Source organism: Oncorhynchus mykiss, chromosome 4 (assembly GCF_057628025.1).
Source record: "Oncorhynchus mykiss isolate SJ-2025 chromosome 4, ASM5762802v1, whole genome shotgun sequence".
Lineage (NCBI taxonomy): Eukaryota > Metazoa > Chordata > Actinopteri > Salmoniformes > Salmonidae > Oncorhynchus > Oncorhynchus mykiss.
The window spans coordinates 83818661-83962839 of NC_143025.1; the positions used below are offsets into that span (position 1 = coordinate 83818661).

The 144179-nt window shown below is 41.4% G+C and overlaps 5 protein-coding genes and 2 long non-coding RNA genes across 7 annotated transcripts; 2 read left to right on the forward strand and 5 right to left on the reverse strand.

Annotated features, from left to right (window-relative positions):
• Window positions 1-20487: 20487 nt before the first annotated feature.
• Window positions 20488-37091, reverse strand: LOC110522547 (cytosolic 5'-nucleotidase 1A). The gene is made up of 6 exons (XM_036976154.2): window positions 36795-37091; window positions 36494-36667; window positions 29144-29273; window positions 27880-28002; window positions 22550-22737; window positions 20488-21970 (listed from the first exon to the last, which is right to left on the reverse strand). The coding sequence occupies exons 1-6, from the start codon at window positions 36900-36902 to the stop codon at window positions 21593-21595; spliced, it is 1101 nt and encodes a 366-aa protein (XP_036832049.2). The 5' UTR covers window positions 36903-37091; the 3' UTR covers window positions 20488-21592.
• Window positions 37092-51141: 14050 nt separating this feature from the next.
• LOC149984162 (cytosolic 5'-nucleotidase 1A-like) lies at window positions 51142-53848 on the reverse strand. Its single transcript, XM_090233178.1, has 2 exons — window positions 52991-53848; window positions 51142-52732 (listed from the first exon to the last, which is right to left on the reverse strand). The coding sequence occupies exons 1-2, from the start codon at window positions 53159-53161 to the stop codon at window positions 52355-52357; spliced, it is 549 nt and encodes a 182-aa protein (XP_090089304.1). The 5' UTR covers window positions 53162-53848; the 3' UTR covers window positions 51142-52354.
• A 658-nt stretch (window positions 53849-54506) lies between these two features.
• LOC149984163 (uncharacterized) lies at window positions 54507-57083 on the forward strand. The gene is made up of 2 exons (XR_016495473.1): window positions 54507-56812; window positions 56915-57083. It is a non-coding gene; the product is annotated as an uncharacterized LOC149984163 (long non-coding RNA).
• A 16064-nt stretch (window positions 57084-73147) lies between these two features.
• On the reverse strand, window positions 73148-89886 carry LOC149984164 (cytosolic 5'-nucleotidase 1A-like). The gene is made up of 6 exons (XM_090233179.1): window positions 89599-89886; window positions 89298-89471; window positions 81918-82047; window positions 80654-80776; window positions 75315-75502; window positions 73148-74735 (listed from the first exon to the last, which is right to left on the reverse strand). Exons 1-6 carry the CDS (start codon window positions 89704-89706, stop codon window positions 74358-74360), a joined length of 1101 nt encoding a protein of 366 aa, XP_090089305.1. The 5' UTR covers window positions 89707-89886; the 3' UTR covers window positions 73148-74357.
• Window positions 89887-103945: 14059 nt separating this feature from the next.
• Window positions 103946-106923, reverse strand: LOC118964468 (cytosolic 5'-nucleotidase 1A). The gene is made up of 2 exons (XM_090233180.1): window positions 105795-106923; window positions 103946-105536 (listed from the first exon to the last, which is right to left on the reverse strand). Exons 1-2 carry the CDS (start codon window positions 105963-105965, stop codon window positions 105159-105161), a joined length of 549 nt encoding a protein of 182 aa, XP_090089306.1. The 5' UTR covers window positions 105966-106923; the 3' UTR covers window positions 103946-105158.
• A 387-nt stretch (window positions 106924-107310) lies between these two features.
• On the forward strand, window positions 107311-109887 carry LOC149984165 (uncharacterized). Its single transcript, XR_016495474.1, has 2 exons — window positions 107311-109616; window positions 109719-109887. It is a non-coding gene; the product is annotated as an uncharacterized LOC149984165 (long non-coding RNA).
• Window positions 109888-125951: 16064 nt separating this feature from the next.
• Window positions 125952-142692, reverse strand: LOC149984166 (cytosolic 5'-nucleotidase 1A-like). The gene is made up of 6 exons (XM_090233181.1): window positions 142405-142692; window positions 142104-142277; window positions 134724-134853; window positions 133460-133582; window positions 128121-128308; window positions 125952-127541 (listed from the first exon to the last, which is right to left on the reverse strand). Exons 1-6 carry the CDS (start codon window positions 142510-142512, stop codon window positions 127164-127166), a joined length of 1101 nt encoding a protein of 366 aa, XP_090089307.1. The 5' UTR covers window positions 142513-142692; the 3' UTR covers window positions 125952-127163.
• Window positions 142693-144179: the final 1487 nt, after the last annotated feature.

Here is a 144179-nt window from a genome sequence, read left to right on the forward strand (position 1 = left end):
TGATTTTTCAGTATAACATTTCTACTGTTGATTCAGGAGTTAAATGAACACTCAGTGGTGTAAAATAACTCTAGTGTTTGGGTTAATAACCAGAGTTGAGTATGAGAGTGTGATTCTACCATTCTTACTCTTTGGAGAGTAAACCATTCCCATCAAAACAACGACCATCATTATCATGTCTCAGCATGCACTACTGCAGTTATTTTTTAAATATCTTTTTTTAATCTGTATTTTGTCATGTACAATGCATTCGGAAAGTATTCAGACCCCTTGAGTGGCTCTGACTGGGCCACTCAAGAACATTCAGAGACTTGTCCCGAAGCAACTCCTGTGTTGTCTAGGCTGTGTACTTAGGGTTGTTGTCCTGTTGGAAGGTGAATCTTCACCCCAGTCTGAGGTCCTGAGCGCTCTGGAGCAGGTTCCTATCAAGGATCTTTCTGTACTTTGCTCCGTTCATCTTTCCCTCAATCCTGACTAGTCCCCAGTCCCTGCCGCTAAAAAACATCCCCACCACATGATGCTGCCACCACCGTGCTTCACAGTAGGAATGGTGCCAGGTTTCCTCCAGACGTGATGCTTGGCATTTAGAGAAAAGTGTTGATTCTCATGGTCTGAGAGTCCTTTCTGTGCCTTTTGGCAAACTCCAAGCGGGCTGTCATGTCCCTTTTACTGAGGAGTGGCTTCCGTCTGGTCACTCTGCCATGAAGTCCTCAATGGTGAGTGGTTCCCTCATCTCCACAGAGGAACTCCGGAGCTCAGTCAGAGTGACCATCGGGTTCTTGGTCACCTCCCTGAAAAAAGGCCCTTCTCCCCCAATTGCTCAGTTTTGCTGCCCAGCCAGCTCTAGGAAGTGTCTTGGTGGTTCCAAATTGCTTCCATTTAAGAGTGACGGAGGCCGCTGTGTTCTTGGGGACCTTCAATGGAGCAGAAATGTGTTGGTACCCTTCCCAGATCTGTCTCAGAGCTCTATGGACAATTCCTTCAACCTCATGACTTGTTTTTTGCTCTGACATACACTGTCAACCATGGAACCTTATGTAGAGTGGTGTGTGCCTTTCCAAATAATGTCCAATCAATTGCATTTACCACAGGTGGACTCCAATCAAAGTTGTAGAAACATCTCAAGGATGATCCATGGAAACCGGATGCATCTGAGCTCAATTTCGAGTATCGTAGCAAAGGGTCTAAATACTTATGTAAATAAGGTATTTCTGTGTTTTATTTTTAATACATTTGCAAACATTTCTAAAAACCTGTTTACGATTTGACATTATGAATTAATTAATGTGTGTAGATTGATGAGGGAAACGTTTATTTAATACATTTTAGAATAAGGCTGTAATGTAACAACATGTGGAAAAATTCAAGGAGTGTAACGGCTCTCGTGGAAATGAGTGGACCAAAGCGCAGCGTGGAAATGAGTGGACCAAAGCGCAGCGTGGAAATGAGTGGACCAAAGCGCAGCGTGGAAATGAGTGGACCAAAGCGCAGCGTGGAAATGAGTGGACCAAAGCGCAGCGTGGAAATGAGTGGACCAAAGCGCAGCGTGGAAATGAGTGGACCAAAGCGCAGCGTGGAAATGAGTGGACCAAAGCCCAGCGTGGAAATGAGTGGACCAAAGCGCAGCGTGGAAATGAGTGGACCAAAGCGCAGCGTGGAAATGAGTGGACCAAAGCGCAGCGTGGAAATGAGTGGACCAAAGCGCAGCGTGGAAATGAGTGGACCAAAGCGCAGCGTGGAAATGAGTGGACCAAAGCGCAGCGTGGAAATGAGTGGACCAAAGCGCAGCGTGGAAATGAGTGGACCAAAGCGCAGCGTGGAAATGAGTGGACCAAAGCGCAGCGTGGAAATGAGTGGACCAAAGCGCAGCGTGGAAATGAGTGGACCAAAGCGCAGCGTGGAAAGTGTTCATGAATTTTATTATCAAAAACACGCCAACAAAATAACAAAGCGAAAACAAAAGCGAACAGTTCTGTCAGGTAACGAAACTAAACAGAAAACAAGACCCTACAAAACCCAAAAGGAAAATGACAACTTACAGTATATATGATCGGCAATCAGAGACAACGATAAACAGTTGCCTCTGATTGGGAACCGCACTCTGCAAAAAACAAAGAAATAGAAAACATAGACTTTCATAGACATTTATCTAAACTAATTCAATCAGTTAATTAGATTTATTGCACCCGTTACTGAAATGGTTGTTCCAGTTTAAATGGTTTAGGTACTCTCCTTTATCAATGTTCCTAATCCTGACAGTCATTCTGAATGCAGATTGATGGTGAATACAATTCTAACTGCTAGATATCATAACACTGGCTCGATTCCAATAGAAATTGCACATCTCTTTGCAAGCCAGAATAATGTGACTTGCAGGCCTGATGTGGCCTGTAAACCAGGGGTTTCCTAGCACCACTGTGTTACATGCTGACCAGACCGGACACGTCGCGTGCGCAAGCGTTGTAAAATACATTTAGAAATCCATGTTATTCAATTATTGTGGTTTACCCATACATCTACATTTTGAAAAGATAATTCTTCATGTTGTTATTTGTTTAGTGTTTTACCAGAAGTGGTCAGAGTCTATGGATTCTTCAATTACATTGAGCTGATTTCTGACGTGCTTTTCCTTCTTTTTCCGTAGTTTATTTCTGTATTGTTTTAGTGATTCACCATAGTGAAGGCGTAGACTCAGGTTTTCTGGGTCTCTTTGTTGCTGGTTGTGTCTCTCTGACTCTTTCTGTGTCTCTCGCTCTCTGCCTCTCTCTCTCTGTGTCTTTCTGCCTCACTCTCTGCCTCTATTGGTCTCTCTCTGTCTCCCTGTGCCTCTCTCTCTGTCTCTATTGAACTCACAGAAGTTCCAAAATAATAAAGACATTACAATGTCATATTATGTATATATACAGTCTCTCTCTGACTTTCCCTTCTTATCTATTTCCTAGCACCACTGTGTTACATGCTGACCAGACCGGACACGTCGCGTGCGCAAGCATCGTAAAATACATTTAGAAATCCATGTTATTCAATTATTGCCCCCACACTGCTCCCGTGCGCCAACGAGTGTCTGCGACGCCAAGGGCTAAAATAGAAGTCATTCCTATTTCTAATGCAGATCACGCAAGTTTCCCATCTCCTCATTGGTTTATAGAAACAGTGCCATCTCTCTTATAGAAACGTGCCATCTCCCTATTGGTTATACCCACGTGGGTGATTGAAAGACAAACTTTGTTGCCGTGGTAATACAATGAAGGTTTAGATATAATCACCATATAAGTTCAAAGATGAAAATGCCTGGAAGGAGGAGAGATGACTAGAAACGATTCGGTTGGCCGTTTTATGTGTGGATTAATTGTCGGAGTAGAGGTCCTTGTGCATTTCAGGTAAAATAACAACTCAATGTTTATATCCCAGGACAAATTAGCTAGCAACAGCAAGCTAGCTAAATAGGTCAAATTAACGTTAGCTAGCAAGTGCAAGCTAACTAGCTAAATTGCCATACATGTTTTGACCTGTCCCCAAATTAATGTCATTGGTTCAGAGTTTGTTTTGATATTTTAACCTGCATGCGTGATCGCGTTTGGTGTGGGGGGGCAAAATACATTTATGCACAATATTGCATGATGGCGTGCGCAGCCGGTTTGGGTTCCATGTTAGGGTTAAACCAGGCAATCAAAGTAAGGCCTTATGATACAGTATACGTTATGTATTGTCATAAAGTTTCCTTTTAATTATAACATTTGCAGAGGAACTCACTTGGTGAAGGCCACATGACTTAAAAATGAACAAATTCGGCAACCATGTCTCTGCCACTTAGAAATACAGTCATGGGTGGTTACTCTAAAATCAAGTCGAAAAGACTAGGCTTTACATCATACTGTGTTAAAACAACACCCAATGATTAGTTACTCTAACACTACATGTGTTAATTTCTTACACTGAGAAAGTTGAACAGCATCAGCACTAAGCAAAGTGTTAATTTAACACTGAAAAGTGTGGACACGTTTAAACACTGGGACAATGTTACATGTAACACTCTCAGTGTTGATTTAACATTGGAGAATTTGCAGTTTGTGCAAGAAAAACGTCATGCTTTGCAAAAATGTGCCAGGGCGACGTTTTCAGGCTGATAATGGGCTGGTGTGTGATGTTCATCAATATTCAGCACGTTACATAATTTGGTTGATAACGCCTCTGTTCCTCTGTGTATGTGAGGGCAGCTGGGTGTGTGTGAAAGATCATGATTGAGTGGCAGACAGTCAGATATCAATAAACTCTACTTATTGAAATGGATCAGCAGGCCAATTGAGTCACATTAAGGGCTCAACCCTGTACTGTAGTTCTTCACTCTGCTTGCTTCCTAACTAGGGAGACATTTAATAACATACCACACCCAGAATGCTGGCGCTGCCCATGCTCTCACAGAAGCTATAATGGCACTGATACAGAGATTAGTCCTCTATCTATCTCTATGGCGTAATCACAGAGGATGCAGCTGAGATCTGAGATCAGCACAACAGCCTAGCGCCGCAGATTATCCCTGTGAAGTCAACTGAGATACCACCATATATTTTAATACAGGATAACAGTGTTCCGGTTCATTCTGTGGATACCGTATATTGTAATGTCTTCAGTCTGTATTCTGAGTCTCTTGCTGGGTAAAACCCAGAATCTCCTAGTCTCCAGGCTGATCATTAGTGCTCCATTTGTTATGTAGGGCTTTAGCCATGGCTGTGCTGTGGGGGCCCTCTGGTGTTGCCCGCTGCTCCAGCCCAGCCAGTCCAACAGACCCCCAGGGGCCACCAGCCTGTCTGCTGCTGGGGAGGACAGTCAAGCATGGCCTACAGTACATTGCATGGGGCTCTGTCTCTCTATTGCTTTCTCTATGTCTCTCTATGACTCTCTCTCTCTGTGTCTTTCTGCCTCTATTGCTCTCGCTCTCTGCCTTTCTGCCTTTGGTGACAAAACGGATGGCACTGTGATAGACTGCATCCAATTTGCTGAGTAGAGTGTTGGAGGCTATTTTGTAAATGACATCGTCGAAGTCGAGGATCAGTAGGAAGGTCAGTTTTACGAGGGTATGTTTGGCAGCATGAGTGAAGGATGCTTTGTTGCGGAATAGGAAGCCGATTCAAGATTTCATTTTGGATTGGAGATGCTTAATTTAAGTCTGGAAGGAGAGTTTACAGTCTAACCAGCCACCTAGGTATTTGTAGTTGTCCACATATTCAAAGTCAGAACCATCCAGAGTAGTGACACTGGACGGGCGGGCAGGTGCGGGCAGCAAAGAGCATGCATTTAGTTTTACTTGCATTTAAGAGCAGTTGGAGGCCACAGAAGGAGAGTTGTATGACATTGAAGCTCGTCTGGAGGTTGGTTAACACAGTGTCCAAAGAAGGGCCAGAAGTATACAGAATGGTGTCGTCTGCGTAGAGGTGGATCAGAGAATCACCAGCAGCAAGCGCGACATCATTGATGTATACAGAGAAGAGAGTCGGCCCAAGAATTGAACCCTGTGGCACCCCCATAGAGACTGCCAGAGGTCCGGACAACAGGCCCTCTGATTTAACACACTGAACTATTTCTGAGAAGTAGTTGGTGAACTAGGTGAGGCGGTGATTTGAGAAACCAAGGCTGTCGAGTCTGCCGATAAGAATGAGGTGATTGATAGAGTAGAAAGCCTTGGCCAGGTTGATGAATACGGCTGCATAGTATTGTCTTTTATCGATGGCGGTTATGATGTCGTTTAGGACCTTGAGTGTGGCTGAGGTGCACCCATGACCAGCTCGGAAACCAGATTGCATAGCGGAGAAGGTACGGTGGGATTGGCTTTCGAAGACCGTAGAAAGGCAGGGTAGGATAGATATAGGTCTGTAACAGTTTGGGTCTAAGGTGTCTCCATCTTTGAAGAGGGGGATGACCGCGGCAGCTTTCCAATCTTTGGGGATCTCAGACGATATGAAAGAGAGGTTGAACAGGCTAGTAATAATTTTAGAAAGAGAGGGTCCAGATTGTCTAGCTCAGCTGATTTCAGAACATCAGCTATCTAGATTTGGGTGAAGGAGAAATGGGGGAGGCTTGGGCAAGTTGCTGTGGGGGGTGCAGAGCTGATGACTGGGGTAGGGGTAGCCAGGTGGAAAGCATGAGAATACTTTGCCTTTGTTTTGTTTTGTTTGTTTGTCAATTAGGGTGTGGTAAAAAGCAAATTTGACATTTGCTCGGTACATTGTTTTCACTGAGGAAATGTACGCATCTGCTGTTAATCATAATTCAGATGATTTTCCTAAGGTTGCTGTTGACGCATATCCCACGGTAGTTATTGGGGTCAATTTTGTCCCCACTTTTGTGGATTGGGGTGATCAGTCCTTGGTTCCAAATTTTGGGGAAGATGCCAGAGCTAAGGATGATGTTAAAGAGTTTTAGTATCACCAATTGCAATTTGTTGTCTGTATATTTGATCATTTCATTAAGGATACCATCAACACCACAAGCCTTTTTGGGTTGGAGTGTTTTTATTTTGTCCTGTAGTTTATTCAAGGTAATTGGCTAATCCAGTGGGTTCGGGTAGTCTTTAATAGATTATTCTAAGATTTGTATTTAATCATGTATATGTTTTTGCTGTTTGTTCTTTGCTATAGAGCCAAACAGATTGGAGAAGTGGTTTACCCATACATCTACATTTTGAAAAGATAATTCTTCATGTTGTTGTTTGTTTAGTGTTTTCCCAGAAGTGGTCAGAGTCTATGGATTCTTCAATTACATTGAGCTGATTTCTGACGTGCACTTCCTTCTTTTTTCGTAGTGTATTTCTGTATTGTTTTAGTGATTCACCATAGTGAAGGCGTAGACTCAGGTTTTCTGGGTCTCTTTGTTGTTGGTTGTGTCTCTCTGACTCTTTCTGTGTCTCTCGCTCTCTGCCTCTCTCTCTGTGTCTCTCTGCCTCACTCTCTGTCTCTATTGGTCTCTCTCTGTCTCCCTGTGCCTCTCTCTCTGTCTCTATTGCTCTCTTTCTCTGTCAATTGAATTAAATTAAATTCTCTCTGTCTCTCTCTGCCTCTCTCAGCCTCTATTGCTCTCTCTCTCTTTCCATATTGCTCTCTCACCCTCTCTCTGCCTCCATCTCTGTGTCTCTCTGTCTCTCTCTGACTCTCTCTGTGTCTCTCTGCATCTATTGCTCTCTCTGTGTATCTCTCTGTCTCTCTTTATGTCTGTCTCTGCCGCTCTCTCTCTGTCTGTCTCTCTCTCCCTGTGTCTTTCTGTCTCTCTCTATCTCCCAGTCTATCTCAGTGTCTGTCTGTCTGTCTGTCTGTCTGTATGTCTGTCTGTAGATAATATACAAAAGTTAAATAAACAATAAAAATGAACAGTAAACATAAAACTCACAGAAGTTCCAAAAGAATAAAGACATCACAATGTCATATTATGTATATATACAGTCTCTCTCTGTCTTTCCCTTCTTATTTCCAGACATTTTTCTCAACAGGCTTAGCATCTCCTGTTATAAATGTCTTCAATAATCTCTCTTCAATCTCAGGAGGAGGAGAGGGGAGGTAGCCAATTTAAAAGTATTGCCCTGACAAAGAGAGAGCGAGAGGCTGCCGTGTGGTAATAGTCCTGAAATTAATAAATTCCTGCTACACAGGCATCAGAGGTGGAGATAATTGGGGGGATTTTTGTTCAATGGTTGCACTGTATTTTGATCCTCATGGTCGACTGGTTCTGGGGCACAGGCCATGCCTCAACTTGACTGTCTGGTCAGGGGGTCTCTGGAGGGAGCAGGCTGGAGAAGCAGGTCTACTCAGACTAAGCCATAGCTTATGCCATGGTCAATGGCTGGCCAGTAACGGCATGGAAATGGCTATGTGTCTCCAAGTAGTTACCATGGTATTAGCTTGTGTCTGGGAGACATGTCAGGAGACCCATTAGGTCCCTTGCCTGTTCTGTCATTCATCTCTCTGTCTGCCTGCCTGTCTGTCTGCCTGCCTGCCTGCCTGTCTGCCTGTCTGCCTGCCTGCCTGCCTGTCTGCCTGTCTGCCTGTCTGCCTGTCTGCCTGTCTGTCTGCCTGTCTGCCTGTCTGTCTGCCTGCCTGTCTGCCTGCCTGTCTGTCTGCCTGCCTGTTGTTTTTTATTTCGAGCAACAAACATTGTGTGATAGATAACAAAGAGCTGGGCAATTTCCCATCACACTTAGAAAAATAAATCTCCAACCCTGAGACACAAAAGCAATCATCTTCACCACTGTATCCCCCCACTCAGAATCAGTTAACGCTATTCCTCCTGAGATAGATAGCATTTTGTCAGTGAACTAATTAATAAGAGGTATGTGAACACCACTAGAATCATTTCCCACTCATCTCGAAGGCTATGCCTCTTTTTAATGACACTCCTGACATCTCTGCTCTTTAAAAAACACAGGCAGAGTAACCATTGATTTCAGCTTGTTTGAAACAGTTTCAGAGAATCGTTCAACCGTTCATTTTCCTGAGGCTTCAAATTCGATTGGACGTGATCTTACGAACGTGTGTCAATAACTGCTAAATAGGTGAACTTGTGAAAGTCATAACGGTAAAGACCTGGCAGTCGGTATGACATCAGTAACCTATCTCATGCTGCAGAGTCACCTCTAGATGCCAGCAAACGGATATTGAACAAGGGAAGAACCATTCTGGAGGAAGTAAGATGGGTTTTCTGGGATCTCAGTGGAAAACCGTCATTACGTCTCAAAAAACATCAGATACCAACCAACTCAATTAGGTCTGGAATAACATCAGTTACCAATCAACTCTGTTAGGTCTGGAATAACCTTAGTTACCAATCAACGCAATTAAGTCTGGAATAACATCAGTTACCAATCAACTCCGTTAGGTCTGGAATAACATTAGTTACCAATCAACGCCATTAAGTCTGGAATAACATCAGTTACCAATCAACACCGTTAGGTCTGGAATAACATCAGTTACCAATCAACACCGTTAGGTCTGAAATAACATCAGTTACCAATCAACACCGTTAAGTCTGGAATAACATCAGTTACCAATCAACACCGTTAAGTCTGGAATAACATTAGTTACCAATCAACACTGTTAAGTCTGGAATAACATCAGTTACCAATCAACGCCATTAAGTCTGGAATATCATTAGTTACCAATCAACACCGTTAGGTCTGGAATAACATCAGTTACCAATCAACACCGTTAAGTCTGGAATAACATCAGTTACCAATCAACGCCATTAAGTCTGGAATATCATCAGTTACCAATCAACGCCATTAAGTCTGCAATAACATCAGTTACCAATCAACACCGTTAGGTCTGAAATAACATCAGTTACCAATCAACACCGTTAAGTCTGGAATAACATCAGTTACCAATCAACACCGTTAAGTCTGGAATAACATCAGTTACCAATCAACACCGTTAAGTCTGGAATAACATCAGTTACCAATCAACACCGTTAAGTCTGGAATAACATCAGTTACCAATCAACACCGTTAGGTCTGAAATAACATCAGTTACCAATCAACACTGTTAAGTCTGGAATAACATCAGTTACCAATCAACACCGTTAGGTCTGGAATAACATCAGTTACCAATCAACACCGTTAAGTCTGGAATAACATCAGTTACCAATCAACACCGTTAAGTCTGGAATAACATTAGTTACCAATCAACACCGTTAGGTCTGGAATAACATCAGTTACCAATCAACACCGTTAAGTCTGGAATAACATCAGTTACCAATCAACACCGTTAGGTCTGGAATAACATCAGTTACCAATCAACACCGTTAAGTCTGGAATAACATCAGTTACCAATCAACACCGTTAAGTCTGGAATAACATTAGTTACCAATCAACACCGTTAGGTCTGGAATAACATCAGTTACCAATCAACACCGTTAGGTCTGGAATAACATCAGTTACCAATCAACACCGTTAAGTCTGGAATAACATCAGTTACCAATCAACACCGTTAGGTCTGAAATAACATCAGTTACCAATCAACACCGTTAAGTCTGGAAAAACATCAGTTACCAATCAATGCCGTTAAGTCTGGAATAACATCAGTTACCAATCAACACCGTTAAGTCTGGAAAAACATCAGTTACCAATCAATGCCGTTAAGTCTGGAAAAACATCAGTTACTGACCAACGCCATTAAGTCTGGAATGACATTAGTTACCGACCAACGCCATTAAGTCTGGAATGACATTAGTTGATGACCAACAACGTTAAGTCTGCAATAACGTCAGGTACTGATCAACACCGTTAGGTCTGGAATAACATCAGTTACAGAAAAGTTACAGTCCCTCAGAATGGAGAACATGGAACATTGGCATCTGTTTCTTCAATGAGCATGTGTAACCCACCAGGATTTGAACCTAGGTCTCATACATGGCTCAGAACTGGGGTACTATGTTGAGCTAAAGCCTGGACATTATATCAGGGAGAGAACAGAAGTTGTCACGACTTCTTCCGAAGTCGGTTCCTCTCCTTGTTCGGGCTGTGTTCGGCGGTCGACGTCACTGGTCTTCTAGCCATCGCCAATTTGTTTTTCATTTTCCATTTGTTTTGTCTTGTTTTCCCACACACCTGGTTTTCATTCCCTCATTACGTGTTGTGTATTTAACCCTCTGTTCGTCCCATGTCTTTGTGTGGTATTGTGTGTTGTAAGTGCTTGTGCACATTTGTTGTCTAGTGCGCAATGGGTTTTTTAACCCATTCTTTATTATTCTGGATGCCGTTGGTTATATATAATTATATTAAACTGCTCCGGTTATTACCCAGTTCTAGTCTCATGCGTCTAACTTCGCTGCCACCAGTTACGCACCCCTTACAGAAGTCTTCCGGTCTCAAGCAAGTATACTCATCACACCCATACAGAAAAGTAAATATTAAAATATATGGTGGTCAATTTAAAATATTTTTGTAATATGTTTATGAATTAGATGTAATAATTTTGATTTGTGAACTGTATGAAATACACTCATCTGTACAATATGTAACAGAGCAATGAACAAGCAATGGCCTTTCAAGGATACAATAAAACATATCAAAGTGAGGAGAACTGTCACGTAGACTCCCTCTCCGGCCTCTACGTCATCAGGCTGCTGATTATCCCACACACCAGTCACCATCGTCAAGCGCACCAGCGCCTCATGACACTTACCTGGACTCCATCACCTCCTTGATTATCTTCACTATATCTGTCACTCCCCTTGGTTCTTTCCTCAGGTGTTATTGACTGTTTCATGTCGGTGCATTGTTTGTGGTTCGTGGTTATTGTTTTGTATGTTGATTAAAACACTCACTCCCTGTACTTGCTTCCTGACTATAAGCACACATCGTTACAATAACATGATGAAATGAAGGATAGAGGAAGAATTAAAATATTATTTTTCTACGCTGAAATCTTCTTTTTTGTGTGTCTTTTAAAACGATCTTTGAGACAAAAAATAAGTCTGAGTGTGAGACAAAAAATAAATCCTGTAGCTTAAACGTCACTGCTACTTCAACCAGGTGTTGCTGTAAACCTAATGAAATGAATACATTGTGGAAGGTTTGTCCAGAGTCATACGTCAATGGGGTAGAGTGCCTGGGGTAAATTGCTACCTGTCAACATCGAATGACGCAGCCATCGGTGCCTTGTGGGTGAAGTGTGAGGGAGGGAGCCCTCCTGGCCTCTAGTATGGAGGCGTTGTGTTGATCTCAGCAGGTTAAAATAGCTTGGGATACCGCCGCCTAGACCTGCTAGACTTTCTGTTAGTGGGAAAGGTCTTAGCAGGAGAACACCAGAGAAAGCTATGATTGGCTGGCACATTATTTGCGTTAAATCTCCTGTAATCTAAAGCAATATTCACCTGTTTTCATGGTGTGAGGATTCACTCCTTTGGGAAGACTACAGTTCCCCAAATACATATCCATTGGGGGAGGAGGTGAAACAGGTTTGTTCTGTAAAACGCATCAACAAATTCACAAAATTATTAGTAACGTTCTCACAGTTGAAAAACAACAGTCGTAAATACTCATTTAAATTGACGTGTGTTCAAGTGAATAGCTCAGCATTGGGAATGGGATTTGTGTCAACCCATCTGTGTAGGTTTGGAACCCAGACGATCTGAAGAAGATATTAAACACAATGTGAATCAAGACACAGAAAAACATTCAACCACTAATGTATCTCTATAGAATATAGATAACAGCTTTCTTCCAGAATCCTGCTTTTCATTTGGTTGATTAAGCTTATTCTGATGAACCTCTGAAGAAGCAGCTGAGCCAGCCTCCACTGTTTGGTGTGTTCTATACTGGGTGTGCTGGGCGGCTGATAGGGTGCCAGGGTTGTCATGGAGGGTTGGCACGGAGGGTTGGCCTCCGGGTGTTCCGGCTTGGTGACAGTCATCATAGAAGGGTCCACCACATATCTACTCCGCATATCTGTGACCAGTGAAAGGAGGCAGGCCACCAAACAAAGTGCACTCAGAAAGTGTTCAGACCCCTTGACCTTTTCCACATTTTGTTACCTTACAACCTTATTGTAACGAATCTCCTCCTCGTCTGATGAGGAGTAGGAAGGATCGGACCAATATGCAGCGTGGTACGTATCCATAATACTGTTAATCCAGAATGAATACACGAACAAAAACAACAAAACGATAAACCAACAGTTCTGACAGGTGCAACAAACACTAACCAGAAAATAATCACCCACAACTCAAAATGGGAAAACAGGCTACCTAAGTATGGCTCTCAATCAGAGACAACGATAGACAGCTGCCTCTGATTGAGAACCATACCAGGCCAAACACATAGAAAAAGAAAACCTAGACCTACAACATAGAATACCCACCCACATCACACCCTGAACAAACTAAAAATGGAAACCTACAAAGCAATCTACGGTCAGGGCGTGACACTTATTCTAAATTGGATTAAAAAAATCTAACTCCTCATCAATCTACACACAATACCCCATAATAATGATGCAAAAACTGTTTTTTAGAATTATCTCATTTACATATGTATTTAGATCCTTTGCTACGAGGCTCAAAATTGAACTCAGGTTCATCCTGTTTCCAGTCATCATCCTTGAGATGTTTCTACAACTTGATTGGAGTACACCTGGGGTAAATTCAATTGATTGGACATGATTTGTAAAGGCACACACCACTCTAAGGTCCCACAGTTGACAATGCATGTCACAGAAAAAAACAAGCCATGAGGTCAAAGGAATTGTCCATGGAGGTCCGAGACAGGATTGTGTCGAGGCACAGATCTGGGGAAGGGCACCAAAAATGTCTGGCGCATTGAAGGTCCCCAAGAAAACAGTGTCCTCCATCATTCTTAAATGGAAGAAGATTGGAACCACCTCTTCCCAGAGCTGAGCAATCGGGTGAGAAGGGCATTGGTCAGGCAGGTAACCAGGAACCCAATGGTCACTCTGACTGAGCTCCGGAGTTCCTCTGTGGAGATGAGGGAACCACTCACCATTGAGGACTTCATGGCAGAGTGACCAGACGGAAGCCACTCCTCAGTAAAAGGCACATGACAGCCCGCAAGGAGTTTGCCAAAAGGCACCTAAAGGACTCTCAGAACATTAGAAACAAGATTCTCTGGTCTGATGAAACCAAGATTGAACTCTTTGGCCTGAATGCCAAGCATCAAGTCTGGAGGAAACCTGGCATCATCCCTACGGTGAAGCATGCTGGTGACAGCATTGTGCTGTGTGGATGTTTTTCAGCAGCAGGGACTTGGAGACTAGTCAGGATCGAGGGAATGATGAACGGAGCAAAGTACAGAGAGATCCTTGATGAAAACCTGCTCCAAAGCACTCAGGACCTCAGACGGGGGGAAAGGTTTACCTTCAAACAGGATGATGACCCTAAGCACACAGCCAAGACAACGCAGGAGTGGTTTCGGGACAAGTCTCTGAATGTCCTTGAGGGGCCCTGCCAGAGCCAGGACTTGAACGCGATCTAATATCTCTGGAGAGACCTGAAAATAGTTGTGCAGGGACGCTCCACGTCCAACCTGACAGAGCTTGAGAGGATCTGGAAAGAATGGGAGAAACTCCCCAATTGCAGGTGTGCCAAGCTTGTAGCGTCATACCCAAGAAGACTCAAGGCTGTAATCGCTGCCAAAGGTTCTCAACAAAGTACTGATTAACCTGTCTAGAAACGGGGTTCCGCTAGCGCACAGCCAATGAAATCCCCTCGCCAACAGCCAGGGTGCCAAATTCAATCAACAGAAATCTCATAATTTCTCAAACATACAAGTATTAGACACAATTTTAAAGATAAAATTCTCCTTAATCCAACCACAGTGTCCGGTTTCAAAAAGGCTTTTCGGTGAAAGCAGAACATGTCAGAACATGTTAGGTCAGCAACTAGTCACAGAAAGCATACAGCGATTTCCAACCAAAGAGAGGAGTCACAAAAAGCAGAAATAGAGATAAAATTAATCACTAACCTTTGATATTCTTCATCAGATGACACTCCCGGGACAACATGTTACACAATACATGTATTTTTTGTTCGATCAAGTTCATATTTATATCCAAAAACCTCCGTTTACATTTGGCTTTGCCTCCAAAACATCCCGTGAATTTGCACAGAGCCACATCAATTTACAGAAATACTCACAATAAACATTGATAAAAGATACAAGTGTTATTCACAGAATTAAAGATATACTTCTCCTTAAAACCTGTTAAGGATATGGCAGACATACGCCCCCTTTGGAGAGATTGGGTACCCCTAGTAAACTGGAAAAAAAATCTGTCAAAAATTGCTAATATATGCAAATATATTAATATATTATATGCAAAAATTATTATTGGATAGAAAACACTCTAAAGATTCTAAAACCGTTGGAATTATGTCTGTAAGTATAGCAGAACTCACAGGGCAGGCATTCTTCCAAACTAGTTTTTGTGGCCATGAAAGTTGGAGCAACTTTGACGTCATGGCCCCCACCCTTCCCAACGAGCTATGATTCTGGGGACACTTTCTATCTCTTCCGCTAGATGTCCTCTTTCATTAGAGGTTCAAATCGTTCAAATCCCGCGAGAATTGACCCTATGGGAGTGAAATTAGTGCGTGCCACGAGAGAATAGGCTGTGCGTATGGGCGCGAATTGGTCCCAGCCATTCCTTTGTTTCCAGCACTCAAGAGAAGGGCAGACGATGGCCGATTGAATTGAAGTTTGTTTTGCATGTCTAAAACATCATAAAGCTTGCTTCTGCACTTAGTTTGACCTGTTTAGTCGACATATAATGTGTAATTTTGAAGTTTTGATGCGCAACTTATCCGGACCAGAGGACGTTTTGGGTGCATTTCAGCTGATGTTATTAGCAGTAGCTAATACAAAGACGCAAGACTTGAAACCAAACGATGTATTGGGTAAGTATGAAGCCTTCCAGAACATTCTGAATGAAGACCATCGAAGGTAAGGGAATATTTATGCTTAAATCTGTGTTTCTGTTGACTCCAACATTACGTGGAAATGTAGCTTGGAACTGAGCGCTGTCTCAGCATATGGAATAGTGTGCGATTTCTGTAACGTTAAAAATAAATCTAACACAGCGGTTGCATAAAGAAGCAGTGTATCTTTCTAACTATATGTAGAACATGTATATTTAGTCAAAGTTTATGATGTCTATTTACGTTATCTTGCCGCGCTACATAGATTTCCTGCGGGCATTTTTGAGTAATTTCTGAAGGTGAACTCACTGTAAATGGACATTTATGGATATAAATGGCATATTATTGAAAAAAAAAATATGTACTGTGTAATATGTCATATTACTGTCATCTGATGAAGATTTTCAAAAGGTTAGTGAGCGATTTATTTTTTAATCCTGCGTTTGTTGATTGCATGTTTTGGCTATTGAAATGAGCTGTGTCTGGTGGTGGTTTTACATATATATGTGCTATGTTTTCGCCGTAAAACATTTTAGAAATCTGACTTGCTGGCTAGATGAACAAGGTGTTTATCTTTCATTTGAGCTATTGGACTTGTTAATGTGTGGAGGTTAAATATTTTTAAGAATATTTTTGCGTTCCATGCGCCACCGTTTCAGCTGAACGTGGGAGGGTTGATCCCCAATTGGGAACCAGTATCGTAGACAGGTTAACGCTGTGTCAGATTTTTTTTTACTTTACGGAAAAAGCAAACCATGCAATAATCTGAGTACGGCGCTCAGAGACCAACACAACCCAAGAAGATATCCGCCATGTTGGAGTCAACAGAAGTCAGAAATAGCATTATAAATATTCACTTACCTTTGATGATCTTCATCAGAATGCACTCCCAGGAATCCCAGGTCCACAATAAATGCTTGATTTGTTCTATAAAGTTCATAATTTATGTCCAAATATCTCCTTTTTGTTAGCGCGTTTAGCCCAGTATTCCAAATTCATGACGCACGAAAAGTCCAAAAGTTCCATTACAGTCCGTAGAAACATGTCAAACGAAGTATAGAATCAATCTTTAAGATGTTCTTAACATAAATCTTCAATAATGTTCCAACCGGAGAATTCCTTTGTCTTCAGAAATGCAATGGACCAGAGCTCACTGTTGGTCAGCTCGTGGCTCTCTGGGAGAGACTTTACTCAATCCCCTCTCATTGGCCCCCACTTCACAGTAGAAGCATCAAACAAGGTTCTAAATACTGTTGACATCTAGTGGAAGCCTTAAGAAGTGCAATATGACCCCATAGACACTGTGTATTCGATAGGCCAAGAGTTGAAAAACTACAAACCTCAGATTTCCCACTTCCTGGTTGGATTTTTCTCAGGTTTTCGCCTGACATATGAATTCTGTTATACTCACAGACATCATTCAAACAGTTGTAGAAACTTCAGAGTGTTTTCTATCCAAATCTACTAATAATATGCATATATTCGCAACTGGGACTGAGTAGCAGGCAGTTTACTCTGGGCACGCTTTTCATCCAAACGTGAAAGACTAATACCTGAGAGACTACTACTACCTGAGAGACTACTACTATCTGAGAGACTACTACTACCTGAGAGACTACTACCTGAGAGACTACTACTACCTGAGAGACTACTACTACCTGAGACTACTACCTGAGAGACTACTACTACCTGACAGACTACTACTACCTGAGAGACTACTACTATCTGAGAGACTACTACTACCTGAGAGACTACTACCTGAGAGACTACTACTACCTGAGAGACTAATACTACCTGAGAGACTACTACTACCTGAGAGACTACTACCTGAGAGACTACTACTACCTGACAGACTACTACTACCTGAGAGACTACTACTATCTGAGAGACTACTACTACCTGAGAGACTACTACTATCTGAGAGACTACTACTATCTGAGAGACTACTACCTGAGAGACTACTACTACCTGAGAGACCACTACCTGAGATACTACTACTACCTGAGAGACTATTACTTCCTGACAGACTACTACTACCTGAGAGACTACTACTACCTGAGAGACTACTACTATATGAGAGACTACTACTACCTGAGAGACTACTACTATCTGATAGACTACTACTACCTGAGAGACGCCACTCTGCATCTCAATAAACTGGCCCTGCATGGTATTCAGCTTCCCCTGCATTAGGTTCATTGCCTACTGCTAGTTGTTTACCTGTCTGTGGGCCCTCTGCATCATCTCATCACCTTGCAGACATCAGGAGGGTTTATCAGACTGAGATTAAGAGACTTGGACCATCTTTAGGATTCTTTCTCACCCAATTCTCATTTAATTGGAAATGCACCTCAGTGCAGATGTTACATGTGTTATGTAGAAAAACCTTACCCTAATATGGGTCCACCATGGAATGATACTATACAATCATTGGGATGTCTATCTGCTCATGGCTTACTGATGGAGGAACATGGAGCAAGATTTCAGGACAAAGCCTTGGTTTACCAATGATATGTTCACCACACCACAACTATTGAACCGTACAAATGAAGTCAATTCTTACTCCATTGGTGGTTGTTCATAGAGGACTTTTGGGAAAGTTGGCAGAATTTTGCAACCTTACATCAGACCAATCAGAAGCGCAGTGTGTAAATAGTTACCTCGAGGAGCGTTATCCATGGTTATCCATTTCTCAGATAAAGCCAATTTAGTGACACACAAGCCTTCAGGCAACTTTCTATCTTGTGCCTGGATAATGGAACCACAGAACTAGAATAAGATTATATTTCTATGGATGGAACATCAGAGGTATCCCTTCGTATTATGGCATCATAATCATAACTGCATCACCAATAGTTAAATCTAATCATAACTGCATCACCAATAGTTAAATCTAGGTCATCAATGTCATAGCAACCAGAGACTCTTCTATTGATTGTGACATAATCAATTAATAGTTCCATACAATTCCATATCATGTTGAATTCAGATTGAATAAGTAACATGTAGGATACTTAAACTATTGCCTACAATCCTATGAGGATTAAATGTCCAATGCCAGAATCATGAGACAGGACAGCACAAGGTCTAATGGAACACTGAGTATCAGGCATTTACACAGCAGAACTTTAAGATACATTCTAAAATCCACAAACTCAATACATAGAGCCATAAAATGTGCACGTTCTAAAATCCCCTGAAACTAAATACATAGAGCCTTAAAATGTGCACGTTCTAAAATCCCCTGAAACTAAATACATAGAGCCTTAAAATGTGCACGTTCTAAAATCCCCTGAAACTAAATACATAGAGCCTTAAAATGTGCACGTGTACAGAACCATCTTTGTTACACTAGCAATCTATAGTATAGTCCTTACTGCACATCTGCCTCCAACTCTGTTTTAGGCCCATCAATGTCTTACAGAAATGTCATCACTAAACAACTGAATAAGTTCCTCTATAAATAGACCTGCAGCACATTACAGTTAGTGGATAGACATTGGGTTGAATTACAGTATTTTATGGCATCACAGATTCCAGTTGGTGACCTGGATAATGTGGCTGCTGTTGGAATCCTCCTGCTCCTCCTCCTATGGAACAGGACCCAGCTGACCTCAATACGTGTCATTATCATATCACAGTGTCCTCTTGGCATGATGCAGACATATCACTGTGTATATGTTGTGTCACTGCTATGGAACACAGTCTAAAGGGGTGCTACATGCTAGCCCCCTGGGAGCAGCATACAGTCAAGTGTTGTTGCTGTATGTTGACACCAAAACATCCCCAATGGGCCCCCATGAATCCCCCATCACGACACACACTTATCACCGACAGATACAATTTGCACACTCACACATACACACACATATACACACACATGCACACACACACACACACACATTGTAGTGGCTGTGTGATGAGGATGCCGTGTCTCTCATAGAAAGCAGCAGGGTACGATGTGCCTCTAATCCTTTGTTATTAATTGTGTCTTAAACAAGCGGCGCCTACTCAGTCCTCCTGGTGTCAGCAGCACCCAGAGTATCCATGGAAACTGCAGGCTGGGCCCAGCTCATGGAGAGATGCAGTCTGTTGCCCGACAGGCAGAAAATGCCTCATGTAAATAGTGTGAATGAGAGTGCCCTCTAGTGTTATGTTCTTGCAAGTGCATGGAAGAGAATATAAAACAAGGGTCTCGATCAACTCAAACAGGGGAAATATGACGTATGGAGCATTGTGCTCTAGAATCAGAATTAGTTTGTTAGATATTTGATTGGTTTAGTCTAGTTTTAAAACACAAGTGAATGTGCATGTGAGAGCAAAAACAATGCTAGAGCAAAGGCCAATGTAAACAACACAAACCAGTGGAAAAAAATAATCTCCCATTTTGTATCCAGCAACACCATCTACCGGTGAGATTTGTTAATACATAAAAACGTGAATCAGTCATTCACATCTATTACAGTTCATATCAGGAAATGAGTCAATTAAAATAGATTCATTAGGCCCTAATCTATGGATTTCACATGACTGGGCAAGGGCGTGGGCCCACCCACTTGGGAGCAAGGCCCAGTCAATCAGATTGAGTTTTTCCCCACAAAAGGGCTTTACTGGGGACAGAAATACTCCTCAGTTTCATCAGCTGTCCGGTTGACTGGTCTCAGACGATTCCACAGGTGAAGAAACCGGATGTCGAGGTCCTTGGCTGACGTGGTCTGCGGTTGTGAGGCCGGTTGTACGTACTGCCAAATTCTCTAGAACAACGTTGGAGGCGGCTTATGGTATAGCAGTGAACATTCAATTCTCTGGCAACAGCTCTGGTAGACATTCCTGCATTCAGCATGCCAATTGAATGCTCCTTCAAAACTTCATACATCTGTGGCATTGTGTGTGTGACAAAACGGCACATTTTATTTTCCCCAGCACAAGGTGCACACAAGGTGTGTAATGATCATGCTGTATCATCAGCTTCTTGATATGCCACACCTGTCAGATTTATAGATTATCTTGGCAAAGGATAAATGCTCACTAACAGGGATGTAAATTTGTGCACAACATTTGAGAGAAATAAGCTTTTTGTGTGTATGGAACATTTCTGGGATCTTTTATTTCAGCTCATGAAACATGGGAAAAACACTTTATATATTGCATTTATATATAGAACCCTTTAGGTTCAGTTAAAACTGAAAAAAATAAACAAAACATTGTGTATATTCAGCTGTAAACTATTTGAAACAGAACGCCTGACACGTAACATTTTACTCGTGAAACAGATATGTTGAACTAGCTTGCTTGAGGTTTTGATATAACATATAGCCTAATACAGCTTTACTAAGAGCAAGGTGAGGTTTCTTGCATCTAAAAACAAGTATTATTAAATGGAATAAGAAAATGAAATAGATTAGAACAATGCATGGATAGTAAAGGGGGATTGAACATTGAAGTTTTGCTTCTAAAGTTCAGTACATTTCAGACAATATTTTTTAAAGTCGTCCTCACGAGCCAAAATGGGTCCCCGAAAAATATGCACAATTGTGTACTACATCATCCATTTTGTATGATATGTCATGTCCTGCAAAAAAAAAATGCAATTCGTATAATATGGTACGAGTTTGTAAGTGCTTAAGATCCCGACTGCATCTAAGTGTAAATAATAAATAAATAATGTGTTAATGTCTGTTTTGTATGGTGTGCAGTAAAACCAAAACGCATATATTTTTTCAGCGCTTCATATCAATAACCATTCTACCTTGTTAGTGCACTAAAGTGCACATATCTAAAGATATAAAATACACTTTTCTAAATATACTTTCATGTGTAAAATTTGAACACCCTATGACATTTTCATTAAAAAAACTACATATTTGACCAAATACTATTAAAGACTACAATGTGATGGTGATGAGGATTGTAGGAAAGTGATCCTTTCTCTCCTCATGACAGAGAACATTAGGTGACATTGGTCCCTGATGTGAGTATTACATCTACAGTCCTAAACAATGTGTTTTTTTCTCCTGTTGATACAACATTCTCTGATAAAGATGTTTGTAATAATGTGTAAAAAAGAGAAATAATATAAAATTCTGATAAACAATAAAGGTCCTACAGCTGATGACAGGGTTGTGTGCAACTAAGCATTTGCATAACATATGATATCTACCCACCACTAGGAGGCTCTTTACTTCTTGTCTTTGACATCTTTGTCAGGCTGCTCAATAAGTTCCCCCTTGTGATACTTCTGTCCGATCCCATAAGGCACGTGTGCAGCGATGGTCCCCAGCTCCTTGGCTCCCTCGATGTGGAACATCTGGTCGTCAAAGAATATGTGGGGACGGATCATTTGCAGGAGAGGCCCTTTGGGGGCCCCGGCTAGGAACAGGGCTTCGTCGATCTCCAGGCCCCAGCTCCTGAGCGTCTTGAGGACACGGGCCCCTGAGCTGGCTGCACTGCGGGCTGTTACCAAGTAGGTACGAATGGGGCAGGTCATACGCTCGTTCTTGGCGTAGAACTTTCTCTGGAGCTTCCCCAGCACCTCCAGGAAACACTTCAAGGGACCCTGAGAGAAACAAATGAGACATAGGGTTAGCATAGCATTGTTTTTACTTTTGTCCAAAATCTAAGTAAATAATACATATCAATGGGTTATTGGGACAGTCCTCTTTTATAGATGGTCTTAAGATGTTCAAACTATCACCAAGATATTAACTGCCAATGTTGATTTGCAACAACTTGGTACAATTAAGGGATTAGGGATAGTGTGACAGTTAGTTAAAAAGTTGGTTGCTAGTTAGTTGAAAATCTATAACCCCTATATACACTCTTATAAAAAAGGGTTACAAAAGGGTTATTCGGCTGTCCCCACAGGATAACCCTGTTTGGTTCCCGGTAGAACCCTTTTTGGTCCCGGGTAGAACCCTTTTGAGTTTCATGTAAAACCCTCTGTGGAAAGGGTTCTACCTGGAACCAAAAACGGTTTCCTATGGGGACAGCCAAATAACCCCTTTACATTGTAGATAGCCCATTTTTTTCTAACAGTGTAGGAGACTCCAAATAAGGAAATCTGAAGAAAAAAAACAATGTCAAACATTTACATAAAATGTAGACATGCAGTACTTCAGAGTCCTCTCGTGATCACCTTTTTAAGAGGTATGTTCTCAAACTCCTGCTCGTGCTCAAAGAACTTATCCAGGCCACGTTGTTTCGCGATGATCTCCGACTCATCAGAGAAGAGGACTGCGTCTCCGTCAAAAGCTACTTTCAGCTGTGTGTCGGACAGCTGGTTCTCCACATCTCCAGATGCAAACATGGTCGCTGCAGCAATGCCTGTTTATAAAATATTATTAGGGTTTTATACATTCTCATAACAAATAATCTCATAATCTTTAAATATTAATAATAGTTAATAATCTTTAAATATTTCTGTTCCAAAGAAACGTGTCCATAAACCAGAATACACATTTTTTTGTTGCTGGAATTTATTTGTTGCTCGAAGCAGCCAACCCCTGGTCCTTGTCCTAGGAATTGATTTGAATCTGGATTGGCCATTTCAGGCCTCAGATCAATTTAAGAGTATAATTATTGATTTTAAGATGACTCAACTGATCTCAAAATGTGAAGAACCTTGTTATATTCTTATTGATTGATTTAATTCTTACTAATAACCCCCATAAATAGTGTCTAGTGCAGGTTTTCCCAAACTGGGGTACACGTAATGCCGTCGGGGGTACGACAAATAAATATCTGATTCACAATTTTTAAAATGAAAATAAAAAAACAATTAGTAGCCTTGTTTCACTGGCAAAAATAAAATTAAACCATTTAGTGATCAGCGAAGTAACACAATGTCAAATACAGGTAGCCTAGTCAAATTAACATCCAATCACATTAACCCTTACTCTCTAACGGGAATTCCACTAATTCCACTCATTCCGTTGACTTGAAAATGTATAAATGGTTAAAAAAAAAGTAAGGCCCGCGTCCATAGAGACACATACCAGCTCTACTGGTAGTACTGCTACTACCAGCAGTACTACATCTGTACCTGTCGACGACACAAGTTGTTCTGCTTCCACAACCACATCCAATGCTAGCATCAGTAATTTTAAATTTGTTGTTAGCTCAGCTATTATGAACACTGACAGTTGTGAATCCGATGCAGCCGAAGAGCTACTGCCCCCTTGTCTGGGAAAGCACTGAACAACAGGACGTTGGACCATTGAGGAGGCGCTAATATGATGAGAACTACATTGATTTGTGGTTCACTTATATTGGGAGTAGTGCCTTTCCTCATCCACATTGTGTTATATGTGCAAAAGTACTATGTCACAACTCGATGAATCCTTCACTCTTACGCAGACATTTAGAAACAAACATGCCAATTTGAAAAATAAGCAGCGGGAGTTTTTGGAGCAAGAATTAAGCAGCTCAGCGTTCAACACCAAAGCGCCCTCAAAGCTCAACACTAAGCTAAGGATCCTGGGTCTAAACACCTCCCTCTGCAACTGGATCCTGGACTTCTTGACGGGCCGCCCCCAGGTGGTGAGGGTAGGTAGCAACACATCTACCATGCTGATCCTAAACACTGGAGCTCCCCAGGGGTGCGTGCTCAGTCCCCTCCTGTACTCCCTGTTCATCCACAACTGCATGGCCAGACACGACTCCAACACCATCATTAAGTTTGCAGACGACGCAACAGTGGTAGGCCTGATCACCAACAATGACAAGACAGCCTATAGGGAGGAGGTCAGAGACCTGTCCGGGTGTTGCCAGAATAACACCCTATCCCTCAACGTAATCAAGACTAAGGAGATGATTGTGGACTACAGGAAAAGGAGGACGGAGCATGCCCCCATTCTCTTCAACGGGGCTGTAGTGGAGCAGGTTGAGAGCTTCAAGTTCCTTGGTGTCCAAATCAATAACAAACTAGAATGGTCCAAACACACCAAGACAGTCGTGATGAGGGCACGACAAAGCCTATTCCCCTCTAAGGAAACTAAAAAGATTTGGCATGGGTCCTGAGATCCTCAAAAGGTTCTACAGCTGCAATATCGAGAGTGGTTGCATTACTGCCTGGTACGGCAATTGCTTGGCCTCTGACCGCAAGGCACTACAGAGGGTAGTGCGTATGGCCCAGTACATCACTGGGGCTAAGCTGCCTGCCAACCAGGACCTCTACACCAGGCAGTGTCAGAGGAAGGCCCTAAAACATGTCAAAGACCCCATCCACCCCAGTCATAGACTGTTCTCTCTACTACCGCATGTCAGCGGTACCGGAGTGCCAAGTCTAGGACAAAAATGCCATAAGACTCCTGAACAGGTAATCAAATGGCTACTCTGACTATTTGCATTGTGTGTCCCCACAACCCCTCTTTTTACGTTGCTGCTACTCTCTGTTTATCATATACGCATAGTCACTTTAACTATACATTCATGTACATACTACCTCAATTGAGCTGACCAACCAGTACTCCAACACATTGGCTAACCGGGCTATCTGCATTCTTTCACGCTACTGCTACTCTCTGTTCATCATATATGCATAGTCACTTTATCCAAATCTACATGTACATACTACCTCAATCAGCCTGACTAACCGGTGTCTGTATGTAGCCTCGCTACTTTTATAGCCTCGCTACTGTATACAGCCTCGCTACTGTAATTTTCCACTGTTGTTTTATTTCTTTAGTTACCTTTGTTCACCTAATACCTTTTTGCACTATTGGTTAGAGCCTGTTAGTAAGCATTTCACTGTAAGGTCTACACCTGTTGTATTCAGCGCACGTGACAGCTTTGATTTGATTCTTCAAACCACTGGAAACCAGGACAACAGGAGAGGATATTTTTCAAGTAATGGACAGCTTTGTGACATCAAATGGACTTTGGTGGTCAAGATGTGTTGGTATCTGTACTGATGGCGCAAAAGTCATGACAGGGAGACATAGTGGATTGCTCTCAATACCACTTGGGTACACTGCAGCATCCACCAAGAGGCTGTTGCTAGAAAAGGAATACCTGACAGCTTGAAAGATGTTTTGGACACTACAGTGAAAATGGTTAACTTTGTTAAAGCAAGGCCTCTGAACTCTTGTGTATTTTCTGCATTATGCATTGATATGGACAGCGACCATGTAAAGCTTTTGAAACATACAGAAGTGTGCTGGTTATCAAGGGGAAAAGTATTGACACATTTTTTTTTAATTGAGAGACGAGCGTAAAGTTTTCATTACTGACCATAATTTTCATTTCTCTGACCGATTGCATGATGACGAGTTTCTCACAGGACTGGCCTATCTGGGTGATGTTTTTTCTCGCCTGAATGATCTGAATCTAGGATTACAGGGACTCTCCGCAACTATATTCAATGTGCGGGACAAAATTGAGGCTATAATTAAGAAGTTGGAGCTCTTCTCTGTCAGCATTAACACGGATTAAACATGGGTCTTTCCATCATTGGATGATGTTTTTGTGTGACTATGAACTCAAGCTTACAGACAATGTCAAATGTGATTTAGCGAAGCACCTGAGTGAGTTTGGTGCACAATTACGCAGGTACTTTCCCGAAACGGATGACCCAAACAACTGGATTCGTTATCCCTTTCATGCCCTGCCTCCAGTCCACTTACCGATATCTGAACAAGAGAGCCTCATTGAAATTGCAGGCCTTCTGTGAAAATTTAATCAAAAGCCACTGGCAGATTTCTGGATTGGGCTGGATTGGGTTGGGCTGGATTGGGCTGGATTGGGCTGGATTGGGCTGGATTGGGTTGGGCTGGATTGGGCTGGATTGGGCTGGATTGGGTTGGGCTGGATTGGGCTGGATTGGGTTGGGCTGGATTGGGCTGGATTGGGTTGGGCTGGATTGGGCTGGATTGGGTTGGGCTGGATTGGGCTGGATTGGGCTGGATTGGGTTGGGCTGGATTGGGCTGGATTGGGTTGGGCTGGATTGGGCTGGATTGGGCTGGATTGGGTTGGGCTGGATTGGGCTGGATTGGGTTGGGCTGGATTGGGTTGGGCTGGATTGGGTTGGGCTGGATTGGGCTGGATTGGGTTGGGCTGGATTGGGTTGGGCTGGATTGGGCTGGATTGGGTTGGGCTGGATTGGGTTGGGCTGGATTGGGCTGCGCTCAGAGTATCCTTGGCAAATAGCGCAGTTAAGCCCTTTGCAACCACGTACTGTACCTATGTGAGAGTGGATTCTCAGCCATCACTAAACTAAATACAGGCACAGACTGTGAGTGGGAAAAGACAGAGACTCTTTCCAATACAACCCAACATTGCATCCTTTCAAGCACACCCTTCTCATTAACCTGTGGTGAATTATTCACAATTTTCAATGAACAAGTTTTTAAAAAATTTTTATCTAGGCAAGTCAGTTAAGAACAAATTCTTATTTTCAATGACGGCCTAGGAACAGTGGGTTAACTGCCTGCTCAGGGGCAGAACGACAGATTTGTACCTTGTCAGCTCGGGGGTTTGAACTTGCAACCTTCCAGTTACTAGTACAACGCTCTAACCACTAGGCTACCCTGCCGCCCCAGGTTTTATATGTTAGATGACAAAGTAAAGAGCAAAATGATTGATTATTATTATATTATTATTTGCGCCCTGGTCCTATAAGAGCTTTTTGTCACTTCCCACGAACTGTGTGTGTGTGTGTGTGTGTGTGTGTGTGTGTGTGTGTGTGTGTGTGTGTGTGTGTGTGTGTGTGTGTGTGTGTGTGTGTGTATGTATGTATGTGTGTATGTATGTATGTATATATATATATATATATATATATATACACACACACACACACACACACACACACACACACACACACACGTATGTAATTAATCACTTGCAGGCCGTGTCATGGTGACATTGGCTAACTCATCTCATGCGTAAATACATGTCATCAGGTCTAAGTTGTCTCACGCCGAACTACACATCTGCAGGATGTCAAATCAAAGCCACTCCTTCAGTTTAAAGTAGGTTTTGACGAAAATGTAAATGTGTCATTTTCACAAAGTTAGGATAATAACACGTTCAACTACTTAAGACATTGGCTCCAATCTAGGATGTGCCTTAATGAACAACTAAGGAATAATTCTTCACTTCTCTCATTGACTTCTCAAACCCCGGCCTGAACTGTTTGGTCTGTTTCACAAGCTTTCCTGGAAGTGTCGTGATGTTGTACAAGGAGCTACAGGAGGACAGGCTCATTGTAATGACTGGAATGGAATAAACGGAAGGGTATCGTACACATCACACATGGAAACCACATGTTTGACTATGTTCCATTGATTCCATTCCAGCCATTACAATGAGTCACAACCTATTACAACAGCATCATCCATGCATTATATCTATAGGCTATACTATAACGTGTTACCACAATGTACATCTACAGTTGTTGACTTAGCACCATTGCTAAGCTAAACAAGTTAAATCTCTAGAGGCTAAAAAACAGTGTCATCACCACCTACCCTCCTCAATGGCCTCAGTGACTTTCTCTCCATCCTTGGAGAGGTACAGGTTGGTCATGTAGGCCTTCAGATAGCCAATGGGGCTTTTCCCTCCAGTCATACAGAATCTCTCAATGGTTAAATCTGTCAGACGAAACAACAAAAACATTATCACCATATAGAAATGTGATGTAAAGTCATCAGGGTGGTGGCCAAAGATGGCCACTACATATCAAGAACAAGAGGCCTAAACAATAAAAACAACATATTTGGTCAAAGGAGCAGCATTAAAGCTGCAATATGTAACTTTTTGGTGACCCAACCAAATGCACATAGAAATTTGAGTTATAGATCTTTCATTCTCATTGAAAGCAAGTCTAACAAGCGGTAGATATCTTCTATTTGTATGCTTCCCGTTAAGTACATTTTTTTCATCTTTTACTTTCGGTTTTGTATACCAGGTGAAAATACAATATTTTTGTTTATGGAAAATGTATTTCACAGCAGTTTAGATACAATGACTGTCTGTTTGTTTCGAATTTTAGCAACAAGGAAATGACGGAGCGATTTCTGCATATTGTACCTTTTAAATTGGATGTCCAATCATTCAATGGACCCCGAGAAAGAGCACCACCAACTGGTGCTGGTTTAAATATATAGGTACAACTGTCCCAGAGTCCCGGTAAGACGACTGATAACAAGCAGGAGATAGGGATGCACACAATCCACACTTTATTGCCTATTCACCAAACAGACACACACACAACTTTACAAAGGAGGGAACTAGTAGTGTTGATAGTGTATAGTGTCAAAGATGCTTGATCAGGAAATGTCCAGAGGCAGGATTGTCCATGTAGAAGGTCCAGATATTAGTTGAAGTGGTACATGGTTCTTATGACATGTTGTCTCTGCAACCCTAAGTTCAACAAAAGCACAGACTGTGTTGGGGTTTGAAATCCCCACCAGGTACAGCTTATGATTGACTGACCAGGTCACATGAATCTAATCGGGGAAGAGAGTTCTGGAAGGGCCTTTTGCAACCCCCTAGCAACAGAGTAGTCAGGGCAAGAGGTGTGAAGCCAGGGGATGGTAACCGCTGCTGGGCTGGAGTTTCTCTCTAAAGTTTGTGCCTCTGTGTACCAGGGCCAGAGAGAGGGATTGAGATAGGGTTTTTAACAGGCCCCATACTTTGCATTACAAAACAGGTGTGTCTTATAACATCGTAGATGTGGCTGTAACATTGCAGTAAGCGTGTCAAAGCGCGTTGTATGCGTGTTTTACGGACCGTAGTGGTTGATGCTGTTGATGAGGCGCACCCCGACCTGGGCGTGGTTATTAGTCATCAGGACGATGTCAAACAGCTCCTCACTGTCGGGGTAGAGCTGCCTCAGTCTGGAGTTTACCGTCATCAGAGCCTGCAGAGTGTGTGTGTGTGAGTGTGTTTTCAGGGATTAAGAAACGATGACACAACCTGTCTGGTTTGTATTAGACTAGACCAACTACAACCTGGCTGGTTTGTATTAGACCAACTACAACCTGGCTGGTTTGTATTAGACCAACTACAACCTGGCTGGTTTGTATTAGAACAACTACAACCTGGCTGGTTTGTATTAGACTAGACCAACTACAACCTGGCTGGTTTATATTAGACCAACTACAACCTGGCTGGTTTGTATTAGACCAACTACAACCTGGCTGGTTTGTATTAGACCAACTACAACCTGGCTGGTTTGTATTAGACCAACTACAACCTGGCTGGTTTGTATTAGACCAACTACAACCTGGCTGGTTTGTATTAGACTAGACAAATTACAACCTGGCTGGTTTGTATTAGACCAACTACAACCTGGCTGGTTTATACTAGACTAGACCAACTACAACCTGACTGGTTTGTATTAGACTAGACCAACTACAACCTGGCTGGTTTATACTAGACTAGACCAACTACAACCTGACTGGTTTGTATTAGACCAACTACAACCTGACTGGTTTGTATTAGACTAGAACAACTACAACCTGGCTGGTTTGTATTAGACCAACTACAACCTGTCTGGTTTGTATTAGACTAGACCAACTACAACCTGGCTGGTTTGTACTAGACTAGACCAACTACAACCTGGCTGGTTTGTATTAGACCAACTACAACCTGGCTGGTTTGTATTAGACCAACTACAACCTGGCTGGTTTGTACTAGACTAGACCAACTACAACCTGGCTGGTTTGTATTAGACTAGACCAACTACAACCTGGCTGGTTTGTATTAGACCAACTACAACCTGGCTGGTTTGTATTAGACCAACTACAACCTGGCTGGTTTGTATTAGAACAACTACAACCTGGCTGGTTTGTATTAGACTAGACCAACTACAACCTGGCTGGTTTATATTAGACCAACTACAACCTGGCTGGTTTGTATTAGACCAACTACAACCTGGCTGGTTTGTATTAGACCAACTACAACCTGGCTGGTTTGTATTAGACCAACTACAACCTGGCTGGTTTGTATTAGACCAACTACAACCTGGCTGGTTTGTATTAGACTAGACAAATTACAACCTGGCTGGTTTGTATTAGACCAACTACAACCTGGCTGGTTTATACTAGACTAGACCAACTACAACCTGACTGGTTTGTATTAGACTAGACCAACTACAACCTGGCTGGTTTATACTAGACTAGACCAACTACAACCTGACTGGTTTGTATTAGACCAACTACAACCTGACTGGTTTGTATTAGACTAGAACAACTACAACCTGGCTGGTTTGTATTAGACCAACTACAACCTGTCTGGTTTGTATTAGACTAGACCAACTACAACCTGGCTGGTTTGTACTAGACTAGACCAACTACAACCTGGCTGGTTTGTATTAGACCAACTACAACCTGGCTGGTTTGTATTAGACCAACTACAACCTGGCTGGTTTGTACTAGACTAGACCAACTACAACCTGGCTGGTTTGTATTAGACTAGACCAACTACAACCTGGCTGGTTTGTATTAGACCAACTACAACCTGGCTGGTTTGTATTAGACCAACTACAACCTGGCTGGTTTGTACTAGACTAGACCAACTACAACCTGGCTGGTTTGTATTAGACCAACTACAACCTGGCTGGTTTGTATTAGACCAACTACAACCTGGCTGGTTTGTATTAGACTAGACAAATTACAACCTGGCTGGTTTGTATTAGACCAACTACAACCTGGCTGGTTTATACTAGACTAGACCAACTACAACCTGACTGGTTTGTATTAGACTAGACCAACTACAACCTGGCTGGTTTATACTAGACTAGACCAACTACAACCTGACTGGTTTGTATTAGACCAACTACAACCTGACTGGTTTGTATTAGACCAACTACAACCTGGCTGGTTTGTATTAGACCAACTACAACCTGGCTGGTTTGTACTAGACTAGACCAACTACAACCTGGCTGGTTTGTATTAGACCAACTACAACCTGGCTGGTTTGTATTAGACCAACTACAACCTGGCTGGTTTGTATTAGACTAGACAAATTACAACCTGGCTGGTTTGTATTAGACTAGACCGACTATAACCTGGCTGGTTTGTACTAGACTAGACCAACTACAACCTGGCTGGTTTATACTAGACTAGACCGACTATAACCTGGCTGGTTTGTACTAGACTAGACCAACTACAACCTGACTTGTTTGTATTAGACCAACTACAACCTGGCTGGTTTGTATTAGACCAACTACAACCTGGCTGGTTTGTATTAGACCAACTACAACCTGGCTGGTTTGTATTAGACCAAATACATCCTGGCTGGTTTGTATTAGACTAGACCAACTACCACATGGCTGGTGTGTACTAGACTAGACCAACTACAACCTGACTGGTTTGTATTAGACCAACTACAACCTGGCTGGTTTGTATTAGACTAGACCAATTACAACCTGGCTGGTTTGTATTAGACCAACTACAACCTGGCTGGTTTGTATTAGACCAACTACAACCTGGCTGGTTTGTATTAGACCAACTACAACCTGGCTGGTTTGTATTAGACCAACTACAACCTGGCTGGTTTGTATTAGACTAGACCAACTACAACCTGGCTGGTTTGTATTAGACCAACTACAACCTGGCTGGTTTGTATTAGACCAACTACAACCTGGCTGGTTTCTATTAGACCAAATACATCCTGGCTGGTTTGTATTAGACTAGACCAACTACAACCTGGCTGATTTGTATTAGACCAACTACAACCTGGCTGGTTTGTATTAGACTAGACAAATTACAACCTGGCTGGTTTGTATTAGACCAACTACAACCTGGCTGGTTTGTATTAGACCAACTATAACCTGGCTGGTTTGTACTAGACCAACTACAACCTGGCTGGTTTGTATTAGACCAACTATAACCTGGCTGGTTTGTACTAGACCAACTACAACCTGGCTGGTTTGTATTAGACTAGACCAATTACAACCTGGCTGGTTTGTATTAGACCAACTACAACCTGGCTGGTTTGTATTAGACCAACTACAACCTGGCTGGTTTGTATTAGACCAACTACAACCTGGCTGGTTTGTATTAGACTAGACCAACTACAACCTGGCTGGTTTGTATTAGACCAACTACAACCTGGCTGGTTTGTATTAGACCAACTACAACCTGGCTGGTTTGTACAAGACTAGACCGACTACAACCTGGCTGGTTTATACTAGACTAGACCGACTATAACCTGGCTGGTTTGTACTAGACTAGACCAACTACAACCTGGCTGGTTTGTATTAGACTAGACCGACTATAACCTGGCTGGTTTGTACTAGACTAGACCAACTACAACCTGGCTGGTTTATACTAGACTAGACCGACTATAACCTGGCTGGTTTGTACTAGACTAGACCAACTACAACCTGACTGGTTTGTATTAGACCAACTACAACCTGGCTGGTTTGTATTAGACCAACTACAACCTGGCTGGTTTGTATTAGACCAACTACAACCTGGCTGGTTTGTATTAGACCAAATACATCCTGGCTGGTTTGTATTAGACTAGAACAACTACCACATGGCTGGTGTGTACTAGACTAGACCAACTACAACCTGACTGGTTTGTATTAGACCAACTACAACCTGGCTGGTTTGTATTAGACCAAATACATCCTGGCTGGTTTGTAGTAGACTAGACCAACTACAACCTGGCTGATTTGTATTAGACTAGACCGACTACAACCTGGCTGGTTTGTATTAGACCAACTACAACCTGGCTGGTTTGTATTAGACCAAATACAACCTGGCTGGTTTGTATTAGACCAACTACAACCTGGCTGGTTTGTATTAGACCAACTACAACCTGGCTGGTTTGTATTAGACCAACTACAACCTGGCTGGTTTGTACAAGACTAGACCGACTACAACCTGGCTGGTTTATACTAGACTAGACCGACTATAACCTGGCTGGTTTGTACTAGACTAGACCAACTACAACCTGGCTGGTTTGTATTAGACTAGACCGACTACAACCTGGCTGGTTTGTATTAGACCAACTACAACCTGTCTGGTTTGTATTAGACTAGACCGACTACAACCTGGCTGGTTTGTATTAGACCAAATACAACCTGGCTGGTTTGTATTAGACTAGACCAACTACAACCTGGCTGATTTGTATTAGACCTACTACAACCTGGCTGGTTTGTATTAGACCAAATACAACCTGACTGGTTTGTATTAGACTAGACCAACTACAACCTGACTGGTTTGTATTAGACCAACAACAACCTGGCTGGTATGTATTAGACCAACTACAACCTGGCTGGTTTGTATTAGACCAAATACAACCTGGCTGGTTTGTATTAGACTAGACCAACTACAACCTGGCTGATTTGTATTAGACCAAATACAACCTGGCTGGTTTGTATTAGAACAACTACAACCTGGCTGGTTTGTATTAGACCAACTACAACCTGGCTGGTTTGTATTAGACCAAATACATCCTGGCTGGTTTGTATTAGACTAGACCAACTACAACCTGGCTGATTTGTATTAGACTAGACCAACTACAACCTGACTGGTTTGTATTAGACTAGACTGACTACAACCTGGCTGGTTTGTATTAGACCAACTACAACCTGGCTGGTTTGTATTAGACCAAATACATCCTGGCTGGTTTGTATTAGACTAGACCAACTACAACCTGGCTGATTTGTATTAGACTAGACCAACTACAACCTGACTGGTTTGTATTAGACTAGACCAACTACAACCTGGCTGGTTTGTACTAGACTAGACCAACTACAACCTGACTGGTTTGTATTAGACTAGACCAACTACAACCTGGCTGGTTTGTACTAGACTAGACCAACTACAACCTGGATGGTTTCTATTAGACTAGACCAACTACAACCTGGCTGGTTTGTACTAGACTAGACCAACTACAACCTGGCTGGTTTGTATTAGACCAACTACAACCTGGCTGGTTTGTATTAGACTAGACCGACTACAACCTGGCTGGTTTGTATTAGACCTACTACAACCTGGCTGGTTTGTACTAGACTAGACCAACTACAACCTGACTGGTTTGTATTAGACCAACTACAACCTGGCTGGTTTGTATTAGACCAACTACAACCTGGCTGGTTTGTATTAGACCAACTACAACCTGGCTGGTTTGTATTAGACCAACTACAACCTGGCTGGTTTGTATTAGACCAACTACAACCTGGCTGGTTTGTATTAGACCAACTACAACCTGACTGGTTTGTATTAGACCAACTACAACCTGTCTGGTTTGTATTAGACCAACTACAACCTGGCTGGTTTGTATTAGACCAACTACAACCTGGCTGGTTTGTATTAGACCAACTACAACCTGGCTGGTTTGTATTAGACCAACTACAACCTGGATGGTTTGTATTAGACCAACTACAACCTGGCTGGTTTGTACTAGACTAGACCAACTACAACCTGGATGGTTTCTATTAGACTAGACCAACTACAACCTGGCTGGTTTGTACTAGACTAGACCAACTACAACCTGGCTGGTTTGTATTAGACCAACTACAAACTGGCTGGTTTGTATTAGACTAGACCGACTACAACCTGGCTGGTTTGTATTAGACCTACTACAACCTGGCTGGTTTGTACTAGACTAGACCAACTACAACCTGACTGGTTTGTATTAGACCAACTACAACCTGGCTGGTTTGTATTAGACCAACTACAACCTGGCTGGTTTGTATTAGACCAACTACAACCTGGCTGGTTTGTATTAGACCAACTACAACCTGGCTGGTTTGTATTAGACCAACTACAACCTGGCTGGTTTGTATTAGACCAACTACAACCTGACTGGTTTGTATTAGACCAACTACAACCTGTCTGGTTTGTATTAGACCAACTACAACCTGGCTGGTTTGTATTAGACCAACTACAACCTGGCTGGTTTGTATTAGACCAACTACAACCTGGCTGGTTTGTATTAGACCAACTACAACCTGGATGGTTTGTATTAGACCAACTACAACCTGGCTGGTTTGTATTAGACCAACTACAACCTGGCTAGTTTGTACTAGACTAGACCGACTATAACCTGGCTGGTTTATACTAGACTAGACCGACTATAACCTGGCTGGTTTGTACTAGACTAGACCAACTACAACCTGGCTGGTTTGTACTAGACCAATTACAACCTGACTGGTTTGTACTAGACTAGACCGACTATAACCTGGCTGGTTTATACTAGACTAGACCGACTATAACCTGGCTGGTTTGTATTAGACTAGACCAACTACAACCTGGCTGGTTTGTACTAGACCAATTACAACCTGACTGGTTTGTACTAGACTAGACCAATTACAACCTGACTGGTTTGTACTAGACTAGACCAACTACAACCTGACTGGTTTGTACTAGACTAGACCAACTATAACCTGGCTGGTTTGTACTAGACCAATTACAACCTGACTGGTTTGTACTAGACTAGACCAACTACAACCTGACTGGTTTGTACTAGACCAATTACAACCTGACTGGTTTGTACTAGACTAGACCATCTACAACCTGGCTGGTTTGTATTAGACCAAATACAACCTGGCTGGTCTGTATTAGACTGAAAGCCACGGCTCCAATAAGCCACGCATCCAATCTGATAGACAGGCACCTCTACAATATATTATCAAAAAGGCTCAACATTGAATACCTCCCATCACAAAAATATTCCTTTTCAAACCTTTACACAAGGGTTCCTCGAATGAACTTTTCAGAGGGGTTCCTCAAGGAAACCTTTTTCAACTGGAAAGGTTCTGTAGGTGTGGCAACCCTAAAGGTTCTTCCAGGCACCTTTACTTCTAAGAGTGTAGAACAGTTTAAATAGGGAAAAACAAGAATATTCTGCCAAAGTGTCATTCATGCATTCATGTATAGATGGTGTGCATAATTGTGGGAAACACTATTGCCTATTGTAATTCTGAGCAAAACACTATTCTTGATGCATTACACAAATTCCATCTAGGCCTAAAGACATTGGCAACAGTGAATGAAGTTTCATTTTCACCCACAATACAGAATCTATATGAAGTCGTAGTGCAACCCCACCCTCTTATACTCCCATATGCAGACATGCAAGTAGGCCAAATCTTTAGTTAATTCAATCCCTCTAATATACCTTCACAAGGGGAAACGCAACACCTGGCATGAGTGGCTCATTCTCGTGCTCCTGTTGATTCATGTAGGCCATATACTTCTCGACTCCCTCTTCCTGATAGATCTTCCGTTCCTCATCCATGTTGAAAAGGGTTCGAGAGGAGACGGCGATTGTCACGGCATTCTGGGGTTTGGGCTATTTGGAAAACAAGATTATAAAGCAAAAGTTTTTGTCAAATAAATTAGCAATATTGTATACGTGAAGATAGTTATTTTATAGGCAAAATTGCAAACAGCTGCAAATGTAAAAATGTATAACTTACGGTTCTAGGTTTCCTTGTTTTTAAACTGTCAGAACAGGCTGATGCTGTCCAGTCCTTTTCCTCTCCAGCGTTAGTGGCTGCTGGATCGGTAGGTTTGATTTCACTCATATTTGGCCTGGGATGGAAAAGTTCTAGGTCTGGTAGATCCGTAACACTGATTCCAAATGTAGATGGACAGACCAAGCGATGACACCGTTATGGAAATGTTTGGATCGGCGTGTCTAACTCTGTTGTTCAGCATTCTCTTACAACAGATCTGATATGTCATATAACTCGCAAACACTCATGGGATAGGCTAAAGGTCGCTTTGACTATCACTGTTCAAAAATGCAACTCGTTTGCCAGTTGACTTCACCTATATTGTGGTCTGCCTAACACGTTCTGACAGAGCTCATATATACAAGCATTTTGCTACACTTGCATTAACATCTGCTAACCGTGTATGTGACAAATAAAATTTGATTTGACCTGCTTACATATTGGAAGCAAAATATTTTTATTTAGTTAAAAGATGAGGTATAATAATTTTAATCAGAATACACAATTAACGTTTAAATATTATTAGTAACATAATAAATAGCAGTAGAATAACTGCATATTAAATAATGCTGTAATTTAAATCTGTATACCCCATGTAGGCTACTGCCCCTTTAAGAGCTATAAATAATTGTGTACCCTATTTTGTGATTCTCACCAAATATATTGTTGTTTTCTCACACTATTCAAACCCAAAAAGTGAATATCGCGATTATAAAACTCTCTTTATAGATCACATATTTCAAACAAATAATCTGAACTAAAAACTCCACACATATTTTGGAATTTATTTGCATCCTTGAAAATCGCTAATCAATATCCAAAAACAGCACACAAAAACCTATACATCGCCATCTTCTCTTTTTTGTGGCACCAATGTGAGGGTTTATGGCAGGGGAAACGGTGCTGCAGTATTCTAGTGTGTGGTGCGGGTGTGATGAGAGATCCGGTGGAATACGACGTTACGAGCGCTGATGCCTTGATCCACAGGCGAAATCCCAGGGGGGAAGGGGGGACACAACCCCCCCCCATCCTGGGAAAAATATGATTTGTACCCCCCAATATATCACTGGAAACATAACTATGTAATTTCAATAATATTAATAATACTCAATGAAAGCACTTGCGCTAATTGTAGACACTTATTAGCTCGTTTTTAAGTTTCAAAAGATTGCGACCCCCACCCTTTGCCTCACAATGGTTTATCCACTGCCTCCCAACCCTCAGCAGTGGCACAAGATGCAGGTACTGTGCATGTGTGGGAATCTGACGGAGTCTACCACTCAATACAAGAAAACACATTTAATAACCGTCACCAGTCTTCATTTTCGTGGCATTCTATTACAGGTCACATTATGTTAGTTGATGTTTGCTAGCTAGCTACAGTAACATCAACCAGTGTTTGCAGCTATTTGAATCAATGAGAGAAACTAGCGATGCAATGTTGTGTGTTCCTTAACTGGCAAGGTAACAGGGTTCGTGTCTACCGTCTGAAAGGCACTTAATACACGTAACTAACGTGAGGTTATTCCAGTCAATCGCACCATAATTATGTTTTATGTTGTCAGGGTTCACACACACACAATGGCTGAATTTGCACAGCCAGCGAGCAAACTAAAGCAAACATTAGCTAGCAAGCTAGCTAGTACCTATTCAATTTATGTGGAGTCGTCAAAGATGGAATATTTGTTATCGTCTGTTTATGCCAAGATCAGCATGTAGCTGTAGTGCTTCGACGTTCCTGTGATACGGTTAGCTATAAACTGAACTCCAAACGGAACAGAACTACTCTACCATTGTCTTAAATATATTTAATGGTCTCGTTGCAAAAGCTAAATTGTCGCTTGGGGACTTTGAAGCACCTGTGTGCCGATCTTGAGTAAACTGACGATAGCAAAGATTATAGCAAACGCCACCGAAACGTAATTGGTGCCCGCTAGCTCTGCAAATTCAGCTATTGTTGGAAGCCAGCCACTAAAAAACAAACTACATTACAATTACAAAAGGTTGCAGCATGCGTTGTGTAAATGGTTAACTCATACAGCTGTCAACCCTTGTCACTGCAATCCGTTTCATATTTGCTAGCTGACCAGCTAGCTAGCTACCTTTTAGATTGAAGCCCATCTAGAATGATAGAAGCCCATCTCCTACTGGTAATAACCTGCACACTGTGTGTAGCCAGCCAGGTAAAAAAAATGGCAGAAAAAGGACAGAGTATTTTTCAGTACACCAAAACGCTAAGTAAGAACCCTAGTAGCCTAATATCTCAAAAACAAGTTGATAAAATGCTAATAAGAAAGTGAAATGCTAATAGAAATGTTTCACAATGATGTCATTAGGCATATCAGGCAACAGATGGCACACAGACAGCAGAGCTGGGGACAGATGGGCAGGGACAGCAGAGATGGGGACAGATGGGCAGGGACAGCAGAGCTGGGGACAGATGGCACACAGACAGCAGAGCTGGGGACAGATGGCACACAGACAGCGGAGCTGGGGACAGATGGCACACAGACAGCGGAGCTGGGGACAGATGGCACACAGACAGCAGAGCTGGGGACAGATGGCACACAGACAGCAGAGCTGGGGACAGATGGGCAGAGGGACAGGGAGTCTCAGGTAAGTTTGTTGAGTCTTTGTTTGGCAACATTATGAAAGGTTTTTTAGACTTGTAAAATAGGACATAATTGGAAACACCCCCACTCTCAACTTAAACTGGTGACTGAACTAAGATTTGTTTAAGGCAATGGTATTGCTGTTGTGATTAATTGTGTCGTTTTGGGTACCGGTAGTTAGGAGTACAGCAAACACCTTATTTATTTTCTAGGATTCAGACTGTGAGGCAGTGAGTGTGGTGAAAGGGGAAGAGCCAGGGAGAGAGACTTCAGGACGGTTTCACATCTACGGCAGGACCAGGTGTCAACCTTGTTGCCAGCAGCACCAGTATAGGGAACAGTGGCACAGCATTGTCCAGTTACCTCAGTTATGGCACAAAACCATATCAGCCACACCCACAATTTATAGAACCGCAAACTCTTGCCAACAGACTGTTGACGTTTCAAGAAAGATGGCTTTGCAATTTCCCCTGGCTACCTTATAATCCATCAGTAAAAGGAGTGTTGTGTTTTCACTGTAGCCAAGGGTTTTCAAGCCAGCCATCTATTGGCCAAAGAGCAGATGCTGCCTTCATTAGTGCAGGATTTAGGAACTGGAGAAAAGCCATTGTAAAATTCACAGCACGTCAAAACTGCCAAACCCACCGCCACTTTGTAACTGTAAAAGCACACCAGTGAAATCCAATCAGTGTTCAATTATCTTCTGCATGGGGTTAACAGAATAAGTTATGAAAGCTACCTAGCACTGTATGAGAAAGCAACAACATTGATTGACTCCATTGAGACACACTCAAGACGATTTGCTGGCAAAACAGTGGATCACTGTAGGGCAGAATTTTTTTAAGTGTTGGATGGTGTGGAGGTTCAGTTTGGCGACTGTTTTGACCAGGACAATCTAAATGTCCTGCAAACGTTGGAAAGAGCGCTTCTCACGGGGCAATTGGATGAGTCTCTAGATCAGTACCCAGAGCTGAACATAGATTCTCTTTCAGTGCAGTTGCCTCTCTTTTGAAACAAATACCCCTGTAGCAGCAGTAGAGAGGCAGCAGAGGTCCTCAGGAAGCTTCCAGTGGAGGTGTGGGGGTTGGTTGACCAACTTGAGGTGCTGATCAGAATTTTTTGTTTGTGGTGCCAGTGTCTTCATGTGAGGCTGAGAGGAGTTTCAGTGCACTCCGCAGGTGAAAGACTTGGCTACAGGCTAGCATGGGCCAAGAGAGACTGAATGGCGTAGTTGTCTATAATGTACATAAAGACAGGCTGGACAAATGTTCGGTTCTTTTGTTCAGTAGTGTGTGTAGCAGTGGTTCTCAACCTTTTTTGGGTACTGGAACCCCTGCATATTTTGAGGCAAGGCAGGCAAGGTTTTGAGTGGTCCTCAGGGACCTCCACCCCCTCTATATTATAGGTAAAGTTACTGGAATCCGTGTGGTGATGAATACGTTCATTACACTTTTTTATTTCACGGAACCCTTGTAATTACACCACTGACCAATAGGGGTCCACGGACCCCTGTTTGAGAACCACAGGTGTATAGTATATTTGTTCTTTTGTTTAGTAGTTTTCAGTTTTTAGTACATGACAGTACACATACTATTTATTTTGTTATTCTTATTTAAAATTGCATACTTTGTGTGACATACTTGTCCATAGTTGCTGTTTGAAGAGTTGAGACACTGACTGAACAATAAATCAGTATTTTTGAAGGATATTTTGTTAGATTTTTTGGGGTTATTCATTGAGGTAGTTCTTTCACTTTTAGAATTGTACTTATTTTGAGCTTTTTGTTCTTGTAAAGCTGTTGTAGTAGACTCAGGCCAGTGGCACATATTTAATGACTATATAAATGTATCAGAAAAAGTCAAATTAAAATTCAATTCAATACGGAGACCAACTTTGTGATGGTTCTCAATGGAGATTATTTTAGATGACATCACACCACGTTCATTGTATTTATGAAAACTGCACCCACACACAGTGTACAGTACCATTACCACCTACTGCCCTTTCTTGGTATTGCTGGTTGTAAATACAAATACCTGAATACATACTGGACTGATAAGGAACACTGCTATAACTATTATTAGTAGTAGTTGTCACGGCCGTCCTCCTCTTCATCTGAAGAGGAGAGGCGAGATGGATCGGAGGACCAAAATGCGGCGTGGTATGTGTTCATCATTAATTTTAATAAAGAAAACACTGAACACTGAAACCCTATACAAAAACAATAAACGAAATAACAACCGTGTAGCTAATGCGAACTGCGCTGAAACAAGCAATCAACATAGACAATCACCCACAAACAAACAGTGCAACCCAGGCTACCTAAGTATGATTCTCAATCAGAGACAACTAATGACACCTGCCTCTGATTGAGAACCATACTAGGCCGAAACATAGAAATCCCCAAATCATAGAAAATCAAACATAGACTGCCCACCCAACTCACGCCCTGACCATACTAAATAAATACAAAACAAAGGAAAATTTTTTTTTATTTATTTTTTTATTTATTTTTTTATTTCACCTTTATTTAACCAGGTAGGCTAGTTGAGAACAAGTTCTCATTTGCAACTGCGACTTGGCCAAGATAAGGCATAGCAGTGTGAACAGACAACACAGAGTTACACATGGAGTAAACAATTAACAAGTCAATAACACAGTAGAAAAAAGGGGAGTCTATATATACATTGTGTGCAAAAGGCATGAGAAGGTAGGCAAATAATTACAATTATGCAGATTAACACTGGAGTGATAAATGATCAGATGGTTATGTACAGGTAGAGATATTGGTGTGCAAAAGAGCAGAAAAATAAAAATAAATAAATAAAAACAGTATGGGGATGAGGTAGGTGAAAATGGGTGGGCTATTTACCAATAGACTATGTACAGCTGCAGCGATCGGTTAGCTGCTCAGATAGCAGATGTTTGAAGTTGGTGAGGGAGATAAAAGTCTCCAACTTCAGCGATTTTTGCAATTCGTTCCAGTCACAGGCAGCAGAGAACTGGAACGAAAGGCGGCCAAATGAGGTGTTGGCTTTAGGGATGATCAGTGAGATACACCTGCTGGAGCGCGTGCTACGGATGGGTGTTGCCATCGTAACCAGTGAACTGAGATAAGGCGGAGCTTTACCTAGCATGGACTTGTAGATGACCTGGAGCCAGTGGGTCTGGCGACGAATATGTAGCGAGGGCCAGACGACTAGAGCATACAAGTCGCAGTGGTGGGTGGTATAAGGTGCTTTAGTGACAAAACGGATGGCACTGTGATAAACTGCATCCAGTTTGCTGAGTAGAGTGTTGGAAGCAATTTTGTAGATGACATCGCCGAAGTCGAGGATCGGTAGGATAGTCAGTTTTACTAGGGTAAGTTTGGCGGCGTGAGTGAACGAGGCTTTGTTGCGGAATAGAAAGCCGACTCTTGATTTGATTTTCGATTGGAGATGTTTGATATGGGTCTGGAAGGAGAGTTTAGAGTCTAGCCAGACACCTAGGTACTTATAGATGTCCACATATTCAAGGTCGGAACCATCCAGGGTGGTGATGCTGGTCAGGCGTGCGGGTGCAGGCAGCGAACGGTTGAAAAGCATGCATTTGGTTTTACTAGCGTTTAAGAGCAGTTGGAGGCCACGGAAGGAGTGCTGTATGGCATTGAAGCTCATTTGGAGGTTAGATAGCACATTGTCCAAGGACGGGCCGGAAGTATATAGAATGGTGTCGTCTGCGTAGAGGTGGATCAGGGAATCGCCCGCAGCATGAGAAACATCATTGATATATACAGAGAAAAGAGTCGGCCCGAGAATTGAACCCTGTGGCACCCCCATAGAGACTGCCAGAGGACCGGACAGCATGCCCTCCGATTTGACACACTGAACTCTGTCTGCAAAGTAATTGGTCAGAACGTGACAGTAGTATTATAGTGATTTAAACATTTGAACAAGTTGGGACAACCCTTCAGTTAACTACTGTACCTATCAATTATCCAGTTATAAAGTAATTTAAAAAAAAGTAATAATATGGTTCCTCAATATACATTTAACATATTACAACGTAGGCTGTGTTACAGCACTACTTTTGGTGTCCCCCTCAGGAATTGCTCTTGAGAAAATGTAATGTAATTGTCCCCTCCAAAGTTGATATCAGATTTTTGCCCCTGCACAAATGGACCTTTTGTTTTATAAATTCCATCGTTATATCCCCAAAATGTCCATTTATTTGGCGCGTTTGATTCAGAAAATACACCGGTTCCAACTTGCGCAACATGACTACAAAGTATCTAATAAGTTACCTTAAACTTGGTCCAAACATTTCAAACAACTTTTCTAATCCAACTTTAGGTATTTTTAAACGCAAATAATCGATAACATTTAAGACGGAATAAACTATGTTCAATATCGGACGAAAACAAAGTGGAGCGAGCTTTCAGATCGTGCGCCCCAACCACAACAGTACACTTGGCTATCCACCCAGAAAGGAAATGGCTACTTCTCATTTCTCAATGGAAAAACATCAACCAATTTCTAGACTGTTGACATCTAGTGGAAGCAATAGGAACTGCAAGCAAGTGCCTTAGAAATCTAGATTCACATAGAAAAACCCATTGAAAAGAGAGTGACCTCAAAAAAACATTCCTGGATGGTTTGTCCTCTGGGTTTCGTCTGCCAAATAAGTTCTGTTATACTGACAGACATACGTTTAACAGTTTTAGAAACTTTAGAGTGTTTTCTATCCAAATCAACCAATTATATGCATATCCTAGCTTCTGGGCCTGAGTAGCAGGCAGTTTACTTTGGGCACACTTTTCATCCGGATGTGAAAATAGTGCCCCCTGGCCTTAAGAAGTGTGAAGACACGAGGTTCATGAAATCAATGTTGCTAGTAACAGATGACATTCATATTCTGACAATCTCTGAAACTCACTTCGATAATACCTTTGATGATAGCAATACATGGTTATAGCATCCACAGAAAATACAGAAATGCCAAAGGTGGAGGTGTTGCCAATTAGAACCACATTTCTGGAAAGCTTAGAGAGGATCTCGTGTTGAATACTGCTGAAGAACTATGGCTACAGGTTCATCTGCCTCACCTATAGCCCATTCTTGTGGGAAGTTGCCATAGACCACCAAGTGCTAAAAGTCAGTATCTGGATAACATCTGTGAAATGCTTGATAATGTATGTGATATCAATAGAGAGGTATATTTTCTGGTTGATTTAAATATTGACTGGCTTTCATCAAACTGCCCACTCAAGAAAAAGCTTCAAACTGTAACCAGTGCCTGAAACCTGCTTCCGGTTATCAGTCAACCTACCAGGGTAGTTAAAAACAGCACAGGAATGACATCTTCAACATGTATTGATCACATCTTTAATGATGCTGCAGAAATATATATATTTAACTCAGCAAGTCAGTAAATAACAAATTCTTATTTTCAATGACAGCATAGGAACAGTGGGTTAACTGCCTTGTTCAAGAGCAGAATGGCAGACCTTTGACCTTGTCAGCTCGGGGATTTGATCTTCCAACCTTTCGTTTACGATTCCAACGCTCTAACCACAAGGCTACCTGCTGCTTTAAAGCAGTATCCAAATCCATCAGATGTAGTGATCTCAATATAGTAGCCATTTCTAGGAAAACCAAAGTTCCAAAGGCTGAGCCTAATATAGTGTATAAGAGGTCATACAAGAGGTTTTGTAGTGATTCCTACTGTATGTTGTTGATGTAAAGAATATTTGTTGGTCTGTGGTGTGTAATGAGGCGCAAACAGATGCTGCTCTTGACACATGAAATTCCTTTTTCCAGTTACTAATAAGCATGCACCCATTAAGAAAATTACTGTAAAAACTGTTAAATCCCAGTGGATTGATGAGAAATTAAAAAATGTCTTCATATCTTCAATTTAAGCCTACGAGAAAGCGGGCGCTCAGGTCTGGAGGGAAGCAAAACTCATTCTGTTACCTAAGAATAGTAAAGCCTCCTTCACTGGCTCAAATAGCCGACCAATCAGCCTGTCACCAACCCTTAGTAAACTTTTGGAATTTTTTTTTTGACCAGATACAATGCTATTTTACAATGAAAAAATTGACAAGACTTTCAGCACATTTATAGGGAAGGACATTCAACAAGCACAGCAGATACACAAATGACTGATGATTGGCTGAGAGAAATTGACTATAAAAAGATGGTGGGTGCTGTCTTGTTACACAGTGAGTCTTTTGACATTTTCGATCATAGTCTGCTGCTGGAAAAAGGTATGTGTTATGGCTTTACTCCCCCTGCTATATTGTGGATAAAGAGTTACCTGTCTAACAGAACACAGAGGGTGTTCTTTAATGGAAGACTCTCCAACATAATCCAGGTAGAATTCCCCAGGGCAGCTGTCTAGTCCCCTTACTTTTTCCATCTTTACTAACAACATGCCACTGGCCTTGAGTAAAGCCAGAGTGTCTATGTATGCAGATGACTCAACACTATACACGTCAGCTACTACAGCGACTGAAATTACAAACATAATCCAGGTAGAATTCCCCAGGGCAGCTGTCTAGTCCCCTTACTTTTTCCATCTTTACTAACAACATGCCACTGGCCTTGAGTAAAGCCAGAGTGTCTATGTATGCAGATGACTCAACACTATACACGTCAGCTACTACAGCGACTGAAATTACAAACATAATCCAGGTAGAATTCCCCAGGGCAGCTGTCTAGTCCCCTTACTTTTTCCATCTTTACTAACAACATGCCACTGGCCTTGAGTAAAGCCAGAGTGTCTATGTATGCAGATGACTCAACACTATACACGTCAGCTACTACAGCGACTGAAATTACAAACATAATCCAGGTAGAATTCCCCAGGGCAGCTGTCTAGTCCCCTTACTTTTTCCATCTTTACTAACAACATGCCACTGGCCTTGAGTAAAGCCAGAGTGTCTATGTATGCAGATGACTCAACACTATACACGTCAGCTACTACAGCGACTGAAATTACAAACATAATCCAGGTAGAATTCCCCAGGGCAGCTGTCTAGTCCCCTTACTTTTTCCATCTTTACTAACAACATGCCACTGGCCTTGAGTAAAGCCAGAGTGTCTATGTATGCAGATGACTCAACACTATACACGTCAGCTACTACAGCGACTGAAATTACAAACATAATCCAGGTAGAATTCCCCAGGGCAGCTGTCTAGTCCCCTTACTTTTTCCATCTTTACTAACAACATGCCACTGGCCTTGAGTAAAGCCAGAGTGTCTATGTATGCAGATGACTCAACACTATACACGTCAGCTACTACAGCGACTGAAATTACAAACATAATCCAGGTAGAATTCCCCAGGGCAGCTGTCTAGTCCCCTTACTTTTTCCATCTTTACTAACAACATGCCACTGGCCTTGAGTAAAGCCAGAGTGTCTATGTATGCAGATGACTCAACACTATACACGTCAGCTACTACAGCGACTGAAATTACAAAGAGCTGCAGTTAGTTTCAGAATGGGTAGCAAGGAATAAGTTAAGTCATAAATATTTTTTTCAAAACTAACGCCTTTTATTTAGGTCAAATCATTTTCTAAACCCTAAACCTCAACTAAATATTGTAGTGAATAATGTGGAAATTGAGCAGGTTGAGGTGACTAAACTGCTTGGAGTAACCCTAGATTAAAAACTGTCATGATCAAAACATATTGATACAACAGTATCTAAGATGGGGAGAAGTCTGTCCATAATAAGGCACTGCTCTGCCCTTCTTAACAGCACTATCAAAAAGGCAGGTCCTACAGGCCCTAGTTTTGTTGCACATGGACTACGGTTCAGTTGTGTGGACTACAGTTGACATGTTGACTGCACCGAGCTGTCTGTTTGAACTACTTGCACACAGCTCGGACACCCATGCATACCCCACAAGACATGCCACCAGAGGTGTCTTCACAGTCCCCAGGTCCAGAGCAGACAGTACTACATAGAGCCATGAGTTCATGGAACTCTATTCCACATCAAGTAACTGATGCAAGCAGTAGAATTAGATAAAAAAAAAACAGATACAAATACACCTTATGGAACAGCGGGGACTGTGAAGGGACACAAACACAGGCACAGACATGCATACACACACACGCGATAACAAATGCTCTATACACATATGTACAAATGGATTTTGTGTTGTAGATATGTGGTAGTAGAGGCCTGAGGGCACAGACTTAACGTGTTGTGAAATATGTTGTGATTGTATTGTTTTTAAAAATGGTGTAACTGCCTTAATTTTGCTGGACCCCAGGAAGAGTAGATGCTGCCTTTGTAGGATCTACTGGGGATCCATAATAAACCCCAGGAAGAGTAGATGCTGCCTTTGTTGGATCTACTGGGGATCCATAATAAACCCCAGGAAGAGTAGATGCTGCCTTTGTAGGATCTAATGGGGATCCATAATAAACCCCAGGAAGAGTAGATGCTGCCTTTGTAGGATCTACTGGGGATCCATAATAAACCCCAGGAAGAGTAGATGCTGCCTTTGTAGGATCTAATGGGGATCCATAATAAACCCCAGGAAGAGTAGATGCTGCCTTTGTTGGATCTACTGGGGATCCATAATAAACCCCAGGAAGAGTAGATGCTGCCTTTGTAGGATCTAATGGGGATCCATAATAAATACAAATACAAAGATATTTACCTTATTAAGTCACAGGCAAAATTCAAATATATGAGCATTTTTGCTCAATTGTGAATTGAGTTTGAAAAACAATAGTGTGTGAACGTAAATATTGAAGTTTGTCTTTGCAACAGAAATAGCTGTGTTGATCAAACAAGAGAGTTTAGTTTGCTGAGACCCACAATTTAGAATACTGTGTTGGTTTTAAAATACATCTGGCTTTCGGCATGTATTTTACTTTGAGTTAATTTACTTCTCAGGAACCAGTATACAATTAAAACATATACTGGTTTTCACAGGCTGAAATATGATGCATTAAACCAGATATAGCAACAAAAAAGTAAATGGATCTGTTTTGTGGTCTGTGGTTACTCAGGAGAACCCACTGTCTGGTCTAGCCTGGACAAATCAAGTTTGTACTGTATGTGCTAACATTCCAATCCTTGCCCCTTTTTGTCAAAACAATCATGTTGCTCCATTGTTTGGCAATGACACATGAGTACATGGAGTGGAATTTGGCCTTAAAACAGATTCTGGATGTCTGGTCCGTTGATTGGATTTTGACTGAAACAGGAAAGGAGTCAAAAGGGACTCTAAGTACAACAATTAACAAACTTGTCTCAACCAAAGTAAAAAATATATAGCAGTCATCTGTCAATAATGAAATCATTTCCATAGTTGAGAAAATTACTATATTATTATAAGTACACAAGGCGAGACCCAGATGCAAACACAGGAGGCAGATGGTTAGAGTACAAGATGTTTATTCACAATCCAAAAGGGGTAGGCAAGAGAATCGTTGTGGACAGGCAAAAAAAAAATAACATGCTGGTTGACTTGAACGTACAAGATGAACTGGCACACTGTGTTGAAGTAACAATGTTTATTGTAACAACCGGGGCAGGGAAACTACAGGTCATGGCAGGCAGGGGTCGATAATCCAGAGTAGTGGGGCCAAGGTATAGGACGACAGGCAGGCCCAGGTCAGGTCAGGCAGAGGTCGGTAATCCAGAGTAGGGACAAAGGCACAGGACAACAGGCAGGCTCAGTCTGGACAGGCAAGGCTCGACACCAGGAGGACGAGAAAACAAGAGAAGTGCTGGTTGACTTGAACAAACAAGACGAACTGGCAACAGGCAGACAGAAAACACAGGTATAAATACACTGGGGATAATGGGGAAGATGGGCGACACCTGGAGGGGGTGGAGACAAGCACAAGGACAGGTAAAACAGATCAGGGCGTGACAAGAAATGAGGAAACAGAAGAGAAAATGAAATACGTGATGACATTGTAAGCAGGGAGATACAGCAAATGGATTATACCCAACCTGATCTGACAAAAAGACATACCAACTGCAATACAATTCCTTGTTTGCTTAACTGAATAAGAAATGTATGTTAGCAGAACATTCCTGTCCCAAAGTAGGGTAAACTAGAAAATCAGCGTACTAAGGAAATGTAAAGCCACTGTAAAATCCACTGAACAATATGCACAAGTGTGTACAGAGCTATATTTAGTACACTAGTTTGTAAAGAAATAGCATATTTTTTTATGTTTTATTGTATGTGCTCTGTAGTGAACATAAGGAATAGGTCAATAGAACATATGAACCATTTTACATTACAGTGAAAGGGTACAGTGTAGAAAACATAGACACATCCTGATGTACAGTGAAAGGGTACAGTGTAGAAAACATTGACACATCCTGATGTACAGTAAAGAGGACAGTATAGAAAACATAGCTGACATCCTGATGTACAGTAAAAGGGTACAGTGTAGAAAACATAGTTGACACATCCTGATGTACAGTAAAGAGGACATTACAGTATAAACAAGCTCTTATTTTGCTCTAATTGTATTGAATCAAATATTACACTGCTCTGAAAACTCACCATACTATCTGAGATATTTTATTTGCTAGAAGCAGAATAGAATATCAAACTAACAAATAATATAATGACACAACGACACACACTTAGGCCAGGATTTAATCTGATTGTACATTTGGAAAATGCGCCATTAGTCGACATATGTCGTGTTTACTGTGAATATGGTCTCCACGAACGTGGGCACATTGCCTTTAGAACCTGCATTGCTGACAAAGCACGATCAAATTGAATTCCGGCCTTACCTTTCTTCTTACCATAAACTGTTCTAATTAAGTTGGCAGCCATTTTTTAAAAACAGAAAGATAAAGTTATCCAGGTCACACGTGATATCATTGAAAAGCCCAGAATGTCTCTCAAAGGGAAAACAGGAACTAACACAGTGGCATGTATGTCCTCAGAGATTAAGATCAAAAACAACTGTCTATTAGAGTGAACAAAGTGTAAATGCTGGTCCTTAGGAAGCTATAAATAGACATGTCATTATCATATCAGTTTCCTGTTGACATTATGCAGCCATATCACTGTGTGTGTGTGTCACTACTATGTAACACAGTCTAAAGGCGTGCCACATGCTAGCCCCCTGGGAGCAGGATACAGTCAAGTGTTGTTGACATCCCCAATGGATCCCCATCCTGACACATACGACACACATATAACCAACAGATACACTATTCATGTGTGATCATCTCCTAACATTCAGACTCTAGGGGAATCCACACATTATATTCAGTGCCCTGAAAAAGTATTTCCCCCTTTCTGATTTTCTCTATTTTTACAAATCTTTTACACATCTTCAACCAAAACCTAAAATGAGATAAAAGGAGCAAATAATAAAAAATGTGATACTGATTTTATTTTTTTTATAAACAGTTATACAACACCCAATGTCCCCGTGTGATAAAGTAATTACCCCCTTACAATCAATAACTGCTTGTGCCACATTTTGCTGCAATGACCACAACCAAACATTTCCTGTAGTTGTTGTTCAGCCTCTCACATCACTGTGGAGGAATGTTGGCCCACTCTTCCATGCAGAACTGCTTTAACTCAGCGATATTTGTGGGTTTCTGAGGATGAACTTCTTGTTTCAGGTCCTGCCACAACATCTCAATCGGGTTTGTATCAATGTGTGGATAATACATAAAAACATGAATCAACCATTCACATCTATTTTAAACCTTTATTTAACCTTACTGCAATATGCACATGATAAATCTTTATGTTAAGTTAAAAGTGAAAAAATACAGACTGGATATTCTTAAAAATAGACATTTGAATCATTCCTAAAATATGTGTTAACACACAAAGAAGAAAAAATAGAAATAGTTAATGTTCAACATACAATATAGACTGTCCTTATACATACTGTATATTCAACTGTAAACTATATGTAACAAAATACCCGACATGTAACATTTTACTAGTGGAACAGGTATGTTGAACTAGCTTGCTTGAGGTTTTGATATAACATATAGCCTAATTCAGCTTTACTAAGAGCAAGGTGAGGTTTCTTGCATCTAAAAACAAATATTTTTAAATGGAATAAGAAAATGGAATAGACTAGAACAATGCATGGATAGCAAAAATAATATAATTATTGAATATTAAAGTGTTGCTTTTAAAGTTTAGTACATTTCAGACAATAGTTTTTAAAGTCGTGCTCACGAGCCAAAATGGGTCCCCAAAAAATATGCACAATTGTGTACTACATCATCCATTTTGTATGATATGTCATGTCCTGCAAAATATTTTTTTTAAATGTTTGCAATTCGAAAATTTGACGAATTCCAATTCGTATAATATGGTACGAGTTTGTAAGTGCTTAAGATCCCGACTGCATCTAAGTGTAAATAATAAATAAATAATGTGTTAATGTCTGTTTTGTATGGTGTGCAGTAAAACCAAAACGCATATAGTTTTTCAGCGCTTCATATCAATAACCATTCTACCTTGTTAGTGCACTAAAGTGCACATATCTAAAGATATAAAATACACTTTTCTAAATATACTTTCATGTGTAAAATTTGAACACCCTATGACATTTTCATTAAAAAAAAATACATATTTGACCAAATACTATTAAAGACTACAATGTGATGGTGATGAGGATTGTAGGAAAGTGATCCTTTCTCTCCTCATGACAGAGAACATTAGGTGACATTGGTCCCTGATGTGAGTATTACATCTACAGTCCTAAACAATGTGTTTTTTTCTCCTGTTGATACAATATTATCTGATAAAGATGTTTGTAATAATGTGTAAAAAAGAGAAATAATATAAAATTCTGATAAACAATAAAGGTCCTACAGCTGATGACAGGGTTGTGTGCAACTAAGCATTTGCATAACGTATGATATCTCCCCACCACTAGGAGGCTCTTTACTTCTTGTCTTTGACATCTTTGTCAGGCTGCTCAATAAGTTCCCCCTTGTGATACTTCTGTCCGATCCCATAAGGCACGTGTGCAGCGATGGTCCCCAGCTCCTTGGCTCCCTCGATGTGGAACATCTGGTCGTCAAAGAATATGTGGGGCCGGATCTTCTGCAGGAGAGGCCCTTTGGGGGCCCCGGCTAGGAACAGGGCTTCGTCGATCTCCAGGCCCCAGCTCCTGAGGGTCTTGAGGACACGGGCCCCTGAGCTGGCTGCACTGCGGGCTGTTACCAGGTAGGTACGAATGGGGCAGGTCATACGCTCGTTCTTGGCGTAGAACTTTCTCTGGAGCTTCCCCAGCGCCTCCAGGAAACACTTCAAGGGACCCTGAGAGAAACAATGAGACATATTTTTTTACTTTTGTCCAAAATCAAAGCATATAATACATAAATGGGTTCCACTTTATTGGGCTAGCCCCCTATTATAGATGGTCTTTCGATATGCAACAACTTGGTAGGCATAAGGAAAGGGTTAGGTCTAGTATTAGGCATAGTGGGATAGTTAGTTAAATCTGACACAAACGGCCATGTCAAAAGCTAACATAATATGGAGACGTATTCTGCTTCAGAGTCCTCTCATGATCACCTGTGCAAGTGGTTTGTTCTCGAATTCCTTCTCGTGCTCAAAGAACGTGTCCAGGCCGTGTTGTTTCACGATGATCTCCGACTCGTCAGAGAAGAGGACTGCGTCCCCGTCAAAAGCTACTTTCAGCTGTGTGTCGGACAGCTGGTTCTCCACATCTCCAGATGCAAACATGGTTGCTGCAGCAATGCCTGTTTATAAGACATAAGGGGCTTATACATGCTCATAACAAGTCTTGCAACGCTTTACAACAGTTATGGCTAGATGGTATAAAGCTACGGAAGTGACGCAAAAATTGCCATTCTCTCGCTGTGCGATTTGCCAGTTTCTGTTACTTTGGCAACAGCTAGCTAGAGAGTTAGGTCAGTTAGCTAACTATGAGTCACGAGACGATGACAATTAGCTGACAGAGGGCAATAACGACAACACGCCAAGCCAGTGTGAATGACCAGTGCACCGGCATTGTGCTTCCCACTGGACAGCTGTACTTTTACTGAGTCGCCGGTAGCTAGTATAACGTGGACAATTTGTGTTTATTTTTTTCTAGGATTTATGTCTTGTACTACCAGAGAAATAACTCACACTGGTAAGCATCTAGATGTCACCGTGATACAGTCTACCCAATGGGGTGAACATGAATGGCAACAACACCGGGACACAATGTCCTTCATTCTACAACTACTGTGGAACTAGCTACCTAGGATGACAGGGGGATGACATTAGGAGGTGACAGTTACAGCAAGCACATGCAGACAAGCAACAGAACCCTCATCATCAGTAATTTCATCAAAAATAAACAATCGTCAGTTTTATTAACTGAAACTGCACAATTATGTTGTGCGTAAAACTAACAGTGAAATCTGAATCCAACTCAATCCAAAATTAAGTCCAAACTCTCATGTTAGTTCATTTGAAAACTCGTCATTGGCTGTATACCATCTAGTCACAACCTATTACAACAGCATCATCCATGCATTATGTATGTAGGCTATTCTATAAAGTGTTATCACAATGTACATCTACAGTTTTTGAGTTAGTATCCATGCCAACCTAAACTATTCCATCACCATCTACCCTCCTCAATGGCCTCGGTGACTTTCTCTCCATCCCTGGAGAAGTACCGGTTGGTCATGCAGGCCTTGTCGTGGAAATTGCAAGATTATGTTATAATGCTTGTATTGCATTATAATGGTTGTTTTATTCGACAGAATAGTGTTCTGTTAACTATTATGTGTGTGTTCTACTGAGGTTGGGCCTCTATGAGATAACACTGACAGAGGAGATTTACGATGTCTTTGGGTGATTAAACCTAAAGAGCATTCCAGAGAACATGAGGTAATGTTTTTGTGCTATACCATACCAGGGTGAGATGGTTCCAGTTTGGAGTAGGAGGACCAGACACTGGTCTATACAATGAAAACTGTTGACACAACAGTTGCTGTCTGCTATGTATTATAGATACCTTTCATACAAATCTTAACCTTGTGACCATTCCATGTATCTGTTGTTCGTCATGTAGGTTGAGAGGGGTGTTGTCACGCTCATCGTTGGAATGAGGTGAGGACCAAAGCGCAGCGTGGTAAGTGTTCATCATATATTTATTAAACCGAGAACACTAAACAAAATAACAAAAGAGAAACGAAACGAAGCAGTTCTGAAAAGGTGACAAACACATAACAGAAAACAATCACCCATGAAACACAAAAAAAGGCTACCTAAGTATGATTCTCAATCAGAGACAACTAACGACACCTGCCTCAGATTGAGAACCATACCATGCCAAACACAAAACACAACATAGAAAAGGAACACAGAGAAAAGGAACTCACGCCCTGACCATACTAAAACAAAGACAAAACAAAAGAACTAAGGTCAGAACGTGACAGTCCCCCCCCCCTCCCCCTCCCCCCATGGGGGAGGGTCTGGGTGGGTGTCTGTCTGCTGTGGCGGCTCCGACGCGGGACGTGGACCCCACTCCACCATAGTCTTTGTCAGCCTCCAACCTGCCTCCGTGGCCTCTTTAGAGCGGCGACCCTCGGCGCCGACCTTGGACTGTAGACCCTAGCCACGAGTCCCGATTTGACGGGAGACTCCGGTAGCTCCGGACAGGCGGGAGACTCCGGCAGCTCCGGACAGGCGGGAGACTCCGGCAGCTCCGGACAGGTGGGATACTCCAGCAGCTCCGGACAGGCGGGAGAATCCGGCAGCTCTGGACAGGCGGGAGCACCTGTAGGGAGGAGACGGAGAGACAGCCTGGTGCGGGGGGCTGCCACCGGAGGCCTGGTGTGTGGAGGAGGCACCGGCTAGACCGGACCGTGGAGGAGGCACCAGATAGACCGAACTGTGGAGGCGCATTGGAGGTTCTCGAGCACTGAGGCTGTACAACCCTACCTGGCTGGATGCTCCCCGTAGCCAGGCCAGTGCAGCGAGGTGGAATAGACCGCACTGGGCTGTGCTGGCGAACCGGGGATACCATGCGCAGGGCTGGTGCCATGTACCCCGGCCCGAGGAGACGCACTGGAGACCAGATGCGCTGAGCCGGCTTCATGGCACCTGGCTTGATGCCCACTCTAGCCCGGCCGATACAAGGAGCTGCAATGTAACGCACCGGGCTATGCCTGCGCACCGGGGACACCGTGCGCCTCACGGCATAGCACGGTGTATGCCCGGTCCACCTCTCTCCACGGTAAGCACGGGGAGTTGGCGCAGGTCTCCTACCTGACTTAGCCACACTCCCCACACTCCCCATGTGCCCCCTTCCCAATAAATTGTTGGGGCTGCCTCTCGTCCCAGCCCCGCTGCCGTGCTGCCTCCTCATATCACCACCGCTCAGCTTTAGCTGCCTCCAGCTCTGCCTTGGGGCGGCGATATTCCCCAGCCTGTGCCCAGGGTCCTTTGCCATCCAAAATCTCCTCCCATGCCCAGGAGTCTTGCGTTTTCGGCCGCTGCCCGTTAACACGCTGCTTGGTCCTTGGTTGGTGGGTGATTCTGTCACGCTCGTCGTTGGAATGAGGTGAGGACCAAAGCGCAGCGTGGTAAGTGTTCATCAAATATTTATTAAACCGAGAACACTAAACAAAATAACAAAGGAGAAACGCAACGAAACAGTTCTGAAAGGTGACAAACACATAACAGAAAATAATCACCCACCAAACACAAGTGGGAAATGGCTACCTAAGTATGATTCTCAATCAGAGACAACTAACGACACCTGCCTCTGAGTGAGCACCATACCAGGCCAAACGCAAAACACAACATAGAAAAAGGAACATAGACAACCCACCCAACTTACGCCCTGACCAAACTAAAACAAAGACATAACAAAATAACTAAGGTCAGAATGTGACAGTTGTATCTTTGCTATAAAAGATCTCAGTAGCCATTGTGTTGACACTTTCAATGGTTCAATAGAAATGGTGAATCGTTGAAAGTCATAGCTATTGCAAAGCTCTTATTATTAAAGATTTAGTTTAAGTATAACTCTGACTTGTGTGTTAAGTTTGTCTCTCTATTTGATATTAAAGAAATTAACCACCACAGCCTTCCGATTGCCAATGGGGCTTTGCCCTCCCGTCATACAGATTCTCTCTGTCACGAATCCCGTTTCCTGAGTCTGTTTTTTGCCTATGTTCTGTCCTGGAGTGTTTTTTCCGGCGTCCTGGAACGCCGTCTGTCTGGTTGCCGGGCAATGTAGCCAGTTGGGGTTTCTGATTACCCGCACCTGTATCCCATCAGCTATCTGCACACCTGGTCCTGATCATCATCTCTCCTCTTCATAAGCCCGGACCTGACATCCATTCCCTGCCGGATCGTTAGCCATGAACAGTATGTTGTGCCAGAGTATCAGCCTCAAGTTGGATAGAATTTGTTTTGTTGTTTGTTACGTATTGCTTGCCTTAAACTTACCTCCGTTTGTTTTGTCTTCAGTTACTCACCCGGATCATTTACCCCATTCCCGCCTGGTCGTCGTCGGATTCCGCTTCCCCATTGGATCCACCTATTTACTCCCATCAACTCACCACCGCTGCCCGCTACGCCACCTGGATATATCTAACCATTCACTTTCACTTGTAAATAAATACTCACCTTCTTCCTACTCTCCTTGTCCTGGTCTGCTTCTGGGTTCGATTTTGAAGAAACCTGACACTCTCAGTGGTTAAATCTGATGTAGAGGGAACCATTGTTTTTTATCAGAAACTCATAGAAATGTGATGGTATGGTCATCAGGCTGGTAGCCAAAGATTGCAACTACATATCATGAACAACAGCATATAAACATTAAAAACAACATATTTGGTCAAAAGAACATCATATAGTTGGAAGTCCAATCATGCAATGAAACATGAATATACATTGCAAAACAGGTAGCCATGAAGTGCTTTAAAAGGCTGGTCATGGCTCACATCAACACCATTATCCCAGAAACCATAGACCCACTCCAATTTGCATACCTCACCAACAGATCTACAGATGACGCAATCTCTGTTGCACTCCACACAGCTCTTTCCCACCTGGTGGTAAGGATAGGTAACCACACATCTGCCACGCTGATCCTCAACATAGGGGCCCCTCAGGGGTGCGTGCTCAGTCCCCTCCTGTACTCACTGTTCACCCATGACTGCATGGCCAGGAACAACTCCAACACCATCATTAAGTGTGCCAACGACACAACAGTGGTAGGCTTGATCACCGACAATCATGAGACAGCCTATAGAGAGGTCAGATACCTGGCCGTGTGGAGCCAGGATAACAACCTCTCCCTCAACGTGATCAAGACAAATTAGATAAATGTGGACTACAGGAAAAGGAGGATCGAGCATGCCCCCATTCTCATCGACGGGGCTGTAGTGGAGCAGGTTAAGAGCTACAAGTTCCTTGCTGTCCACATCACCAACAAACTATCATGGTCCAAACAAACCAAGACAGTCTTAATTAAAGAAGGCACAACAAAGCCCCCTCAGGAGACAGAAAAGATTTGGCGTGGGTCCTCAAATATAATTTGATTTGATTTGAGATATGTCTTAAAACACTGTAGACGTGGCGGTGACATTGCAGTACGTGTGGCAGAGCATTATGAGTGTTATAGGCATGTTTTACAGAGCATGGTGGTTGATGCTGTTGATGATGCACACCCCGACCTGGGCTTGGTTATTAGTCATCAGGACGATATCAAACGGCTCCTCACTGTCGGGGTAGAGCTACCTCAGTCTGGAGTTCACCGTCATCAGAGCCTGTAGTGTGTGTGTGTGTGAGTGTGTGTGAGTGTAAATTAGTGTGTGTTTTTAGGACAAAATTGACACGGGTATTAAAAAACAATTACACAACCTGCCTGGTTTGTACTAGTCTAGACCAACTACAACCTGGCTGGATTGTACTAGACTAGTATTTTCCCCATATTTTACACTGAATGTTATCAGATCTTCAACCAAAACTTAATATTAGATGAAAGGAACAAATAACATAATATGTAATACTTATTTTTATTTTTTTTATAAACTATGTTAATCTTGGAACTCCCTCTCCCGGATCCGAGAGAATTGTCATCAACTGACACTAATTAGCATAACGCAATGGACAAAAAATATTACTAGAAAATATTCATATTCACTAAATCACAAGTGAAATATATTGAAACACACTTCTGTTAATCACCCTGTCATCTCAGAATTTGAAATTATGCTTTACAGTCAAAGCAAGACAAGCATTTGTGTAAGTTTATCGATAGCCTAGCATAGCATTATGCCTAGCTAGCAGCAGGCAGCTTGGTCACAAAAATCAGAAAAGCAATCAAATTAAATAGTTTACCTTTGATGAGCTTCGGATGTTTTCACTCACGAGAAAACACAGCAAATGTTCATTTTGTGCCATAAAGATTATTTTTATAGCTGAAACACATCCCTTTGTATTTCCCGTTTGGTTGAGAAATCCACCGGAAACTGCGGTCACAACAACGCCGAAAAATATTCCAAATTACATCCATAATATCGACAGAAACATGGCAAACGTTTTTTATAATCAATCCTCAAGGTGTTTTTCAAATATCTATTCGATAATATATCAACTGGGACAGGTGGCCTCTTAGTAAGAAAGAGAGAAACAATGGCTGCATTTGTCTTTTACGCACAAAACACTCTGAGAGCCTACAGCTGACCACTGACGCAATGTTGTCGTTCAGGCTCATTTTTCTAAATAAAAGCCTGAAACTACTGTATATATTGTGACACTAGAAGAAAAAGGAATCTGGTTGATATCTCATTCACTGCTCAATAGGGACTCATAGGAACGCAGAGCTTTCTAAATAAGAGTCCCTTCCTGATTGGAATTTTCTCAGGCTTTCGCCTGCAATATCAGTTCTGTTATACTCACAGACAATATTTTTACAGTTTTGGAAACTTTAGAGTGTTTTCTATCCTAAGATGTTATATGAGAATTATATGCATATTCTAGCATCTTGTCCTGACAAAATAGCCTGTTTACTTTGGGAACGTTATTTTTCCAAAAATGAAAATAGTGCCCCCTAGTTTCAAGAAGTTTTAAATGTCCAATGTTTAAAGTAATTTCCTCATTCCATTCAATAACTGCTTGTGTCACTTAGTTATTGTTCAGTCTCTCACATCACTGTGGAGGAATTGTGACCCACTCTCCCATGCAGAACTCCTTTAACTCAGCGACGTTTGTGGGTTTTTGAGCATGAACTGCTCATGTCAGGTCCTGACACAGCATCTCAATTGGTTTGTATCAATGTGCCGCTAAAACATAAAAACATGAATCAACCATTCACATTTTACTGCAATATACATATGATAAACCCTTTCTGTTCATTTAAAAGTGAAAAAATACAGACGGGATATTCTTACAAATTGAAATGAGTTTCCGAAAATATGTGTCACAATATGATTTTTTTTTTTATGTCAACATACAATATAGACTGTCCTTATACATAATCTATATTCAACTGTAAACTATTTGTAACAAAATGCCTGACATGTAACATTTTACTGGTGGAACAGGTATGTTGAACTAGCTTGCTTGAGATACAGTGCATTCAGAAAGTATTCAGACTCCTTGACTTTTTCCATATTTTGTTACGTTACAGCCTTCTTCTAAAATTGATTACATTTTTTTTAATCCTCAATCTACACACAATACCCCATAATGACAAAGTGAAAACAGATTTTTAGATTTTGGGGAAAATGTAAATAAACAAAACAAACAGAAGTACTTTATTCACATACAGTACCAGTCTAAAGTTTGGACACCCCTACTTAGTCAAGTGTTTTTCTTTATTTTTACTATTTTCAACATTGTAGAAACATCAGAACTATGAAATAACACATATGGAATCATGTAGTAACCAAAAAAAAGTCTAACAAATAAAATATAAAATATTTTATATTTTCAAATTCTTCAAAGTAGCTCCAATTGGACCTTGATGACAGCTTTGCACACTCTTGGCATTCTCTCAACCTGCTTCATGAGGTAGTCACCTGGAATGCATTTCAATTAACAGATGTGATTTCCTTTTTAATGCATTTGAGATAATCAGTTGTGTTATGAAAAGGTAGGGGTGGTATACAGAAAATAGCCCTATTTGGTAAAAGAACAAGTCCATATTATGGCAAGAGCAGCTCAAATAAGGAAGGAGAAACAGCAGTCCATCATTAATTTAAGACATAAAGGTCAGTCAATCCGCAACATTTCAAGGAGTTTCTTCAAACGCAGTTGCAAAAACTATCAAGTGCTATGATGAAACTGGGACTTCTGCTGCAGAGAAAAAGTTAATTAGAGTTAACTGCACCTCAGATTTTAGCCCAAATAAATGCTTCACAGAGTTCAAGTAACAGAAACATCTCAGCATCAACTGTTCAGAGGAGACTGCGTGAATCAGACCTTTGTGGTCAAATTGCTGTAAAGAAACCACTAATACCATTTGTTTTTCAACAGGACAATGACCCAAAACACACCTCCAGGCTATGTAAGGGCTATTTGACCAAGACGGAGAGTGATGGAGTGCTAAATCAGATGACCTAGCCTACACAATCACCCGACCTCAACCCAATTGAGATGGTTTGGGATGAGTTGGACTGCAGAGTGAAGGAAAAGCAGCCATCAAGTGCTCAGCATGTGTGGGAACACCTCTTAAAGATCGGGTGAATTTTTTCAACATTTTGTAAAAAATCGCGCAAAATTTCAACGTCCTGCTACTCATGCCAGGAATATAGTATATGCATATGATTAGTATGTGTGGATAGAAAACACTCTGAAGTTTCTAAAACTGGTTAAATCATGTCTGTGACTATAACAGAACGTGTGTAGCAGGCAAAACCCCAAGGAAAACTGTTCACAAAAAAAAATATATATATCTCTCCGCCAGTTCTCTGTATTGTCTATGGCAAGGGAAAATAGATAGCGCCCAGTTTACAGTTCCTACAGCTTCCACACGATGTCGCCAGACTTGGCAATTTGGTTGAAGTTAATCCTTGGTGAAATGAGGAATAGGCACTTCTTGTCATCGGGTACACCGGGGGAAGTTATGAAAGAGAGAATATCGACCATGATTTCAAGACTTGCTGCTATTGAATACAGATCGCCCCGTGATCAATTTGATCGATTATTAACGTTTACTAATACCTAAAGTTGGATTACAAAAGTAGTTTGAAGTGTTTTGTCAAAGTTTATAGGCAACTTTTTTAATTTAAAAAAATGACGTTGCGTTTTGGAAAGCTGTTTTTTCCTGGATCAGACGGGCTTCATAAATGGACATTTTGGGTATACATGGACGGATTTAATCGAAAAAAATACCCAATTGTGATGTTTATGGGACATATTGGAGTGCCAACAAAGAAGCTCGTCAAAGGTAATGAATGTTTTATATTTTATTTCTGCGTTTTGTGTAGCGCCGGCTACGCTAATTCTTTTGTTTACGTCCCCTTCAGATATTTCGGGGGTTGCATGCTATCAGATAATAGCTTCTCATGCTTTCCCCGAAAAGTATTTTAAAAATCTGACATGTTGGCTAGATTCACAACGAGTGTAGCTTTAATTGAGTACCCTGCATGTGTGTTTTAATGAAAGTTTGAGTTTTATCGAGTACTATTAGCATTTGGCGTTGCGCATTTCCATTTCCTGTTGGCTAGGTGAGACGCTAGCGTCTCACCTTGCTCTAAGAGGTTTTAAGACTGTTGGAAAAGCATCCCCCATGAAGCTGGTTAATAGAATGCCAAGAGCGTACAAAGCGGTCATCAAGGCAAAGGGTGACTACTTTGAAGAATCTTTTCTCAAATATACATGATTCCATATGTGTTATTTCATAGTTTTGATGTCTTCACTACTTTTCTGCAATGTATAAAAAGGCAAAAATAAAGAAAAATCCTTGAATTAATGGGTGTGTCCAAACTTTTGTCTGGTACTGTAAGTATTCAAACTCTTGCTCAGATTCGAAATTGAGCTCAGGTTCAGCCTGTTTCCATTAATCATCCTTGAGATGTTTCTACAACTTGATTGGAGTCCACCTGTGGTAAATTAAATTAATTGGACATGATTTGGAAAGGCACAAACCTCTCTATATAAGGTCCCACAGTTGACATTGCATGTCAGAGCAAAAACAAAGCCATGAGGTCGAAGGAATTGTCCTTAGAGCTCCGAGACAGGATTACCAAAACAATTCTGCAGCATTGAAGGTCCTCAAGAACACAGTGGACTCCATCATCCTTAAATGAAAGAAGTTTGGATCCACCAAGACTCTTCCTAGAGCTGGCCGCGCGGCCAAACTGAGCATTCGGGGAAGAAGGGCCTTGGTCAGGGAGGTGACCAAGAACCTGATGGTCACTCTGACAGAGATCTAGAGTTTCACTAGGAGATGGGAGAACCTTCCAGAAGGAAAACCATCTCTGCAGCACTCCACCAATCAGGCCTTTATAGTAGAGTGGCCAGATGGAAGCCACTCCTCAGTAAAAGGCACATGGCAGCCCGCATGGAGTTTGCCAAAAGGCACCTAAAGGACTCTCAGACCATGAGAAAACAGTTATTTTGGTCTGATGAAACCAAGATTGACTCTTTAGCCTGAATGAAGGTTCACCTTCCAAAAGGACAATGACCCTAAGCACACAGCCAAGACAATGCATGAGTGGCTTCGGGACAAGACACTGAATGTCTTTGAGTGTCCCAGCCAGAGCCCAGACTTGAACCCTTATCGAACATCTCTGGATAGACCTAAAAAGAGCTCTGTAGCGACGCTCCCCATCCAACCTGACACAGTTTGAGAGGATCTCCATAGAAGAATGGGAGAAACTACCCAAATACAGGTGTGCCGAGATTGTAGAGTCATACTCAAGAAGATTCGAGGCTGTATTTGCAGGCAAAGGTGCTTCAACATAGTACTGAGTAAAGGGTCTGAATACTTATGTAAATGTGATATTTCATTTGAAATACATTTGCATAAATATCTAAAAACCAGTTTTTCTTTGTAATTATGGGATATTGTGCATAGATCGATGAAGGAATTATAACAACTGGATCATTTTTAGAATAAGGCTGTAATTTAACAGAATGTGGAAAAAGTCAAGGGGTCTGAATACTTTCCGAATGCACTGTATATAGCCATATAGCCTAATATAGCTTTACTAAGAGCAAGGTGAGGTTTCTTGCATCTAAAAAGTTATATTTTTTCAATGGAATGGGAAAATGGAAAAGATTAGAACAATGCATGGATAGTAAAAATAATGAATGTTAAAGTGATGCTCCTAAAGTTAAGTACATTTCAGCCAGTACTTTTGAAAGTTGAGCTCACGAGCCAAAACTGTTCCACGAGACATTTGCACAATTGTGTACTTTGCCATCCATTTTGTATGATATGTTACATCCTGCAAATTTGTATTTTTTTATGTTAGCAATTCGTATGATATGTTACGAATTCCATTTCATACAATATGTTAAGATCCCGGACTGCATCTTTAAGTGTAAATAATAGTGTGTTAATTAAAGTCTGTTTTGTATGGTGTATTAAGGGGGAATGGTAAGTGCTTGTAGAAATTAACGCACCCAAATGTATTATGATCTCCGTACAAATCTGTGCCCAATGTCTAATTGGTCACAACGCAGGAAAGCAAGTAAAGACCTCTTTATCAAGCCTACCAGTCCTCTAGGGCACATTTGTAGGAAGAAAATTGTAGAAAAAATGTGTGTCCCCCTATTGCTATCTAAGCTTTGTGGGACACCGAATCATGGAACAATATCTTGTAACAGGAACTTAGCCACGGTCTTTGCTTCCTCATTTGATGTGGGGAAGGCTTGGAGTAACTGTCACCCATTACCACCGCTCTCTCTCTCTCCAGTTCATGGTTCGAATCACAATTACAACTTTTGATTAATTATAAACTTCTTAACAATTTTCAGTGTTTACACATATTTCAATTTCAACCAATGTCCCTGAATTTTCTGGTGAAGGTGATGAGACGTCACCAGAAATTCAGAACAGGAGTAATTCAAAAACATTTTCTATAGCTGGTTTACATTGGGTTTGTAAGTACATTTCTCATCAGGAGAAATTACACGTGTTAAGCCAAAATTAAGACAATAGATACTTCAGTAAACTTCATTTGTGTGCCCTTTAAGGTGCATCCTGTTTAACCCATGAAGAGCCTACTAAAATAAAATAGAAAAATCCCATCAAATAAATCAGACATGGTATTAACACCACTGACACATATTCATACTTATAGATGGGTGGGGGGTGTGTATATACTGTATATATATATATATATATATATATATATATATATATATATATATATATATATATATATATATATGTGTGTGTGTGTGTATATATATATACATATATATATATATATATATATATATATATGTATGTGTGTGTGTGTGTGATAAAACGTAGGCCAAAGCGAACTAATGGCGATGCCTAAATTTCGGAGCTCCCTCAACCGCCTACAACCTTAAGCCTTCCTGTGACATCGGCTGTTGTAGGTGTCCTGGAGGGCAGGTAGTTTGCCCCCGGTGATGCGTTGTGCAGACCTCACCACCCTCTGGAGAGTCCTGTGGTTGTGGGAGGTGCATTCACCGTACCAGGTGGTGATACAGCCCGACATGATGCTCTCAATTGTGCACCTGTAAAAGTTAGTGAGGGTTTTCGATGACAAGCCAACTTTTTCAGCCTCCTGAGGTTGAAGAGGCATTGTTGCGCCGTCTTCACCTTACTGTTTGTGTGGCTGGACCATTTCAGTTTGTCGGTGATATGTACACCGAGGAACTTAAAACTTTCTACATTCTCCACTGCTGTCCCGTCAATGTGGAGGTGCTCCCTTTGCTGTTTCCTGAAGTCCACTATCATCTCCTTTGTTTTGCTGACATTGAGTGAGAGGTTATTTTCCTGACACCACACTCCGAGGGCCCTCACCTCCTCCCTGTAGGCCGTCTCGTCGTTGTTGGTAATCAAGCCTACCTCTGTAGTGTCTGCAAACTTGATGATTGAGTTGGAAGCCTGCATGGCTACGCAGTCGTGGGTAAACACCCTTGTGGGGCCCAAGTGTTGAGAATCAGTGGAGTGGAGATGTAGTTTCAACCCTTCACCACCTGGGGGCAGCCCATCAGGAAGTCCAGGACCAAATTGCACAGGGCGGGTTCGAGACCCAGGGTCTAAAGTTTAATGATGAGTATGGAGGGTACTATGGTGTTGTCAATGAACAGTATTATTACATAGATATTCCTCTTGTCCAGATGTGATAGGGCAGTGTGCAGTGTGATGGCTATTGCATCGTCTGTGGACCAATTGGGGCGGTAAGCAAATTGAAGTGGGTCTAGGGTGACAGTTGGAGTGGAGTTGATATGATCCTTGACTAGTTTCTCAAAGCACTTCATGATGACAGAAGTGAGTGCTACGGGGCGATAGTCATTTAGTTCAGTTACCTTTGGCTTTCTTGGGAACAGGAACAGGAACAATTGTGGCCATTTTGAAGCATGTGGAGACAGTAGACTGGGATAGGGAGGAATTGAATATATATTTAAACACACCAGCCAGCAGCTCTGTGCTTGCTGTGAGGACGCGGCTAGGGATGCCGTCTGGGCCGGCAGCCTTGCGAGGGTTAACACGTTTAAATGTTTTACACACCGATTATTCTACACTGATTATCCACCTACCTTTTCAACCTTCTATCAGTTTATTTTGCTACGGCTTCTAACGTCCATTTTACCTTTTCCTAGTGTCATGACGTTGGCCCGGGGGTAGGTTTATGACAGTCATAAATACCTCTTTCCCCCTTTTTCCTCTCTCTACCCTACTGATGTTACATTTGCAAACCCCTTGGTTAACATAGAGATTCTGGGAACATCAGAAGGTGGGGGGAAATGAACTATATTCTGGTAATCCGACCAATTGAACATATGCGGTGGTACTTAATGGATATGATGTCAGTTCGGTTGTCATCTGAGACATTCTCATCAATGATAAGATGACAAACTCTACAGTGGAAAGTCTACACATCAGAGTTATCGGATTCACATGGAATTTTTATTCAATTTAAATGTTTGAATGTTAAATTATGTGCGATGGGATGAAATGTGATTTTAGCTTCTAAAATGTGAGATTTGGGTTTTCATAAGGTAGGCTCTGCTCAATCAGTGGCCCGTCCCTGTGAAGGGACATGGGCTATAAAACTTTTCAAACACACCCTCCTCTCCCTTCCTATATAAAGCCTTGACGACAATATAACCTCCTGTTTCGAGGATGTGAGGACGACGGTCCGATGTCAGAATGGTTCAGATAATAACTACAGAACGAAGCCAACATCAGCGTGAGCTTTGGTTGCGAATGGTGTGAACTTTGAACTCTTATTCACTACAGAAGTGATACCTCCTAGCCATTGAGTTAGCAACAGCAGCTGCAAACGAGGGTTAGGAAGGAAGAGACAGAGTATGCCGTCTATCACACAACGACGTTACTACAACGTATCCAATTGACCACCAGAGACATTCTTCAAAGGACAATGGACTCGGTTTGGCAATACGGCCTTCCATCTACCACCAACCTACCGAAGCGCAGGTCAGAGTAAATATTTATTGCATTTTCCTTTTCCAAATGGCCGGTAATTTAGAATCCATAAAATACTGTATTTACGATAGCACAGCTTCTTCCTTTGGTCCTCAGTCTTCCCGCTCTTTCACTCAAACCCAGCCCCTTTTCTTTTGTGTAACAAGCTGTCATATCTGTTCCGCCCGCTAGGGACGTTTTCCTTTATGACGTAATTTGTAATCAAGGTAAGATTAATTATGTGTATGTGTAATTCTGTGTGATTACTTAGGTATTTAGTAAATAAATAATTAAACCCAATTTTGTATTGCTGATTCAACTTGTTAGCCAGGGTTTGTGAAGATAACCAAGAATTTACAACTTTCAGATGAGACTGAATTAAGGTGACGATTAATATTGACTGCTATTGATGTAAAATATTACTTGTAGAGTAATAATATTTGTAGAGCTGTTATCTTCCGAATAAACTCTTAAAGATCTTTTAAGAGTTTATTCGGAAGATAACAGCTCTACAAATATTATTTTGTGGTGTCCCGACTCTCTAGTTAATTACATTTACATGATAACCTCAATCAGGTAATATTAATTACGGAGAAATTATTTTATAGAATAGGTGTTGCCAATTATAACCACATTCCTGGAAATCTTAGAGAGGATCTCATGTTGAATGCTGTTGAAGAAATATGGCTACAGGTTCATCTGCCTCACCTAAAGCCCATTCTGGTGGGAAGCTGCCATAGACCACCAAGTGCTAACAGTCAGTATTTGGATAACATCTGTGAAATGCTTGATAATTAATGTGATATCAACATAGTTTTCTGGGTGATTTAAATATTGACTGGCTTTCATCAAGCTGCCCACCCAAGAAAAAGCTTCAAATTGTAACCAGTGCCTGCAACCTGGTTCAGGTTATCAGTCAACCTACCAGAGTAGTTAAAAACAGCACAGGAATGAAATCATCAACATGTATTGATCACATATTTACTAATGCTGCAGAAATTTGCTTTAAAGCAGTATCCAAATCCATCGGATGTAGTGATCACAATATAGTAGCCATTTCTAGGAAAACCAAAGTTCCAAAGACTGAGCCTAATATAGTGTATAAGAAGTCATACAATACATTTTGTAGTGATTCCTACTGTATGTTGTTGATGTAAATAATATTTGTTGGTCTGTGGTGGGAAATGAGGCGTAACCAGATGCTGTACTTGACACATTTATGAAATTCCTTATTCCAGTTACTAATAAGCATGCATAAATTAAGAAAATGACCTTAAAAACTGTTAAATCCCTGTGGATTGATGAGGAATTTAAAACATTTATGTTTGAGAGTGATGAGGCAAAAGGATTTGCAAATAAGTCTGGCTGCACATCCGATTGGCAAACATACTGCAAATTGAGAAATCATATGACCAAACTGAATATAAAGAAGAAGAAACTATACATTGAAAAGAAGATGAATGATAGTAAAAAGCTTTGGAGCACCTTAAATTAAATTTGGGGCAAACTCAGCTCCATCATTCATTGAATCAGGTGGCACATTCATCACAAAACCCAGTGACATTGCCAATTACTTTAATGATTTTTTCATTGGCAAGATTAGCAAAGTAAGGCATGATGTCAGCAACAAATGCTGACACTACACATCCAAGTATATCTGACCAAATTATGAAAGACAAGCATTGTAAGTTTTAATTCCATAAAGTATGTGTGGAAGAGGTGAAAAAGTATTGCTGTCTATCAACAATAGCAAGCCACCGAGGTCTGACAAATTGGATGGAAAATGACGGACTATATTGCCACTTCTATTTGCCATATCTTCAAGCATTCGAGAATGTGTGTGCACTCAGGTCTGGGGTCTAGAGGGAAACATAAGTAATTCCGCTACCTTAGAATAGTAAAGCCCCTTTCACTGGCATTAGCCGACCAATCAGCCTGTCATCAACCCTTAGGGTGTTCTTAATTTAAGCCTCTCAAACATAATCAAGGTAGAATCAGGAATTCCCCGGGGCAGCTGTCTAGCCCCCTTACTTTTTTCCATCTTTTCTTGAGAAAAAAATAAAATAAAATGAATGCCTTGTATTTTGGTCAAATCTTTCACTAAACCTCAACTAAATCTTGTAGTGAATGGAAATTGTAAGTATCTAAGATGGAGAGCAAGTATCTAAGATGGAGAGAAGTCTGTCCATAATAAAGCACTGCTCTGCCTTCTTTACACCACTATTGAAAAGGCAGGTCCTTTTCAATAGAGAGAGAGAGATGAGAGAGATGAGAGAGATGGACTTCAACACTTCTTGTATTTGTTATGATTGACATGTTTAATACACAGAGATGTCTGTTTGAACTACTGGCACATAGCTCGGACATCTATGCATAGCCCACATGCCGCCAGAGGTCTCTTCACAGACCCAAAGGCCAGAACAGACTATGGGAGGCGCACAGTACTACATAGAGCCATAAGTACATGGAACTCTATTCCACATCAAGTAACTGATGCAAGCAGTAGAATTAGATTTAAAAAAAACAGATACAAATACACCTTATGGAACAGCGGGGACTGTGAAGAGACACAAACACAGGCACAGACATGCATACACACACACGCGATAACAAATGCTCTATACACATGTACAAATGGATTTTGTGTTGTAGATATGTGGTAGTAGAGGTCTGAGGGCACAGACTTAACGTGTTGTGAAATATGTTGTGATTGTATTGTTTTTAAAAATGGTGTAACTGCCTTAATTTTGCTGGACCCCAGGAAGAGTAGATGCTGCCTTTGTAGGATCTAATGGGGATCCATAATAAATACAAATACAAAGATATTGACCTTATTAAGTCACAGGCAAAATTCAAATATATGAGCATTTTTGCTCAATTGTGAATTGAGTTTGAAAAACAATAGTGTGTGAACGTAAATATTGAAGTTTGCCTTTGCAACAGAAATAGCTGTGTTGATCAAACAAGATAGTTTAGTTTGCTGAGACCCACAATTTAGAATACTGTGTTGGTTTTAAAATACATCTGGCTTTCGGCATGTATTTTACTTTGAGTTAATTTACTTCTCAGGAACCAGTATACAATTAAAACATATACTGGTTTTCACAGGCTGAAATATGATGCATTAAACCAGATATAACAACAAAAAAGTAAATGGATCTGTTTTGTGGTCTGTGGTTACTCAGGAGAACCCACTGTCTGGTCTAGCCTGGACAAATCAAGTTTGTACTGTATGTGCTAACATTCCAATCCTTGCCCCTTTTTGTCAAAACAATCATGTTGCTCCATTGTTTGGCAATGACACATGAGTACATGGAGTGGAATTTGGCCTTAAAACAGATTCTGGATGTCTGGTCCGTTGATTGGATTTTGACTGAAACAGGAAAGGAGTCAAAAGGGACTCTAAGTACAACAATTAACAAACTTGTCTCAACCAAAGTAAAAAATATATAGCAGTCATCTGTCAATAATGAAATCATTTCCATAGTTGAGAAAATTACTATATTATTATAAGGACACAAGGCGAGACCCAGATGCAAACACAGGAGGCAGATGGTTAGAGTACAAGATGTTTATTCACAATCCAAAAGGGGTAGGCAAGAGAATCGTTGTGGACAGTCAAAAAAAAAAAAACATGCTGGTTGACTTGAACGTACAAGATGAACTGGCACACTGTGTTGAAGTAACAATGTTTATTGTAACAACCGGGGCAGGGAAACTACAGGTCATGGCAGGCAGGGGTCGATAATCCAGAGTAGTGGGGCCAAGGTATAGGACGACAGGCAGGCCCAGGTCAGGTCAGGCAGAGGTCGGTAATCCAGAGTAGGGACAAAGGCACAGGACAACAGGCAGGCTCAGTCTGGACAGGCAAGGCTCGACACCAGGAGGACGAGAAAACAAGAGAAGTGCTGGTTGACTTGAACAAACAAGACAAACTGGCAACAGGCAGACAGAAAACACAGGTATAAATACACTGGGGATAATGGGGAAGATGGGCGACACCTGGAGGGGGTGGAGACAAGCACAAGGACAGGTAAAACAGATCAGGGCGTGACAAGAAATGAGGAAACAGAAGAGAAAATGAAATACGTGATGACATTGTAAGCAGGGAGATACAGCAAATGGATTATACCCAACCTGATCTGACAAAAAGACATACCAACTGCAATACAATTCCTTGTTTGCTTAACTGAATCAGAAATGTATGTTAGCAGAACATTCCTGTCCCAAAGTAGGGTAAACTAGAAAATCAGCGTACTAAGGAAATGTAAAGCCACTGTAAAATCCACTGAACAATATGCACAAGTGTGTACAGAGCTATATTTAGTACACTAGTTTGTAAAGAAATAGCATATATTTTTTTATGTTTTATTGTATGTGCTCTGTAGTGAACATAAGGAATAGGTCAATAGAACATATGAACCATTTTACATTACAGTGAAAGGGTACAGTGTAGAAAACATAGACACATCCTGATGTACAGTGAAAGGGTACAGTGTAGAAAACATTGACACATCCTGATGTACAGTAAAGAGGACAGTGTAGAAAACAGACACATCCTGATGTACAGTAAAAGGGTACAGTATAGAAAACATAGCTGACACATCCTGATGTACAGTAAAAGGGTACAGTATAGAAAACATAGTTGACACATCCTGATGTACAGTAAAGAGGACAGTATAGAAAACATAGCTGACACATCCTGATGTACAGTAAAAGGGTACAGTATAGAAAACATAGTTGACACATCCTGATGTACAGTAAAGAGGACAGTATAGAAAACATAGCTGACACATCCTGATGTACAGTAAAAGGGTACAGTGTAGAAAACATAGTTGACACATCCTGATGTACAGTAAAGAGGACATTACAGTATAAACAAGCTCTTATTTTGCTCTAATTGTATTGAATCAAATATTACACTGCTCTGAAAACTCACCATACTATCTGAGATATTTTATTTGCTAGAAGCAGAATAGAATATCAAACTAACAAATAATATAATGACACAACGACACACACTTAGGCCAGGATTTAATCTGATTGTAGATTTGGAAAATGCGCCATTAGCCGACATATGTCGTGTTTACTGTGAATATGGTCTCCACGAACGTGGGCACATTGCCTTTAGAACCTGCATTGCTGACAAAGCACGATCAAATTGAATTCCGGCCTTACCTTTCTTCTTACCATAAACTGTTCTAATTAAGTTGGCAGCCATTTTTTAAAAACAGAAAGATAAAGTTATCCAGGTCACACATGTGATATCATTGAAAAGCCCAGAATGTCTCTCAAAGGGAAAACAGGAACTAACACAGTGGCATGTATGTCCTCAGAGATTAAGATCAAAAACAACTGTCTATTAGAGTGAACAAAGTGTAAATGCTGGTCCTTAGGAAGCTATAAATAGACATGTCATTATCATATCAGTTTCCTGTTGGCATTATGCAGCCATATCACTGTGTGTGTGTGTCACTACTATGTAACACAGTCTAAAGGCGTGCCACATGCTAGCCCCCTGGGAGCAGGATACAGTCAAGTGTTGTTGACATCCCCAATGGATCCCCATCCTGACACATACGACACACATATAACCAACAGATACACTATTCATGTGTGATCATCTCCTAACATTCAGACTCTAGGGGAATCCACACATTATATTCAGTGCCCTGAAAAAGTATTTCCCCCTTTCTGATTTTCTCTATTTTTGCAAATCTTTTACACATCTTCAACCAAAACCTAAAATGAGATAAAAGGAGCCTGACTGAACAAATAATAAAAAATGTGATACTGATTTCATTTTTTTTATAAACAGTTATACAACACCCAATGTCCCCGTGTGATAAAGTAATTACCCCCTTACAATCAATAACTGCTTGTGCCACATTTTGCTGCAATGACCACAACCAAACATTTCCTGTAGTTGTTGTTCAGCCTCTCACATCACTGTGGAGGAATGTTGGCCCACTCTTCCATGCAGAACTGCTTTAACTCAGCGATATTTGTGGGTTTCTGAGGATGAACTTCTTGTTTCAGGTCCTGCCACAACATCTCAATCGGGTTTGTATCAATGTGTGGATAATACATAAAAACATGAATCAACCATTCACATCTATTTTAAACCTTTATTTAACCTTACTGCAATATGCACATGATACATCTTTATGTTAAGTTAAAAGTGAAAAAATACAGACTGGATATTCTTAAAAATAGACATTTGAATCATTCCTAAAATATGTGTTAACACACAAAGAAGAAAAAATAGAAATAGTTAATGTTCAACATACAATATAGACTGTCCTTATACATACTGTATATTCAACTGTAAACTATATGTAACAAAATACCCGACATGTAACATTTTACTAGTGGAACAGGTATGGTGAACTAGCTTGCTTGAGGTTTTGATATAACATATAGCCTAATTCAGCTTTACTAAGAGCAAGGTGAGGTTTCTTGCATCTAAAAACAAATATTTTTAAATGGAATAAGAAAATGGAATAGACTAGAACAATGCATGGATAGCAAAAATAATATAATTATTGAATATTAAAGTGTTGCTTTTAAAGTTTAGTACATTTCAGACAATAGTTTTTAAAGTCGTGCTCACAAGCCAAAATGGGTCCCCAAAAAATATGCACAATTGTGTACTACATCATCCATTTTGTATGATATGTCATGTCCTGCAAAATATTTTTTTTAAATGTTTGCAATTCGAAAATTTGACGAATTTCAATTCGTATAATATGGTACGAGTTTGTAAGTGCTTAAGATCCCGACTGCATCTAAGTGTAAATAATAAATAAATAATGTGTTAATGTCTGTTTTGTATGGTGTGCAGTGAAACCAAAACGCATATATTTTTTCAGCGCTTCATATCAATAACCATTCTACCTTGTTAGTGCACTAAAGTGCACATATCTAAAGATATAAAATACACTTTTCTAAATATACTTTCATGTGTAAAATTTGAACACCCTATGACATTTTCATAAAAAAAACTACATATTTGACCAAATACTATTAAAGACTACAATGTGATGGTGATGAGGATTGTAGGAAAGTGATCCTTTCTCTCCTCATGACAGAGAACATTAGGTGACATTGGTCCCTGATGTGAGTATTACATCTACAGTCCTAAACAATGTGTTTTTTTCTCCTGTTGATACAACATTCTCTGATAAAGATGTTTGTAATAATGTGTAAAAAAGAGAAATAATATACAATTCTGATAAACAATAAAGGTCCTACAGCTGATGACAGGGTTGTGTGCAACTAAGCATTTGCATAACATATGATATCTACCCACCACTAGGAGGCTCTTTACTTCTTGTCTTTGACATCTTTGTCAGGCTGCTCAATAAGTTCCCCCTTGTGATACTTCTGTCCGATCCCATAAGGCACGTGTGCAGCGATGGTCCCCAGCTCCTTGGCTCCCTCGATGTGGAACATCTGGTCGTCAAAGAATATGTGGGGACGGATCATTTGCAGGAGAGGCCCTTTGGGGGCCCCGGCTAGGAACAGGGCTTCGTCGATCTCCAGGCCCCAGCTCCTGAGCGTCTTGAGGACACGGGCCCCTGAGCTGGCTGCACTGCGGGCTGTTACCAAGTAGGTACGAATGGGGCAGGTCATACGCTCGTTCTTGGCGTAGAACTTTCTCTGGAGCTTCCCCAGCACCTCCAGGAAACACTTCAAGGGACCCTGAGAGAAACAAATGAGACATAGGGTTAGCATAGCATTGTTTTTACTTTTGTCCAAAATCTAAGTAAATAATACATATCAATGGGTTATTGGGACAGTCCTCTTTTATAGATGGTCTTAAGATGTTCAAACTATCACCAAGATATTAACTGCCAATGTTGATTTGCAACAACTTGGTACAATTAAGGGATTAGGGATAGTGTGACAGTTAGTTAAAAAGTTGGTTGCTAGTTAGTTGAAAATCTATAACCCCTGTATACACTCTTATAAAAAAGGGTTACAAAAGGGTTATTCGGCTGTCCCCACAGGATAACCCTGTTTGGTTCCCGGTAGAACCCTTTTTGGTCCCGGGTAGAACCCTTTTGAGTTTCATGTAAAACCCTCTGTGGAAAGGGTTCTACCTGGAACCAAAAACGGTTTCCTATGGGGACAGCCAAATAACCCCTTTACATTGTAGATAGCCCATTTTTTTCTAACAGTGTAGGAGACTCCAAATAAGGAAATCTGAAGAAAAAAAACAATGTCAAACATTTACATAAAATGTAGACATGCAGTACTTCAGAGTCCTCTCGTGATCACCTTTTTAAGAGGTATGTTCTCAAACTCCTGCTCGTGCTCAAAGAACTTATCCAGGCCACGTTGTTTCGCGATGATCTCCGACTCATCAGAGAAGAGGACTGCGTCTCCGTCAAAAGCTACTTTCAGCTGTGTGTCGGACAGCTGGTTCTCCACATCTCCAGATGCAAACATGGTCGCTGCAGCAATGCCTGTTTATAAAATATTATTAGGGTTTTATACATTCTCATAACAAATAATCTCATAATCTTTAAATATTAATAATAGTTAATAATCTTTAAATATTTCTGTTCCAAAGAAACGTGTCCATAAACCAGAATACACATTTTTTTGTTGCTGGAATTTATTTGTTGCTCGAAGCAGCCAACCCCCTGGTCCTTGTCCTAGGAATTGATTTGAATCTGGATTTGAATCTGGATTGGCCATTTCAGGCCTCAGATCAATTTAAGAGTATAATTATTGATTTTAAGATGACTCAACTGATCTCAAAATGTGAAGAACCTTGTTATATTCTTATTGATTGATTTAATTCTTACTAATAACCCCCATAAATAGTGTCTAGTGCAGGTTTTCCCAAACTGGGGTACACGTAATGCCGTCGGGGGTACGACAAATAAATATCTGATTCACAATTTTTAAAATGAAAATAAAAAAACAATTAGTAGCCTTGTTTCACTGGCAAAAATAAAATTAAACCATTTAGTGATCAGCGAAGTAACACAATGTCAAATACAGGTAGCCTAGTCAAATTAACATCCAATCACATTAACCCTTACTCTCTAACGGGAATTCCACTAATTCCACTCATTCCGTTGACTTGAAAATGTATAAATGGTTAAAAAAAAAGTAAGGCCCGCGTCCATAGAGACACATACCAGCTCTACTGGTAGTACTGCTACTACCAGCAGTACTACATCTGTACCTGTCGACGACACAAGTTGTTCTGCTTCCACAACCACATCCAATGCTAGCATCAGTAATTTTAAATTTGTTGTTAGCTCAGCTATTATGAACACTGACAGTTGTGAATCCGATGCAGCCGAAGAGCTACTGCCCCCTTGTCTGGGAAAGCACTGAACAACAGGACGTTGGACCATTGAGGAGGCGCTAATATGATGAGAACTACATTGATTTGTGGTTCACTTATATTGGGAGTAGTGCCTTTCCTCATCCACATTGTGTTATATGTGCAAAAGTACTATGTCACAACTCGATGAATCCTTCACTCTTACGCAGACATTTAGAAACAAACATGCCAATTTGAAAAATAAGCAGCGGGAGTTTTTGGAGCAAGAATTAAGCAGCTCAGCGTTCAACACCAAAGCGCCCTCAAAGCTCAACACTAAGCTAAGGATCCTGGGTCTAAACACCTCCCTCTGCAACTGGATCCTGGACTTCTTGACGGGCCGCCCCCAGGTGGTGAGGGTAGGTAGCAACACATCTACCATGCTGATCCTAAACACTGGAGCTCCCCAGGGGTGCGTGCTCAGTCCCCTCCTGTACTCCCTGTTCATCCACAACTGCATGGCCAGACACGACTCCAACACCATCATTAAGTTTGCAGACGACGCAACAGTGGTAGGCCTGATCACCAACAATGACAAGACAGCCTATAGGGAGGAGGTCAGAGACCTGTCCGGGTGTTGCCAGAATAACACCCTATCCCTCAACGTAATCAAGACTAAGGAGATGATTGTGGACTACAGGAAAAGGAGGACGGAGCATGCCCCCATTCTCTTCAACGGGGCTGTAGTGGAGCAGGTTGAGAGCTTCAAGTTCCTTGGTGTCCAAATCAATAACAAACTAGAATGGTCCAAACACACCAAGACAGTCGTGATGAGGGCACGACAAAGCCTATTCCCCTCTAAGGAAACTAAAAAGATTTGGCATGGGTCCTGAGATCCTCAAAAGGTTCTACAGCTGCAATATCGAGAGTGGTTGCATTACTGCCTGGTACGGCAATTGCTTGGCCTCTGACCGCAAGGCACTACAGAGGGTAGTGCGTATGGCCCAGTACATCACTGGGGCTAAGCTGCCTGCCAACCAGGACCTCTACACCAGGCAGTGTCAGAGGAAGGCCCTAAAACATGTCAAAGACCCCATCCACCCCAGTCATAGACTGTTCTCTCTACTACCGCATGTCAGCGGTACCGGAGTGCCAAGTCTAGGACAAAAATGCCATAAGACTCCTGAACAGGTAATCAAATGGCTACTCTGACTATTTGCATTGTGTGTCCCCACAACCCCTCTTTTTACGTTGCTGCTACTCTCTGTTTATCATATACGCATAGTCACTTTAACTATACATTCATGTACATACTACCTCAATTGAGCTGACCAACCAGTACTCCAACACATTGGCTAACCGGGCTATCTGCATTCTTTCACGCTACTGCTACTCTCTGTTCATCATATATGCATAGTCACTTTATCCAAATCTACATGTACATACTACCTCAATCAGCCTGACTAACCGGTGTCTGTATGTAGCCTCGCTACTTTTATAGCCTCGCTACTGTATACAGCCTCGCTACTGTAATTTTCCACTGTTGTTTTATTTCTTTAGTTACCTTTGTTCACCTAATACCTTTTTGCACTATTGGTTAGAGCCTGTTAGTAAGCATTTCACTGTAAGGTCTACACCTGTTGTATTCAGCGCACGTGACAGCTTTGATTTGATTCTTCAAACCACTGGAAACCAGGACAACAGGAGAGGATATTTTTCAAGTAATGGACAGCTTTGTGACATCAAATGGACTTTGGTGGTCAAGATGTGTTGGTATCTGTACTGATGGCGCAAAAGTCATGACAGGGAGACATAGTGGATTGCTCTCAATACCACTTGGGTACACTGCAGCATCCACCAAGAGGCTGTTGCTAGAAAAGGAATACCTGACAGCTTGAAAGATGTTTTGGACACTACAGTGAAAATGGTTAACTTTGTTAAAGCAAGGCCTCTGAACTCTTGTGTATTTTCTGCATTATGCATTGATATGGACAGCGACCATGTAAAGCTTTTGAAACATACAGAAGTGTGCTGGTTATCAAGGGGAAAAGTATTGACACATTTTTTTTTAATTGAGAGACGAGCGTAAAGTTTTCATTACTGACCATAATTTTCATTTCTCTGACCGATTGCATGATGACGAGTTTCTCACAGGACTGGCCTATCTGGGTGATGTTTTTTCTCGCCTGAATGATCTGAATCTAGGATTACAGGGACTCTCCGCAACTATATTCAATGTGCGGGACAAAATTGAGGCTATAATTAAGAAGTTGGAGCTCTTCTCTGTCAGCATTAACACGGATTAAACATGGGTCTTTCCATCATTGGATGATGTTTTTGTGTGACTATGAACTCAAGCTTACAGACAATGTCAAATGTGATTTAGCGAAGCACCTGAGTGAGTTTGGTGCACAATTACGCAGGTACTTTCCCGAAACGGATGACCCAAACAACTGGATTCGTTATCCCTTTCATGCCCTGCCTCCAGTCCACTTACCGATATCTGAACAAGAGAGCCTCATTGAAATTGCAGGCCTTCTGTGAAAATTTAATCAAAAGCCACTGGCAGATTTCTGGATTGGGCTGGATTGGGTTGGGCTGGATTGGGCTGGATTGGGCTGGATTGGGCTGGATTGGGTTGGGCTGGATTGGGCTGGATTGGGCTGGATTGGGTTGGGCTGGATTGGGCTGGATTGGGTTGGGCTGGATTGGGCTGGATTGGGTTGGGCTGGATTGGGCTGGATTGGGTTGGGCTGGATTGGGCTGGATTGGGCTGGATTGGGTTGGGCTGGATTGGGCTGGATTGGGTTGGGCTGGATTGGGCTGGATTGGGCTGGATTGGGTTGGGCTGGATTGGGCTGGATTGGGTTGGGCTGGATTGGGTTGGGCTGGATTGGGTTGGGCTGGATTGGGCTGGATTGGGTTGGGCTGGATTGGGTTGGGCTGGATTGGGCTGGATTGGGTTGGGCTGGATTGGGTTGGGCTGGATTGGGCTGCGCTCAGAGTATCCTTGGCAAATAGTGCAGTTAAGCCCTTTGCAACCACGTACTGTACCTATGTGAGAGTGGATTCTCAGCCATCACTAAACTAAATACAGGCACAGACTGTGAGTGGGAAAAGACAGAGACTCTTTCCAATACAACCCAACATTGCATCCTTTCAAGCACACCCTTCTCATTAACCTGTGGTGAATTATTCACAATTTTCAATGAACAAGTTTTTAAAAAATTTTTATCTAGGCAAGTCAGTTAAGAACAAATTCTTATTTTCAATGACGGCCTAGGAACAGTGGGTTAACTGCCTGCTCAGGGGCAGAACGACAGATTTGTACCTTGTCAGCTCGGGGGTTTGAACTTGCAACCTTCCAGTTACTAGTACAACGCTCTAACCACTAGGCTACCCTGCCGCCCCAGGTTTTATATGTTAGATGACAAAGTAAAGAGCAAAATGATTGATTATTATTATATTATTATTTGCGCCCTGGTCCTATAAGAGCTTTTTGTCACTTCCCACGAACTGTGTGTGTGTGTGTGTGTGTGTGTGTGTGTGTGTGTGTGTGTGTGTGTGTGTGTGTGTGTGTGTGTGTGTGTGTGTGTATGTATGTATGTGTGTATGTATGTATGTATATATATATATATATATATATATATACACACACACACACACACACACACACACACACACACACACACGTATGTAATTAATCACTTGCAGGCCGTGTCATGGTGACATTGGCTAACTCATCTCATGCGTAAATACATGTCATCAGGTCTAAGTTGTCTCACGCCGAACTACACATCTGCAGGATGTCAAATCAAAGCCACTCCTTCAGTTTAAAGTAGGTTTTGACGAAAATGTAAATGTGTCATTTTCACAAAGTTAGGATAATAACACGTTCAACTACTTAAGACATTGGCTCCAATCTAGGATGTGCCTTAATGAACAACTAAGGAATAATTCTTCACTTCTCTCATTGACTTCTCAAACCCCGGCCTGAACTGTTTGGTCTGTTTCACAAGCTTTCCTGGAAGTGTCGTGATGTTGTACAAGGAGCTACAGGAGGACAGGCTCATTGTAATGACTGGAATGGAATAAACGGAAGGGTATCGTACACATCACACATGGAAACCACATGTTTGACTATGTTCCATTGATTCCATTCCAGCCATTACAATGAGTCACAACCTATTACAACAGCATCATCCATGCATTATATCTATAGGCTATACTATAACGTGTTACCACAATGTACATCTACAGTTGTTGACTTAGCACCATTGCTAAGCTAAACAAGTTAAATCTCTAGAGGCTAAAAAACAGTGTCATCACCACCTACCCTCCTCAATGGCCTCAGTGACTTTCTCTCCATCCTTGGAGAGGTACAGGTTGGTCATGTAGGCCTTCAGATAGCCAATGGGGCTTTTCCCTCCAGTCATACAGAATCTCTCAATGGTTAAATCTGTCAGACGAAACAACAAAAACATTATCACCATATAGAAATGTGATGTAAAGTCATCAGGGTGGTGGCCAAAGATGGCCACTACATATCAAGAACAAGAGGCCTAAACAATAAAAACAACATATTTGGTCAAAGGAGCAGCATTAAAGCTGCAATATGTAACTTTTTGGTGACCCAACCAAATGCACATAGAAATTTGAGTTATAGATCTTTCATTCTCATTGAAAGCAAGTCTAACAAGCGGTAGATATCTTCTATTTGTATGCTTCCCGTTAAGTACATTTTTTTCATCTTTTACTTTCGGTTTTGTATACCAGGTGAAAATACAATATTTTTGTTTATGGAAAATGTATTTCACAGCAGTTTAGATACAATGACTGTCTGTTTGTTTCGAATTTTAGCAACAAGGAAATGACGGAGCGATTTCTGCATATTGTACCTTTTAAATTGGATGTCCAATCATTCAATGGACCCCGAGAAAGAGCACCACCAACTGGTGCTGGTTTAAATATATAGGTACAACTGTCCCAGAGTCCCGGTAAGACGACTGATAACAAGCAGGAGATAGGGATGCACACAATCCACACTTTATTGCCTATTCACCAAACAGACACACACACAACTTTACAAAGGAGGGAACTAGTAGTGTTGATAGTGTATAGTGTCAAAGATGCTTGATCAGGAAATGTCCAGAGGCAGGATTGTCCATGTAGAAGGTCCAGATATTAGTTGAAGTGGTACATGGTTCTTATGACATGTTGTCTCTGCAACCCTAAGTTCAACAAAAGCACAGACTGTGTTGGGGTTTGAAATCCCCACCAGGTACAGCTTATGATTGACTGACCAGGTCACATGAATCTAATCGGGGAAGAGAGTTCTGGAAGGGCCTTTTGCAACCCCCTAGCAACAGAGTAGTCAGGGCAAGAGGTGTGAAGCCAGGGGATGGTAACCGCTGCTGGGCTGGAGTTTCTCTCTAAAGTTTGTGCCTCTGTGTACCAGGGCCAGAGAGAGGGATTGAGATAGGGTTTTTAACAGGCCCCATACTTTGCATTACAAAACAGGTGTGTCTTATAACATCGTAGATGTGGCTGTAACATTGCAGTAAGCGTGTCAAAGCGCGTTGTATGCGTGTTTTACGGACCGTAGTGGTTGATGCTGTTGATGAGGCGCACCCCGACCTGGGCGTGGTTATTAGTCATCAGGACGATGTCAAACAGCTCCTCACTGTCGGGGTAGAGCTGCCTCAGTCTGGAGTTTACCGTCATCAGAGCCTGCAGAGTGTGTGTGTGTGAGTGTGTTTTCAGGGATTAAGAAACGATGACACAACCTGTCTGGTTTGTATTAGACTAGACCAACTACAACCTGGCTGGTTTGTATTAGACCAACTACAACCTGGCTGGTTTGTATTAGACCAACTACAACCTGGCTGGTTTGTATTAGAACAACTACAACCTGGCTGGTTTGTATTAGACTAGACCAACTACAACCTGGCTGGTTTATATTAGACCAACTACAACCTGGCTGGTTTGTATTAGACCAACTACAACCTGGCTGGTTTGTATTAGACCAACTACAACCTGGCTGGTTTGTATTAGACCAACTACAACCTGGCTGGTTTGTATTAGACCAACTACAACCTGGCTGGTTTGTATTAGACTAGACAAATTACAACCTGGCTGGTTTGTATTAGACCAACTACAACCTGGCTGGTTTATACTAGACTAGACCAACTACAACCTGACTGGTTTGTATTAGACTAGACCAACTACAACCTGGCTGGTTTATACTAGACTAGACCAACTACAACCTGACTGGTTTGTATTAGACCAACTACAACCTGACTGGTTTGTATTAGACTAGAACAACTACAACCTGGCTGGTTTGTATTAGACCAACTACAACCTGTCTGGTTTGTATTAGACTAGACCAACTACAACCTGGCTGGTTTGTACTAGACTAGACCAACTACAACCTGGCTGGTTTGTATTAGACCAACTACAACCTGGCTGGTTTGTATTAGACCAACTACAACCTGGCTGGTTTGTACTAGACTAGACCAACTACAACCTGGCTGGTTTGTATTAGACTAGACCAACTACAACCTGGCTGGTTTGTATTAGACCAACTACAACCTGGCTGGTTTGTATTAGACCAACTACAACCTGGCTGGTTTGTATTAGAACAACTACAACCTGGCTGGTTTGTATTAGACTAGACCAACTACAACCTGGCTGGTTTATATTAGACCAACTACAACCTGGCTGGTTTGTATTAGACCAACTACAACCTGGCTGGTTTGTATTAGACCAACTACAACCTGGCTGGTTTGTATTAGACCAACTACAACCTGGCTGGTTTGTATTAGACCAACTACAACCTGGCTGGTTTGTATTAGACTAGACAAATTACAACCTGGCTGGTTTGTATTAGACCAACTACAACCTGGCTGGTTTATACTAGACTAGACCAACTACAACCTGACTGGTTTGTATTAGACTAGACCAACTACAACCTGGCTGGTTTATACTAGACTAGACCAACTACAACCTGACTGGTTTGTATTAGACCAACTACAACCTGACTGGTTTGTATTAGACTAGAACAACTACAACCTGGCTGGTTTGTATTAGACCAACTACAACCTGTCTGGTTTGTATTAGACTAGACCAACTACAACCTGGCTGGTTTGTACTAGACTAGACCAACTACAACCTGGCTGGTTTGTATTAGACCAACTACAACCTGGCTGGTTTGTATTAGACCAACTACAACCTGGCTGGTTTGTACTAGACTAGACCAACTACAACCTGGCTGGTTTGTATTAGACTAGACCAACTACAACCTGGCTGGTTTGTATTAGACCAACTACAACCTGGCTGGTTTGTATTAGACCAACTACAACCTGGCTGGTTTGTACTAGACTAGACCAACTACAACCTGGCTGGTTTGTATTAGACCAACTACAACCTGGCTGGTTTGTATTAGACCAACTACAACCTGGCTGGTTTGTATTAGACTAGACAAATTACAACCTGGCTGGTTTGTATTAGACCAACTACAACCTGGCTGGTTTATACTAGACTAGACCAACTACAACCTGACTGGTTTGTATTAGACTAGACCAACTACAACCTGGCTGGTTTATACTAGACTAGACCAACTACAACCTGACTGGTTTGTATTAGACCAACTACAACCTGACTGGTTTGTATTAGACCAACTACAACCTGGCTGGTTTGTATTAGACCAACTACAACCTGGCTGGTTTGTACTAGACTAGACCAACTACAACCTGGCTGGTTTGTATTAGACCAACTACAACCTGGCTGGTTTGTATTAGACCAACTACAACCTGGCTGGTTTGTATTAGACTAGACAAATTACAACCTGGCTGGTTTGTATTAGACTAGACCGACTATAACCTGGCTGGTTTGTACTAGACTAGACCAACTACAACCTGGCTGGTTTATACTAGACTAGACCGACTATAACCTGGCTGGTTTGTACTAGACTAGACCAACTACAACCTGACTGGTTTGTATTAGACCAACTACAACCTGGCTGGTTTGTATTAGACCAACTACAACCTGGCTGGTTTGTATTAGACCAACTACAACCTGGCTGGTTTGTATTAGACCAAATACATCCTGGCTGGTTTGTATTAGACTAGACCAACTACCACATGGCTGGTGTGTACTAGACTAGACCAACTACAACCTGACTGGTTTGTATTAGACCAACTACAACCTGGCTGGTTTGTATTAGACTAGACCAATTACAACCTGGCTGGTTTGTATTAGACCAACTACAACCTGGCTGGTTTGTATTAGACCAACTACAACCTGGCTGGTTTGTATTAGACCAACTACAACCTGGCTGGTTTGTATTAGACCAACTACAACCTGGCTGGTTTGTATTAGACTAGACCAACTACAACCTGGCTGGTTTGTATTAGACCAACTACAACCTGGCTGGTTTGTATTAGACCAACTACAACCTGGCTGGTTTCTATTAGACCAAATACATCCTGGCTGGTTTGTATTAGACTAGACCAACTACAACCTGGCTGATTTGTATTAGACCAACTACAACCTGGCTGGTTTGTATTAGACTAGACAAATTACAACCTGGCTGGTTTGTATTAGACCAACTACAACCTGGCTGGTTTGTATTAGACCAACTATAACCTGGCTGGTTTGTACTAGACCAACTACAACCTGGCTGGTTTGTATTAGACCAACTATAACCTGGCTGGTTTGTACTAGACCAACTACAACCTGGCTGGTTTGTATTAGACTAGACCAATTACAACCTGGCTGGTTTGTATTAGACCAACTACAACCTGGCTGGTTTGTATTAGACCAACTACAACCTGGCTGGTTTGTATTAGACCAACTACAACCTGGCTGGTTTGTATTAGACCAACTACAACCTGGCTGGTTTGTATTAGACTAGACCAACTACAACCTGGCTGGTTTGTATTAGACCAACTACAACCTGGCTGGTTTGTATTAGACCAACTACAACCTGGCTGGTTTGTACAAGACTAGACCGACTACAACCTGGCTGGTTTATACTAGACTAGACCGACTATAACCTGGCTGGTTTGTACTAGACTAGACCAACTACAACCTGGCTGGTTTGTATTAGACTAGACCGACTATAACCTGGCTGGTTTGTACTAGACTAGACCAACTACAACCTGGCTGGTTTATACTAGACTAGACCGACTATAACCTGGCTGGTTTGTACTAGACTAGACCAACTACAACCTGACTGGTTTGTATTAGACCAACTACAACCTGGCTGGTTTGTATTAGACCAACTACAACCTGGCTGGTTTGTATTAGACCAACTACAACCTGGCTGGTTTGTATTAGACCAAATACATCCTGGCTGGTTTGTATTAGACTAGAACAACTACCACATGGCTGGTGTGTACTAGACTAGACCAACTACAACCTGACTGGTTTGTATTAGACCAACTACAACCTGGCTGGTTTGTATTAGACCAAATACATCCTGGCTGGTTTGTAGTAGACTAGACCAACTACAACCTGGCTGATTTGTATTAGACTAGACCGACTACAACCTGGCTGGTTTGTATTAGACCAACTACAACCTGGCTGGTTTGTATTAGACCAAATACAACCTGGCTGGTTTGTATTAGACCAACTACAACCTGGCTGGTTTGTATTAGACCAACTACAACCTGGCTGGTTTGTATTAGACCAACTACAACCTGGCTGGTTTGTACAAGACTAGACCGACTACAACCTGGCTGGTTTATACTAGACTAGACCGACTATAACCTGGCTGGTTTGTACTAGACTAGACCAACTACAACCTGGCTGGTTTGTATTAGACTAGACCGACTACAACCTGGCTGGTTTGTATTAGACCAACTACAACCTGTCTGGTTTGTATTAGACTAGACCGACTACAACCTGGCTGGTTTGTATTAGACCAAATACAACCTGGCTGGTTTGTATTAGACTAGACCAACTACAACCTGGCTGATTTGTATTAGACCTACTACAACCTGGCTGGTTTGTATTAGACCAAATACAACCTGACTGGTTTGTATTAGACTAGACCAACTACAACCTGACTGGTTTGTATTAGACCAACAACAACCTGGCTGGTATGTATTAGACCAACTACAACCTGGCTGGTTTGTATTAGACCAAATACAACCTGGCTGGTTTGTATTAGACTAGACCAACTACAACCTGGCTGATTTGTATTAGACCAAATACAACCTGGCTGGTTTGTATTAGAACAACTACAACCTGGCTGGTTTGTATTAGACCAACTACAACCTGGCTGGTTTGTATTAGACCAAATACATCCTGGCTGGTTTGTATTAGACTAGACCAACTACAACCTGGCTGATTTGTATTAGACTAGACCAACTACAACCTGACTGGTTTGTATTAGACTAGACTGACTACAACCTGGCTGGTTTGTATTAGACCAACTACAACCTGGCTGGTTTGTATTAGACCAAATACATCCTGGCTGGTTTGTATTAGACTAGACCAACTACAACCTGGCTGATTTGTATTAGACTAGACCAACTACAACCTGACTGGTTTGTATTAGACTAGACCAACTACAACCTGGCTGGTTTGTACTAGACTAGACCAACTACAACCTGACTGGTTTGTATTAGACTAGACCAACTACAACCTGGCTGGTTTGTACTAGACTAGACCAACTACAACCTGGATGGTTTCTATTAGACTAGACCAACTACAACCTGGCTGGTTTGTACTAGACTAGACCAACTACAACCTGGCTGGTTTGTATTAGACCAACTACAACCTGGCTGGTTTGTATTAGACTAGACCGACTACAACCTGGCTGGTTTGTATTAGACCTACTACAACCTGGCTGGTTTGTACTAGACTAGACCAACTACAACCTGACTGGTTTGTATTAGACCAACTACAACCTGGCTGGTTTGTATTAGACCAACTACAACCTGGCTGGTTTGTATTAGACCAACTACAACCTGGCTGGTTTGTATTAGACCAACTACAACCTGGCTGGTTTGTATTAGACCAACTACAACCTGGCTGGTTTGTATTAGACCAACTACAACCTGACTGGTTTGTATTAGACCAACTACAACCTGTCTGGTTTGTATTAGACCAACTACAACCTGGCTGGTTTGTATTAGACCAACTACAACCTGGCTGGTTTGTATTAGACCAACTACAACCTGGCTGGTTTGTATTAGACCAACTACAACCTGGATGGTTTGTATTAGACCAACTACAACCTGGCTGGTTTGTACTAGACTAGACCAACTACAACCTGGATGGTTTCTATTAGACTAGACCAACTACAACCTGGCTGGTTTGTACTAGACTAGACCAACTACAACCTGGCTGGTTTGTATTAGACCAACTACAAACTGGCTGGTTTGTATTAGACTAGACCGACTACAACCTGGCTGGTTTGTATTAGACCTACTACAACCTGGCTGGTTTGTACTAGACTAGACCAACTACAACCTGACTGGTTTGTATTAGACCAACTACAACCTGGCTGGTTTGTATTAGACCAACTACAACCTGGCTGGTTTGTATTAGACCAACTACAACCTGGCTGGTTTGTATTAGACCAACTACAACCTGGCTGGTTTGTATTAGACCAACTACAACCTGGCTGGTTTGTATTAGACCAACTACAACCTGACTGGTTTGTATTAGACCAACTACAACCTGTCTGGTTTGTATTAGACCAACTACAACCTGGCTGGTTTGTATTAGACCAACTACAACCTGGCTGGTTTGTATTAGACCAACTACAACCTGGCTGGTTTGTATTAGACCAACTACAACCTGGATGGTTTGTATTAGACCAACTACAACCTGGCTGGTTTGTATTAGACCAACTACAACCTGGCTAGTTTGTACTAGACTAGACCGACTATAACCTGGCTGGTTTATACTAGACTAGACCGACTATAACCTGGCTGGTTTGTACTAGACTAGACCAACTACAACCTGGCTGGTTTGTACTAGACCAATTACAACCTGACTGGTTTGTACTAGACTAGACCGACTATAACCTGGCTGGTTTATACTAGACTAGACCGACTATAACCTGGCTGGTTTGTATTAGACTAGACCAACTACAACCTGGCTGGTTTGTACTAGACCAATTACAACCTGACTGGTTTGTACTAGACTAGACCAATTACAACCTGACTGGTTTGTACTAGACTAGACCAACTACAACCTGACTGGTTTGTACTAGACTAGACCAACTATAACCTGGCTGGTTTGTACTAGACCAATTACAACCTGACTGGTTTGTACTAGACTAGACCAACTACAACCTGACTGGTTTGTACTAGACCAATTACAACCTGACTGGTTTGTACTAGACTAGACCATCTACAACCTGGCTGGTTTGTATTAGACCAAATACAACCTGGCTGGTCTGTATTAGACTGAAAGCCACGGCTCCAATAAGCCACGCATCCAATCTGATAGACAGGCACCTCTACAATATATTATCAAAAAGGCTCAACATTGAATACCTCCCATCACAAAAATATTCCTTTTCAAACCTTTACACAAGGGTTCCTCGAATGAACTTTTCAGAGGGGTTCCTCAAGGAAACCTTTTTCAACTGGAAAGGTTCTGTAGGTGTGGCAACCCTAAAGGTTCTTCCAGGCACCTTTACTTCTAAGAGTGTAGAACAGTTTAAATAGGGAAAAACAAGAATATTCTGCCAAAGTGTCATTCATGCATTCATGTATAGATGGTGTGCATAATTGTGGGAAACACTATTGCCTATTGTAATTCTGAGCAAAACACTATTCTTGATGCATTACACAAATTCCATCTAGGCCTAAAGACATTGGCAACAGTGAATGAAGTTTCATTTTCACCCACAATACAGAATCTATATGAAGTCGTAGTGCAACCCCACCCTCTTATACTCCCATATGCAGACATGCAAGTAGGCCAAATCTTTAGTTAATTCAATCCCTCTAATATACCTTCACAAGGGGAAACGCAACACCTGGCATGAGTGGCTCATTCTCGTGCTCCTGTTGATTCATGTAGGCCATATACTTCTCGACTCCCTCTTCCTGATAGATCTTCCGTTCCTCATCCATGTTGAAAAGGGTTCGAGAGGAGACGGCGATTGTCACGGCATTCTGGGGTTTGGGCTATTTGGAAAACAAGATTATAAAGCAAAAGTTTTTGTCAAATAAATTAGCAATATTGTATACGTGAAGATAGTTATTTTATAGGCAAAATTGCAAACAGCTGCAAATGTAAAAATGTATAACTTACGGTTCTAGGTTTCCTTGTTTTTAAACTGTCAGAACAGGCTGATGCTGTCCAGTCCTTTTCCTCTCCAGCGTTAGTGGCTGCTGGATCGGTAGGTTTGATTTCACTCATATTTGGCCTGGGATGGAAAAGTTCTAGGTCTGGTAGATCCGTAACACTGATTCCAAATGTAGATGGACAGACCAAGCGATGACACCGTTATGGAAATGTTTGGATCGGCGTGTCTAACTCTGTTGTTCAGCATTCTCTTACAACAGATCTGATATGTCATATAACTCGCAAACACTCATGGGATAGGCTAAAGGTCGCTTTGACTATCACTGTTCAAAAATGCAACTCGTTTGCCAGTTGACTTCACCTATATTGTGGTCTGCCTAACACGTTCTGACAGAGCTCATATATACAAGCATTTTGCTACACTTGCATTAACATCTGCTAACCGTGTATGTGACAAATAAAATTTGATTTGACCTGCTTACATATTGGAAGCAAAATATTTTTATTTAGTTAAAAGATGAGGTATAATAATTTTAATCAGAATACACAATTAACGTTTAAATATTATTAGTAACATAATAAATAGCAGTAGAATAACTGCATATTAAATAATGCTGTAATTTAAATCTGTATACCCCATGTAGGCTACTGCCCCTTTAAGAGCTATAAATAATTGTGTACCCTATTTTGTGATTCTCACCAAATATATTGTTGTTTTCTCACACTATTCAAACCCAAAAAGTGAATATCGCGATTATAAAACTCTCTTTATAGATCACATATTTCAAACAAATAATCTGAACTAAAAACTCCACACATATTTTGGAATTTATTTGCATCCTTGAAAATCGCTAATCAATATCCAAAAACAGCACACAAAAACCTATACATCGCCATCTTCTCTTTTTTGTGGCACCAATGTGAGGGTTTATGGCAGGGGAAACGGTGCTGCAGTATTCTAGTGTGTGGTGCGGGTGTGATGAGAGATCCGGTGGAATACGACGTTACGAGCGCTGATGCCTTGATCCACAGGCGAAATCCCAGGGGGGAAGGGGGGACACAACCCCCCCCCATCCTGGGAAAAATATGATTTGTACCCCCCAATATATCACTGGAAACATAACTATGTAATTTCAATAATATTAATAATACTCAATGAAAGCACTTGCGCTAATTGTAGACACTTATTAGCTCGTTTTTAAGTTTCAAAAGATTGCGACCCCCACCCTTTGCCTCACAATGGTTTATCCACTGCCTCCCAACCCTCAGCAGTGGCACAAGATGCAGGTACTGTGCATGTGTGGGAATCTGACGGAGTCTACCACTCAATACAAGAAAACACATTTAATAACCGTCACCAGTCTTCATTTTCGTGGCATTCTATTACAGGTCACATTATGTTAGTTGATGTTTGCTAGCTAGCTACAGTAACATCAACCAGTGTTTGCAGCTATTTGAATCAATGAGAGAAACTAGCGATGCAATGTTGTGTGTTCCTTAACTGGCAAGGTAACAGGGTTCGTGTCTACCGTCTGAAAGGCACTTAATACACGTAACTAACGTGAGGTTATTCCAGTCAATCGCACCATAATTATGTTTTATGTTGTCAGGGTTCACACACACACAATGGCTGAATTTGCACAGCCAGCGAGCAAACTAAAGCAAACATTAGCTAGCAAGCTAGCTAGTACCTATTCAATTTATGTGGAGTCGTCAAAGATGGAATATTTGTTATCGTCTGTTTATGCCAAGATCAGCATGTAGCTGTAGTGCTTCGACGTTCCTGTGATACGGTTAGCTATAAACTGAACTCCAAACGGAACAGAACTACTCTACCATTGTCTTAAATATATTTAATGGTCTCGTTGCAAAAGCTAAATTGTCGCTTGGGGACTTTGAAGCACCTGTGTGCCGATCTTGAGTAAACTGACGATAGCAAAGATTATAGCAAACGCCACCGAAACGTAATTGGTGCCCGCTAGCTCTGCAAATTCAGCTATTGTTGGAAGCCAGCCACTAAAAAACAAACTACATTACAATTACAAAAGGTTGCAGCATGCGTTGTGTAAATGGTTAACTCATACAGCTGTCAACCCTTGTCACTGCAATCCGTTTCATATTTGCTAGCTGACCAGCTAGCTAGCTACCTTTTAGATTGAAGCCCATCTAGAATGATAGAAGCCCATCTCCTACTGGTAATAACCTGCACACTGTGTGTAGCCAGCCAGGTAAAAAAAATGGCAGAAAAAGGACAGAGTATTTTTCAGTACACCAAAACGCTAAGTAAGAACCCTAGTAGCCTAATATCTCAAAAACAAGTTGATAAAATGCTAATAAGAAAGTGAAATGCTAATAGAAATGTTTCACAATGATGTCATTAGGCATATCAGGCAACAGATGGCACACAGACAGCAGAGCTGGGGACAGATGGGCAGGGACAGCAGAGATGGGGACAGATGGGCAGGGACAGCAGAGCTGGGGACAGATGGCACACAGACAGCAGAGCTGGGGACAGATGGCACACAGACAGCGGAGCTGGGGACAGATGGCACACAGACAGCGGAGCTGGGGACAGATGGCACACAGACAGCAGAGCTGGGGACAGATGGCACACAGACAGCAGAGCTGGGGACAGATGGGCAGAGGGACAGGGAGTCTCAGGTAAGTTTGTTGAGTCTTTGTTTGGCAACATTATGAAAGGTTTTTTAGACTTGTAAAATAGGACATAATTGGAAACACCCCCACTCTCAACTTAAACTGGTGACTGAACTAAGATTTGTTTAAGGCAATGGTATTGCTGTTGTGATTAATTGTGTCGTTTTGGGTACCGGTAGTTAGGAGTACAGCAAACACCTTATTTATTTTCTAGGATTCAGACTGTGAGGCAGTGAGTGTGGTGAAAGGGGAAGAGCCAGGGAGAGAGACTTCAGGACGGTTTCACATCTACGGCAGGACCAGGTGTCAACCTTGTTGCCAGCAGCACCAGTATAGGGAACAGTGGCACAGCATTGTCCAGTTACCTCAGTTATGGCACAAAACCATATCAGCCACACCCACAATTTATAGAACCGCAAACTCTTGCCAACAGACTGTTGACGTTTCAAGAAAGATGGCTTTGCAATTTCCCCTGGCTACCTTATAATCCATCAGTAAAAGGAGTGTTGTGTTTTCACTGTAGCCAAGGGTTTTCAAGCCAGCCATCTATTGGCCAAAGAGCAGATGCTGCCTTCATTAGTGCAGGATTTAGGAACTGGAGAAAAGCCATTGTAAAATTCACAGCACGTCAAAACTGCCAAACCCACCGCCACTTTGTAACTGTAAAAGCACACCAGTGAAATCCAATCAGTGTTCAATTATCTTCTGCATGGGGTTAACAGAATAAGTTATGAAAGCTACCTAGCACTGTATGAGAAAGCAACAACATTGATTGACTCCATTGAGACACACTCAAGACGATTTGCTGGCAAAACAGTGGATTACTGTAGGGCAGAATTTTTTTAAGTGTTGGATGGTGTGGAGGTTCAGTTTGGCGACTGTTTTGACCAGGACAATCTAAATGTCCTGCAAACGTTGGAAAGAGCGCTTCTCACGGGGCAATTGGATGAGTCTCTAGATCAGTACCCAGAGCTGAACATAGATTCTCTTTCAGTGCAGTTGCCTCTCTTTTGAAACAAATACCCCTGTAGCAGCAGTAGAGAGGCAGCAGAGGTCCTCAGGAAGCTTCCAGTGGAGGTGTGGGGGTTGGTTGACCAACTTGAGGTGCTGATCAGAATTTTTTGTTTGTGGTGCCAGTGTCTTCATGTGAGGCTGAGAGGAGTTTCAGTGCACTCCGCAGGTCAAAGACTTGGCTACAGGCTAGCATGGGCCAAGAGAGACTGAATGGCGTAGTTGTCTATAATGTACATAAAGACAGGCTGGACAAATGTTCGGTTCTTTTGTTCAGTAGTGTGTGTAGCAGTGGTTCTCAACCTTTTTTGGGTACTGGAACCCCTGCATATTTTGAGGCAAGGCAGGCAAGGTTTTGAGTGGTCCTCAGGGACCTCCCCCTCCTCTATATTATAGGTAAAGTTACTGGAATCCGTGTGGTGATGAATACGTTCATTACACTTTTTTATTTCACGGAACCCTTGTAATTACACCACTGACCAATAGGGGTCCACGGACCCCTGTTTGAGAACCACAGGTGTATAGTATATTTGTTCTTTTGTTTAGTAGTTTTCAGTTTTTAGTACATGACAGTACACATACTATTTATTTTGTTATTCTTATTTAAAATTGCATACTTTGTGTGACATACTTGTCCATAGTTGCTGTTTGAAGAGTTGAGACACTGACTGAACAATAAATCAGTATTTTTGAAGGATATTTTGTTAGATTTTTTGGGGTTATTCATTGAGGTAGTTCTTTCACTTTTAGAATTGTACTTATTTTGAGCTTTTTGTTCTTGTAAAGCTGTTGTAGTAGACTCAGGCCAGTGGCACATATTTAATGACTATATAAATGTATCAGAAAAAGTCAAATTAAAATTCAATTCAATACGGAGACCAACTTTGTGATGGTTCTCAATGGAGATTATTTTAGATGACATCACACCACGTTCATTGTATTTATGAAAACTGCACCCACACACAGTGTACAGTACCATTACCACCTACTGCCCTTTCTTGGTATTGCTGGTTGTAAATACAAATACCTGAATACATACTGGACTGATAAGGAACACTGCTATAACTATTATTAGTAGTAGTTGTCACGGCCGTCCTCCTCTTCATCTGAAGAGGAGAGGCGAGATGGATCGGAGGACCAAAATGCGGCGTGGTATGTGTTCATCATTAATTTTAATAAAGAAAACACTGAACACTGAAACCCTATACAAAAACAATAAACGAAATAACAACCGTGTAGCTAATGCGAACTGCGCTGAAACAAGCAATCAACATAGACAATCACCCACAAACAAACAGTGCAACCCAGGCTACCTAAGTATGATTCTCAATCAGAGACAACTAATGACACCTGCCTCTGATTGAGAACCATACTAGGCCGAAACATAGAAATCCCCAAATCATAGAAAATCAAACATAGACTGCCCACCCAACTCACGCCCTGACCATACTAAATAAATACAAAACAAAGGAAAATTTTTTTTTATTTATTTTTTTATTTATTTTTTTATTTCACCTTTATTTAACCAGGTAGGCTAGTTGAGAACAAGTTCTCATTTGCAACTGCGACTTGGCCAAGATAAGGCATAGCAGTGTGAACAGACAACACAGAGTTACACATGGAGTAAACAATTAACAAGTCAATAACACAGTAGAAAAAAGGGGAGTCTATATATACATTGTGTGCAAAAGGCATGAGAAGGTAGGCAAATAATTACAATTATGCAGATTAACACTGGAGTGATAAATGATCAGATGGTTATGTACAGGTAGAGATATTGGTGTGCAAAAGAGCAGAAAAATAAAAATAAATAAATAAAAACAGTATGGGGATGAGGTAGGTGAAAATGGGTGGGCTATTTACCAATAGACTATGTACAGCTGCAGCGATCGGTTAGCTGCTCAGATAGCAGATGTTTGAAGTTGGTGAGGGAGATAAAAGTCTCCAACTTCAGCGATTTTTGCAATTCGTTCCAGTCACAGGCAGCAGAGAACTGGAACGAAAGGCGGCCAAATGAGGTGTTGGCTTTAGGGATGATCAGTGAGATACACCTGCTGGAGCGCGTGCTACGGATGGGTGTTGCCATCGTAACCAGTGAACTGAGATAAGGCGGAGCTTTACCTAGCATGGACTTGTAGATGACCTGGAGCCAGTGGGTCTGGCGACGAATATGTAGCGAGGGCCAGACGACTAGAGCATACAAGTCGCAGTGGTGGGTGGTATAAGGTGCTTTAGTGACAAAACGGATGGCACTGTGATAAACTGCATCCAGTTTGCTGAGTAGAGTGTTGGAAGCAATTTTGTAGATGACATCGCCGAAGTCGAGGATCGGTAGGATAGTCAGTTTTACTAGGGTAAGTTTGGCGGCGTGAGTGAACGAGGCTTTGTTGCGGAATAGAAAGCCGACTCTTGATTTGATTTTCGATTGGAGATGTTTGATATGGGTCTGGAAGGAGAGTTTAGAGTCTAGCCAGACACCTAGGTACTTATAGATGTCCACATATTCAAGGTCGGAACCATCCAGGGTGGTGATGCTGGTCAGGCGTGCGGGTGCAGGCAGCGAACGGTTGAAAAGCATGCATTTGGTTTTACTAGCGTTTAAGAGCAGTTGGAGGCCACGGAAGGAGTGCTGTATGGCATTGAAGCTCATTTGGAGGTTAGATAGCACATTGTCCAAGGACGGGCCGGAAGTATATAGAATGGTGTCGTCTGCGTAGAGGTGGATCAGGGAATCGCCCGCAGCATGAGAAACATCATTGATATATACAGAGAAAAGAGTCGGCCCGAGAATTGAACCCTGTGGCACCCCCATAGAGACTGCCAGAGGACCGGACAGCATGCCCTCCGATTTGACACACTGAACTCTGTCTGCAAAGTAATTGGTCAGAACGTGACAGTAGTATTATAGTGATTTAAACATTTGAACAAGTTGGGACAACCCTTCAGTTAACTACTGTACCTATCAATTATCCAGTTATAAAGTAATTTAAAAAAAAGTAATAATATGGTTCCTCAATATACATTTAACATATTACAACGTAGGCTGTGTTACAGCACTACTTTTGGTGTCCCCCTCAGGAATTGCTCTTGAGAAAATGTAATGTAATTGTCCCCTCCAAAGTTGATATCAGATTTTTGCCCCTGCACAAATGGACCTTTTGTTTTATAAATTCCATCGTTATATCCCCAAAATGTCCATTTATTTGGCGCGTTTGATTCAGAAAATACACCGGTTCCAACTTGCGCAACATGACTACAAAGTATCTAATAAGTTACCTTAAACTTGGTCCAAACATTTCAAACAACTTTTCTAATCCAACTTTAGGTATTTTTAAACGCAAATAATCGATAACATTTAAGACGGAATAAACTATGTTCAATATCGGACGAAAACAAAGTGGAGCGAGCTTTCAGATCGTGCGCCCCAACCACAACAGTACACTTGGCTATCCACCCAGAAAGGAAATGGCTACTTCTCATTTCTCAATGGAAAAACATCAACCAATTTCTAGACTGTTGACATCTAGTGGAAGCAATAGGAACTGCAAGCAAGTGCCTTAGAAATCTAGATTCACATAGAAAAACCCATTGAAAAGAGAGTGACCTCAAAAAAACATTCCTGGATGGTTTGTCCTCTGGGTTTCGTCTGCCAAATAAGTTCTGTTATACTGACAGACATACGTTTAACAGTTTTAGAAACTTTAGAGTGTTTTCTATCCAAATCAACCAATTATATGCATATCCTAGCTTCTGGGCCTGAGTAGCAGGCAGTTTACTTTGGGCACACTTTTCATCCGGATGTGAAAATAGTGCCCCCTGGCCTTAAGAAGTGTGAAGACACGAGGTTCATGAAATCAATGTTGCTAGTAACAGATGACATTCATATTCTGACAATCTCTGAAACTCACTTCGATAATACCTTTGATGATAGCAATACATGGTTATAGCATCCACAGAAAATACAGAAATGCCAAAGGTGGAGGTGTTGCCAATTAGAACCACATTTCTGGAAAGCTTAGAGAGGATCTCGTGTTGAATACTGCTGAAGAACTATGGCTACAGGTTCATCTGCCTCACCTATAGCCCATTCTTGTGGGAAGTTGCCATAGACCACCAAGTGCTAAAAGTCAGTATCTGGATAACATCTGTGAAATGCTTGATAATGTATGTGATATCAATAGAGAGGTATATTTTCTGGTTGATTTAAATATTGACTGGCTTTCATCAAACTGCCCACTCAAGAAAAAGCTTCAAACTGTAACCAGTGCCTGAAACCTGCTTCCGGTTATCAGTCAACCTACCAGGGTAGTTAAAAACAGCACAGGAATGACATCTTCAACATGTATTGATCACATCTTTAATGATGCTGCAGAAATATATATATTTAACTCAGCAAGTCAGTAAATAACAAATTCTTATTTTCAATGACAGCATAGGAACAGTGGGTTAACTGCCTTGTTCAAGAGCAGAATGGCAGACCTTTGACCTTGTCAGCTCGGGGATTTGATCTTCCAACCTTTCGTTTACGATTCCAACGCTCTAACCACAAGGCTACCTGCTGCTTTAAAGCAGTATCCAAATCCATCAGATGTAGTGATCTCAATATAGTAGCCATTTCTAGGAAAACCAAAGTTCCAAAGGCTGAGCCTAATATAGTGTATAAGAGGTCATACAAGAGGTTTTGTAGTGATTCCTACTGTATGTTGTTGATGTAAAGAATATTTGTTGGTCTGTGGTGTGTAATGAGGCGCAAACAGATGCTGCTCTTGACACATGAAATTCCTTTTTCCAGTTACTAATAAGCATGCACCCATTAAGAAAATTACTGTAAAAACTGTTAAATCCCAGTGGATTGATGAGAAATTAAAAAATGTCTTCATATCTTCAATTTAAGCCTACGAGAAAGCGGGCGCTCAGGTCTGGAGGGAAGCAAAACTCATTCTGTTACCTAAGAATAGTAAAGCCTCCTTCACTGGCTCAAATAGCCGACCAATCAGCCTGTCACCAACCCTTAGTAAACTTTTGGAATTTTTTTTTTGACCAGATACAATGCTATTTTACAATGAAAAAATTGACAAGACTTTCAGCACATTTATAGGGAAGGACATTCAACAAGCACAGCAGATACACAAATGACTGATGATTGGCTGAGAGAAATTGACTATAAAAAGATGGTGGGTGCTGTCTTGTTACACAGTGAGTCTTTTGACATTTTCGATCATAGTCTGCTGCTGGAAAAAGGTATGTGTTATGGCTTTACTCCCCCTGCTATATTGTGGATAAAGAGTTACCTGTCTAACAGAACACAGAGGGTGTTCTTTAATGGAAGACTCTCCAACATAATCCAGGTAGAATTCCCCAGGGCAGCTGTCTAGTCCCCTTACTTTTTCCATCTTTACTAACAACATGCCACTGGCCTTGAGTAAAGCCAGAGTGTCTATGTATGCAGATGACTCAACACTATACACGTCAGCTACTACAGCGACTGAAATTACAAACATAATCCAGGTAGAATTCCCCAGGGCAGCTGTCTAGTCCCCTTACTTTTTCCATCTTTACTAACAACATGCCACTGGCCTTGAGTAAAGCCAGAGTGTCTATGTATGCAGATGACTCAACACTATACACGTCAGCTACTACAGCGACTGAAATTACAAACATAATCCAGGTAGAATTCCCCAGGGCAGCTGTCTAGTCCCCTTACTTTTTCCATCTTTACTAACAACATGCCACTGGCCTTGAGTAAAGCCAGAGTGTCTATGTATGCAGATGACTCAACACTATACACGTCAGCTACTACAGCGACTGAAATTACAAACATAATCCAGGTAGAATTCCCCAGGGCAGCTGTCTAGTCCCCTTACTTTTTCCATCTTTACTAACAACATGCCACTGGCCTTGAGTAAAGCCAGAGTGTCTATGTATGCAGATGACTCAACACTATACACGTCAGCTACTACAGCGACTGAAATTACAAACATAATCCAGGTAGAATTCCCCAGGGCAGCTGTCTAGTCCCCTTACTTTTTCCATCTTTACTAACAACATGCCACTGGCCTTGAGTAAAGCCAGAGTGTCTATGTATGCAGATGACTCAACACTATACACGTCAGCTACTACAGCGACTGAAATTACAAACATAATCCAGGTAGAATTCCCCAGGGCAGCTGTCTAGTCCCCTTACTTTTTCCATCTTTACTAACAACATGCCACTGGCCTTGAGTAAAGCCAGAGTGTCTATGTATGCAGATGACTCAACACTATACACGTCAGCTACTACAGCGACTGAAATTACAAACATAATCCAGGTAGAATTCCCCAGGGCAGCTGTCTAGTCCCCTTACTTTTTCCATCTTTACTAACAACATGCCACTGGCCTTGAGTAAAGCCAGAGTGTCTATGTATGCAGATGACTCAACACTATACACGTCAGCTACTACAGCGACTGAAATTACAAAGAGCTGCAGTTAGTTTCAGAATGGGTAGCAAGGAATAAGTTAAGTCATAAATATTTTTTTCAAAACTAACGCCTTTTATTTAGGTCAAATCATTTTCTAAACCCTAAACCTCAACTAAATATTGTAGTGAATAATGTGGAAATTGAGCAGGTTGAGGTGACTAAACTGCTTGGAGTAACCCTAGATTAAAAACTGTCATGATCAAAACATATTGATACAACAGTATCTAAGATGGGGAGAAGTCTGTCCATAATAAGGCACTGCTCTGCCCTTCTTAACAGCACTATCAAAAAGGCAGGTCCTACAGGCCCTAGTTTTGTTGCACATGGACTACGGTTCAGTTGTGTGGACTACAGTTGACATGTTGACTGCACCGAGCTGTCTGTTTGAACTACTTGCACACAGCTCGGACACCCATGCATACCCCACAAGACATGCCACCAGAGGTGTCTTCACAGTCCCCAGGTCCAGAGCAGACAGTACTACATAGAGCCATGAGTTCATGGAACTCTATTCCACATCAAGTAACTGATGCAAGCAGTAGAATTAGATAAAAAAAAAACAGATACAAATACACCTTATGGAACAGCGGGGACTGTGAAGGGACACAAACACAGGCACAGACATGCATACACACACACGCGATAACAAATGCTCTATACACATATGTACAAATGGATTTTGTGTTGTAGATATGTGGTAGTAGAGGCCTGAGGGCACAGACTTAACGTGTTGTGAAATATGTTGTGATTGTATTGTTTTTAAAAATGGTGTAACTGCCTTAATTTTGCTGGACCCCAGGAAGAGTAGATGCTGCCTTTGTAGGATCTACTGGGGATCCATAATAAACCCCAGGAAGAGTAGATGCTGCCTTTGTTGGATCTACTGGGGATCCATAATAAACCCCAGGAAGAGTAGATGCTGCCTTTGTAGGATCTAATGGGGATCCATAATAAACCCCAGGAAGAGTAGATGCTGCCTTTGTAGGATCTACTGGGGATCCATAATAAACCCCAGGAAGAGTAGATGCTGCCTTTGTAGGATCTAATGGGGATCCATAATAAACCCCAGGAAGAGTAGATGCTGCCTTTGTTGGATCTACTGGGGATCCATAATAAACCCCAGGAAGAGTAGATGCTGCCTTTGTAGGATCTAATGGGGATCCATAATAAATACAAATACAAAGATATTTACCTTATTAAGTCACAGGCAAAATTCAAATATATGAGCATTTTTGCTCAATTGTGAATTGAGTTTGAAAAACAATAGTGTGTGAACGTAAATATTGAAGTTTGTCTTTGCAACAGAAATAGCTGTGTTGATCAAACAAGAGAGTTTAGTTTGCTGAGACCCACAATTTAGAATACTGTGTTGGTTTTAAAATACATCTGGCTTTCGGCATGTATTTTACTTTGAGTTAATTTACTTCTCAGGAACCAGTATACAATTAAAACATATACTGGTTTTCACAGGCTGAAATATGATGCATTAAACCAGATATAGCAACAAAAAAGTAAATGGATCTGTTTTGTGGTCTGTGGTTACTCAGGAGAACCCACTGTCTGGTCTAGCCTGGACAAATCAAGTTTGTACTGTATGTGCTAACATTCCAATCCTTGCCCCTTTTTGTCAAAACAATCATGTTGCTCCATTGTTTGGCAATGACACATGAGTACATGGAGTGGAATTTGGCCTTAAAACAGATTCTGGATGTCTGGTCCGTTGATTGGATTTTGACTGAAACAGGAAAGGAGTCAAAAGGGACTCTAAGTACAACAATTAACAAACTTGTCTCAACCAAAGTAAAAAATATATAGCAGTCATCTGTCAATAATGAAATCATTTCCATAGTTGAGAAAATTACTATATTATTATAAGTACACAAGGCGAGACCCAGATGCAAACACAGGAGGCAGATGGTTAGAGTACAAGATGTTTATTCACAATCCAAAAGGGGTAGGCAAGAGAATCGTTGTGGACAGGCAAAAAAAAAATAACATGCTGGTTGACTTGAACGTACAAGATGAACTGGCACACTGTGTTGAAGTAACAATGTTTATTGTAACAACCGGGGCAGGGAAACTACAGGTCATGGCAGGCAGGGGTCGATAATCCAGAGTAGTGGGGCCAAGGTATAGGACGACAGGCAGGCCCAGGTCAGGTCAGGCAGAGGTCGGTAATCCAGAGTAGGGACAAAGGCACAGGACAACAGGCAGGCTCAGTCTGGACAGGCAAGGCTCGACACCAGGAGGACGAGAAAACAAGAGAAGTGCTGGTTGACTTGAACAAACAAGACGAACTGGCAACAGGCAGACAGAAAACACAGGTATAAATACACTGGGGATAATGGGGAAGATGGGCGACACCTGGAGGGGGTGGAGACAAGCACAAGGACAGGTAAAACAGATCAGGGCGTGACAAGAAATGAGGAAACAGAAGAGAAAATGAAATACGTGATGACATTGTAAGCAGGGAGATACAGCAAATGGATTATACCCAACCTGATCTGACAAAAAGACATACCAACTGCAATACAATTCCTTGTTTGCTTAACTGAATAAGAAATGTATGTTAGCAGAACATTCCTGTCCCAAAGTAGGGTAAACTAGAAAATCAGCGTACTAAGGAAATGTAAAGCCACTGTAAAATCCACTGAACAATATGCACAAGTGTGTACAGAGCTATATTTAGTACACTAGTTTGTAAAGAAATAGCATATTTTTTTATGTTTTATTGTATGTGCTCTGTAGTGAACATAAGGAATAGGTCAATAGAACATATGAACCATTTTACATTACAGTGAAAGGGTACAGTGTAGAAAACATAGACACATCCTGATGTACAGTGAAAGGGTACAGTGTAGAAAACATTGACACATCCTGATGTACAGTAAAGAGGACAGTATAGAAAACATAGCTGACATCCTGATGTACAGTAAAAGGGTACAGTGTAGAAAACATAGTTGACACATCCTGATGTACAGTAAAGAGGACATTACAGTATAAACAAGCTCTTATTTTGCTCTAATTGTATTGAATCAAATATTACACTGCTCTGAAAACTCACCATACTATCTGAGATATTTTATTTGCTAGAAGCAGAATAGAATATCAAACTAACAAATAATATAATGACACAACGACACACACTTAGGCCAGGATTTAATCTGATTGTACATTTGGAAAATGCGCCATTAGTCGACATATGTCGTGTTTACTGTGAATATGGTCTCCACGAACGTGGGCACATTGCCTTTAGAACCTGCATTGCTGACAAAGCACGATCAAATTGAATTCCGGCCTTACCTTTCTTCTTACCATAAACTGTTCTAATTAAGTTGGCAGCCATTTTTTAAAAACAGAAAGATAAAGTTATCCAGGTCACACGTGATATCATTGAAAAGCCCAGAATGTCTCTCAAAGGGAAAACAGGAACTAACACAGTGGCATGTATGTCCTCAGAGATTAAGATCAAAAACAACTGTCTATTAGAGTGAACAAAGTGTAAATGCTGGTCCTTAGGAAGCTATAAATAGACATGTCATTATCATATCAGTTTCCTGTTGACATTATGCAGCCATATCACTGTGTGTGTGTGTCACTACTATGTAACACAGTCTAAAGGCGTGCCACATGCTAGCCCCCTGGGAGCAGGATACAGTCAAGTGTTGTTGACATCCCCAATGGATCCCCATCCTGACACATACGACACACATATAACCAACAGATACACTATTCATGTGTGATCATCTCCTAACATTCAGACTCTAGGGGAATCCACACATTATATTCAGTGCCCTGAAAAAGTATTTCCCCCTTTCTGATTTTCTCTATTTTTACAAATCTTTTACACATCTTCAACCAAAACCTAAAATGAGATAAAAGGAGCAAATAATAAAAAATGTGATACTGATTTTATTTTTTTTATAAACAGTTATACAACACCCAATGTCCCCGTGTGATAAAGTAATTACCCCCTTACAATCAATAACTGCTTGTGCCACATTTTGCTGCAATGACCACAACCAAACATTTCCTGTAGTTGTTGTTCAGCCTCTCACATCACTGTGGAGGAATGTTGGCCCACTCTTCCATGCAGAACTGCTTTAACTCAGCGATATTTGTGGGTTTCTGAGGATGAACTTCTTGTTTCAGGTCCTGCCACAACATCTCAATCGGGTTTGTATCAATGTGTGGATAATACATAAAAACATGAATCAACCATTCACATCTATTTTAAACCTTTATTTAACCTTACTGCAATATGCACATGATAAATCTTTATGTTAAGTTAAAAGTGAAAAAATACAGACTGGATATTCTTAAAAATAGACATTTGAATCATTCCTAAAATATGTGTTAACACACAAAGAAGAAAAAATAGAAATAGTTAATGTTCAACATACAATATAGACTGTCCTTATACATACTGTATATTCAACTGTAAACTATATGTAACAAAATACCCGACATGTAACATTTTACTAGTGGAACAGGTATGTTGAACTAGCTTGCTTGAGGTTTTGATATAACATATAGCCTAATTCAGCTTTACTAAGAGCAAGGTGAGGTTTCTTGCATCTAAAAACAAATATTTTTAAATGGAATAAGAAAATGGAATAGACTAGAACAATGCATGGATAGCAAAAATAATATAATTATTGAATATTAAAGTGTTGCTTTTAAAGTTTAGTACATTTCAGACAATAGTTTTTAAAGTCGTGCTCACGAGCCAAAATGGGTCCCCAAAAAATATGCACAATTGTGTACTACATAATCCATTTTGTATGATATGTCATGTCCTGCAAAATATTTTTTTTAAATGTTTGCAATTCGAAAATTTGACGAATTCCAATTCGTATAATATGGTACGAGTTTGTAAGTGCTTAAGATCCCGACTGCATCTAAGTGTAAATAATAAATAAATAATGTGTTAATGTCTGTTTTGTATGGTGTGCAGTAAAACCAAAACGCATATAGTTTTTCAGCGCTTCATATCAATAACCATTCTACCTTGTTAGTGCACTAAAGTGCACATATCTAAAGATATAAAATACACTTTTCTAAATATACTTTCATGTGTAAAATTTGAACACCCTATGACATTTTCATTAAAAAAAAATACATATTTGACCAAATACTATTAAAGACTACAATGTGATGGTGATGAGGATTGTAGGAAAGTGATCCTTTCTCTCCTCATGACAGAGAACATTAGGTGACATTGGTCCCTGATGTGAGTATTACATCTACAGTCCTAAACAATGTGTTTTTTTCTCCTGTTGATACAATATTATCTGATAAAGATGTTTGTAATAATGTGTAAAAAAGAGAAATAATATAAAATTCTGATAAACAATAAAGGTCCTACAGCTGATGACAGGGTTGTGTGCAACTAAGCATTTGCATAACGTATGATATCTCCCCACCACTAGGAGGCTCTTTACTTCTTGTCTTTGACATCTTTGTCAGGCTGCTCAATAAGTTCCCCCTTGTGATACTTCTGTCCGATCCCATAAGGCACGTGTGCAGCGATGGTCCCCAGCTCCTTGGCTCCCTCGATGTGGAACATCTGGTCGTCAAAGAATATGTGGGGCCGGATCTTCTGCAGGAGAGGCCCTTTGGGGGCCCCGGCTAGGAACAGGGCTTCGTCGATCTCCAGGCCCCAGCTCCTGAGGGTCTTGAGGACACGGGCCCCTGAGCTGGCTGCACTGCGGGCTGTTACCAGGTAGGTACGAATGGGGCAGGTCATACGCTCGTTCTTGGCGTAGAACTTTCTCTGGAGCTTCCCCAGCGCCTCCAGGAAACACTTCAAGGGACCCTGAGAGAAACAATGAGACATATTTTTTTACTTTTGTCCAAAATCAAAGCATATAATACATAAATGGGTTCCACTTTATTGGGCTAGCCCCCTATTATAGATGGTCTTTAGATATGCAACAACTTGGTAGGCATAAGGAAAGGGTTAGGTCTAGTATTAGGCATAGTGGGATAGTTAGTTAAATCTGACACAAACGGCCATGTCAAAAGCTAACATAATATGGAGACGTATTCTGCTTCAGAGTCCTCTCATGATCACCTGTGCAAGTGGTTTGTTCTCGAATTCCTTCTCGTGCTCAAAGAACGTGTCCAGGCCGTGTTGTTTCACGATGATCTCCGACTCGTCAGAGAAGAGGACTGCGTCCCCGTCAAAAGCTACTTTCAGCTGTGTGTCGGACAGCTGGTTCTCCACATCTCCAGATGCAAACATGGTTGCTGCAGCAATGCCTGTTTATAAGACATAAGGGGCTTATACATGCTCATAACAAGTCTTGCAACGCTTTACAACAGTTATGGCTAGATGGTATAAAGCTACGGAAGTGACGCAAAAATTGCCATTCTCTCGCTGTGCGATTTGCCAGTTTCTGTTACTTTGGCAACAGCTAGCTAGAGAGTTAGGTCAGTTAGCTAACTATGAGTCACGAGACGATGACAATTAGCTGACAGAGGGCAATAACGACAACACGCCAAGCCAGTGTGAATGACCAGTGCACCGGCATTGTGCTTCCCACTGGACAGCTGTACTTTTACTGAGTCGCCGGTAGCTAGTATAACGTGGACAATTTGTGTTTATTTTTTTCTAGGATTTATGTCTTGTACTACCAGAGAAATAACTCACACTGGTAAGCATCTAGATGTCACCGTGATACAGTCTACCCAATGGGGTGAACATGAATGGCAACAACACCGGGACACAATGTCCTTCATTCTACAACTACTGTGGAACTAGCTACCTAGGATGACAGGGGGATGACATTAGGAGGTGACAGTTACAGCAAGCACATGCAGACAAGCAACAGAACCCTCATCATCAGTAATTTCATCAAAAATAAACAATCGTCAGTTTTATTAACTGAAACTGCACAATTATGTTGTGCGTAAAACTAACAGTGAAATCTGAATCCAACTCAATCCAAAATTAAGTCCAAACTCTCATGTTAGTTCATTTGAAAACTCGTCATTGGCTGTATACCATCTAGTCACAACCTATTACAACAGCATCATCCATGCATTATGTATGTAGGCTATTCTATAAAGTGTTATCACAATGTACATCTACAGTTTTTGAGTTAGTATCCATGCCAACCTAAACTATTCCATCACCATCTACCCTCCTCAATGGCCTCGGTGACTTTCTCTCCATCCCTGGAGAAGTACCGGTTGGTCATGCAGGCCTTGTCGTGGAAATTGCAAGATTATGTTATAATGCTTGTATTGCATTATAATGGTTGTTTTATTCGACAGAATAGTGTTCTGTTAACTATTATGTGTGTGTTCTACTGAGGTTGGGCCTCTATGAGATAACACTGACAGAGGAGATTTACGATGTCTTTGGGTGATTAAACCTAAAGAGCATTCCAGAGAACATGAGGTAATGTTTTTGTGCTATACCATACCAGGGTGAGATGGTTCCAGTTTGGAGTAGGAGGACCAGACACTGGTCTATACAATGAAAACTGTTGACACAACAGTTGCTGTCTGCTATGTATTATAGATACCTTTCATACAAATCTTAACCTTGTGACCATTCCATGTATCTGTTGTTCGTCATGTAGGTTGAGAGGGGTGTTGTCACGCTCATCGTTGGAATGAGGTGAGGACCAAAGCGCAGCGTGGTAAGTGTTCATCATATATTTATTAAACCGAGAACACTAAACAAAATAACAAAAGAGAAACGAAACGAAGCAGTTCTGAAAAGGTGACAAACACATAACAGAAAACAATCACCCATGAAACACAAAAAAAGGCTACCTAAGTATGATTCTCAATCAGAGACAACTAACGACACCTGCCTCAGATTGAGAACCATACCATGCCAAACACAAAACACAACATAGAAAAGGAACACAGAGAAAAGGAACTCACGCCCTGACCATACTAAAACAAAGACAAAACAAAAGAACTAAGGTCAGAACGTGACAGTCCCCCCCCCCTCCCCCTCCCCCCATGGGGGAGGGTCTGGGTGGGTGTCTGTCTGCTGTGGCGGCTCCGACGCGGGACGTGGACCCCACTCCACCATAGTCTTTGTCAGCCTCCAACCTGCCTCCGTGGCCTCTTTAGAGCGGCGACCCTCGGCGCCGACCTTGGACTGTAGACCCTAGCCACGAGTCCCGATTTGACGGGAGACTCCGGTAGCTCCGGACAGGCGGGAGACTCCGGCAGCTCCGGACAGGCGGGAGACTCCGGCAGCTCCGGACAGGTGGGATACTCCAGCAGCTCCGGACAGGCGGGAGAATCCGGCAGCTCTGGACAGGCGGGAGCACCTGTAGGGAGGAGACGGAGAGACAGCCTGGTGCGGGGGGCTGCCACCGGAGGCCTGGTGTGTGGAGGAGGCACCGGCTAGACCGGACCGTGGAGGAGGCACCAGATAGACCGAACTGTGGAGGCGCATTGGAGGTTCTCGAGCACTGAGGCTGTACAACCCTACCTGGCTGGATGCTCCCCGTAGCCAGGCCAGTGCAGCGAGGTGGAATAGACCGCACTGGGCTGTGCTGGCGAACCGGGGATACCATGCGCAGGGCTGGTGCCATGTACCCCGGCCCGAGGAGACGCACTGGAGACCAGATGCGCTGAGCCGGCTTCATGGCACCTGGCTTGATGCCCACTCTAGCCCGGCCGATACAAGGAGCTGCAATGTAACGCACCGGGCTATGCCTGCGCACCGGGGACACCGTGCGCCTCACGGCATAGCACGGTGTATGCCCGGTCCACCTCTCTCCACGGTAAGCACGGGGAGTTGGCGCAGGTCTCCTACCTGACTTAGCCACACTCCCCACACTCCCCATGTGCCCCCTTCCCAATAAATTGTTGGGGCTGCCTCTCGTCCCAGCCCCGCTGCCGTGCTGCCTCCTCATATCACCACCGCTCAGCTTTAGCTGCCTCCAGCTCTGCCTTGGGGCGGCGATATTCCCCAGCCTGTGCCCAGGGTCCTTTGCCATCCAAAATCTCCTCCCATGCCCAGGAGTCTTGCGTTTTCGGCCGCTGCCCGTTAACACGCTGCTTGGTCCTTGGTTGGTGGGTGATTCTGTCACGCTCGTCGTTGGAATGAGGTGAGGACCAAAGCGCAGCGTGGTAAGTGTTCATCAAATATTTATTAAACCGAGAACACTAAACAAAATAACAAAGGAGAAACGCAACGAAACAGTTCTGAAAGGTGACAAACACATAACAGAAAATAATCACCCACCAAACACAAGTGGGAAATGGCTACCTAAGTATGATTCTCAATCAGAGACAACTAACGACACCTGCCTCTGAGTGAGCACCATACCAGGCCAAACGCAAAACACAACATAGAAAAAGGAACATAGACAACCCACCCAACTTACGCCCTGACCAAACTAAAACAAAGACATAACAAAATAACTAAGGTCAGAATGTGACAGTTGTATCTTTGCTATAAAAGATCTCAGTAGCCATTGTGTTGACACTTTCAATGGTTCAATAGAAATGGTGAATCGTTGAAAGTCATAGCTATTGCAAAGCTCTTATTATTAAAGATTTAGTTTAAGTATAACTCTGACTTGTGTGTTAAGTTTGTCTCTCTATTTGATATTAAAGAAATTAACCACCACAGCCTTCCGATTGCCAATGGGGCTTTGCCCTCCCGTCATACAGATTCTCTCTGTCACGAATCCCGTTTCCTGAGTCTGTTTTTTGCCTATGTTCTGTCCTGGAGTGTTTTTTCCGGCGTCCTGGAACGCCGTCTGTCTGGTTGCCGGGCAATGTAGCCAGTTGGGGTTTCTGATTACCCGCACCTGTATCCCATCAGCTATCTGCACACCTGGTCCTGATCATCATCTCTCCTCTTCATAAGCCCGGACCTGACATCCATTCCCTGCCGGATCGTTAGCCATGAACAGTATGTTGTGCCAGAGTATCAGCCTCAAGTTGGATAGAATTTGTTTTGTTGTTTGTTACGTATTGCTTGCCTTAAACTTACCTCCGTTTGTTTTGTCTTCAGTTACTCACCCGGATCATTTACCCCATTCCCGCCTGGTCGTCGTCGGATTCCGCTTCCCCATTGGATCCACCTATTTACTCCCATCAACTCACCACCGCTGCCCGCTACGCCACCTGGATATATCTAACCATTCACTTTCACTTGTAAATAAATACTCACCTTCTTCCTACTCTCCTTGTCCTGGTCTGCTTCTGGGTTCGATTTTGAAGAAACCTGACACTCTCAGTGGTTAAATCTGATGTAGAGGGAACCATTGTTTTTTATCAGAAACTCATAGAAATGTGATGGTATGGTCATCAGGCTGGTAGCCAAAGATTGCAACTACATATCATGAACAACAGCATATAAACATTAAAAACAACATATTTGGTCAAAAGAACATCATATAGTTGGAAGTCCAATCATGCAATGAAACATGAATATACATTGCAAAACAGGTAGCCATGAAGTGCTTTAAAAGGCTGGTCATGGCTCACATCAACACCATTATCCCAGAAACCATAGACCCACTCCAATTTGCATACCTCACCAACAGATCTACAGATGACGCAATCTCTGTTGCACTCCACACAGCTCTTTCCCACCTGGTGGTAAGGATAGGTAACCACACATCTGCCACGCTGATCCTCAACATAGGGGCCCCTCAGGGGTGCGTGCTCAGTCCCCTCCTGTACTCACTGTTCACCCATGACTGCATGGCCAGGAACAACTCCAACACCATCATTAAGTGTGCCAACGACACAACAGTGGTAGGCTTGATCACCGACAATCATGAGACAGCCTATAGAGAGGTCAGATACCTGGCCGTGTGGAGCCAGGATAACAACCTCTCCCTCAACGTGATCAAGACAAATTAGATAAATGTGGACTACAGGAAAAGGAGGATCGAGCATGCCCCCATTCTCATCGACGGGGCTGTAGTGGAGCAGGTTAAGAGCTACAAGTTCCTTGCTGTCCACATCACCAACAAACTATCATGGTCCAAACAAACCAAGACAGTCTTAATTAAAGAAGGCACAACAAAGCCCCCTCAGGAGACAGAAAAGATTTGGCGTGGGTCCTCAAATATAATTTGATTTGATTTGAGATATGTCTTAAAACACTGTAGACGTGGCGGTGACATTGCAGTACGTGTGGCAGAGCATTATGAGTGTTATAGGCATGTTTTACAGAGCATGGTGGTTGATGCTGTTGATGATGCACACCCCGACCTGGGCTTGGTTATTAGTCATCAGGACGATATCAAACGGCTCCTCACTGTCGGGGTAGAGCTACCTCAGTCTGGAGTTCACCGTCATCAGAGCCTGTAGTGTGTGTGTGTGTGAGTGTGTGTGAGTGTAAATTAGTGTGTGTTTTTAGGACAAAATTGACACGGGTATTAAAAAACAATTACACAACCTGCCTGGTTTGTACTAGTCTAGACCAACTACAACCTGGCTGGATTGTACTAGACTAGTATTTTCCCCATATTTTACACTGAATGTTATCAGATCTTCAACCAAAACTTAATATTAGATGAAAGGAACAAATAACATAATATGTAATACTTATTTTTATTTTTTTTATAAACTATGTTAATCTTGGAACTCCCTCTCCCGGATCCGAGAGAATTGTCATCAACTGACACTAATTAGCATAACGCAATGGACAAAAAATATTACTAGAAAATATTCATATTCACTAAATCACAAGTGAAATATATTGAAACACACTTCTGTTAATCACCCTGTCATCTCAGAATTTGAAATTATGCTTTACAGTCAAAGCAAGACAAGCATTTGTGTAAGTTTATCGATAGCCTAGCATAGCATTATGCCTAGCTAGCAGCAGGCAGCTTGGTCACAAAAATCAGAAAAGCAATCAAATTAAATAGTTTACCTTTGATGAGCTTCGGATGTTTTCACTCACGAGAAAACACAGCAAATGTTCATTTTGTGCCATAAAGATTATTTTTATAGCTGAAACACATCCCTTTGTATTTCCCGTTTGGTTGAGAAATCCACCGGAAACTGCGGTCACAACAACGCCGAAAAATATTCCAAATTACATCCATAATATCGACAGAAACATGGCAAACGTTTTTTATAATCAATCCTCAAGGTGTTTTTCAAATATCTATTCGATAATATATCAACTGGGACAGGTGGCCTCTTAGTAAGAAAGAGAGAAACAATGGCTGCATTTGTCTTTTACGCACAAAACACTCTGAGAGCCTACAGCTGACCACTGACGCAATGTTGTCGTTCAGGCTCATTTTTCTAAATAAAAGCCTGAAACTACTGTATATATTGTGACACTAGAAGAAAAAGGAATCTGGTTGATATCTCATTCACTGCTCAATAGGGACTCATAGGAACGCAGAGCTTTCTAAATAAGAGTCCCTTCCTGATTGGAATTTTCTCAGGCTTTCGCCTGCAATATCAGTTCTGTTATACTCACAGACAATATTTTTACAGTTTTGGAAACTTTAGAGTGTTTTCTATCCTAAGATGTTATATGAGAATTATATGCATATTCTAGCATCTTGTCCTGACAAAATAGCCTGTTTACTTTGGGAACGTTATTTTTCCAAAAATGAAAATAGTGCCCCCTAGTTTCAAGAAGTTTTAAATGTCCAATGTTTAAAGTAATTTCCTCATTCCATTCAATAACTGCTTGTGTCACTTAGTTATTGTTCAGTCTCTCACATCACTGTGGAGGAATTGTGACCCACTCTCCCATGCAGAACTCCTTTAACTCAGCGACGTTTGTGGGTTTTTGAGCATGAACTGCTCATGTCAGGTCCTGACACAGCATCTCAATTGGTTTGTATCAATGTGCCGCTAAAACATAAAAACATGAATCAACCATTCACATTTTACTGCAATATACATATGATAAACCCTTTCTGTTCATTTAAAAGTGAAAAAATACAGACGGGATATTCTTACAAATTGAAATGAGTTTCCGAAAATATGTGTCACAATATGATTTTTTTTTTTATGTCAACATACAATATAGACTGTCCTTATACATAATCTATATTCAACTGTAAACTATTTGTAACAAAATGCCTGACATGTAACATTTTACTGGTGGAACAGGTATGTTGAACTAGCTTGCTTGAGATACAGTGCATTCAGAAAGTATTCAGACTCCTTGACTTTTTCCATATTTTGTTACGTTACAGCCTTCTTCTAAAATTGATTACATTTTTTTTAATCCTCAATCTACACACAATACCCCATAATGACAAAGTGAAAACAGATTTTTAGATTTTGGGGAAAATGTAAATAAACAAAACAAACAGAAGTACTTTATTCACATACAGTACCAGTCTAAAGTTTGGACACCCCTACTTAGTCAAGTGTTTTTCTTTATTTTTACTATTTTCAACATTGTAGAAACATCAGAACTATGAAATAACACATATGGAATCATGTAGTAACCAAAAAAAAGTCTAACAAATAAAATATAAAATATTTTATATTTTCAAATTCTTCAAAGTAGCTCCAATTGGACCTTGATGACAGCTTTGCACACTCTTGGCATTCTCTCAACCTGCTTCATGAGGTAGTCACCTGGAATGCATTTCAATTAACAGATGTGATTTCCTTTTTAATGCATTTGAGATAATCAGTTGTGTTATGAAAAGGTAGGGGTGGTATACAGAAAATAGCCCTATTTGGTAAAAGAACAAGTCCATATTATGGCAAGAGCAGCTCAAATAAGGAAGGAGAAACAGCAGTCCATCATTAATTTAAGACATAAAGGTCAGTCAATCCGCAACATTTCAAGGAGTTTCTTCAAACGCAGTTGCAAAAACTATCAAGTGCTATGATGAAACTGGGACTTCTGCTGCAGAGAAAAAGTTAATTAGAGTTAACTGCACCTCAGATTTTAGCCCAAATAAATGCTTCACAGAGTTCAAGTAACAGAAACATCTCAGCATCAACTGTTCAGAGGAGACTGCGTGAATCAGACCTTTGTGGTCAAATTGCTGTAAAGAAACCACTAATACCATTTGTTTTTCAACAGGACAATGACCCAAAACACACCTCCAGGCTATGTAAGGGCTATTTGACCAAGACGGAGAGTGATGGAGTGCTAAATCAGATGACCTAGCCTACACAATCACCCGACCTCAACCCAATTGAGATGGTTTGGGATGAGTTGGACTGCAGAGTGAAGGAAAAGCAGCCATCAAGTGCTCAGCATGTGTGGGAACACCTCTTAAAGATCGGGTGAATTTTTTCAACATTTTGTAAAAAATCGCGCAAAATTTCAACGTCCTGCTACTCATGCCAGGAATATAGTATATGCATATGATTAGTATGTGTGGATAGAAAACACTCTGAAGTTTCTAAAACTGGTTAAATCATGTCTGTGACTATAACAGAACGTGTGTAGCAGGCAAAACCCCAAGGAAAACTGTTCACAAAAAAAAATATATATATCTCTCCGCCAGTTCTCTGTATTGTCTATGGCAAGGGAAAATAGATAGCGCCCAGTTTACAGTTCCTACAGCTTCCACACGATGTCGCCAGACTTGGCAATTTGGTTGAAGTTAATCCTTGGTGAAATGAGGAATAGGCACTTCTTGTCATCGGGTACACCGGGGGAAGTTATGAAAGAGAGAATATCGACCATGATTTCAAGACTTGCTGCTATTGAATACAGATCGCCCCGTGATCAATTTGATCGATTATTAACGTTTACTAATACCTAAAGTTGGATTACAAAAGTAGTTTGAAGTGTTTTGTCAAAGTTTATAGGCAACTTTTTTAATTTAAAAAAATGACGTTGCGTTTTGGAAAGCTGTTTTTTCCTGGATCAGACGGGCTTCATAAATGGACATTTTGGGTATACATGGACGGATTTAATCGAAAAAAATACCCAATTGTGATGTTTATGGGACATATTGGAGTGCCAACAAAGAAGCTCGTCAAAGGTAATGAATGTTTTATATTTTATTTCTGCGTTTTGTGTAGCGCCGGCTACGCTAATTCTTTTGTTTACGTCCCCTTCAGATATTTCGGGGGTTGCATGCTATCAGATAATAGCTTCTCATGCTTTCCCCGAAAAGTATTTTAAAAATCTGACATGTTGGCTAGATTCACAACGAGTGTAGCTTTAATTGAGTACCCTGCATGTGTGTTTTAATGAAAGTTTGAGTTTTATCGAGTACTATTAGCATTTGGCGTTGCGCATTTCCATTTCCTGTTGGCTAGGTGAGACGCTAGCGTCTCACCTTGCTCTAAGAGGTTTTAAGACTGTTGGAAAAGCATCCCCCATGAAGCTGGTTAATAGAATGCCAAGAGCGTACAAAGCGGTCATCAAGGCAAAGGGTGACTACTTTGAAGAATCTTTTCTCAAATATACATGATTCCATATGTGTTATTTCATAGTTTTGATGTCTTCACTACTTTTCTGCAATGTATAAAAAGGCAAAAATAAAGAAAAATCCTTGAATTAATGGGTGTGTCCAAACTTTTGTCTGGTACTGTAAGTATTCAAACTCTTGCTCAGATTCGAAATTGAGCTCAGGTTCAGCCTGTTTCCATTAATCATCCTTGAGATGTTTCTACAACTTGATTGGAGTCCACCTGTGGTAAATTAAATTAATTGGACATGATTTGGAAAGGCACAAACCTCTCTATATAAGGTCCCACAGTTGACATTGCATGTCAGAGCAAAAACAAAGCCATGAGGTCGAAGGAATTGTCCTTAGAGCTCCGAGACAGGATTACCAAAACAATTCTGCAGCATTGAAGGTCCTCAAGAACACAGTGGACTCCATCATCCTTAAATGAAAGAAGTTTGGATCCACCAAGACTCTTCCTAGAGCTGGCCGCGCGGCCAAACTGAGCATTCGGGGAAGAAGGGCCTTGGTCAGGGAGGTGACCAAGAACCTGATGGTCACTCTGACAGAGATCTAGAGTTTCACTAGGAGATGGGAGAACCTTCCAGAAGGAAAACCATCTCTGCAGCACTCCACCAATCAGGCCTTTATAGTAGAGTGGCCAGATGGAAGCCACTCCTCAGTAAAAGGCACATGGCAGCCCGCATGGAGTTTGCCAAAAGGCACCTAAAGGACTCTCAGACCATGAGAAAACAGTTATTTTGGTCTGATGAAACCAAGATTGACTCTTTAGCCTGAATGAAGGTTCACCTTCCAAAAGGACAATGACCCTAAGCACACAGCCAAGACAATGCATGAGTGGCTTCGGGACAAGACACTGAATGTCTTTGAGTGTCCCAGCCAGAGCCCAGACTTGAACCCTTATCGAACATCTCTGGATAGACCTAAAAAGAGCTCTGTAGCGACGCTCCCCATCCAACCTGACACAGTTTGAGAGGATCTCCATAGAAGAATGGGAGAAACTACCCAAATACAGGTGTGCCGAGATTGTAGAGTCATACTCAAGAAGATTCGAGGCTGTATTTGCAGGCAAAGGTGCTTCAACATAGTACTGAGTAAAGGGTCTGAATACTTATGTAAATGTGATATTTCATTTGAAATACATTTGCATAAATATCTAAAAACCAGTTTTTCTTTGTAATTATGGGATATTGTGCATAGATCGATGAAGGAATTATAACAACTGGATCATTTTTAGAATAAGGCTGTAATTTAACAGAATGTGGAAAAAGTCAAGGGGTCTGAATACTTTCCGAATGCACTGTATATAGCCATATAGCCTAATATAGCTTTACTAAGAGCAAGGTGAGGTTTCTTGCATCTAAAAAGTTATATTTTTTCAATGGAATGGGAAAATGGAAAAGATTAGAACAATGCATGGATAGTAAAAATAATGAATGTTAAAGTGATGCTCCTAAAGTTAAGTACATTTCAGCCAGTACTTTTGAAAGTTGAGCTCACGAGCCAAAACTGTTCCACGAGACATTTGCACAATTGTGTACTTTGCCATCCATTTTGTATGATATGTTACATCCTGCAAATTTGTATTTTTTTATGTTAGCAATTCGTATGATATGTTACGAATTCCATTTCATACAATATGTTAAGATCCCGGACTGCATCTTTAAGTGTAAATAATAGTGTGTTAATTAAAGTCTGTTTTGTATGGTGTATTAAGGGGGAATGGTAAGTGCTTGTAGAAATTAACGCACCCAAATGTATTATGATCTCCGTACAAATCTGTGCCCAATGTCTAATTGGTCACAACGCAGGAAAGCAAGTAAAGACCTCTTTATCAAGCCTACCAGTCCTCTAGGGCACATTTGTAGGAAGAAAATTGTAGAAAAAATGTGTGTCCCCCTATTGCTATCTAAGCTTTGTGGGACACCGAATCATGGAACAATATCTTGTAACAGGAACTTAGCCACGGTCTTTGCTTCCTCATTTGATGTGGGGAAGGCTTGGAGTAACTGTCACCCATTACCACCGCTCTCTCTCTCTCCAGTTCATGGTTCGAATCACAATTACAACTTTTGATTAATTATAAACTTCTTAACAATTTTCAGTGTTTACACATATTTCAATTTCAACCAATGTCCCTGAATTTTCTGGTGAAGGTGATGAGACGTCACCAGAAATTCAGAACAGGAGTAATTCAAAAACATTTTCTATAGCTGGTTTACATTGGGTTTGTAAGTACATTTCTCATCAGGAGAAATTACACGTGTTAAGCCAAAATTAAGACAATAGATACTTCAGTAAACTTCATTTGTGTGCCCTTTAAGGTGCATCCTGTTTAACCCATGAAGAGCCTACTAAAATAAAATAGAAAAATCCCATCAAATAAATCAGACATGGTATTAACACCACTGACACATATTCATACTTATAGATGGGTGGGGGGTGTGTATATACTGTATATATATATATATATATATATATATATATATATATATATATATATATATATATATATATATATATGTGTGTGTGTGTGTATATATATATACATATATATATATATATATATATATATATATGTATGTGTGTGTGTGTGTGATAAAACGTAGGCCAAAGCGAACTAATGGCGATGCCTAAATTTCGGAGCTCCCTCAACCGCCTACAACCTTAAGCCTTCCTGTGACATCGGCTGTTGTAGGTGTCCTGGAGGGCAGGTAGTTTGCCCCCGGTGATGCGTTGTGCAGACCTCACCACCCTCTGGAGAGTCCTGTGGTTGTGGGAGGTGCATTCACCGTACCAGGTGGTGATACAGCCCGACATGATGCTCTCAATTGTGCACCTGTAAAAGTTAGTGAGGGTTTTCGATGACAAGCCAACTTTTTCAGCCTCCTGAGGTTGAAGAGGCATTGTTGCGCCGTCTTCACCTTACTGTTTGTGTGGCTGGACCATTTCAGTTTGTCGGTGATATGTACACCGAGGAACTTAAAACTTTCTACATTCTCCACTGCTGTCCCGTCAATGTGGAGGTGCTCCCTTTGCTGTTTCCTGAAGTCCACTATCATCTCCTTTGTTTTGCTGACATTGAGTGAGAGGTTATTTTCCTGACACCACACTCCGAGGGCCCTCACCTCCTCCCTGTAGGCCGTCTCGTCGTTGTTGGTAATCAAGCCTACCTCTGTAGTGTCTGCAAACTTGATGATTGAGTTGGAAGCCTGCATGGCTACGCAGTCGTGGGTAAACACCCTTGTGGGGCCCAAGTGTTGAGAATCAGTGGAGTGGAGATGTAGTTTCAACCCTTCACCACCTGGGGGCAGCCCATCAGGAAGTCCAGGACCAAATTGCACAGGGCGGGTTCGAGACCCAGGGTCTAAAGTTTAATGATGAGTATGGAGGGTACTATGGTGTTGTCAATGAACAGTATTATTACATAGATATTCCTCTTGTCCAGATGTGATAGGGCAGTGTGCAGTGTGATGGCTATTGCATCGTCTGTGGACCAATTGGGGCGGTAAGCAAATTGAAGTGGGTCTAGGGTGACAGTTGGAGTGGAGTTGATATGATCCTTGACTAGTTTCTCAAAGCACTTCATGATGACAGAAGTGAGTGCTACGGGGCGATAGTCATTTAGTTCAGTTACCTTTGGCTTTCTTGGGAACAGGAACAGGAACAATTGTGGCCATTTTGAAGCATGTGGAGACAGTAGACTGGGATAGGGAGGAATTGAATATATATTTAAACACACCAGCCAGCAGCTCTGTGCTTGCTGTGAGGACGCGGCTAGGGATGCCGTCTGGGCCGGCAGCCTTGCGAGGGTTAACACGTTTAAATGTTTTACACACCGATTATTCTACACTGATTATCCACCTACCTTTTCAACCTTCTATCAGTTTATTTTGCTACGGCTTCTAACGTCCATTTTACCTTTTCCTAGTGTCATGACGTTGGCCCGGGGGTAGGTTTATGACAGTCATAAATACCTCTTTCCCCCTTTTTCCTCTCTCTACCCTACTGATGTTACATTTGCAAACCCCTTGGTTAACATAGAGATTCTGGGAACATCAGAAGGTGGGGGGAAATGAACTATATTCTGGTAATCCGACCAATTGAACATATGCGGTGGTACTTAATGGATATGATGTCAGTTCGGTTGTCATCTGAGACATTCTCATCAATGATAAGATGACAAACTCTACAGTGGAAAGTCTACACATCAGAGTTATCGGATTCACATGGAATTTTTATTCAATTTAAATGTTTGAATGTTAAATTATGTGCGATGGGATGAAATGTGATTTTAGCTTCTAAAATGTGAGATTTGGGTTTTCATAAGGTAGGCTCTGCTCAATCAGTGGCCCGTCCCTGTGAAGGGACATGGGCTATAAAACTTTTCAAACACACCCTCCTCTCCCTTCCTATATAAAGCCTTGACGACAATATAACCTCCTGTTTCGAGGATGTGAGGACGACGGTCCGATGTCAGAATGGTTCAGATAATAACTACAGAACGAAGCCAACATCAGCGTGAGCTTTGGTTGCGAATGGTGTGAACTTTGAACTCTTATTCACTACAGAAGTGATACCTCCTAGCCATTGAGTTAGCAACAGCAGCTGCAAACGAGGGTTAGGAAGGAAGAGACAGAGTATGCCGTCTATCACACAACGACGTTACTACAACGTATCCAATTGACCACCAGAGACATTCTTCAAAGGACAATGGACTCGGTTTGGCAATACGGCCTTCCATCTACCACCAACCTACCGAAGCGCAGGTCAGAGTAAATATTTATTGCATTTTCCTTTTCCAAATGGCCGGTAATTTAGAATCCATAAAATACTGTATTTACGATAGCACAGCTTCTTCCTTTGGTCCTCAGTCTTCCCGCTCTTTCACTCAAACCCAGCCCCTTTTCTTTTGTGTAACAAGCTGTCATATCTGTTCCGCCCGCTAGGGACGTTTTCCTTTATGACGTAATTTGTAATCAAGGTAAGATTAATTATGTGTATGTGTAATTCTGTGTGATTACTTAGGTATTTAGTAAATAAATAATTAAACCCAATTTTGTATTGCTGATTCAACTTGTTAGCCAGGGTTTGTGAAGATAACCAAGAATTTACAACTTTCAGATGAGACTGAATTAAGGTGACGATTAATATTGACTGCTATTGATGTAAAATATTACTTGTAGAGTAATAATATTTGTAGAGCTGTTATCTTCCGAATAAACTCTTAAAGATCTTTTAAGAGTTTATTCGGAAGATAACAGCTCTACAAATATTATTTTGTGGTGTCCCGACTCTCTAGTTAATTACATTTACATGATAACCTCAATCAGGTAATATTAATTACGGAGAAATTATTTTATAGAATAGGTGTTGCCAATTATAACCACATTCCTGGAAATCTTAGAGAGGATCTCATGTTGAATGCTGTTGAAGAAATATGGCTACAGGTTCATCTGCCTCACCTAAAGCCCATTCTGGTGGGAAGCTGCCATAGACCACCAAGTGCTAACAGTCAGTATTTGGATAACATCTGTGAAATGCTTGATAATTAATGTGATATCAACATAGTTTTCTGGGTGATTTAAATATTGACTGGCTTTCATCAAGCTGCCCACCCAAGAAAAAGCTTCAAATTGTAACCAGTGCCTGCAACCTGGTTCAGGTTATCAGTCAACCTACCAGAGTAGTTAAAAACAGCACAGGAATGAAATCATCAACATGTATTGATCACATATTTACTAATGCTGCAGAAATTTGCTTTAAAGCAGTATCCAAATCCATCGGATGTAGTGATCACAATATAGTAGCCATTTCTAGGAAAACCAAAGTTCCAAAGACTGAGCCTAATATAGTGTATAAGAAGTCATACAATACATTTTGTAGTGATTCCTACTGTATGTTGTTGATGTAAATAATATTTGTTGGTCTGTGGTGGGAAATGAGGCGTAACCAGATGCTGTACTTGACACATTTATGAAATTCCTTATTCCAGTTACTAATAAGCATGCATAAATTAAGAAAATGACCTTAAAAACTGTTAAATCCCTGTGGATTGATGAGGAATTTAAAACATTTATGTTTGAGAGTGATGAGGCAAAAGGATTTGCAAATAAGTCTGGCTGCACATCCGATTGGCAAACATACTGCAAATTGAGAAATCATATGACCAAACTGAATATAAAGAAGAAGAAACTATACATTGAAAAGAAGATGAATGATAGTAAAAAGCTTTGGAGCACCTTAAATTAAATTTGGGGCAAACTCAGCTCCATCATTCATTGAATCAGGTGGCACATTCATCACAAAACCCAGTGACATTGCCAATTACTTTAATGATTTTTTCATTGGCAAGATTAGCAAAGTAAGGCATGATGTCAGCAACAAATGCTGACACTACACATCCAAGTATATCTGACCAAATTATGAAAGACAAGCATTGTAAGTTTTAATTCCATAAAGTATGTGTGGAAGAGGTGAAAAAGTATTGCTGTCTATCAACAATAGCAAGCCACCGAGGTCTGACAAATTGGATGGAAAATGACGGACTATATTGCCACTTCTATTTGCCATATCTTCAAGCATTCGAGAATGTGTGTGCACTCAGGTCTGGGGTCTAGAGGGAAACATAAGTAATTCCGCTACCTTAGAATAGTAAAGCCCCTTTCACTGGCATTAGCCGACCAATCAGCCTGTCATCAACCCTTAGGGTGTTCTTAATTTAAGCCTCTCAAACATAATCAAGGTAGAATCAGGAATTCCCCGGGGCAGCTGTCTAGCCCCCTTACTTTTTTCCATCTTTTCTTGAGAAAAAAATAAAATAAAATGAATGCCTTGTATTTTGGTCAAATCTTTCACTAAACCTCAACTAAATCTTGTAGTGAATGGAAATTGTAAGTATCTAAGATGGAGAGCAAGTATCTAAGATGGAGAGAAGTCTGTCCATAATAAAGCACTGCTCTGCCTTCTTTACACCACTATTGAAAAGGCAGGTCCTTTTCAATAGAGAGAGAGAGATGAGAGAGATGAGAGAGATGGACTTCAACACTTCTTGTATTTGTTATGATTGACATGTTTAATACACAGAGATGTCTGTTTGAACTACTGGCACATAGCTCGGACATCTATGCATAGCCCACATGCCGCCAGAGGTCTCTTCACAGACCCAAAGGCCAGAACAGACTATGGGAGGCGCACAGTACTACATAGAGCCATAAGTACATGGAACTCTATTCCACATCAAGTAACTGATGCAAGCAGTAGAATTAGATTTAAAAAAAACAGATACAAATACACCTTATGGAACAGCGGGGACTGTGAAGAGACACAAACACAGGCACAGACATGCATACACACACACGCGATAACAAATGCTCTATACACATGTACAAATGGATTTTGTGTTGTAGATATGTGGTAGTAGAGGTCTGAGGGCACAGACTTAACGTGTTGTGAAATATGTTGTGATTGTATTGTTTTTAAAAATGGTGTAACTGCCTTAATTTTGCTGGACCCCAGGAAGAGTAGATGCTGCCTTTGTAGGATCTAATGGGGATCCATAATAAATACAAATACAAAGATATTGACCTTATTAAGTCACAGGCAAAATTCAAATATATGAGCATTTTTGCTCAATTGTGAATTGAGTTTGAAAAACAATAGTGTGTGAACGTAAATATTGAAGTTTGCCTTTGCAACAGAAATAGCTGTGTTGATCAAACAAGATAGTTTAGTTTGCTGAGACCCACAATTTAGAATACTGTGTTGGTTTTAAAATACATCTGGCTTTCGGCATGTATTTTACTTTGAGTTAATTTACTTCTCAGGAACCAGTATACAATTAAAACATATACTGGTTTTCACAGGCTGAAATATGATGCATTAAACCAGATATAACAACAAAAAAGTAAATGGATCTGTTTTGTGGTCTGTGGTTACTCAGGAGAACCCACTGTCTGGTCTAGCCTGGACAAATCAAGTTTGTACTGTATGTGCTAACATTCCAATCCTTGCCCCTTTTTGTCAAAACAATCATGTTGCTCCATTGTTTGGCAATGACACATGAGTACATGGAGTGGAATTTGGCCTTAAAACAGATTCTGGATGTCTGGTCCGTTGATTGGATTTTGACTGAAACAGGAAAGGAGTCAAAAGGGACTCTAAGTACAACAATTAACAAACTTGTCTCAACCAAAGTAAAAAATATATAGCAGTCATCTGTCAATAATGAAATCATTTCCATAGTTGAGAAAATTACTATATTATTATAAGGACACAAGGCGAGACCCAGATGCAAACACAGGAGGCAGATGGTTAGAGTACAAGATGTTTATTCACAATCCAAAAGGGGTAGGCAAGAGAATCGTTGTGGACAGTCAAAAAAAAAAAAACATGCTGGTTGACTTGAACGTACAAGATGAACTGGCACACTGTGTTGAAGTAACAATGTTTATTGTAACAACCGGGGCAGGGAAACTACAGGTCATGGCAGGCAGGGGTCGATAATCCAGAGTAGTGGGGCCAAGGTATAGGACGACAGGCAGGCCCAGGTCAGGTCAGGCAGAGGTCGGTAATCCAGAGTAGGGACAAAGGCACAGGACAACAGGCAGGCTCAGTCTGGACAGGCAAGGCTCGACACCAGGAGGACGAGAAAACAAGAGAAGTGCTGGTTGACTTGAACAAACAAGACAAACTGGCAACAGGCAGACAGAAAACACAGGTATAAATACACTGGGGATAATGGGGAAGATGGGCGACACCTGGAGGGGGTGGAGACAAGCACAAGGACAGGTAAAACAGATCAGGGCGTGACAAGAAATGAGGAAACAGAAGAGAAAATGAAATACGTGATGACATTGTAAGCAGGGAGATACAGCAAATGGATTATACCCAACCTGATCTGACAAAAAGACATACCAACTGCAATACAATTCCTTGTTTGCTTAACTGAATCAGAAATGTATGTTAGCAGAACATTCCTGTCCCAAAGTAGGGTAAACTAGAAAATCAGCGTACTAAGGAAATGTAAAGCCACTGTAAAATCCACTGAACAATATGCACAAGTGTGTACAGAGCTATATTTAGTACACTAGTTTGTAAAGAAATAGCATATATTTTTTTATGTTTTATTGTATGTGCTCTGTAGTGAACATAAGGAATAGGTCAATAGAACATATGAACCATTTTACATTACAGTGAAAGGGTACAGTGTAGAAAACATAGACACATCCTGATGTACAGTGAAAGGGTACAGTGTAGAAAACATTGACACATCCTGATGTACAGTAAAGAGGACAGTGTAGAAAACAGACACATCCTGATGTACAGTAAAAGGGTACAGTATAGAAAACATAGCTGACACATCCTGATGTACAGTAAAAGGGTACAGTATAGAAAACATAGTTGACACATCCTGATGTACAGTAAAGAGGACAGTATAGAAAACATAGCTGACACATCCTGATGTACAGTAAAAGGGTACAGTATAGAAAACATAGTTGACACATCCTGATGTACAGTAAAGAGGACAGTATAGAAAACATAGCTGACACATCCTGATGTACAGTAAAAGGGTACAGTGTAGAAAACATAGTTGACACATCCTGATGTACAGTAAAGAGGACATTACAGTATAAACAAGCTCTTATTTTGCTCTAATTGTATTGAATCAAATATTACACTGCTCTGAAAACTCACCATACTATCTGAGATATTTTATTTGCTAGAAGCAGAATAGAATATCAAACTAACAAATAATATAATGACACAACGACACACACTTAGGCCAGGATTTAATCTGATTGTAGATTTGGAAAATGCGCCATTAGCCGACATATGTCGTGTTTACTGTGAATATGGTCTCCACGAACGTGGGCACATTGCCTTTAGAACCTGCATTGCTGACAAAGCACGATCAAATTGAATTCCGGCCTTACCTTTCTTCTTACCATAAACTGTTCTAATTAAGTTGGCAGCCATTTTTTAAAAACAGAAAGATAAAGTTATCCAGGTCACACATGTGATATCATTGAAAAGCCCAGAATGTCTCTCAAAGGGAAAACAGGAACTAACACAGTGGCATGTATGTCCTCAGAGATTAAGATCAAAAACAACTGTCTATTAGAGTGAACAAAGTGTAAATGCTGGTCCTTAGGAAGCTATAAATAGACATGTCATTATCATATCAGTTTCCTGTTGGCATTATGCAGCCATATCACTGTGTGTGTGTGTCACTACTATGTAACACAGTCTAAAGGCGTGCCACATGCTAGCCCCCTGGGAGCAGGATACAGTCAAGTGTTGTTGACATCCCCAATGGATCCCCATCCTGACACATACGACACACATATAACCAACAGATACACTATTCATGTGTGATCATCTCCTAACATTCAGACTCTAGGGGAATCCACACATTATATTCAGTGCCCTGAAAAAGTATTTCCCCCTTTCTGATTTTCTCTATTTTTGCAAATCTTTTACACATCTTCAACCAAAACCTAAAATGAGATAAAAGGAGCCTGACTGAACAAATAATAAAAAATGTGATACTGATTTCATTTTTTTTATAAACAGTTATACAACACCCAATGTCCCCGTGTGATAAAGTAATTACCCCCTTACAATCAATAACTGCTTGTGCCACATTTTGCTGCAATGACCACAACCAAACATTTCCTGTAGTTGTTGTTCAGCCTCTCACATCACTGTGGAGGAATGTTGGCCCACTCTTCCATGCAGAACTGCTTTAACTCAGCGATATTTGTGGGTTTCTGAGGATGAACTTCTTGTTTCAGGTCCTGCCACAACATCTCAATCGGGTTTGTATCAATGTGTGGATAATACATAAAAACATGAATCAACCATTCACATCTATTTTAAACCTTTATTTAACCTTACTGCAATATGCACATGATACATCTTTATGTTAAGTTAAAAGTGAAAAAATACAGACTGGATATTCTTAAAAATAGACATTTGAATCATTCCTAAAATATGTGTTAACACACAAAGAAGAAAAAATAGAAATAGTTAATGTTCAACATACAATATAGACTGTCCTTATACATACTGTATATTCAACTGTAAACTATATGTAACAAAATACCCGACATGTAACATTTTACTAGTGGAACAGGTATGGTGAACTAGCTTGCTTGAGGTTTTGATATAACATATAGCCTAATTCAGCTTTACTAAGAGCAAGGTGAGGTTTCTTGCATCTAAAAACAAATATTTTTAAATGGAATAAGAAAATGGAATAGACTAGAACAATGCATGGATAGCAAAAATAATATAATTATTGAATATTAAAGTGTTGCTTTTAAAGTTTAGTACATTTCAGACAATAGTTTTTAAAGTCGTGCTCACAAGCCAAAATGGGTCCCCAAAAAATATGCACAATTGTGTACTACATAATCCATTTTGTATGATATGTCATGTCCTGCAAAATATTTTTTTTAAATGTTTGCAATTCGAAAATTTGACGAATTTCAATTCGTATAATATGGTACGAGTTTGTAAGTGCTTAAGATCCCGACTGCATCTAAGTGTAAATAATAAATAAATAATGTGTTAATGTCTGTTTTGTATGGTGTGCAGTGAAACCAAAACGCATATATTTTTTCAGCGCTTCATATCAATAACCATTCTACCTTGTTAGTGCACTAAAGTGCACATATCTAAAGATATAAAATACACTTTTCTAAATATACTTTCATGTGTAAAATTTGAACACCCTATGACATTTTCATTAAAAAAACTACATATTTGACCAAATACTATTAAAGACTACAATGTGATGGTGATGAGGATTGTAGGAAAGTGATCCTTTCTCTCCTCATGACAGAGAACATTAGGTGACATTGGTCCCTGATGTGAGTATTACATCTACAGTCCTAAACAATGTGTTTTTTTCTCCTGTTGATACAACATTCTCTGATAAAGATGTTTGTAATAATGTGTAAAAAAGAGAAATAATATACAATTCTGATAAACAATAAAGGTCCTACAGCTGATGACAGGGTTGTGTGCAACTAAGCATTTGCATAACATATGATATCTACCCACCACTAGGAGGCTCTTTACTTCTTGTCTTTGACATCTTTGTCAGGCTGCTCAATAAGTTCCCCCTTGTGATACTTCTGTCCGATCCCATAAGGCACGTGTGCAGCGATGGTCCCCAGCTCCTTGGCTCCCTCGATGTGGAACATCTGGTCGTCAAAGAATATGTGGGGACGGATCATTTGCAGGAGAGGCCCTTTGGGGGCCCCGGCTAGGAACAGGGCTTCGTCGATCTCCAGGCCCCAGCTCCTGAGCGTCTTGAGGACACGGGCCCCTGAGCTGGCTGCACTGCGGGCTGTTACCAAGTAGGTACGAATGGGGCAGGTCATACGCTCGTTCTTGGCGTAGAACTTTCTCTGGAGCTTCCCCAGCACCTCCAGGAAACACTTCAAGGGACCCTGAGAGAAACAAATGAGACATAGGGTTAGCATAGCATTGTTTTTACTTTTGTCCAAAATCTAAGTAAATAATACATATCAATGGGTTATTGGGACAGTCCTCTTTTATAGATGGTCTTAAGATGTTCAAACTATCACCAAGATATTAACTGCCAATGTTGATTTGCAACAACTTGGTACAATTAAGGGATTAGGGATAGTGTGACAGTTAGTTAAAAAGTTGGTTGCTAGTTAGTTGAAAATCTATAACCCCTGTATACACTCTTATAAAAAAGGGTTACAAAAGGGTTATTCGGCTGTCCCCACAGGATAACCCTGTTTGGTTCCCGGTAGAACCCTTTTTGGTCCCGGGTAGAACCCTTTTGAGTTTCATGTAAAACCCTCTGTGGAAAGGGTTCTACCTGGAACCAAAAACGGTTTCCTATGGGGACAGCCAAATAACCCCTTTACATTGTAGATAGCCCATTTTTTTCTAACAGTGTAGGAGACTCCAAATAAGGAAATCTGAAGAAAAAAAACAATGTCAAACATTTACATAAAATGTAGACATGCAGTACTTCAGAGTCCTCTCGTGATCACCTTTTTAAGAGGTATGTTCTCAAACTCCTGCTCGTGCTCAAAGAACTTATCCAGGCCACGTTGTTTCGCGATGATCTCCGACTCATCAGAGAAGAGGACTGCGTCTCCGTCAAAAGCTACTTTCAGCTGTGTGTCGGACAGCTGGTTCTCCACATCTCCAGATGCAAACATGGTCGCTGCAGCAATGCCTGTTTATAAAATATTATTAGGGTTTTATACATTCTCATAACAAATAATCTCATAATCTTTAAATATTAATAATAGTTAATAATCTTTAAATATTTCTGTTCCAAAGAAACGTGTCCATAAACCAGAATACACATTTTTTTGTTGCTGGAATTTATTTGTTGCTCGAAGCAGCCAACCCCCTGGTCCTTGTCCTAGGAATTGATTTGAATCTGGATTTGAATCTGGATTGGCCATTTCAGGCCTCAGATCAATTTAAGAGTATAATTATTGATTTTAAGATGACTCAACTGATCTCAAAATGTGAAGAACCTTGTTATATTCTTATTGATTGATTTAATTCTTACTAATAACCCCCATAAATAGTGTCTAGTGCAGGTTTTCCCAAACTGGGGTACACGTAATGCCGTCGGGGGTACGACAAATAAATATCTGATTCACAATTTTTAAAATGAAAATAAAAAAACAATTAGTAGCCTTGTTTCACTGGCAAAAATAAAATTAAACCATTTAGTGATCAGCGAAGTAACACAATGTCAAATACAGGTAGCCTAGTCAAATTAACATCCAATCACATTAACCCTTACTCTCTAACGGGAATTCCACTAATTCCACTCATTCCGTTGACTTGAAAATGTATAAATGGTTAAAAAAAAAGTAAGGCCCGCGTCCATAGAGACACATACCAGCTCTACTGGTAGTACTGCTACTACCAGCAGTACTACATCTGTACCTGTCGACGACACAAGTTGTTCTGCTTCCACAACCACATCCAATGCTAGCATCAGTAATTTTAAATTTGTTGTTAGCTCAGCTATTATGAACACTGACAGTTGTGAATCCGATGCAGCCGAAGAGCTACTGCCCCCTTGTCTGGGAAAGCACTGAACAACAGGACGTTGGACCATTGAGGAGGCGCTAATATGATGAGAACTACATTGATTTGTGGTTCACTTATATTGGGAGTAGTGCCTTTCCTCATCCACATTGTGTTATATGTGCAAAAGTACTATGTCACAACTCGATGAATCCTTCACTCTTACGCAGACATTTAGAAACAAACATGCCAATTTGAAAAATAAGCAGCGGGAGTTTTTGGAGCAAGAATTAAGCAGCTCAGCGTTCAACACCAAAGCGCCCTCAAAGCTCAACACTAAGCTAAGGATCCTGGGTCTAAACACCTCCCTCTGCAACTGGATCCTGGACTTCTTGACGGGCCGCCCCCAGGTGGTGAGGGTAGGTAGCAACACATCTACCATGCTGATCCTAAACACTGGAGCTCCCCAGGGGTGCGTGCTCAGTCCCCTCCTGTACTCCCTGTTCATCCACAACTGCATGGCCAGACACGACTCCAACACCATCATTAAGTTTGCAGACGACGCAACAGTGGTAGGCCTGATCACCAACAATGACAAGACAGCCTATAGGGAGGAGGTCAGAGACCTGTCCGGGTGTTGCCAGAATAACACCCTATCCCTCAACGTAATCAAGACTAAGGAGATGATTGTGGACTACAGGAAAAGGAGGACGGAGCATGCCCCCATTCTCTTCAACGGGGCTGTAGTGGAGCAGGTTGAGAGCTTCAAGTTCCTTGGTGTCCAAATCAATAACAAACTAGAATGGTCCAAACACACCAAGACAGTCGTGATGAGGGCACGACAAAGCCTATTCCCCTCTAAGGAAACTAAAAAGATTTGGCATGGGTCCTGAGATCCTCAAAAGGTTCTACAGCTGCAATATCGAGAGTGGTTGCATTACTGCCTGGTACGGCAATTGCTTGGCCTCTGACCGCAAGGCACTACAGAGGGTAGTGCGTATGGCCCAGTACATCACTGGGGCTAAGCTGCCTGCCAACCAGGACCTCTACACCAGGCAGTGTCAGAGGAAGGCCCTAAAACATGTCAAAGACCCCATCCACCCCAGTCATAGACTGTTCTCTCTACTACCGCATGTCAGCGGTACCGGAGTGCCAAGTCTAGGACAAAAATGCCATAAGACTCCTGAACAGGTAATCAAATGGCTACTCTGACTATTTGCATTGTGTGTCCCCACAACCCCTCTTTTTACGTTGCTGCTACTCTCTGTTTATCATATACGCATAGTCACTTTAACTATACATTCATGTACATACTACCTCAATTGAGCTGACCAACCAGTACTCCAACACATTGGCTAACCGGGCTATCTGCATTCTTTCACGCTACTGCTACTCTCTGTTCATCATATATGCATAGTCACTTTATCCAAATCTACATGTACATACTACCTCAATCAGCCTGACTAACCGGTGTCTGTATGTAGCCTCGCTACTTTTATAGCCTCGCTACTGTATACAGCCTCGCTACTGTAATTTTCCACTGTTGTTTTATTTCTTTAGTTACCTTTGTTCACCTAATACCTTTTTGCACTATTGGTTAGAGCCTGTTAGTAAGCATTTCACTGTAAGGTCTACACCTGTTGTATTCAGCGCACGTGACAGCTTTGATTTGATTCTTCAAACCACTGGAAACCAGGACAACAGGAGAGGATATTTTTCAAGTAATGGACAGCTTTGTGACATCAAATGGACTTTGGTGGTCAAGATGTGTTGGTATCTGTACTGATGGCGCAAAAGTCATGACAGGGAGACATAGTGGATTGCTCTCAATACCACTTGGGTACACTGCAGCATCCACCAAGAGGCTGTTGCTAGAAAAGGAATACCTGACAGCTTGAAAGATGTTTTGGACACTACAGTGAAAATGGTTAACTTTGTTAAAGCAAGGCCTCTGAACTCTTGTGTATTTTCTGCATTATGCATTGATATGGACAGCGACCATGTAAAGCTTTTGAAACATACAGAAGTGTGCTGGTTATCAAGGGGAAAAGTATTGACACATTTTTTTTTAATTGAGAGACGAGCGTAAAGTTTTCATTACTGACCATAATTTTCATTTCTCTGACCGATTGCATGATGACGAGTTTCTCACAGGACTGGCCTATCTGGGTGATGTTTTTTCTCGCCTGAATGATCTGAATCTAGGATTACAGGGACTCTCCGCAACTATATTCAATGTGCGGGACAAAATTGAGGCTATAATTAAGAAGTTGGAGCTCTTCTCTGTCAGCATTAACACGGATTAAACATGGGTCTTTCCATCATTGGATGATGTTTTTGTGTGACTATGAACTCAAGCTTACAGACAATGTCAAATGTGATTTAGCGAAGCACCTGAGTGAGTTTGGTGCACAATTACGCAGGTACTTTCCCGAAACGGATGACCCAAACAACTGGATTCGTTATCCCTTTCATGCCCTGCCTCCAGTCCACTTACCGATATCTGAACAAGAGAGCCTCATTGAAATTGCAGGCCTTCTGTGAAAATTTAATCAAAAGCCACTGGCAGATTTCTGGATTGGGCTGGATTGGGTTGGGCTGGATTGGGCTGGATTGGGCTGGATTGGGCTGGATTGGGTTGGGCTGGATTGGGCTGGATTGGGCTGGATTGGGTTGGGCTGGATTGGGCTGGATTGGGTTGGGCTGGATTGGGCTGGATTGGGTTGGGCTGGATTGGGCTGGATTGGGTTGGGCTGGATTGGGCTGGATTGGGCTGGATTGGGTTGGGCTGGATTGGGCTGGATTGGGTTGGGCTGGATTGGGCTGGATTGGGCTGGATTGGGTTGGGCTGGATTGGGCTGGATTGGGTTGGGCTGGATTGGGTTGGGCTGGATTGGGTTGGGCTGGATTGGGCTGGATTGGGTTGGGCTGGATTGGGTTGGGCTGGATTGGGCTGGATTGGGTTGGGCTGGATTGGGTTGGGCTGGATTGGGCTGCGCTCAGAGTATCCTTGGCAAATAGTGCAGTTAAGCCCTTTGCAACCACGTACTGTACCTATGTGAGAGTGGATTCTCAGCCATCACTAAACTAAATACAGGCACAGACTGTGAGTGGGAAAAGACAGAGACTCTTTCCAATACAACCCAACATTGCATCCTTTCAAGCACACCCTTCTCATTAACCTGTGGTGAATTATTCACAATTTTCAATGAACAAGTTTTTAAAAAATTTTTATCTAGGCAAGTCAGTTAAGAACAAATTCTTATTTTCAATGACGGCCTAGGAACAGTGGGTTAACTGCCTGCTCAGGGGCAGAACGACAGATTTGTACCTTGTCAGCTCGGGGGTTTGAACTTGCAACCTTCCAGTTACTAGTACAACGCTCTAACCACTAGGCTACCCTGCCGCCCCAGGTTTTATATGTTAGATGACAAAGTAAAGAGCAAAATGATTGATTATTATTATATTATTATTTGCGCCCTGGTCCTATAAGAGCTTTTTGTCACTTCCCACGAACTGTGTGTGTGTGTGTGTGTGTGTGTGTGTGTGTGTGTGTGTGTGTGTGTGTGTGTGTGTGTGTGTGTGTGTGTGTGTGTATGTATGTATGTGTGTATGTATGTATGTATATATATATATATATATATATATATACACACACACACACACACACACACACACACACACACACACACGTATGTAATTAATCACTTGCAGGCCGTGTCATGGTGACATTGGCTAACTCATCTCATGCGTAAATACATGTCATCAGGTCTAAGTTGTCTCACGCCGAACTACACATCTGCAGGATGTCAAATCAAAGCCACTCCTTCAGTTTAAAGTAGGTTTTGACGAAAATGTAAATGTGTCATTTTCACAAAGTTAGGATAATAACACGTTCAACTACTTAAGACATTGGCTCCAATCTAGGATGTGCCTTAATGAACAACTAAGGAATAATTCTTCACTTCTCTCATTGACTTCTCAAACCCCGGCCTGAACTGTTTGGTCTGTTTCACAAGCTTTCCTGGAAGTGTCGTGATGTTGTACAAGGAGCTACAGGAGGACAGGCTCATTGTAATGACTGGAATGGAATAAACGGAAGGGTATCGTACACATCACACATGGAAACCACATGTTTGACTATGTTCCATTGATTCCATTCCAGCCATTACAATGAGTCACAACCTATTACAACAGCATCATCCATGCATTATATCTATAGGCTATACTATAACGTGTTACCACAATGTACATCTACAGTTGTTGACTTAGCACCATTGCTAAGCTAAACAAGTTAAATCTCTAGAGGCTAAAAAACAGTGTCATCACCACCTACCCTCCTCAATGGCCTCAGTGACTTTCTCTCCATCCTTGGAGAGGTACAGGTTGGTCATGTAGGCCTTCAGATAGCCAATGGGGCTTTTCCCTCCAGTCATACAGAATCTCTCAATGGTTAAATCTGTCAGACGAAACAACAAAAACATTATCACCATATAGAAATGTGATGTAAAGTCATCAGGGTGGTGGCCAAAGATGGCCACTACATATCAAGAACAAGAGGCCTAAACAATAAAAACAACATATTTGGTCAAAGGAGCAGCATTAAAGCTGCAATATGTAACTTTTTGGTGACCCAACCAAATGCACATAGAAATTTGAGTTATAGATCTTTCATTCTCATTGAAAGCAAGTCTAACAAGCGGTAGATATCTTCTATTTGTATGCTTCCCGTTAAGTACATTTTTTTCATCTTTTACTTTCGGTTTTGTATACCAGGTGAAAATACAATATTTTTGTTTATGGAAAATGTATTTCACAGCAGTTTAGATACAATGACTGTCTGTTTGTTTCGAATTTTAGCAACAAGGAAATGACGGAGCGATTTCTGCATATTGTACCTTTTAAATTGGATGTCCAATCATTCAATGGACCCCGAGAAAGAGCACCACCAACTGGTGCTGGTTTAAATATATAGGTACAACTGTCCCAGAGTCCCGGTAAGACGACTGATAACAAGCAGGAGATAGGGATGCACACAATCCACACTTTATTGCCTATTCACCAAACAGACACACACACAACTTTACAAAGGAGGGAACTAGTAGTGTTGATAGTGTATAGTGTCAAAGATGCTTGATCAGGAAATGTCCAGAGGCAGGATTGTCCATGTAGAAGGTCCAGATATTAGTTGAAGTGGTACATGGTTCTTATGACATGTTGTCTCTGCAACCCTAAGTTCAACAAAAGCACAGACTGTGTTGGGGTTTGAAATCCCCACCAGGTACAGCTTATGATTGACTGACCAGGTCACATGAATCTAATCGGGGAAGAGAGTTCTGGAAGGGCCTTTTGCAACCCCCTAGCAACAGAGTAGTCAGGGCAAGAGGTGTGAAGCCAGGGGATGGTAACCGCTGCTGGGCTGGAGTTTCTCTCTAAAGTTTGTGCCTCTGTGTACCAGGGCCAGAGAGAGGGATTGAGATAGGGTTTTTAACAGGCCCCATACTTTGCATTACAAAACAGGTGTGTCTTATAACATCGTAGATGTGGCTGTAACATTGCAGTAAGCGTGTCAAAGCGCGTTGTATGCGTGTTTTACGGACCGTAGTGGTTGATGCTGTTGATGAGGCGCACCCCGACCTGGGCGTGGTTATTAGTCATCAGGACGATGTCAAACAGCTCCTCACTGTCGGGGTAGAGCTGCCTCAGTCTGGAGTTTACCGTCATCAGAGCCTGCAGAGTGTGTGTGTGTGAGTGTGTTTTCAGGGATTAAGAAACGATGACACAACCTGTCTGGTTTGTATTAGACTAGACCAACTACAACCTGGCTGGTTTGTATTAGACCAACTACAACCTGGCTGGTTTGTATTAGACCAACTACAACCTGGCTGGTTTGTATTAGAACAACTACAACCTGGCTGGTTTGTATTAGACTAGACCAACTACAACCTGGCTGGTTTATATTAGACCAACTACAACCTGGCTGGTTTGTATTAGACCAACTACAACCTGGCTGGTTTGTATTAGACCAACTACAACCTGGCTGGTTTGTATTAGACCAACTACAACCTGGCTGGTTTGTATTAGACCAACTACAACCTGGCTGGTTTGTATTAGACTAGACAAATTACAACCTGGCTGGTTTGTATTAGACCAACTACAACCTGGCTGGTTTATACTAGACTAGACCAACTACAACCTGACTGGTTTGTATTAGACTAGACCAACTACAACCTGGCTGGTTTATACTAGACTAGACCAACTACAACCTGACTGGTTTGTATTAGACCAACTACAACCTGACTGGTTTGTATTAGACTAGAACAACTACAACCTGGCTGGTTTGTATTAGACCAACTACAACCTGTCTGGTTTGTATTAGACTAGACCAACTACAACCTGGCTGGTTTGTACTAGACTAGACCAACTACAACCTGGCTGGTTTGTATTAGACCAACTACAACCTGGCTGGTTTGTATTAGACCAACTACAACCTGGCTGGTTTGTACTAGACTAGACCAACTACAACCTGGCTGGTTTGTATTAGACTAGACCAACTACAACCTGGCTGGTTTGTATTAGACCAACTACAACCTGGCTGGTTTGTATTAGACCAACTACAACCTGGCTGGTTTGTATTAGAACAACTACAACCTGGCTGGTTTGTATTAGACTAGACCAACTACAACCTGGCTGGTTTATATTAGACCAACTACAACCTGGCTGGTTTGTATTAGACCAACTACAACCTGGCTGGTTTGTATTAGACCAACTACAACCTGGCTGGTTTGTATTAGACCAACTACAACCTGGCTGGTTTGTATTAGACCAACTACAACCTGGCTGGTTTGTATTAGACTAGACAAATTACAACCTGGCTGGTTTGTATTAGACCAACTACAACCTGGCTGGTTTATACTAGACTAGACCAACTACAACCTGACTGGTTTGTATTAGACTAGACCAACTACAACCTGGCTGGTTTATACTAGACTAGACCAACTACAACCTGACTGGTTTGTATTAGACCAACTACAACCTGACTGGTTTGTATTAGACTAGAACAACTACAACCTGGCTGGTTTGTATTAGACCAACTACAACCTGTCTGGTTTGTATTAGACTAGACCAACTACAACCTGGCTGGTTTGTACTAGACTAGACCAACTACAACCTGGCTGGTTTGTATTAGACCAACTACAACCTGGCTGGTTTGTATTAGACCAACTACAACCTGGCTGGTTTGTACTAGACTAGACCAACTACAACCTGGCTGGTTTGTATTAGACTAGACCAACTACAACCTGGCTGGTTTGTATTAGACCAACTACAACCTGGCTGGTTTGTATTAGACCAACTACAACCTGGCTGGTTTGTACTAGACTAGACCAACTACAACCTGGCTGGTTTGTATTAGACCAACTACAACCTGGCTGGTTTGTATTAGACCAACTACAACCTGGCTGGTTTGTATTAGACTAGACAAATTACAACCTGGCTGGTTTGTATTAGACCAACTACAACCTGGCTGGTTTATACTAGACTAGACCAACTACAACCTGACTGGTTTGTATTAGACTAGACCAACTACAACCTGGCTGGTTTATACTAGACTAGACCAACTACAACCTGACTGGTTTGTATTAGACCAACTACAACCTGACTGGTTTGTATTAGACCAACTACAACCTGGCTGGTTTGTATTAGACCAACTACAACCTGGCTGGTTTGTACTAGACTAGACCAACTACAACCTGGCTGGTTTGTATTAGACCAACTACAACCTGGCTGGTTTGTATTAGACCAACTACAACCTGGCTGGTTTGTATTAGACTAGACAAATTACAACCTGGCTGGTTTGTATTAGACTAGACCGACTATAACCTGGCTGGTTTGTACTAGACTAGACCAACTACAACCTGGCTGGTTTATACTAGACTAGACCGACTATAACCTGGCTGGTTTGTACTAGACTAGACCAACTACAACCTGACTTGTTTGTATTAGACCAACTACAACCTGGCTGGTTTGTATTAGACCAACTACAACCTGGCTGGTTTGTATTAGACCAACTACAACCTGGCTGGTTTGTATTAGACCAAATACATCCTGGCTGGTTTGTATTAGACTAGACCAACTACCACATGGCTGGTGTGTACTAGACTAGACCAACTACAACCTGACTGGTTTGTATTAGACCAACTACAACCTGGCTGGTTTGTATTAGACTAGACCAATTACAACCTGGCTGGTTTGTATTAGACCAACTACAACCTGGCTGGTTTGTATTAGACCAACTACAACCTGGCTGGTTTGTATTAGACCAACTACAACCTGGCTGGTTTGTATTAGACCAACTACAACCTGGCTGGTTTGTATTAGACTAGACCAACTACAACCTGGCTGGTTTGTATTAGACCAACTACAACCTGGCTGGTTTGTATTAGACCAACTACAACCTGGCTGGTTTCTATTAGACCAAATACATCCTGGCTGGTTTGTATTAGACTAGACCAACTACAACCTGGCTGATTTGTATTAGACCAACTACAACCTGGCTGGTTTGTATTAGACTAGACAAATTACAACCTGGCTGGTTTGTATTAGACCAACTACAACCTGGCTGGTTTGTATTAGACCAACTATAACCTGGCTGGTTTGTACTAGACCAACTACAACCTGGCTGGTTTGTATTAGACCAACTATAACCTGGCTGGTTTGTACTAGACCAACTACAACCTGGCTGGTTTGTATTAGACTAGACCAATTACAACCTGGCTGGTTTGTATTAGACCAACTACAACCTGGCTGGTTTGTATTAGACCAACTACAACCTGGCTGGTTTGTATTAGACCAACTACAACCTGGCTGGTTTGTATTAGACCAACTACAACCTGGCTGGTTTGTATTAGACTAGACCAACTACAACCTGGCTGGTTTGTATTAGACCAACTACAACCTGGCTGGTTTGTATTAGACCAACTACAACCTGGCTGGTTTGTACAAGACTAGACCGACTACAACCTGGCTGGTTTATACTAGACTAGACCGACTATAACCTGGCTGGTTTGTACTAGACTAGACCAACTACAACCTGGCTGGTTTGTATTAGACTAGACCGACTATAACCTGGCTGGTTTGTACTAGACTAGACCAACTACAACCTGGCTGGTTTATACTAGACTAGACCGACTATAACCTGGCTGGTTTGTACTAGACTAGACCAACTACAACCTGACTGGTTTGTATTAGACCAACTACAACCTGGCTGGTTTGTATTAGACCAACTACAACCTGGCTGGTTTGTATTAGACCAACTACAACCTGGCTGGTTTGTATTAGACCAAATACATCCTGGCTGGTTTGTATTAGACTAGAACAACTACCACATGGCTGGTGTGTACTAGACTAGACCAACTACAACCTGACTGGTTTGTATTAGACCAACTACAACCTGGCTGGTTTGTATTAGACCAAATACATCCTGGCTGGTTTGTAGTAGACTAGACCAACTACAACCTGGCTGATTTGTATTAGACTAGACCGACTACAACCTGGCTGGTTTGTATTAGACCAACTACAACCTGGCTGGTTTGTATTAGACCAAATACAACCTGGCTGGTTTGTATTAGACCAACTACAACCTGGCTGGTTTGTATTAGACCAACTACAACCTGGCTGGTTTGTATTAGACCAACTACAACCTGGCTGGTTTGTACAAGACTAGACCGACTACAACCTGGCTGGTTTATACTAGACTAGACCGACTATAACCTGGCTGGTTTGTACTAGACTAGACCAACTACAACCTGGCTGGTTTGTATTAGACTAGACCGACTACAACCTGGCTGGTTTGTATTAGACCAACTACAACCTGTCTGGTTTGTATTAGACTAGACCGACTACAACCTGGCTGGTTTGTATTAGACCAAATACAACCTGGCTGGTTTGTATTAGACTAGACCAACTACAACCTGGCTGATTTGTATTAGACCTACTACAACCTGGCTGGTTTGTATTAGACCAAATACAACCTGACTGGTTTGTATTAGACTAGACCAACTACAACCTGACTGGTTTGTATTAGACCAACAACAACCTGGCTGGTATGTATTAGACCAACTACAACCTGGCTGGTTTGTATTAGACCAAATACAACCTGGCTGGTTTGTATTAGACTAGACCAACTACAACCTGGCTGATTTGTATTAGACCAAATACAACCTGGCTGGTTTGTATTAGAACAACTACAACCTGGCTGGTTTGTATTAGACCAACTACAACCTGGCTGGTTTGTATTAGACCAAATACATCCTGGCTGGTTTGTATTAGACTAGACCAACTACAACCTGGCTGATTTGTATTAGACTAGACCAACTACAACCTGACTGGTTTGTATTAGACTAGACTGACTACAACCTGGCTGGTTTGTATTAGACCAACTACAACCTGGCTGGTTTGTATTAGACCAAATACATCCTGGCTGGTTTGTATTAGACTAGACCAACTACAACCTGGCTGATTTGTATTAGACTAGACCAACTACAACCTGACTGGTTTGTATTAGACTAGACCAACTACAACCTGGCTGGTTTGTACTAGACTAGACCAACTACAACCTGACTGGTTTGTATTAGACTAGACCAACTACAACCTGGCTGGTTTGTACTAGACTAGACCAACTACAACCTGGATGGTTTCTATTAGACTAGACCAACTACAACCTGGCTGGTTTGTACTAGACTAGACCAACTACAACCTGGCTGGTTTGTATTAGACCAACTACAACCTGGCTGGTTTGTATTAGACTAGACCGACTACAACCTGGCTGGTTTGTATTAGACCTACTACAACCTGGCTGGTTTGTACTAGACTAGACCAACTACAACCTGACTGGTTTGTATTAGACCAACTACAACCTGGCTGGTTTGTATTAGACCAACTACAACCTGGCTGGTTTGTATTAGACCAACTACAACCTGGCTGGTTTGTATTAGACCAACTACAACCTGGCTGGTTTGTATTAGACCAACTACAACCTGGCTGGTTTGTATTAGACCAACTACAACCTGACTGGTTTGTATTAGACCAACTACAACCTGTCTGGTTTGTATTAGACCAACTACAACCTGGCTGGTTTGTATTAGACCAACTACAACCTGGCTGGTTTGTATTAGACCAACTACAACCTGGCTGGTTTGTATTAGACCAACTACAACCTGGATGGTTTGTATTAGACCAACTACAACCTGGCTGGTTTGTACTAGACTAGACCAACTACAACCTGGATGGTTTCTATTAGACTAGACCAACTACAACCTGGCTGGTTTGTACTAGACTAGACCAACTACAACCTGGCTGGTTTGTATTAGACCAACTACAAACTGGCTGGTTTGTATTAGACTAGACCGACTACAACCTGGCTGGTTTGTATTAGACCTACTACAACCTGGCTGGTTTGTACTAGACTAGACCAACTACAACCTGACTGGTTTGTATTAGACCAACTACAACCTGGCTGGTTTGTATTAGACCAACTACAACCTGGCTGGTTTGTATTAGACCAACTACAACCTGGCTGGTTTGTATTAGACCAACTACAACCTGGCTGGTTTGTATTAGACCAACTACAACCTGGCTGGTTTGTATTAGACCAACTACAACCTGACTGGTTTGTATTAGACCAACTACAACCTGTCTGGTTTGTATTAGACCAACTACAACCTGGCTGGTTTGTATTAGACCAACTACAACCTGGCTGGTTTGTATTAGACCAACTACAACCTGGCTGGTTTGTATTAGACCAACTACAACCTGGATGGTTTGTATTAGACCAACTACAACCTGGCTGGTTTGTATTAGACCAACTACAACCTGGCTAGTTTGTACTAGACTAGACCGACTATAACCTGGCTGGTTTATACTAGACTAGACCGACTATAACCTGGCTGGTTTGTACTAGACTAGACCAACTACAACCTGGCTGGTTTGTACTAGACCAATTACAACCTGACTGGTTTGTACTAGACTAGACCGACTATAACCTGGCTGGTTTATACTAGACTAGACCGACTATAACCTGGCTGGTTTGTATTAGACTAGACCAACTACAACCTGGCTGGTTTGTACTAGACCAATTACAACCTGACTGGTTTGTACTAGACTAGACCAATTACAACCTGACTGGTTTGTACTAGACTAGACCAACTACAACCTGACTGGTTTGTACTAGACTAGACCAACTATAACCTGGCTGGTTTGTACTAGACCAATTACAACCTGACTGGTTTGTACTAGACTAGACCAACTACAACCTGACTGGTTTGTACTAGACCAATTACAACCTGACTGGTTTGTACTAGACTAGACCATCTACAACCTGGCTGGTTTGTATTAGACCAAATACAACCTGGCTGGTCTGTATTAGACTGAAAGCCACGGCTCCAATAAGCCACGCATCCAATCTGATAGACAGGCACCTCTACAATATATTATCAAAAAGGCTCAACATTGAATACCTCCCATCACAAAAATATTCCTTTTCAAACCTTTACACAAGGGTTCCTCGAATGAACTTTTCAGAGGGGTTCCTCAAGGAAACCTTTTTCAACTGGAAAGGTTCTGTAGGTGTGGCAACCCTAAAGGTTCTTCCAGGCACCTTTACTTCTAAGAGTGTAGAACAGTTTAAATAGGGAAAAACAAGAATATTCTGCCAAAGTGTCATTCATGCATTCATGTATAGATGGTGTGCATAATTGTGGGAAACACTATTGCCTATTGTAATTCTGAGCAAAACACTATTCTTGATGCATTACACAAATTCCATCTAGGCCTAAAGACATTGGCAACAGTGAATGAAGTTTCATTTTCACCCACAATACAGAATCTATATGAAGTCGTAGTGCAACCCCACCCTCTTATACTCCCATATGCAGACATGCAAGTAGGCCAAATCTTTAGTTAATTCAATCCCTCTAGTATACCTTCACAAGGGGAAACGCAACACCTGGCATGAGTGGCTCATTCTCGTGCTCCTGTTGATTCATGTAGGCCATATACTTCTCGACTCCCTCTTCCTGATAGATCTTCCGTTCCTCATCCATGTTGAAAAGGGTTCGAGAGGAGACGGCGATTGTCACGGCATTCTGGGGTTTGGGCTATTTGGAAAACAAGATTATAAAGCAAAAGTTTTTGTCAAATAAATTAGCAATATTGTATACGTGAAGATAGTTATTTTATAGGCAAAATTGCAAACAGCTGCAAATGTAAAAATGTATAACTTACGGTTCTAGGTTTCCTTGTTTTTAAACTGTCAGAACAGGCTGATGCTGTCCAGTCCTTTTCCTCTCCAGCGTTAGTGGCTGCTGGATCGGTAGGTTTGATTTCACTCATATTTGGCCTGGGATGGAAAAGTTCTAGGTCTGGTAGATCCGTAACACTGATTCCAAATGTAGATGGACAGACCAAGCGATGACACCGTTATGGAAATGTTTGGATCGGCGTGTCTAACTCTGTTGTTCAGCATTCTCTTACAACAGATCTGATATGTCATATAACTCGCAAACACTCATGGGATAGGCTAAAGGTCGCTTTGACTATCACTGTTCAAAAATGCAACTCGTTTGCCAGTTGACTTCACCTATATTGTGGTCTGCCTAACACGTTCTGACAGAGCTCATATATACAAGCATTTTGCTACACTTGCATTAACATCTGCTAACCGTGTATGTGACAAATAAAATTTGATTTGACCTGCTTACATATTGGAAGCAAAATATTTTTATTTAGTTAAAAGATGAGGTATAATAATTTTAATCAGAATACACAATTAACGTTTAAATATTATTAGTAACATAATAAATAGCAGTAGAATAACTGCATATTAAATAATGCTGTAATTTAAATCTGTATACCCCATGTAGGCTACTGCCCCTTTAAGAGCTATAAATAATTGTGTACCCTATTTTGTGATTCTCACCAAATATATTGTTGTTTTCTCACACTATTCAAACCCAAAAAGTGAATATCGCGATTATAAAACTCTCTTTATAGATCACATATTTCAAACAAATAATCTGAACTAAAAACTCCACACATATTTTGGAATTTATTTGCATCCTTGAAAATCGCTAATCAATATCCAAAAACAGCACACAAAAACCTATACATCGCCATCTTCTCTTTTTTGTGGCACCAATGTGAGGGTTTATGGCAGGGGAAACGGTGCTGCAGTATTCTAGTGTGTGGTGCGGGTGTGATGAGAGATCCGGTGGAATACGACGTTACGAGCGCTGATGCCTTGATCCACAGGCGAAATCCCAGGGGGGAAGGGGGGACACAACCCCCCCCCATCCTGGGAAAAATATGATTTGTACCCCCCAATATATCACTGGAAACATAACTATGTAATTTCAATAATATTAATAATACTCAATGAAAGCACTTGCGCTAATTGTAGACACTTATTAGCTCGTTTTTAAGTTTCAAAAGATTGCGACCCCCACCCTTTGCCTCACAATGGTTTATCCACTGCCTCCCAACCCTCAGCAGTGGCACAAGATGCAGGTACTGTGCATGTGTGGGAATCTGACGGAGTCTACCACTCAATACAAGAAAACACATTTAATAACCGTCACCAGTCTTCATTTTCGTGGCATTCTATTACAGGTCACATTATGTTAGTTGATGTTTGCTAGCTAGCTACAGTAACATCAACCAGTGTTTGCAGCTATTTGAATCAATGAGAGAAACTAGCGATGCAATGTTGTGTGTTCCTTAACTGGCAAGGTAACAGGGTTCGTGTCTACCGTCTGAAAGGCACTTAATACACGTAACTAACGTGAGGTTATTCCAGTCAATCGCACCATAATTATGTTTTATGTTGTCAGGGTTCACACACACACAATGGCTGAATTTGCACAGCCAGCGAGCAAACTAAAGCAAACATTAGCTAGCAAGCTAGCTAGTACCTATTCAATTTATGTGGAGTCGTCAAAGATGGAATATTTGTTATCGTCTGTTTATGCCAAGATCAGCATGTAGCTGTAGTGCTTCGACGT

Bases quoted from the DNA above. Each gene is read 5' to 3' on its own strand.
- LOC118964468 (XM_090233180.1), bottom strand. From the start codon at position 105,965: ATGTTTGCATCTGGAGATGTGGAGAACCAGCTGTCCGACACACAGCTG. The intron at 105,537-105,794 runs GTGATCATGAGA...TGTTTCTCTCAG, and splicing joins AGAACAAACCACTTGCACAG to GGTCCCTTGAAGTGTTTCCT.
- LOC149984164 (XM_090233179.1), bottom strand. From the start codon at position 89,706: ATGAGTGAAATCAAACCTACCGATCCAGCAGCCACTAACGCTGGAGAG. The intron at 89,472-89,598 runs GTAAGTTATACA...TTTTCCAAATAG, and splicing joins AAACAAGGAAACCTAGAACC to CCCAAACCCCAGAATGCCGT. The intron at 74,736-75,314 runs GTGATCACGAGA...TGTTTCTCTCAG, and splicing joins AGAACATACCTCTTAAAAAG to GGTCCCTTGAAGTGTTTCCT.
- LOC149984162 (XM_090233178.1), bottom strand. From the start codon at position 53,161: ATGTTTGCATCTGGAGATGTGGAGAACCAGCTGTCCGACACACAGCTG. The intron at 52,733-52,990 runs GTGATCATGAGA...TGTTTCTCTCAG, and splicing joins AGAACAAACCACTTGCACAG to GGTCCCTTGAAGTGTTTCCT.
- LOC110522547 (XM_036976154.2), bottom strand. From the start codon at position 36,902: ATGAGTGAAATCAAACCTACCGATCCAGCAGCCACTAACGCTGGAGAG. The intron at 29,274-36,493 runs GTATATTAGAGG...CACACTCTGCAG, and splicing joins TTGCGTTTCCCCTTGTGAAG to GCTCTGATGACGGTAAACTC. The intron at 21,971-22,549 runs GTGATCACGAGA...TGTTTCTCTCAG, and splicing joins AGAACATACCTCTTAAAAAG to GGTCCCTTGAAGTGTTTCCT.
- LOC149984166 (XM_090233181.1), bottom strand. From the start codon at position 142,512: ATGAGTGAAATCAAACCTACCGATCCAGCAGCCACTAACGCTGGAGAG. The intron at 134,854-142,103 runs GTATACTAGAGG...CACACTCTGCAG, and splicing joins TTGCGTTTCCCCTTGTGAAG to GCTCTGATGACGGTAAACTC. The intron at 133,583-134,723 runs GTCCGTAAAACA...TTCGTCTGACAG, and splicing joins CAACAGCATCAACCACTACG to ATTTAACCATTGAGAGATTC.